This window comes from Drosophila pseudoobscura, chromosome 4, assembly GCF_009870125.1.
Source record: "Drosophila pseudoobscura strain MV-25-SWS-2005 chromosome 4, UCI_Dpse_MV25, whole genome shotgun sequence".
NCBI lineage: Eukaryota > Metazoa > Arthropoda > Insecta > Diptera > Drosophilidae > Drosophila > Drosophila pseudoobscura.
The window spans coordinates 23,830,001-23,968,718 of record NC_046681.1 but is presented as its reverse complement, the minus strand read 5'-3'; the positions used below and the strand labels follow the sequence as shown (position 1 = coordinate 23,968,718).

The window sequence follows — 138,718 nt, the reverse complement described above, 5'->3', positions numbered from 1 at the left end:
GAGGTAAAAGAAGTCTCTCGAGTGATTTCCAAGCTAAACAAAGAATATATTTTCCAAAACTAACCAAAGCCTAAACGACGGATGCAATAATCAAAGCCATCCTGTGTTCTGCATTGTACATCCCATTTTGGAAGCTGCGGCTTACCGGCACCCTGTTATACTTTTTCGTTCCCTTTCTCTTATTAAAAATTATTAAAAAACAAACCTAACTTTAGAATTTAGTTTAGGAACCAACTGTGGCTCCAATTTGACCAAGAAACACATTTGTGAGTACATTTCGAGTAGTTTTTGTGGCAATTATTCTACAAAATATAACAATTTATTTTCGCCCCACCCTAATATAAAGTATAATTATTTATAGCTATTTTTTTTTTATTAAGTTCTAGTTTAAATTGAACCAAAACCGCAATGTATTATTTTTCTATCCCCATTAATATGAAATATGCTCCTCTCAAATGTCAAAAAACCTCCATTACTGATTCTATGTTTGAACCAACAACAACAATAAAACATTAATCCGTTTTACATATTTACTCAACCCCAAGCCTGGGCGGAACTGCCACGAAGGTCAAATGTCACGTATTTAATGACGTGTTTCGGCTGCTGGGCCGTGCTACCCGGGCACATTGCCCATTCCAGCTTGTTTTTCAAATAAACACGGTAGAATATCGTGTTTTCGGGCATGCAGCAGGCCTCTGCGCCGCGTGCTAATGTTATGACATAATTAAAGCCGGACAGAGACACGGGTGGCAGCCTGTCGCTGACATGTCACGATGTTGTTTCAGATGCAATTGTTGCCCGCTGAGGATGCTGCAATTTAATTCGTGCAACAATTTATTATGCATTTTGAAAAATTATTTACAGAGAGGGAGGGAGAGGGATGGAGAGAGAAATGAAAAGATTTTCACTTGCAATTTATCTTGCAAATGGGTGCCAAAGTGCGAGAAGTTGCCTGCCTTTTCCCGAGTCGGCAAGTTTTTTGAAATTTATGGCTCCGCATAAGTATACCCTTTCGAAGGGGAGCTATGGCTATGACTAGAAGGTAGGCAAAAGAACAGGAATAATTTTAGATCTCTAAGAGAGCGGTGCATATATCTCGGGGGTTTTTTAAATTTTAAAAGTCCTTTTTTTATTTTTTTTTAAATAATTCCTAATTGTAAAATAATTTTCGAAGTAAATAATTTAATTAATAATTACTTTTTAATAACTCTTAATTCTAAAATAATTTTCAAAATAAATTTATAATAATAAATAAATAAATAAAATAAATAATAAATAAATAATCATAATTACTTTTTAATAATTCTTAATTTTAAAATAATTTTCAAAGTAAATAATTTAATTAATAATTAATTTTTAATAATTCTTAATTTTAAAATAATTTGCAAAATAAATAATTTACCTAATAATTACTTTGTAATAATTCTTAATTATAAAATAATTTTCAAACTTAATAATTTACATAATTACTTTTAATAATTCTGAATTATACAAAATTTTTTCTATATCAAGAAATATAAGTTTTTCCTTTAGTGTATTTAAAATCCTAACTTTATTTTGTGATTTAATTTTGTTGTATCTATATTTTTTTCCATTTCACACGGTCTCTGGCACATCCTGGGCATCCTTTGGACTCCTACACAGGCTCCTGCCAGCCGCATTTTAATATTTTCCCCTAGACGAGGACTGGGACGAGGACGGGGTGGGGGAGGGGGAGGGGGTCGGGGAGGCTGCGGAGACTGCGCCCATATATCACAATTTATTGTGCTTGTCAATTGCCAGCAGGCAGGCAAAAATAAATAAAATTGTTGCCATGCCCGGCCATGCCATATTGCATAGTCGTTGGGGAAATACGCAAATTTATTCTAGTGGAAATATTGCATTTTGATATATCGCGCATACGACTAGATGTCTGCAAATCATCAGAGCTTTGAGTGCGTGTGTGCTTTTGGCCTTGGATGCGACGGGTGGCGGTCAATAGAAATGATCGATTCGAAAGCCATAAGATGTTTTGCCTTGCAGCGGCAGAAGCTTAAAATAGTCTCAAAAAATATCAATTTATAAGAGAATTGTGTGCTTTAAGCCTTCAGCCAAGAAAAGCCACTCAAAACATTTAATACCAAGCAAATCAAGCCCCAAGAGGAGACTCCCAGACCAAGGCTCGACTGAATTTTCTGCACTTAAAAATAAAACCATTTTTGGTAATTGATCTCCAGCCATAATTGCCTTTAAGTGGTCAAAGTGCAAATGGCTAAGCTTTGTTGGAGAGAGCTCATTGATTTGTTGGTGGTGTGCGCAAAGGTGCCACAGACCATCGAAGCGTTTAACATTCAACTTTGCCCTGACCCCTCCCCGGACACAGAACAGGGGCTCTGCGACGCCTGAGCAAGTGGCTTTTTGACTTGGCCAACTTGACACATTGAGGGGCGGGCTACGGCTGGTGTCTTGGCCACAGACAACAGACAGCAGCGACGCGACGGCGTAACTTTAGATTTATGATAAGTCACGATTCCCATGGCCAGTATTAAAGCCACAACAGAGACAGCAAAAAACCAATTTTTATGCAATCTAAATGCATTTGGCAAACAGTCGGCACTCATCAGGCCACCAATTAAGTCGTTTAATTGAATTCCGAGTGGAAAGTGACGACTGACGAGTGACGAGTGACGAGTGGCGGAGGAAGACGAAACAGCGACCAACCGCAAAGTAATTTCTCCAACGAACTAACGAGCAAGGGCACTTCTTCCACGATTACTCGTAGTAGACAACTTTGTAGTTTCTTCTTTCTTAATTCGTCTGACATTTGCAATTTTCACTGCTAAAAAATAGTTGCAGTATTTGTACAGGGTAGTCAGGGGTTTGAAGGAGCATAATCGAAAAATGTAGGGTTTTAGCTAGGGAAAAATATACGAGAAATTTACAACATAAATGACACTACAGGCAGGTTATGGCAATTCTTCAGAGACAACAATTACAAATTAAAGAGAATTTAATTTAATTATTCATTAAAGGAGATTTGACCTTGGATGGATGGAAAAATTTTATAGTAATTAAGGAAGGATTTATATTCAGAGTAGTATGAAGGACAGAGTGGAAGATGAAGAGGAAAGTAATGCCTGTTAAGATGCCCTCTGCTGTCCGTCCTGCCCGTTTGGGAATTACTGTCTTCTTCATCTTGGATTCGACCTCACCAGAGAAGAGTTTGTGGAGAAAGAGAATGCCTTGGATCTGATCCTACTGCTTTCAAGAGAGAAGAGTGGATCTGAATGAGACGCAGGCCACTCTCAGAAGAAGGAAGATGTCTTATCCGACTCCAAGCCATAGGTATATATATTCTAGATCTTCTAAGTTGTTATGCCTTGGATACTGGACTACAGTTTCATCTAAAAATCAGACCCAAGATCCATTACATTTCCGACCTTTCCAGGACTCCCTCCAACCTCCCAAAATCCCCTTAAAGTAAGGTAATTTTCCTTTACATAATTCCCTATTTTTTTCGACTTTTAGCTGAGTATCCAAAGGTCGAAATACTCCCCTATCTCCTATATGGCGTTCTAACTGCTGTTTCATGCTGTTTTATTTTGTTGGATGGTCTTGTATTTTGTTGTACTTTGCCTTCCTGGCAATTTCCACAAAATGTATGCCATTCCCATTTGTGCTGCACTCCGTCCCCCGTCCCCTTCCCCCTCTATATCTCTGCCTCCGCTTCACATAATTTCAATGAACCGCATTTACGTTTGGTTCGGTTTATCTCTCTTTCCTCTGCACATCCGTCGGCGTCGTCGTCGACATTGGCATGACAATGCCACACTACAGGCACACACACAGCCAACCGCAGTCAGACACATGCACTGAGAGAAATATTTAGAGGATTTGGGGATCAACAGAGACTGGGAGGGGCAATCAAAGTATTGTCTATGATACGGGTTTGAACAGAGGCTTGTTATATCCTGTTTCTATCAGAATTCTATGAATATTTTCTCTCACTGTAGACACACACAAAGAATGAGTAAGGCCACGTGAAGAGAGAGCTTCGTGGAGAATGACAGCCCTCGATGCTCGCAATTTGTGGCTTTTGCCATGCTTAATGCCAATCTCAGTGTGGAGCCACCGCCACCAGAAGAGTACCTACAGCGGCTCCTGCAGCTCCTGCAACCATCCTCCCACTCTGCCACTCCCCACTCTGCCACTCCGCACTATCTTGCCGCATTACAATTCACTGGCATAATGCAAAAATCGCAGCAAGTCAGGCGCAACTCGTTGATACGCGTGTCGGGCTCTTTACTCCACTTGGGGCTCTGTCTGATTGGAATTGGTCTGCGGGGGGTGGGGGGGGGGTGGGTTGAGGTACCGAGGGGGGTGGAGGGGGTGGCCTGTGATTGAAGCTACATATTTGTGAATGGGATAATACTTATGCGCTCTACTGCTGGAATGAATTGGGAAATTGGGGGAATTGGAAATTGGCCAATGGGGGAAGGATAGTGCGGAGATCCTCCGAGGAAAATAGTATAATTCTTGAGCAATGATTAAAGGGAGACATTACACTTGTTGGGTCCTAGTAACATGCCTTTCTTTGGCTTAAAAATTCGGGTGTTGCTCTTAGAGAATATCAACTATGGCACATATATCTTTGGGATACCAGAAGGCGCTTCTCCACGCTTTCTAGAATTACTACTGTTATGAGATATGGTAAGCCTACATATATTCCCTGTCGTACGAGGGATCTGCAGACCTGCGGATCTGTTCTACGGGCCTTTGATCCATGGCTATAAGGAGCTCCGCCGTCGCCATCTTCCTCTTAAGCGAGTTGATCTGCTTCTCACATTCTGGGTATCTACTTCTCAAGTCTTTTTTGAGCATTGGCTTGTCCTAGGCATGGGACATTCTCTTATTTGTGGCTTTAAATGGTAAAGAATTCATCCGCTGTGTGGGTTAAGACTTAAGATTTATTTTGATAAGGAAGGACCCTCAAAGGAAGGTCAAAGTTTGTTTGGAACACAATTTTCGGTTTTGTTATTGGTTTTCCTGTCAACTGTTATACGATTTAGCTGCAGTCGTTTCAATTTATTTGCCTTTAAAGGCAGTTGTTGCTTTATTTTTTAGGTATTTTCTGAAGGCTTTTAATATTAGTTTTTTTATTTGATTAAGACTTCACCTTAAAGGTCTTTAGGCCTATCTATTTTCCAGCAATTGTGTCAAAATATAGTCTAATTGTATGATTATTAAAATAACTCGCCTAAGCACAGTCTGCGGCCCCTTCAGGGTCTTGAGTACTGGGCTCTTCGAGCACAAGGTAAGTGTGTTTAATTTAGGGTCGTTGAAAGCCATCAAATAATTAACCATATCGCTGTGTGCCTCGTCGCCAAAACAAAATAATCTAATAAATGGAAAGCCGAAAGTATATAAATCTTGGATTTAGACGCGTATTTCTGATATCGCCTATCGGACCCCACACATCTCAGCACTCGACTTCTAATCGCCAGATTAGATTGGAATCAACTGAAAGAAACACAGTAGAAAAGTCAGTTCCCGGTAGAACAGTCTTAGAGGAGGCTTCTCTTCGAGCAGAAGGCAAAAGGAATCCATAGTAAAATGTTGAAGGAACTGCTTTTGGCAGCTCTGGCCATAACAGCGGTCCTGGCAGTGGCCAAGGATACGGACGACTTTGATCCTTTTATAGACATACCATTCAAGCGACTAAGGACTTCGGTGGGACAGAGATTTGGACATTTCAAATAAGATTCGAGAGCTGAGCGTGAGTTTCGTTGCAGGCCGAACGCATCGAGTCGGAGGGCTACCCGGCCGAATCGCATTACGTGGAGACCCCGGACGGCTATGTGCTGAACCTGTTCCGCATCCCGCACTCGCCGAGGCTGAACAATGGCCAGCTGCAGCGGCCGGCGGTGCTCATCATGCACGGATTGTTCAGCTGCTCGGATTGCTTCCTGCTCAATGGGCCGGACGATGCACTGGCGTACAACCTGGCGGACGCCGGCTACGATGTCTGGCTGGGCAATGCCCGGGGCAATCTCTACTCGCGGAACAACACCCGGCTGAACGTGAGGCATCCGTACTTCTGGAAGTTCAGCTGGCACGAGATTGGGGCCATCGATCTGCCGGCCATGATTGACTACATCCTCGAGCTGACCCAGGAGCGGGCCCTCCACTATGTGGGCCACTCGCAGGGCTGCACCTCGTTCTTTGTGATGGGCTCGTTCAGGCCCGAGTACAATGCCAAAATCAAGACAGCCCACATGCTGGCCCCGTCGGTGTTTATGGGCAACACGACCGAGGGATTGATAGTGGCCACGGCCCCAGTTCTGGGCGAGCCGGGCCTGGGCTCGGCTCTGCTGGAGAACCAGGTGCTGCTGCCCTACAACGACTTCCTTCAGCGATTCCTGGACACAACCTGCAGCAACCAGCCGCTGACATTGAGCTACTGCAAGACACTGGCCATTCTCTGGGGTGGCCCCGACATTGGTAACCTCAATAGGGTGAGTTGTGGCCCCCATCCTTAGGTCTGTCCAACACTTCATGCATCCTCTTTGCAGACCCTCCTCCCCCAAATCACCGAGACCCATCCCGCTGGCGTCTCCTCCAATCAGGCCATCCACTACATCCAGTCCTACACTTCCAACCAGTTCCGCCTCTACGACTGGGGCAGCCGCAAGAATCTGGCGTACTACGGCGTGGCGGAGCCCCCTTCCTACGATCTCACCCAGATTACCGCCGAGCTGTATCTGTACTACGGCCTATCCGATGGCTCGGCCAACAAGGACGATGTGGCACGCCTGCCCGAACTGCTGCCCAATCTGGCGCTGCTCCACGAGGTGCCGGAGCCTACCTGGGGCCACTTGGACTTTATATTTGCCGTAAAGGTCAAGAGCCTCATAAATGATTTGGTCTTGGACCACACCAAGGCCTACGAAGAAAGGGGCAAATAAATCGTTGTAAAAGTATCTGTATCTGGATGCCTTCTCCTGTGCAAATCTCGACAAACATTAAGGCGTAGAGGCATGGCTAGCCCAGGCTAATTAGCAGCTAACAAGTGTCTGCCTCTCCCTCTCTGGGTTTCGGATTGTTGTCTGGTCACGCCTCTGTGATGTTCAACAATTTTTTGCTGCTGCTTCCTTGACAAACATTATCGCTGGCTGGAGTACGTGGTTAGCGGGTCTCGGCTCCTGGCATCCCTCCGCTCTACTCCCTTCCCCCCCCTGCAAAATTATAGCAATTAGCACTTGGCTGGGAGTTTGTTTGTCTGTTTGTTGGGCGGTCCTCGCGGGACAGTTGCAAATATGCTTATAATGATGATTTATAGGGTCTGCTGTGGTGGTCTTGAGACCTGAGATTATGTGGAACGGGTTGCGATAAGGCCAAGCGCGAAAATGCAGTGATAAAAGGGGTTTTATTTGGTTTCTGGGAATGCGGAATATATGTGACTAGGAAATGGCCTAGAAAGCTGATTGGAGAGATTAGATAGGGGCTAGTGGTAAGGAAATACGCCGTTGATTTCAGGGGAATTTTGATTTTATTTGAAGTTAAACTAATTATGTGAAACTCCAATAAATTAGAAGAACAAAAAAGGCATTGAATGTCGGCATTTGCCTCTGAGAAAGAACCGATTCCTATGCCTTCCTAAGGGACTGTTTGTAGGCAGGAATAAAGCAGCTCTTGGGTTTGTTCCCTAGGCAAAATGCCAGACTCCAAGATCCCTTCTGGACTCCGCCCCCTCTCCTACTCTCTTTCGAACCCCTCAAGCTGTCAAACTACTTGCAACAGCCCCCCTATCATCGCCTATTTAGGCATTAATGAATTTTCTTTTGGCGAAAAACGCGACCCTGAAGTTTAATTGACTCGCAAGTAATTCCTTGTCATGGCCCACAAGGTCTTATCCCGGCCTCGGTGCAAACTTTTGAATAATTCCGGCCTGTACCTTTTGGCCACTGGACCAAGAACGAAGCTGCTGGCAATTAACCGCAGAGCCAGGCCGACAGCAGGCTGTAGCCCTTCGGTAATGGCTAACCGCTGATGTGGAAGAGGAGGATAATGCGAATGGCGGGGCGGGGCCGAAAAAAAATTGCAAATTATCAAAGCCAACAGAGAAATAAAATTAATAAAGTGTAAAAGGATTTTGTCGCGACAACAGAAAACCCGCCAGACAGAAGGGGTGGGGGCCAGTCCCCCCCTACCCACAAATGCCCATCTGGGGGGTCTGCCCTCCCTCCCCACAAATCCCCATCCGACCCGCGTCTTGTGCTGTCCCCATCGCTTATAATCCTTTATTTTCGTTTTCAATTTGTTGGAAAAAGGCAAACAGAAAGTGTTAAAAGTATTTCTCGAGCGGAAAATGCACAGCACTGACAAACTTTTACTCAACCCATCTACCCCCCCTCTCTCTCTGCCCCCCTCTGTGTCTCTTTTATTCTGTGCTCTTTCTATGCCTCTGATGCGCTGTGCTTTCTCTCTAAGTGGCTGCGACACTTTTGTATGCATAATTTAGACAAAAGTCGCCCAAAAGCGAGCGACTCAGGGAAAGGGCTCTGGAAAACAACTTGAAACAAAAGTTGCAATTGCAGAAATTGAAAAATTTTCCACATAAAAATATGCAAGCAAAAATGAAAAGTTCAACTGGAAGAAAACAAAGGAAGACACAAAAAAAAAATCAAAAGAGAGACCAGCGCAAAAATTGCAACAAATCTTATGCTCAGCCAAGATGTCGGCAAGTGTCGCGCGCTCATGTTTTTTGGCCAAATGTTTATTGTCAAAAAGTTCAGTAAAATGCAGATTGTTCGATGTTGGGGTAGGGCCTCCCCAAGCACAAAGAGACAGAGGAGTAAAAGGAGCTCCAAAGGAGTTCCAGAACTGCCCAAAAAATTTGTTTCTTTTGATTAAAATCGAACTTTTACTCCAAAAATTATTATTTTATTTTATTTTTTTTTTTAGAAAACGTATATTTTTCCTTTCAGTGTTTCAACTATAACGCTCCAAGCCCATAATTCTCGTTTTTCCTACAATTTTGACATATGTGAGCAAAACAAAGGGTAGTTTTGGTTTTGGTTGCCAAGTTTTTGGGCTTCAAAGTAATTAAATTTCCATTTGCTTAATCACAAACAAATCAAATCGGAAATTTGGTTGGTTTTTTTGGTGGATTTGATTTATTTTATGCCCAAGAAATTTGTCAGCAGAACAAGCAGTCATTATGGAACTGCTTGCCAAGTAGTTCACCGTATAAGGTTCTGAACTCGGCTAGCAGTAGAAGACGAATGTTGTGAATTTGGAGGCTTAATATATATTGCGAACGTGTTGCGGTACAATGTTGCCAGTTAGGGAATTTCAGGTTCTATTTATGGCCACCATATTTCAAGGTGGCGCCATACGTGTTTTTTAGTTCCAAAAACAGCCACGAAACGAAAATCTGAAATTCTTGGAAATGATAAAATAAAAACAAAATAATTATGCAAATTATTGAAAGCTCTGAAAACAATTCTTCAATTATGGAAATTCTGTAAAAATAATGGTGCATATGTGAGTTTTTTGAGCTTTCTCCAAGGACCAAGGGTGCACCCAGAGACCATAAAAAAAAAAGTTTTTTGCCTGATTGATTTGATATTGTTTTCCAAATTAATCCTTCTTAATATCTATCTATCTTTATCATCTTACGCCTAAAAATCGCAAACGCATTTCCTTCGCAAAATCCTGGGTACATCCTTGTCCTGGGCAGAAATTGTTACGATCTGATCTAGTTACGACCTCGAGTTCATTGCGATAAATGTAGGAAAAGCGAATGAAAATTAATTTCTTGGAGCTTAGAGCCCCAAAAAGGGCTATCAAGTTTTCGAACCCAAGGCTAGCCCTTCCAGATAGCTTTTTTTTGGATTGCTCATGATCATTTCTGTTCTAAATAAAACCATAAATAGGCAAGTGCAAATCTATAATACCTCCACTTCCGCTCCACTTGCCTCTCTACTTTCAATTTTCTAGTTCTCTAGTCTCCCAAAACTATAATCACCCACCACTTGAGATGACTTTTGCTTTTAATTTGTTTCTGGTCACTTGGTGTCAGTTTCCGCACAAATCTTGATACTCCTTTTCCCAGCAGCTCCGCTGGGAAGAGAGGCCTCAGCTTTATCAATCAAATAGATCGGACAAGTCTCGTTTGGGAGAGCCGGAGCCAGAGCCAGAGGAGGCCGAAAACACAGAAAACTAATTGGTCAGCAAGTTGCTGGACACGATGGCAATCAGTTTATTGACACGACAAGAACCCGGCAAGAGCTAGGCGTAGAACGTAATTGAATGGACATATCAATTTTCCATCACAATCACAGCACAGAAAAGCTTATTAACTGCCCCGCCCTCCACCAAAAAACATCTTTCACGCCTCGGAACTGGAACCGATTGGAGTGGAATGGAGAACAAGTTGGTGGAGAAGCGATGAACGTTGAACGATGAACGATGAAGGTGGAACGTTCAACGAGGGTAAGAACACGCCCGCAGCTAATCAGGCTCTAATGGCGATAAATATTTCATTCTATATTATTTTGCTTTTATTCGTTCAGAGGGGCACGCCTCTGGGCCTTAAAGATGTGGCCAGGAGTCAAGACAAAGCGACGACTCAACGGGAACGAACAGGCCAGCGAAGAGCCAGAACAAGATCCAGAACAAGAGCCCAAACAGACCCAGGGACAGAGACAGGGACAGAGACAGGCAGACAAAATCTTCGACGCGATCGATGAAGACAAGGCTGATAAAGGAACAAGACTTGGCGATCATTAGAGATGAGCGCGTGAGGCTCTGGACACTGGCAATGGGGATAGAATGGGCCAAAAACTAATTGGAATACAACTTTTCTTTCAAGTTTAAACTTTAAACAAGGTAGTATAAAACAGAACTGGTCTAAAACCCAATCAAAAAACCCAATCTTGGCTACAATTTTAGGCCTCTCTCCCTGAAAATTTCTACAAAAATTCATAGAAAGTCTTGGAGCTGGTAAAATATGGTATTTGCCTCGTTGACGTGTCTCATTTCCCTCCAGCTCACGCTCACATCACGCACACGTGTTGGCCAAGGCAAGGCCAGAGAGCTCTTCTTCTTGTGGCCGTCTTTATGTTATGAATCGAACAGATTTATGCAACTTTGGCCAACAACATGGGCGGGTGCGGTGCCTCTCCCCAGACAGACCCCAGACCCCTTCTCGAATCTTCTCCCTGCCTTGAGGATGGAACCGCGACATTCGGCTGCGCCATTATGAGTAATGGAGTAATGCCTGGAATTGTTTACTTGGGGGCTTTATCGGCAGCGGCAACGGCAGCGGCTACGGCATGAATGCCTGTGCTTTATGGCGGCTTATATATATATGTACATATTTCACATTATCTTTTTTTTTCTGTGGCGCATTTTTTGTGGTGGGGAAACGGAAAACGATTTTATAATTGGCTGGGGAAATGGGCATATGGAAATGATGATTTAGATGTGAGCAAGGGAGTGAATAAGCCATGATTAAACAATTGTCGATCGAATTTTGTAACGAAAGTGGAGAAGGCATCGAAAGATGCCCTTTTTCTGGGAATAGTCTTCAATTTGTGGAGGATGCCCACAGGTGGATACCAAAGGATAGCTATATAGAAGGATCTGTTGTCTCTCCTTAGTTTTGAGCATTGTACGGATAAGATATTATTGGTGTTCTTCCTCCTCTACTTATTTTCTGGAACTCTCCTGGAATGTCCTCTGACATTTTATGATCTACAGAAAGGTAATTAAAAAAAAGAAACAAATTTTTAAAATGGTTTTTATGTATTTATTTTTTGTACTTTATTTTTTTTTTTCAATTTATTTAATTTTTTATTTTTTTTTAATTTGTCTAAGTATTTTTTATTTTTTTTTTAATTTGTCTAATTATTTTTTGTATTTATTTAATTATTTTTTATTTCTTTAATTCTTTTTATTTATTTAATTCTTAATTATTTTAATTTTAATTTAATTATTTTTACATTTATTTTATTTTAATTGAAGTTGAAGTTTCCTTTGAAGTTTTTTATAAAAATCTAGGTTTTATTTTCCATTGATTTTTCTGTTTCAAAATCTCCAGGTCATTGAACTTCTTCAATGCATTATTGGAAACAGCCAAAAAACAAGAAAAGAAAAAACAACCGCCTTTATCTTTGCAATCAAATCATTCGATGGGCAAGGCTGAGGAATACCTTCCCCTTCCCCTTCCCCTTGGAATCTCTCGAACAAAATCTAAAACGAAATCTAATTTTTAATTGGCCAACAAGCGGCGGACAAGCGACATTTCATGCTTATCAGCTGGCCGGGCCAGTAATTAATCTGCCTCGAACCCGAGCCCGCTCTCTTCTGGCAGATGCTCTTCCGCTCTTAAGAGCAAGTTCTCTTTCTCTTCGACTGCAGCAGCAGCAGCAGCAGCTTTCGAACGAGAACTCAACAGAGAACCCAACAGAGACGCATGCAGACAACTTTCTTCCGAATGGTTTTTGTTAAAAGCAAGTCGTACCTGCTGGCCGGGGCTCAGTTCGGACTCAGCACGCGACGCGTTCAGAACGAAAGAAAAACCAACGTAACGCAACGACTATAAGACCATAAAAAACGGGTATAAAAGAAAAGACTCTGCTGTAACGCTTCTGGTTAAAGGATGAGCGAGCCCTCGAGGGTCAGTGAAGTGCCACAATAAACAACAACAACAAAGTCAAAGTCAAAACAAACATCAATTGTTGAACAAAATTTTTGTTATTGTGTCCCACCGCTCGAACGCTTTAAGGCGGCTGGAAAATTCACATGGAAAATTCTCGGCTCTAGAAAGGGGATTGGATTGGTTAAAAGAAAAGAAAAGAACCTCACCTTGGCCAGGTATGTGAACTCCACTGCGGTTTCCGTTGCGGTGCTTTCCTGCCCGCCCCCCCCCCCCCCATCCCCCCCTCTGCGCTGCCCTCTTTGGGCATGCTAAAATTTAATAAGTGTTTTCCTCAAACCGTTTTTCTCGTCGCCTCTTTTTCACGCTTTTTTTTCGCAGCATAGCTGTTCTTGTTGTTCGATTCGTTGATGCATTTCCAAAAGGGGGAGGGGGGACGGAGTTGTGTTGGCATTCCCCCCCCCATTTTCCCTCTTGGCAAATTCTTGCGGCACATTTCATTCAGCCAAAGTTTTCCTTCCTAACGTGTCGTGTCGTGTCGTGTTAACGGTATTGTTTACATTGTTAATAGAACCCAGCGACTTGGTGGCCAGATAAATAAATAATAGAGACACACAGACACAGCCACACAGCCACAGTGCCAGCTAAAAGTCTATGCTTGAGTGCACCTACAAGACGGAAAGACTGGAGGAGGACTGGCAAAGACAGAAACAAAATAAAGTGCAAACAAAAGACTCAGGCAACGAACTTGGCTGGCTTTTTTCTAGAGGCAATGATTCCGCCTCCTTCGGGTTAATGGCTGTGGAAATGGGAAAAGAAACGAAACGTAAGAAAAACTTAACATTTGTTGGCGTTCTTGGAATAGCCACGCCATTGAAATAGTATTTTATTGATCAATTATTTTTGTTTGTGGCCCATGGGGGAGGGGATGGCATTGCTATTGGGTTGTGGTTGAAAAAGAATGCCAGGAAGATGATTTGCTTGAAGGTCCCCAACGAAAGGGATCCCCAGGATCAGACTTAAGTATTTTGACATTTTGGGAACTTTTGCTGTGGTTTTCAATCAATATTTCAATCAATCTATGGATTTTAATTGCCAAAGAATTAAAGTACATTTCTTTATCTCCTCTTGGATTGCCTTAAAAATTTACTAGAGCCAAATCCTTTGTCCTTTCTCACTGTCAAGAGTCCCACGGGGGGGTTCTATTGGATTCTGTAGGTAGGATCATGACCACAGCGTTCTGACCAGGCACAGCCTGAAGGAGGAAAGGTGAGAGCTTGCCCTGGCATCGTCGCTGGCCTTGGAGCTGGCCAGGCGCACCCTTTCAGCTCCATCATCCGCCCACACATTCCTTCCCCAAATATTCCTATATTCCGGGCACCCTTTAGACAGATTTCTGCCCCCAAATCGAATCCCCATTTTGGCATAGCCCTCCCCTAAGCTACACCCAAAAATTCGCCAACTTTCCAGTTCTATGCAAAAGCCCAAGCAAATTAAAACATTCCCCGCAATTAAATCGATGGACAGAGGCAGAAACGCCAACAAAATTGCTTATTTATTAGCCAAGAGAGTAGAAAATATCTGGCAACGGCATGCTAATGATGTAAACTAACCATTTAACTGTTAAAGTGCCAGCAGCAACAAAAAAAGACAATCCCATCAGAGACCACAAGAGCAAAAGAGCCCCAGAGATAGCTGGGCGAAGAGCAGAGAGGGGGGGCAGATGGGGCGCAGATGAGCCAAAAGCGACGACAATGACAACGACAATACTTAGGCGACTTCCTAAGACTAATCAAAGCCGTTACAATGGTCACACTGGCGCATAAAAAACACGCACAAACACACACACACACACACACACACACACACACACACACACAGAGAGGGAGACAGGTTAAGAGGCGACTTAAGGGGAGGCTCAAAGGGAGGGAATGTAGGTTGCAGCACTGGCAAGGGGCAAAAATGGGTTCCCGGTTAATCTTTGTAGATCCAGCTGCTGCGGCTTCCACTGTTGTTGTTGTTGTTATTATTATACCCTCAAAGGGGGTTGCACGATTACGGGAATATATAAATAAAATATGTGTAAATAAAATATATATAAATAAAATATAAATAAATAAAATATATATAAATAAAATATATATCAATAAAATATATATAAATAAAATATATATCAATAAAATATATATAAATATAATAAAATATAAATCTGATAAAATATATTTAAAAAAAAATATACGAAAAATGTTAGACCATTTTTCTCTTATAGAACAAATTTTAAAAAATAATTAAATAAAGTCAGGCTTATAAAAATCTTATAGAAAATTAATTAATTTATTGGTTAAAATTATTTATCTTCTGAAAACCTCGATGGAAAAGCTCTTAAAACAGCAGTAAACTGAAAAGTTATTGCTGTGCCAAGCCCTTATGTCCGGTACTGTATTTGTAATAAGTCCCTCAGTTTCAAAGCTAAAGATATACATCCTAGTCGAGAATTTTCTGGGGTAAGCTCCCATCAGAACTAAAAGAACTCACAATAAAAAGGAGGCTTTTCAAAGGTTGAACAAAATTCAATGCCTATATCTTGAATCCGCCATAGAGGCAATACATTTTTGAAGAGTATCTACACCTTCGGTGGCTCAAAGCTAGCATTTCTTGTTGGTCTTTTTTGTCGTTCTTCTTCTGTTTTTTGTTGAAGAAATTACCGTTTCATATTGACAAAACGCAAGAAGAGGAAGAAGCAGTAAGCAGAGGAGGAGAGGGAGGAGAAGGCAGAAGTAGAGGAGGAGGAGGTAGAAGCAGCAGCAGGGGAGGAAGAGGAGGAGCTAGAAGCAGGAGGAGGCAGAAGTAGAGGGAACTTCGGGTTCAGCCTCGGCTTCAACTTCAGCTTCAGACTTAAACTCCAGCTTCTGTGTGATTACAGGTACCCGACCCGCTCCTAATGATCATCATTAGATAGCCAAGGGTTTTTTCTTTATTTCCACAGCGGTTCTGGTGGTTCTTGCAAGTTCTTCTCGGGGGCTTGACGTGACGACATGCAATTGCAAAGAGCAAGAAGCAGGAGGGAGGAGGGAGGAGGGTGGAGGGAGGAGGGAGGAGAGAACCAAGAACCAAGCACCAATAATATTTGATAATGAAAAGCGGAAGCTATAAAACTAGAATGTAAGACGACATTTTATGTTAGACGTCCATTAAGGCGAGGAGGAGGGGCGGGGAGGGGGAGGGAGGGGAGGAGTAGACCCAAAGAGAATTTGCTAATTGCCTGCAATTGAAAACGAAAGAGCAGCCGAGGGAGGGAAAACGGGAGGAAAGCTTCATTAGGCCATGGGAGGGGGACAGACAGGCAACGAAGTGCAGATACCCTGCCAAGAGAGGAGTCGTCTCTACCTCCCTCCTTGGAAATCCTTAGATCTCTAGGCACCCCATCTCCACCTCCCTCGATCCCATCTTTTCCTGGCCCTTTGGCAAATCTCTTGTTACTCCCGCTATCGGATATCAAATGAATGGCTCGCTGCACCTCCAAGGCGGGGGCGTGCCACCAAATTTCGATTACCATCTCAAGGTCGCAAAGGAGTAACCAGCGACGGAGAAGAGAACTCTCCTTTCAAGTAGAGCGCTGCCGCCAGGCCCACATTAGCCACATCTGATATGCCAAAAAAAAAAGAGCCCAACTCCGGCACCAACCAGCCTCGAACTCGAACTGGGAGCGGGCCAGGGGGACGGGGGGGGCCGGGGCCGTGGCATACAACAAAAGATAGCCCGCACGTAATCTGATATTGAGAACGGTGAGGCAACCAGCAAAAAAGTGAACCAACTGCAACTGCCATTCCATATGAGGAGAGTTTCTTTCTTTTGTGAGCCTCCTATCCGAACGGCATCACCAAAGACGACAGTGGCTGGTGGACTGGTGGACTGGTGGAGGGGCCGCCTCTGGGTTCCATCTGAGTGCACACGAAACCAGAGAGCGTATGGCATTGCTGTGGAGCTGACATATAGGGGAGTATTACGAGATTAGATGTCGTTTACGGGCAAGAGAAGGTTCAAACAGAGAGAAACGATCCAAAAAAGCTATGAAAATAGTTCAGACTATGCTAAAACGTGGTATATTATGGGTCTTGTTGGAAAACATGATCTAGAGAGCCTTTAAAACCCCAAACTTTCAACTAGAAAGACTCTCTTGACTACCAAGTATTTTCCTTACCATAGAAACGTTTCTTTACTCTATTCTAGCCCCACAAAGGCATTGCATTCTTTCATTGGCTACTGTCCAAAATGCATTCTCCAGCTAACGAAGAGCGAACCCCCCTTAGAACCCCCTTTAAACCCCCCTTTAGAACCCCTTTTATTCCCCGCTAATTAACCCCACAAGAACCTCACGGCCGAATGCTATTAGAACGCCAGCGATGATAAAAATGTTTATGGCTTTCTTGGATTCCCTTTCAACCTGCAGCACGATGCCCCCTGCCCCCCAGCCCCTGCCCCAAGCCCGACTGCAGACAGGCCTCAGCCTCAGCCTGAGGTTATTTATCAGAACTGTCGGCAGGCCATAAATTCCCCGACTTTTGTCACTACCATTTATGGCCTAAAGAGTCAGCCAATAAAACATACAAAATGCGTTATATAAGCACGTTGTCTGCATGTGATCTAACGGTGCTTGGTGGCTGCTTTTGGGGGCCCCAGCCTTGTTTACAAGACACCTTGACAAATGTGCCCGGAAAGAGGCATTCGACGAAAAACAACCGCAAAAACACGCAGAAATTTGCATGGAAACTGAAATGGAAATGGGCGGAGCGCCAGAGGGGGAGGGAAGGGGAGAGAAGACTGCAGTTTTATGGTGCATTGTCTTAGAGCAATAGAAAGCTAAACAACAACAACAACAACAACAAAGGAAAAGAATATTCTATAAGAAAGAAAGGAATCTGCAATTGTAACAAAGAGTCAGAACAAGTTTGCCACAAACTTTGGTCGGTCGTTGGCTTCGACTTCGACTCAGAGATGAGCATCTTTAGAGGCAGAATTCATCGCGAGCAGAGAGGGAATACCTAGGGAATTTATAGAGCTATCTATGAGGAGTACACCTGAGCAGCTTGGGAATACCTAGGGAATTTATAGAGGTATCTATGAGGAGTATACCCTGCCTAGTGCTCAGAGCTGATCGCCCATCAATAAATGGAGTAGCTCTCCAGCTCATAAGCTGCTCTTTAGCCGCGTGATTTCATGATTTTTCCATACCCCTACTCCAGTATATGTGCTACCTCCTCGTGATCCATTCAACGATCATCTCTATGGAGCGTCAAGAACCTCCTGTGGATCACGAGTTCCCGCGTACAATCGTGATTTATGGCTTATAAATTTGAAGTCTATATTAATCGCGGGCTGTCATGTTGACAATTTTATTGTGCTGCCCGGCCCCAAAATCACGAAACAATCATTTTCCCAGGCGACATCAATTTGCCAACAAAAAAAAAATGGTACTTAAAGGCTTTAAGAACTTTCAGTTCGATTTGGTGCGGGCCATTGTCCGATGGTCGATGGGGATTTTGTGAAAGGTGCTAGGCTGGACGACACAGAAAACCTTTCCCAGTTTGGCACGATCGTGCAGTCTGTTCTAGTTTCATTAGAGAGAAGGAGATGTCGGCAGACGACGACGACGACGAGTGGCTTTGACTTTCACCTGAGCCACGTTTTCGTTTGGGCCAAGGCGAAAAACCCTTCATGGCCTCTAATTAACAAGCCACCAACTTGGGATTACTTCATTCTCTTGATCTGAGGGCTACAGGGCTTGGACTCCCCATCTCTGGGGCTTCCCAGAAACCGAAAATTTACATAAATGACATCTACACCTCCTTGTGCACCTCCTTCTGGCCCTCTTCCACCTAGAGCATTTAGTCTTCGTTCCGCCCAAGCATCTCGGCAAACACCTCTTCCATTCCCATTCCATGCCTGTGCTGGCCCGGCCTGGCCTGGCCTGTTTCTCCTTTTCATTTAACAACTTCCGCTTGGCCAGGCAGCAGGCAAACAGGCAACAAGCGAGAAGAACTCCGCGATCTGTGCAATCGCTGATGATGAGGTGCATAAACGACGCCCATTTATTGAGCCCTCGCGGCTCTAATAACTTTGTACGCCAGGTACTGCCTTCAGATCGAATCTTTGAGAGGAGAACTTCAGGGGGGGCAGAGGAGGCAGAGACCAGGCCGAGAAGTACCGCAACAAGAGGTCGGGGCATCAATTGAGTCGGACATGAAAATTGTTCAAGCTTCTTCGTTGTCTTCGACTCGGCCTCTTCTTCGGTTTTTTGTTTTTTTGCTCTGTGTTTTCGCAGCAGCATATTTAATGAGCCACACATGATGATGGCTCTGACAGCCTGTCCGTTCGTTCGTTCATCTGTAAGCCAGGTTTTTTTTTCGTTGTTGGTCTTGTAATGTAGTTTGGCATGTGCTTTATTTAGAAATAATTTCTTTTGCCACGGCTATTGCCAAATTTGTTCGGTTATGCTCGTGGCCGCTACGTGTTGGAATTTCTTCAATTAAAATGACACAAATTTCACTCTATGATGAAGCCGAAAATTTCCCAAAATATTGTTATTAAAAGCGTTCGTCATGTTGAAAAGAAAGGGGAGGAAGAGGCAATTAGAACTACACTAGACTACGGGGTTTTGCTTTGCTTTAGTTTTAGGAATAAAAGCAATTGATTTGAAAGGGGAATTTTCTATGGAAAAATTTTGAAAAATCAATAAAAATTTGGAAATTTGGAAATTATTACCTACAAACTATTATAGATCAAAAATGGCTTATAGAATAATAAAAAAAAATAAAATTAGAACTAAATCATAAAAAAAAATAACAAATAAATAAATAATATATAAATAAATAATAAAGAATTAATAAATAACAACAAAAAAATTATTAAATAAAAAATAATAAATCAATAATAAATAAATAAAAAATATAATAAGTAAATAATGAATTGATAATAAGTAAATAATACAAAAATAATAAATAAATAAAAAATAATAAATTTAAAAAAATAATAAATTAAATAAATAATAAATTAATAATATATATGTATGTACATAATAAATAAATGATAGGTTAATAAGAAATACAAAATAAATATATAGTAAATTATTCAAAATCAAATAGAAATTGCGTTGAAAGTTGTTCAAAAACGAAGTTATAAATGATGATTTGATGAATCTCCGCTGAAGTGTGTTTTCTTTCTATTAAAAAATTATCTTAGATCTTAAGAACTGCGATCTGTGTCTGTGTCTGTGTCAGTGTCTTTGTTGTTTAGTCATTGGCACGTTTCAATACCCACTGATCGGCAATTGACTCGATCGGACTTCGATTTCTATTCGTGTTCTTGGACAATTTGCAAAAGTGAAAATAGTAGGCCCAGACCTCCATCAGAGACTCATTCTCTGCAGCTCTTTCTCTCTGGCTCTTTGCGTTTCTCTGCTCTCCATTGTTATTAGACTTTTGCGCTGACTGATCGAGATTTACATAATCTCAAGTGCTGGCTGCGATTTGCTCGGTGAAAGTTGTACAAATTATAAGTTTAGAATGCGCCCAAAAATATGCCCAGTAGCCAACGAAAAATCAACCCAAGGCGAGGCGCAAAATGCTGCAGAGTTTGCTTTGCTTTTCTTTTGCTTTGTGCCTTTCACAAATCAACGTCCAAATATGGAGGAGGAGTGCTCTCCATCGCCTCCTCCATCGTCGTTCGCCCAGCGAGAAATGCTGGATAAATAAATCTGTCAGTGGGGCGTTGCTACTGTGTCAAATAGTTGGACGGGGCCAAATAAAGTATCTATCAGATACAAATGCCCAATACCCCAAAACCCAATTTTATTGTTGCCGGAATCGATGTCACGGCTAGAGTTCGACAAAATAAAAAAAAAACCAACAATTTATTGCCATCCAAAACTCTTTTTGTTGTCAAATATTGGCGGCGATTTGGGACAGTCGAACTAGTTAATTGGGTTGATTTCTTCAATGGAAGATATCTGCACCACAAGTGAAGAAATCAGTTCGGTTGAGGAGAAACTTTCAGTCACTGTTTCCACAATTAATTGCAGATATTAGTTTAAATTGGATCTATTAATATATGCATGGTATTATGGTTTTTATTATACAATTTAATAGGTATATTTTCTTACATTTCCTGTTCCTTTTACTGCGGTTTCTGTTCTACCTTTCACAGCTCTCTTTATCTCTCTTTGATGTCTACTCTATGTTTATTCTTTTCAAAGTTCCTTTTTTTCTTTAGGTATAGATTTTATGGACTCTTTTTCTCATTTGGCCTGAGGTTTTAATCAATTTATTGGCTCGCTGCCAATCTCAGTTGTTTCCTGGTGGTTTTTATAGTCCCTTTTCGGGATGACTTTTTTTACTGGTATTATTTTACTACTATTATTATTTTTCTATACATTCTCGACTTTTAATTGTTTTCTTTTTTATGGATTTAATTCCTATAAATCATGAAGATATTTCGTTGGTCAAACGGTTGTCTTTTTAATTATTTTAACTCACATTTAAATTATTTTTTTTTTCCTATTCTTTAAAGGTTTAACAGCAAACAACAAATTGTATTATTATTTTATAATCAAATACAAAGCCTTTATTATTTAAAAAAAAATTTCTAATAATAATAAATAAATACAAAATTGTTTATAACTATAAAATTCATTTTTTATATATTAAATTCAAATTCATATATTAAATATTTAAATTTATTAATAAATTTTTATATATTGATATTTTTATATATTTATATTTTTACATATTTATATTTCATAATATATTTAATTATAAATAATTATATTTAATATTTATATATCCAACAATATTCCCTTTCAAAACCTTAACAAGAGGCAATTCCAGATAAAAAGTGGAAATATTTTTTATGCTATCATCATCTTTCCCTTCGATTTATATCTCTCTCAAGATTAAATTTCTTCTCTTCCCAATTCTTAAGATTTCATTATATTCTTTCTTGTTTTTTCCCCCTTAAGAATCCACGAATATTTTAAGCCCAAAGAATGCCACTAAAACCTTTGTCCAAATTGTCTTCTTTCGTTCACTTTCAATTTTGGCATTGTCAAATCTCCGACGGGGGGGGGGGGGCTTTCATTCGGGGTTAATGAAACTTAAATCTCCGAAAACTCTTAATTTCTTTGACTATCTTGGCCGTGCCATCGAAACTGCACGCAAACTGGGTTGATGAAATCGAGAAAACCCAACTAATCGAGCCATCAGAACGGAGCTTATAATCGCAACACTTTCGCTCCGTGCCTCGGGGCTGCCGGGCTGCCGGGCTACCGAAAAGTCAAACAAATGACTTGATTAATTTCGCCCAGTGTATGGCCAAAAAGAAGCTGTCTGGGCGTAATTGCTTGGCCCCATTCGAGCGCCAGAGTAGAGGAGTTCTTGTGGTCTCTTGGACACCTGAGTGGCATTTTTGCTCCCACAGACGCGTCGCGCTTTCTTTTGGTCTGTTCTGTGGTTCGGGTTTTGTCTTTGCTTTTGTAATTACAGTAATTTATTTATGAGGCAAATACACTCACACACACACACCTTCTAGATTCTTCGCGATTGTATCTGCGAGTGCGTTGCGCATATCTAGATCTCGACATACATGAAAATTATGGAATTATGTTGGCCCCGGCCCCGGCCCGGCCCAGATGCAAATCGCTTCTGAAAAATCTGTAATTAAGTTGGGGGAAAATCCCAGTGCAATCCCAGGCCTAGGCCCTAGGGCCAGCCAATCTCTCACTCTCTCTCTCGTGGTGAAATTTCGCCCGAATGCACTCCGTTTTTCATCTCACTTGCAGTCCGTAATTTTCAGTGTTCTAATCTTCCATTTTCATGGCCAAGTACACGACGCCTGGCATGCAAATGAGCGACATTTGAATTTCAATTAAAGCCAGAGCCGAAACACAACCAAAAAAGACGAAGAACAACCAAAATAAAAGTCAACTGCAACTGATTTACTGTGTGAAACTGAAATTCTCGTCTATTCGGTCGTTTTTTTTGGGTCTTTTTTCGGTTTTTATTTTGTGTGACTTCTGTTTTTTCGGCCGTCGTGAAAGTTTCTTTGGCTCAGAGCCACTGCTGCGACTTGGCTTGACATTCGGATAATGGCTTGATTAAAACTTGTCATGAGAACGAACCGAGCAGAGCGACTGACTAAACTGTGTGCAAGGCCAGGCCGGATCACAGCGGGGCCGGGGGGTAGGGGGGTCGGGGGGTCGGGGACGTGTATGCAAAGCGAGCTCCAATTAAGCGAAGAAGCGACTCTTCGCGGAGTCATGCCGGAGTACTTACACTGATTGTTTGTTGTTCTTGTTGTTGGTGGTGGTGGTGGTGGGGCAGTTTAGCTGGGTGGCTTAGCCTGTCACTGTCGGAGTAAGGCAAGTACTAGATCCTAGAGGAAATCTTGGGTAAGGATATTAATCTTTGTCCAAGGAACTACGAGTAAGCCCTTGAGGGGATACATCAATCATTTCATTGGAATGAAGAAGTTAAGGGCTTTGTATCTCTATATGGGACAAAAAAGTGTTATAGAAAGGAGCGAGTGAGCCAAAGGAGAGGAGCGAGTGAGCCGAAGGAGAGGAGCGAGTGAGCCAAAGGAGGGGAGCGAGTGAGCCGTGAAGGACTGAAGCGAGTGAGCCGAACGAGCGAGACTAGTGAGCCGAAGGAGAGGAGCGAGTGAGCCGAAGGAGTGAAGCGAGTGATACGATCAACCGAAGATAGGAACAAAGCCAAAGAAGCCAAGCAAGAGAGCCGAACGAGTGAGACTAGTGAGCCGAAGCAGCGCAGCGAGTAAGCGAAACGAGTGAAGCCCGAAAAACGAAAGAACGAAGCGAGTGAGCCGAAAGAGCGAAAGGAGTGATCCGCCAAGGAGTGATCCGCCAAGGAGTGATCCGCCGACAGAGCGAAAGGGGTGATCCGCCAAAGCTAGAAAGCCGAACGAGTGAAGCTAGTAAACCGAAGGAACGAAGTTAGTGCCCCAAAAGAGTGAAGCTAGTGAGCCGGGGGTTGACACGCGAGCATAACGAGTGCGCAGGGGTACTGGCGCCTAGTAGTTTAGGTAAGACTCGCTAGAGGCCTGTTTCGGTCCCCTGTGGTACCGCTTGGAAGACCCAATGCCAGCAGTTATCCCCTCCGGATGCTCTTCCAAAGTTTGCTGTCTCTCTGGACATTGCTGAAACTTTTGCTCTGAAGGGCAAGCCCAAGGGTTGTAGCCTTCTTCGGCAGAACAGGTCTGCCAGCGCCCTCCCCGTCTCCACCGCCCTACACCTCTGGCCCTTAGTGCGGAAAACATAAAATATTCGAGATATTTGGTTAATTTATTGCCCTGCCCGTAGAGTATCCCCACTTCAGCTCTATGCCACACCCCAAGCCGAGTGCATACATTGTTGCCTGCCCCGGGCCAGTGGCTGTTTGAGGCATTTGCATGCCAGTGAGTGAGTTTTCGCTGCTAATCACGTTCTTAATGAAAGTGGATGCAGTCGAAGAGAGCTGCAAGAGTGGTCCCTGTCCGTGGACAATGTGGTTCTTGGCCTGGCCTGGCTTTCAGTTGCTGGACAACAACGTTGAATGGTGGCCAGAAGTCTGCCACGTTCTGCTGCCAGAGACTTGATCTTTCGCTGGCAATGACCGCCATTTGGCGTTGGCTTTGGCTTTGGCTTTATTTGATTTTCATGTTTGTTTGCTTGTTTTCCAGCTGTTCTCTGGGTTGTTTGTTTTCAGTTGCAAGTCTGCAACTATCGTCTGGCCTGCCGCGAGTGTGAAGTCTGAAGAGTTCTGTCGTGGCGGTAGGACCAGTTCTTTTCTCCCCGAGTTCCTCTGATTTTGATTAATATTCTTTATGACGTCTGCCCGGTGTCTCTCTTTCACTCTTCGGGTTCTAGTTTCTTGTATTTATTGATAAGTTTTGGCATCATTTCCTCTCCGTTTTGGCCCATTTCCGTGCGGGTATTTCTGGGCCAAGTATTCGCTTGCTGCTTGGGGCGGGTGTGGGCAAAAATAAACCCATAAACTTGTGTGAAAATACTCGTTTCGTGTAGAACGAGATGGAAATGCTGTCTGTTTTACTTCCAACTATTTCTGGCGGGAGTTTCGATTGGCTTTGGCTTCGTTTAAGTTTATATGAATATTTATTCAGTGTCTTGGATTGTATCTTTCCCTGGCATCTACAAATCTTTCTTATGGAAAGTTTGGTTTAGTTTTTAAAGCTTGATTAATAACTGGAAGACTTCCGGTGCTTGTCAAAAGGTTTGGGAGAAGAGCAAAGAGTCGTTTAAAAAAGGCCAGTAATTAATTTGAATTTGAAAAAATTAAAGCTGGATTAATTTAAAGAAAAAATTAATTTTTAGACAAATTCCATCAACAGTTTTGAGAAATCTAAGGAAAAGTCTAGAAATTTAAGAGTTGAGTCAAGGAAAAAAAGCAGCTACAAAGAAAATCTTGATGAAGGCCAGATGATCCCATAAGCCCTCCCTGACCACCCACCCTTCACCAAGATTTTCTTGAGATACAATTTGGCATTCTATTATTATCGCTAGACCCCGATGGAAGGGATATATCGTTACTGCATTAAATAAGTGATATTTTGGGATTATATAGGACTATATATATTTCTTCATTTGTGCTCTGTCATCGTGCTTGTCATTGGGTTTATATATCTTTTAAACGCTCACAACCAAACAGTCAAAAATGTTCTACTTTATTTAATTTAATTTCTTAAAACCTTCTCTTAAATTTAGAGATCGTTTTTGGTTTACATAAGAGCTCATGTACCATAATTTCTTCATGATTAAACATTTAGTAACATTTTAAAAGCTTGATTAATAATTGGTAAACTATCAGTGGCTGTCAAAAGGGTGCCAGCTTTCCTTTAACAAGAAAAAAATCATTAAAAATAATCCAGAAATAAATTAAAATTCAAAAACTCAAACCCAGATAAATGTAAAATTAATTTGTAGCTCAATGCTACATCAGCCAGTTGGTGGCTCAAATTCTTCCTCTCTCCACTCTCGTTTTTCCAGAGTATTCTCCAGACCCTGTTAAACTCTCTTTAAAGATCCAAGATCTCCAACTCCCAAGTTTATTCAAATAAAGTTAATTGCCCCAGCAACCTGTTGCATAGTTTTTGTACCTTTTTCAGTGCTAATGGCAGTCGCTTATCCAACACCCTTTCCCCCTCTCTCTTTGCAGGCTTTGCGGTTCATTAAAAGTGTGGCAGAACTTTGGCACCGCCACCGAGCAATAAACAACAAAAGCCGACCGACCGTCGACGACCTGTAGAAATGATCCGACAATTGTGCGGGTAATTTCCAGTCTACGGCTGAGCATGCGCCCGGCCCCGGCCTCAGTCTATGGTCTATGGTCTATGGTCTATGGTCCCCTGGTCGCGTTGTCATTCGAAAGTTGCCGCTGCGTGACACACATTTAACGCATTAGACTTGGAGTTGGACTCCGAGCCAGAGCCAGAGCCACAGCCAGAGCCAGACAAGTTGGAGCTGCCCTGCCACCGCCAGAAGTAGAAGAAGGAGAAGGAGAAGGAGGGTTGCCCACTGGGAAGCTTAACTTGAGCTATCCCCAAACCCAGACCCAAACACAAACCCCAACCCAGTCCCAAACCCGAGCCCAAAGTCGGTTCGGTTCTGTTGCATTATTCATGCTCTTCTTCGACGTTGAGGCAACGGGAACGCGAGGCATTCGACCCATGGAGACGAAGATGACGCTGCGCTTAGTCAGCATCTTATCGGCGGCAGTGCTTCTCCTCTGGCCCGCACAGCTGGATGCATTCATCACACCGAATACAGGTGAGTCGTGGCATCGATCGGGAACAGCGGGCCGTAATGTCTGTGAAATGTATGGCATTGGGGGCCTTCTCGGCCTTCTCGGCCTTGGAGTGGCAAAGTAGCGGATCATTTGGAAGATACACGGGTTTATTATGGGAGTGGAACTCGGAGGAGTACAGGGGGGGAAAAACACTTGCTTTTGATCGGGAAAATATCAGGGAAAATGTGGTTTTTGGTAGGTTCTTTGCAGGGGAGGGAATTGCAGTGAAGAACAGCCTCCAAGGCTGCCTCTGAAGCCTTTCCTTTATGAGGTTTTTGATCAAAAGGGGGATGGTTTTCCCAAGCAATAGTTAGATGTGCTTACCCTTGGATATTGGATCCACAATCAGCGTGTTCTCTAGATATTTGGGTGCATTCCCAAGGCATATGGCACCCAAAGGCCAGAGGATAATCCGCCTGCCACCAAATCAGCCTCTAAAGAGAAGCCACGGACTCTTTGGTCCACATTTTAAAGGCCACCAAGAACCCCTTGATCCAAAATAGATCTTCGGTGACTTCCTTGCCCCGGGAAACGCCTTCCCCTTAAAACTGTTCCAAATAATCTATAAATTCCTACCAAAAGACCCCATAACTCCCTTTGTCTCTGCAGGCTGCCACCACAATGGCACTTGGTTCGCCGACAAGTCGGTGGTGCCCAGCATGGAGAAGTGCCTGAGCTGCCAGTGCAATCGCAAGACCCTCGTGTGCCGCCTCAAGGTCTGCCCCGAGATGCCCATGCCCCCGCCCAGGGGCTGTGTGGTGGTCCAGAAGAAGAGCAGCTGCTGTCCGTATCTGTCCTGCGCGCGGCTGGACGCCTTCTACAAGATACCCACGAAGCGGCGCATCATCGCCTACTTGGATCACTACGAGAGGGAGTCCATCGATCGGGTGGTCAACGATAATATGCTGCAAAGACGCTCCGATGATTCGGACACAGATTTGTTTGGTGAGTGAAAGGCTAGCCATAAAGCAGGAGGAAACTCTAAGATATATTTCCGTGCTCGTTTCAGTTTGCGTTAAGAATGGAACTGTGTACAAGTCGGGCTCGGCAATGTCCTCGTCGAACCTCTGCAGCTACTGCTATTGCATAGGTAAGAAAATCCGGATAAATATCTATATATTCACTCTGTATTTCCACTTTTATTCCAGGCGGCACCGAGAAGTGCGTCAAGCCCAAGTGCATGCTGCCCCTCGACGGCTGCAAGCCGATCTTCGTGGACTCCGCCTGCTGTCCCGTGCGCTACGACTGCAGCAGCAAGACCTCCGGCAAGTCGTCGCAGGAGGTGCGCTACCGGAAGACCAGCAACAAGCACTTCCAGCGGATGTCGCAGCGCCTGCAGCGGAATCGGGGCTGCACCGTCGGCGCCCAGTTCTACGCGGAGGGCCAGAAGATGCGCTCGGACGTGGACAGGCCGTGCGACATTTGCTTCTGCATACGGGGCACGCGGCGCTGTGCCCCCAAGAAGTGCTCGCCGGCGCTCAAGAACTGCATACCGGTGGTGCCCAAGGGCCAGTGCTGTCCCTCCAGCTACGACTGCGGCAGCCAGCGGGACTACCGCCGGTCGCACAACTCCCGCCAGTTCAACCTGTACAACATGCTCTTCGGCAAGGAGGACCAGCAGGTGGAGGCGGTGGCCAATGCGGCGATAATACCCCAGAACTCCATGGCCGAGCGCTACCCGCACGACCGGCATCCGACGCGAGCGCCTGCCGGCAATCCCCTGGAGGCCAGCAGCGAGAAGAGCATCCTGGACACGCTGCGCGAGGGCCTCGAGTTCATCGACGGCAACAACAACCAAATGCTGGCCAACAACCTCGATCTGGTGGGCATAAAGGCCACTCCCGCCCCCCAGCCGACGACCCGGGAGGAGCCCACCGCCGAGGAGGTCAGCACGACCTCCCTCAGCTTCCTCGATCTGCTGCTGGGTCCCAGCACAGAGGCTGTGCCCCAGCCCGAGTCCACGACCACAAAGAACACCCTCTCCTGGATGGACATCCTCCTGGGACCCGACGAGGAGGAGCTGCCGCCCATCACCGAGGCGTACGCAGAGTCCGGCACCGAAGAGTCCACGGCGACGCTGAACAACGGCATCAAACGGATCGCCGACGACTTTGACGAGCAGCTGGACAACGGCGGCATTGCGGTGGGGGAGCTGCCAGCCGAGGCCCAGCACATTGGCCTGGCCAATGCCGGTATTTGGCCAACACCGAGCCAGGAAATGAATCCACCCCCCAAGGAAGAGCCCAGCCTGCTGAATGCCTTCATGGATGGTCTATCGGGGATGCTGGAGGAGTCCAGCAATGACACCACTAGCACCACCACCACAACAACAATGAGAGCACCCACTGATCGACCAGCGCCCATGTTCCGTCCTTTGCCGAGCCACAAACTGACCCACAATCGAATCAACTCGAAGCTGGCGAATCTCACAGTGACGCCACCCATGCTGGTGACCCACAGGGTGGGCACAACCACCAGCACCACCACAAGACAGCCGACAACCAAGACGACAACAATTAGAACCACACCAAAGCCGACAACAGCCAAACCGAGGCCGAAAACCACCAGAAAGACAACCACAGTGGCGCCCAAGACGACTCCAACAACCACCAGCAGCACCAGCACCACAACAACAACAACAACCACCGAAAGACCCACTACAAAACAAACAACAACAACAACAAGATCCAAATCAAAGCCCAAACCGAAGCCCAAGCCAAAGCCGTACATCACGAGCACCTCGAAGCCTTTGGTGATCAAAACGAATCCCACAATTCTGGAGGCCGAACCCCTGGACTCCAATGCGGAGCCCACATTGCCGCCCAGTCTGCCCAATCTGAAGATCATACCCTTCCTGCCCACGGATGCGGTGGAAACAGTGCCCCAGAGCGGCTTCTATCAGCCGCCGTTGGGCGTCACCGCCGCGGCCGACGATTTGGTGGCTCTGTACTCGCAGCCCGATCCCGACCAGGCCGCCTACAAGTACAAGTTCAATGTGGAGGTGCCTGCCGCCGAGCCCGCCCCCGAGCCCGTGGTCCATGTGGGCGGGCAGTACCAGGGCAGTGCGGCCTACGTGAAGTTCGACTTTGATCAGCAGCAACAGCTGCAGCTGCAGGCGCAGCAGGTGGTGGTGCCGCCAGTCCACAGTGGCTTCTCGCCGCCCACCGAGACGGAGGGCGGCTTCATGCCCAAAGAACCGCTGGTGATCGACGGGGAGGTCCTGCAGGAGCATGTCACCTCCTCCTCGAGTGTCCTAAGCGGTGGCCTGCCCGATAGTTATCACGTGACGCAGCACGTAATCGATATATCCATGCCAGGCAACGATACTTCCTCGATAGGTATGAAACTTGACCTCCATTCTAAGAGGAAATTCCTTCAAATTTGCTTGGTTTGCCCACAGAAATCACCACGCCGGACCCCTTCAAGGATGTGATTCACACCGAAACGCCGCCCAATCTGGATACACTAATCGAGGATAAGGCAGCGAACAAGCAGCCGATTGAAGAGCACATTGAGACCGTCACGTACAGCATCAGCAACTCGACAAGCGCCTCGGCCTCTTCGGCCCCAATACCGCTCATAGATAAATTCGAAATCAATAAATTAGATAAGCTCTTGGATGAGCTGTTGGGCATGGAACTGCCCCAAGCAGCTGGCAGCACAGTGCCGCCCTTTAAGCAGATGCCCGAAAAGAGTCCACAAACGACAACAACAACAACAACAGCCCCAACAACAGCCCCAACAACGACTACAACAACAGCCCCAACAACGACTATCAGCAGTTCAACGACAAGTGCCACAACGACCACAACAACGACGACACGTGCCCCGGCCCCGGCCAAAAAAGGCAACAGTAAAACGAAAACCAAACAATCGACGGGCAATAGACGCAATCCGGGGCCAAGTAGAACCAAAGTCCAAACAGCCACCCGTCGAACGTTGGTCAACAAACAAGGGGGTGGGGGAGGGGGAGGGGGAGCCACACGAGTGTCACCCACAACAACGAGAGCCACAACAACAACGATGGGAAGTACTGGAACTACAGGAACCACAGGAACAAGCACTATGCATCCGTTTTTAAATTCACCATTCGACAAATTACCGTTCATGGACACCAGCTATGAGGTGAGACCGCACAGATTGCAGCAGGTCGAGCCACCGGAGCAGCAATTCCACCATTACCAGCATGCCCCAAGTTCAACAACAACACCAACAACAACCACAACAACAACTGCCACAGAGGAAGCTCCCCGCTCAGTGGACAGAGAGAGGGAGAGGGAGAGGGAGAGGGACAGGGAGAGAGAGAGGGGCAGCAGCGATGAGAGCCACATGGCGGATCCCCTGGGCATGCTGAAACTGGCGGGTTGCAACATTTATGGCCGCATGTATCGCGTCGGTCGGATTATCGTCGAATTATCCAGCCAGTGCCTGGAGTGCAAGTGCACCGAAGTGGGGGTCAAGTGTGGCCCACTAGACTGTTAATTTACAACGTAATTTAGAAGCTTAGAAGCTTAGAAGAGTAAAAGTTTAGGAGTTTAATGGGAAATCCTCCTGTCCCTTGAGTGTATAGCCGTAACGTTTCAGATTCGTAAGATTTATGCTAATCCCTAGCCTGTAACTAGTTAAGGGGTAGCCTAAGAGCCTAACTACTAAATTGTATTATACAAATATAATCATATACCTATACAATAATCTACATATATCAATAGAAATCCTTAAGCTATAACTAATTTTTAAACTATATCTACAGCATGGCATTTATATAATAAACTTAGAAGTAAATAAATTCATAAATAAATAAATCAATAAATAAATAAATACAGATAAAATAAAATGAATTAAAGAAAGTTATTACTTTTGAAATCCTTAGGGAGTGGATCGCTTGTTTATGCAGCAGCTTATCGACGACTGCAGACGGGGTACACGAGGCTGAGTAAAGAAGGGCTTGCCTTGAGGTCGAAGAACCAATCATAGGACTGCATAGAATATCTGTAAATTCAGATTACTGCAAACACGCATATATATAGGGTTATTGAATTAATTTGCCTAGCTTTAAGTTATAGAATATATATTCTTGGCGCGTATTTTCGAAACCTTTACACTTTATTGTAACGAATAAGGGATTAATAGGCCGACTATTAAGGGGTCCATTCCCTGGAAAGAGTCAGTCGGAGCTTAATGTTTGTTCGGAACGGTAGATAAATTCTATCGGAAATTAAACCTTCCCAACTAATAGAAAACAACTCTCTGTTTGTCATTCATAAATATGAACCATAGAAACCTACCAATATCTAAGAGCCTATATGGCAATCTTAAACCAAGACCAACGCCAAGAAAAGGAGGAGGAGGATACCTTCTAACGACACCTTCCGCCTGCATAGAACACGTGTTCATAGAATTATATTTGATTTTATAGTCGAATCACTCAATAACATACTCTATGTGTCCTTTCTCCCAAGTGGCCTCCTTCAAGTGGACTTAATGTATTGTTCCAAAATGTTTGCTTACAATTTCATAAAACGTCTAGTTCTAGGAATGTGGTATGTGCGGCACTTGTTCCCACGCTCAGGCATTCAAATGCCAAATGTGCTAATAGATATTCGAAGCTACCCGTCTACATATATGATACTATGGCTCTACCACTCAATACTCTATGCGTCCTCTTTCCCAACTGGCCTCCTCCTCTACAGTGGTCTGTATTATTTATGGGATGTTTCGGTGCCTGTATCGATTCCTGTTCAGGTTCAGAACATCTTTGTTATGGAAACTATCATAATTCATCTGAATTTGATATAATTATGCTACGCTTTATAGAAACTGGATTTGGATTCCAACATTCTTGGACGCAAGGAACTTTTATTTAACAAAGACTTCAGGTTTTTCATTGTTCAGTTCCTTCTTTCTTCATAGAAGGTCTAGTTTTAGGCGGACCAAGAATATACCATACATATGTAGGATTGGCAGCCCTTTAACCAGTTGATTATTACATATGTGCCTAAAAATATATGAATAGCAGATTTTTCGCACTAAAGATCCCTCACTTGTATAGATTATGGGTTCAGAGATGGTTCCATTTGCGGTGCGTTGCCACCTTCTCTATATTAAGTTTCAACAAAAAACATAGAAACACCTGGATTATGTCTATAATTGATAGTTTCCAAGGAAACTCCTAGCGAGAGGCCTGTATGTCCCTGAATTCAGGCAATATCCCAACTAATTTAAAGCACTGAAAAGCATAGCTACGTTCTCTTTCAACAGCAAATCGAAATTAATTAAAATGAATCATTAAAATGAGTAATGCTGCATCAGATAATTACTTATACTCGTCTGCAGGGTAGGCAAGGCCCCTGTCCAGGCCATGATTCGTTTGTGGCTATCCCAAAAAAAGAGCTGTATCAAAATCTGACAAATATCAAGCGGGTGTAATCACTGCACATTGTTTTTATGCGTCTCTGCTTCGTTCTGGGGGGAAAAAACTGATTTTTTCACGTGTGTAAATCGACGGGAAACTTCTGTGACACATTTTTCAAAGTACTACAAAACGATGCGAATCAATGGAAAAGGTAATTGCAATGCAATTTATAGGCAGCAAATAGATTATATTTTGTGATTCAATACCCACTTCTACAGTGCTTCGAATGCATTCAATCTACTTGTGAATCGTCTGTGACCAAGAAATAAAATTCGATTTTCAAACAATAAATATTCATTAAATGTTTTACCGTATAAATTGGAACAAATTTGTGATTACATAAATTCCAAACTGCCACAAAAAAAAGGCTTACAATTAGCCAGAAGCCCGAGGCCTTTTGATGAGTAATAAATTAATTACATTTCAAAGCCATTCAGTTAACAATTTGTAAGCCAATTAGGGGACATAAAACATAGTCCGCCCCCCCACAGGAGGTGTAAAATAAATGTTTATTCATAAATACCATACAAAAAATAAATAAACACTGTGGCGTGTGGCAGACAGCCCCAAATGTGGAGTAATTATTTATGGAATTTGCAATCCGGTGGCTTGCAATCGGCTTGCCTAGAATATTAATAATAATAACAACAGCAATGGAAGATACAACTAATTGAGACTACAGATAGATGGATTTCTGCACACGTTGATAGACGATAAAGCCGCACAGCAGGCCGGCCACGCCTCCGCCCAGATGCGCCTCCAGGCTGATGCGCGGATTGCGATTGTGGTTCTGGCGAAAGTGAAAGGCGGTGAAGGCCACGTCGCTGAGGAACAAGATCAGCAGAGCGGCGATCCGGGCGAAGCGATGCGACAAATGGGGGAAGTTCTATTCCACAAAAGGGTGTGGGGGTGGTGGTGGGGGAGGGGGGGAAATCAGTTGAAAGTTAAATTACATTTTCACAGTCGACTGACCAGAACCAGGTGCGGCACATGACTGAAGAGCATGGCATAGACCCCGGCGGATGCACCCAAGAGCAGCAGATGGGGCTGCAGCCAGGCATTGGCCAAGGCACCGGCCAGCCCGCCCGCCAAATAGACCGCCGCCAGACGCCAGTGACCCTGCTCCAGTTCCAGGCACATTCCAATGAAGCACTGGAAAGGCATTTTCCCATTAAAGTGTCGACGGGGGGACCCTCAATGCTCACCTGGAGACAAATGTTGAGCGTCAAGTGCCAGGCGTCGGCGTGGAGCAGCATGTAGGTGAGGAGCCGCCAGTACTCGTGACTCCATTCCGGCTTGTAGATCAGTCTTCTTTGCATGCACTCATTGGCAATCAGATGCAGAGATATCTGATCGAAATGGGGGTAGAGAAAGAGAAAAAGCAGAGGGATTAGGTGACATTAATTACACGGCACGGCACTGCACTGCACAGCGAAAGAAGGTTGTTCGCACATGAAAATGGCAACGCTTTTTACTAATAATAATTTATACTAAGAGACCTGAGTAAATATTGGGCCATAAGGCGCTAAGATGCTCAATAGGCAGCAGTATGTATCCATAAATAAAGATGATGAAATCCATGTTGTGGTAAACCATTTTAGGCATCAAAAACTGTAAAATAGCCGCAAATTTTTACTAAATAAAACCAGTAGTCTTCGAATACTAGTGGCTGACCATTTATTTGAGTGGAAGGCCTTCCTCCAGTAAGAATGGATCGAGTAGAACTATTCCATTCCATTCCTACTCCTATTTCTAGCCTACTCCTATTCCACTCCTCTTCTACTCCATTCTCGGAGATAGCCTTACAAATGGTCCAAGGGTTGGGCATCTCCTGTGGGCCTAAAGAAGTCTACGAATCGTTAACCAAAATCCTAGTGCTGATAGGGCCACTGATCGAAAGCGAGATCAGTAGGATCTGATCCAGGTGGTTAAAAGATCTAAAGACTCAAGAGAATTGAAATAAAACAAGGATTTGGAGTGCATTGGAAGGGGTTTCATATGAAATTGATACCTATATATTTTATTATTACAATTTTAAATTTTTATGTAATTTTTTTCCAATTTTCTATATAATTTTTTTTTATAAATTTTGTAGCATTTTTTTATAATTTTGTATAATTTGTTTTTAATTTTTGGATCATTTTTTTATAATTTTTTTTATATTTTTTAAATTTTTTTTCGTAATATTTTTTTATAATTTTGTATAATATTGTATAATTTTTGTCTAATTTTTTTCTAATTTTCTATATAATTTTTTTATAATTTTTGTAAAATTTTTTAAAATTTTTGTAAAAACTTTTTATAATTTTTTTATAATTTGTTTTTAAAATTTGTATAATTTGTTTTTAATTTGATTATAAATTATGTATAATTTTTGTAATCTTTTTAAAAAAAATTGTATACATTTTTTTTAATATCATTATAATTTTTGTATAATTTTTTTATAATTTTCTTTATAATTTTGTATAGTTCTTTTATAATTTTTAATAATTGTAGCAATTGTATTAACTATCTTTAGAATAAAAAAAGCAACACCCAAAAAAATCTATTCCAACTCCAATCTCCAATCCCAACCAATTCCTTAGCAAAAAGATCGCCATATCCCCACGGGTATTTGCATCTCGAAACAATCCCCATTTGTGTAGATCAGTGTCATGGCTGCTAATGCCGACCGACAATCGCTGTCACTTTCGCTCCAGCGGCCAAGTGTCGCGATGCAGTGCGAGTGTTAAGATGCCGCACAATGAGCGCCGCATGACTTGACAGCGGCCACAGCGCCGCAAAAGCGGCGGCGACACCAAATCGGTGCAACACATGCAGCAGCAGGCCAAATATGACAAATGCCAGAGTTGCAGTTGCGACATTCGATCGATGGCTAAAAAGGCAATACGGATTGTGCAACATGCAACGGAGTTGTGGGCTGGGCCCAGCATTGCTGCGCGTAATCAGCGCACATTTCAAGAGCTGCAATAAGGTATCAATTAATGAGTGGCTCTGTGTCGCCAAATGGGCCACACTTGTGGGACTTTGGGTGGGAGCCAACAGGCAGTGCAGGCAGTAATTCGATGCGGAGTTGCTGAGGAGTGGCCAGGCACGTCTTTCGCAAGGTTTGGAGACCCAGAAAAGCACTCTTCCAGGCGTTTGAAACAAGCAAAAGAAGCCACAGTCTGTTTATAAGAAATCCCCATTCATTCAGTAATCAAAAGCGTCGGCTCGGACTCTCCTTAGTTCTTTGGACCCCTCGAAACAGCATAAATAAAGAATCAAATCTTTTATTTGCCTGCCATAAAATAAACCCAAATTTTTCCGTCTAACAAAACCGCAAATAAACCGCAAATAAACACTTCATTTCATAGATAAACCAGTGAACAATTTTCCAGCTAATGGAAATTCGCATGAATTTTCAATGCCATAATTTATGGAGCTCACTGGCACTCGCACACAAAACAAAACAAAAACAAACGAATTTGTTTGTTTAAATTGAATCGAATAGGCGGCTAATATAAACAGGGATGTATATAGAATTATTGTACTAAATATTCGGCACACAGTACTATATACGGCGGTGGTCTTATCAGCCGTAAACATTCAAAGAGAGAGGCTTCGATTCACCGATTCCGGCAACTGTCGCTTTTCTTATCGGCGTGAAAGGGAGAATGTATCAGCAATCACTGTATGCAAACGAATCCGAAACAAAATGATTTTATGAATTGCAAAATCCAATCAAAAGCGAAAAACACATCACAGGCACATCACTCATACGCCACGTTGTGCCATACAATGGGGTGGGGGGGGGAGGTAGAAAGTAGAGCGGCAGCAGCTGCATCAGAATCGAACCTGCATAAAGCACATCAGCAATATAAACCAGGGCACACGCCAAACACGCTGTCGCTTCGGCTCCCCCGCCTTTGTCAGGTCATCAATGAATATCTTCTGGAGGGGGGCCCGGGCCCGGGCACCGCCATCCGCGGATGTTTCTGCCAGCAACAGGAGCCTCACATCCTTGCCGTTATTATTTTCACCGTTATTGTTATTGCTACTGTTATCCCGTGGCTCTGACATAATTCGAGTGCCGAGGCGGCATTTGACAACCGATGCGCTGAACGCTTGACGGGCGACTAGGCGGAGATCCGCGCACACCTCGAAAGCCACTGCGAAGGTGTGTTTTTTTTTTTGTTCTTCGATGCACGAAAATCAATGCGATCCGATCAGAAACCGATTGATCCAACGAACGACGGCTGACAAACTGCCGTCACATCACTCCCTCCTCTCAAATTTTGGACCCGAAAAGCGAAGCATACTTTTGGCTGGAGAGGAAAATCTTTTGGGTTGTGTCTTGGGTGGTAGGGGAAATATTTCCGTATTTTCTAGATTTTTTTGTATACAATTTTAGACTAAGAAAAATTGCATGATATTTATTTATTTATTTCAAAATTAAAAAATAATATGCACTATTAAATCTAAGAGGTCTGAGTGGTGCTTAGAGAACCAGTAACTAGACCTTCGATTCTATGATGCGATTAGACGGCTTCTCATTTAAAAATTAAACAAAAAAAAGGCAAAAAAATGCAATAAATAATGCAAAATAATGCAATAAATAATTCAAAATAAAGCAATAAATAATTCAAAATAAAGCAATAAATTATGCAAAATAAAGCAATAAATAATGCAAAATAAAGCAATAAACAATGCAAAATAATACAATAAATAATGCATATACAAATTAGCCATCTTATAGAGAATTGATGAATTTATTGGACAACACTTTTTTTTTTTTTTATTTTTTTTTTTTATTAAAATCGCTATGTATTTTTCTAGTAGTTCGCCCCTTATAACACCATTACACTGAATATGTATTGCTGTGCCTACACTTAAGTCCAGCACTGTATGTGATCTGTTATTTTACAATATTAAAGGTATAAATTCCAAGTTACAATCAACAGGTATAGCCAGAAAAATAGGGTATTCAGGCTGCCATTTTATAGCTCTAATTTATTGTATAAATATTATTAATATGTTGTTTTTTTTTTTTGTTTCCGCAGCCTAATATCTGGCCAATAATCCAATAATAGATTATAGTCAGTGGTTCAGCAGTAAAGAAATTTCCTATTCCTATTGTTTGTTGTTTGCACTGTTAGAGTGCCCACAGCAACATATTGCAATCTACATACATACACACATACATACACATATATGTACATCTGCTCCCGCACGGCAGCAGCCTTTGCAGCCGTTCTCTCGCGTCTTTCCTTCATTCTTTCTTTCGCCTTCACAATCGCTTCCTCGATCTGTCGCGCTTTCGGCTTTGGCTTTCGGGCGCGGGATATTCGGCTTCTTCCCGACTGCCCTAGAATTTATTCTCTCCGAATCCGACGCTGTCTTCAATCGACGATAATCATCCAACGGAGCTCTCGTCGTGTTCTCGTCGTAAAACTCACACGAACCTTTCGTTGCCCCTTCGGCTCTGTATCGCAGTGCATACCAAAAAAAAAACCCACAATAAAACATATTAAGCCAAACAAGCATTGAGTTATCATTAAACAGATCGCAAAAGTACGCTCCTGAAAATTCTCAGTAGCACCTGAAGGAATGACGTCCAAGAATCCACAAAATCAACATCAATCCTGATACAGTTTGGCCCTGGACGATGAATATTGATGCCTTGTTTCTGTTTCTGACTTTGGTGACCAGGAAGGACGGAATAGCTATTCATTTGTCATCTCCCTGTATAGGGAGGATAGCATAGCGGATGCTTTCTTGATTCCTTTTCTGGTTTTAGTATGGGAAATTGTCAGCTAAAGTTGGTTGAAACTTAGGAAGAAACTAGTGTTATGGGCATTGAAAGAACTTCAGTTTAAGAATATAAGAAAATAACATTAAATCAACTCCTCAGATACAAAGTCAAAGGTTTATTGATGCTCAGCTTTCACATCTGCAACAATTTTTGGTGTGAGTCCGTCTATCAATGAAAGGATTCTCTTTAACCAAGTAGTCCTTTAGTCTCTTTGGCGTGGTAGTCCATAGCTGATTGTACCCCGTATCTCTTGGACTGCCCGACTATCTTTGGCGCTCGGTCTTCCCTCGACCTCGACGCAATGGCCACAAGCGTGTCCGCGTACGAGAGATTTCGTGCCGCCAGCTTCCGTTTTCCGTAGCCATGACAACGGCACAAACCTCCTGTAGACCCCTTTAAAATTTCCACCATTTCGTGCCACCGCTCCATGCCCCATTACGGCGACGGCGACGGTGGCTCTGCCCCATCCTTGGCATTTGACATTTTGCCTTGGCGGAGCGTGGCATGAAGTGGCACGGAGCGATGGTGCAGCAGCGGCACGAACGGAAGCTGCAGCACGCCCGCGTAATGTTTACACAAAGATGTCGACATTTAGCGGCACGCGGAGGGACTCCTCAGTGTGGTGAAAAGCTCTTGGGGGAAAACCCAAGCGATTACTCTCTTTCACTCTTTTGGCCATGTCCGTCTCGCTCTCTCTCTCTCCCTCTCTCTAGTTGTCGCTGTCTCTGTCTTTTGCTAGCCATGGACACGTGGTGGGCCATGCTGGCTGGAGATGGCTGTCAACACACCAAATGCTGGTTATGAATGGCTTTTAATGAAATATTTATGTAACAAGCAATAAGGACCACTTTTGGCTTCTAAACGAACGACCGAAAGAGCGAAAGAGGCAGAAGCCAAAGACAGAAAGAGACAGAGAGAGAGAGAGCAAACAAAAGCGATGGAAATAATTGTTTGGCTAGTTAAGTTTTTGACGCAACGTTGGAGCCAAGATAACGGCATCTCGGATGTTACAAGGATGTGCATATGTGTGTGTTTGTTTATCATAAACTTTCCTCAATGCTGGAACTGCCAAAAGTCATTAACAGTCCGTTTGTACGCGCCCCGCCCCCCTCCCGGAAGAGGCTGCAACAACAAATTGCCAAATAAGAGAGAGCCCAAAGGAAACCCTGGAAAGTTGCCCCCAAAGCCCAAAGTCAAAGCCAGAGACAGAGACAGAGCCAAGCTAGACACAAGACAAGACAAAACTTATCTTTGGCTCTGATACTCGATTGTCTGTGCGGGTTTATTTACTTGCCGCTGGCTGGCTCGCACATAGAAGGGGGAACGGGGAGGGGGGCTTATCGGAAAGCTAACTCTGTTTGAGGCACTGCGTGCGTGCATTAAATTAAAGTCATTGGGGGACTCATTGGGTGGCTTTCAAGGTGGCTTTAATAAGCTTTTTCGATGTGGATATTGTGCAAAAAAAAAAGAAAGGGGGAATAAAAGAGGCGAAGAGGCAGAGGTAGATAAGTGTGTAGGTGGGAAGCCTACAAATGGAGCTAATATCTAAGGCAATGGAAGGCAGTGTTGCAGGACCTGATAAAACATACAACATGGCTAACAAGACTAACAGAGTGACAGAGAGAGTGGGGCTAATTGTTTAAAATACATAGGTTAGCGGCTCTTGACCTGCAAGAATATGATTATTGATATAATTTATTATTACTTATTTATTTTATTTCTTTTATTAATTATTAAATATTATTAATTATTAAATATTATTAATTATTAAATAATTTTAATTATTATTAATTGTTAAATTTTATTAATTAGTATTAATTATTAAATATTATTAATTATTAAATATTATTAATTATTAAATATTATTAATTATTAAATATTATTAATTATTAAATATTATTAATTATTAAATATTATTAATTATTAAATATTATTAATTATTAAATATTATTAATTATTAAATATTATTAATTATTAAATATTATTAATTATTAAATATTATTAATTATTAAATATTATTAATTATTAAATATTATTAATTATTAAATATTATTAATTATTAAATATTATTAATTATTAAATATTATTAATTATTAAATATTATTAATTATTAAATATTATTAATTATTAAATATTATTAATTATTAAATATTATTAATTATTAAATATTATTAATTATTAAATATTATTATTTATTTATTAAAAATATATATTTTTTATTATTATTTATTTATTTTTTATTTTATTAATTATTATTATTTATTATTCATTTATTATTTATTTATATTTATTTATTTTTTATTTTTTATTTATTACTATTATTATTTTTATTTATTACAATTATTTATATTTCTTATAATTATTTTTACTGATTATAATTATTATTATTAAGACCAATTATTCTTTTTGATTCTTATTATTCCCATAAATTTTAGCCATCAACTGGCTACCCATTAAAATATTTTTGGTGATCAAAAACTCTCTAGCTCCAACTTAATTGCCTATATCCCTGAATAATCATAAAAGCTTTAACCCAAGAGTCTGCTATAATCGAACTCCTCTCAAAGGTAAAGGTGACGATGAAATTCTTATAGAAAGAAATAAATTTACTCATAAACTTCCATATAAAGAAAATAAATACCTCTGTTTAAGGACGTACCCAGGATTTCGCGAAGGGGGACAGTCGGATTTTTTTCCAAGTGTGATTTTTACACGTACTACGATATTGTATATCTATGTATTTTGAAGGATTGATTTGGAAAAACATTTCAAATAAATTAAGCGAAAATTAAATGAAAATTTTTCCCGTTTCCCCCCTTAAGTAAGGCCCTTGCCTCTGTTTCTGAATATCTGGTAGGCCTAGAAGTACGAGTATATTTCATAGCCCAAGTGCCAGAACAACTTCAACACTCCACCAAAAGCCCCAGGGGGGTCTAGCACAGTTTTTGGTCCGAACTCTCCCTCTCTCTCTCTCTCTCTCTCTTTGCCCCCCTCTAACAGGGCCAAGATGTTCCACTTTAACAGCTACTGAGTCCGCACCAAAAAAAAATGGAGAAGAGGAGGGAAAAAGAAAAGCGTTTAGGCAAATCTTTGCGCCAAAATCTTGAGCAAACAAGCTCATTACAAGCCAGAAAAGCCAGAGGAGAAAATAAATAAAAATAAAAGGGAACGGGAAAGGTAAAGGGAGAGAGAAAATTGTAAGCAAGGCAAAGCAAAGTGTGTGCCGTGCCGCATGATTGAGTGACTTACAGCCGGAGACGGACGGACGGACGGACGGACGGGGGGGGGGGGGGGGGGGGGGGGGGGCGTGGCCAGAGCCCAAAGGAAGAGGCTGAGGACCATTACGGTTACACTTTATGACCGCAATTTTATTGATACCGCCAAAGGGAGCAAATACACAAAAATAAAAAAAAGAGCCCAACGAGGGACCGACTCAAGGATTTTTCTGGCCATAAAGCGCATTGGGTACGATTTTTGAGAATTTCCTGCATCGCCGGGCGTGTTTATAGCGAACACCCAAGGCCAAGGCAATAACAATCACTACTCTGAGCACAACAATAAACTAATCTAATGTCGGTATAAAATTTACATGCAGCGCCTCGGCAGCGTTTTAAAAGACTTCCCGGCGAAAGCCTCAAATGATAGGGCGCTCCGTGCGGATAATGCTAGTGGAGGCAAGGCCACGTCCCCATCGTCCCCATCGTCTCCATCGTCAGCGTCATCTCTCCAAAGGCAAATATTAACAAGCTTGGTTTCATTGAGTCTGAGCTGCTGTGCGGGGCGGGGAGGGAGCTAGAGATGGTGGCGTGTATCTACACGGAGTGCGGAGCACAATGGAGTTTATTATATGGGGAAGGCCATTCAGCGATTAAAAATTACATTACATCCTTTATTATTCGTTACATCTCGTGTCCCGATTCTTGTGGAATTTCTCCCAAACGACTCGATCAATTTCTATGAATTTTTAAACCCTTTTTCACTTTTCTATCACCACCCAAGAATTTGATCACTTTTTCCAGTGAATAATGCCTTTGGGCCGTCGAGTAAATGAAGCAAAGAAGCGGTACAACAAGATAACCAAAATGTGCGTGTGAGCAAGTCTCAATTGCGTGAATCCCAGGCCACAAGAGGCACGAGACCAAAGAACAAAGAAAATAACGCCGGAAACACAGAGAAAATGGCAAAGAACTTACCGCCTCTACGTTTCTCCGCCTCTCATTCGATTACAAGCCAAATACTAAAAAATCCGCTCATCCGAAAGTACTGATTGGTGCTTTAGACACTGAATATACCCCATATCAAGCGCCCAACTTCAAACACGAGTCATCAAAGCTATCCTAGAAGTCCATTCCCATGACATCGGTCGAAGCAACCGAGATATCGTTCACAATACAAGGGCAAATGATATGCCAGGTCCAGCAGGCAGGCTGTGGAACACATTTCCAAACACCATTCCATTTCAGTAACAAACTAAACATCACAAAGGGCACATCAAATTTTTGTAAAAAGTCTCCATTTCAATTGAAAACTCAATTTTGTGTTCAGTGAGTATTAAATCCAACAAGAACTCTATACTCTATAGTCTATAGCCTGTTTTTTTGCCATAATTAATCTTAGACCACCATGAGCTCCAATCAAACGGGACAGTTCATCAGCGAACTGATTCGGAACCAGAGCGAGCCGGTTTCCTTTCAAGAACTCGTTGTCCTCATCGAAGAGGCACTGAGCGTGTCTTTGGACAACGACGAGCTAACGATGGTCAGTGAAACCCTTTTGGGGGGCGTGAACTACGGTTACATTGATTTTGATGGTGAAAAGTTCTTTATTCCAATCATAGAAGAATTGGAAAATTAGAAATAAACTTTTCCTTCGGTTTTGGGGTCCATCTCTAGAATGGCATATGGTTCGTGGTCTCTGGGCGTGCACGGGCATAACTATAAGACCCTCGTCCCAGCTCATGGGCAAACATGTGGATGCGTGAGCTGCTGCTTTGTGCGTGCCTCCGATGCAAACTTAATTATTAACTAAAGGAAAGGCAAAAGGCAACTGATGTTGGCAGCTGCCAACACCTTTAACTTGGGCAGAGCCGGGCCAGGTCGTGCTCTACCTGATACGATTACTAGGTGTATTAAGGGGAAGTAAGTAAAGGATATTAGGATAGAGAGTATGCGACTTGATCAGCCTCAGGAGCCGCTCTTCGTTTCAAGAAATGTCCACTTGGTTTCTACCTTTCACCACATCTAAAGCTGGTATTCGACATCTCATCCGTTGGATAATTATTAAGGCCGGAATAGGGGTATACTCCCATCATTCCCTAGACACTAGCGGGTATCCTTTAGTCCTCCCGTTCCTCGTTATAGTTGTAACTGTTGTAAGTAAGCCGCCGCCCATTCCAACACCTCCCAAAGCCCCGCTGCTCAACTCAGGGGAAATTTGCATTTTATCATCGCCGGAGTTGGGGTGTCCTTCGCCCCTCTCCCTCCCCAGCTGGGAGTCCCCAGTCGGCTCTTTCAGCCCCAAGAAAAGGCTTTGCTTTTAATTGGTTTTCTTAGGCGAGAATGTCGTGCGCTAGTTGCCAGGATGCTGGAATCCTGTTGGCACTGTTGTCTTACTCGGTAATTTAGTGTTGGGCGGCACTAACTTATAATTGTTTAATTAGCAAGTAAAATGCGGTGAAAATATGTGGAAATTATTAGATTTCCCAGCTCGAACGCACAGCATAGAAGAACCAACTGGATAAACACGTCGTAGATGGGAAAGCAACAAAACCAATTACGCCTTCGAATAAGTGGCATGGAAATGCAGGGCTGTGCAAGTAATTAAGACTCGGAACTAATCAAACAACTAATGTTATCAAGAAGACATATATGTATATTATAAGTAAATAATACGATAAAAACAAAGGGCATTCGAATACAAGCCAAATATAGAATATTGAGCACATTCGAAAGTACGGATTGGAGCTATGGACAAAGAATGCTGCATTTATTCTAGGCTTTAATTAATTCAATAACTAGGAAAATACAAAATCGAATATAACAGGTGTGTTTTAATGTCATTTTTTAAATATTTTTGTGTCATATTTTTTGATAATATTTTTGTATAATATTTTTTGATAATATTTTTGTATAATATTTTTTTATAATATTTTTTTATAATATTTTTTTATAATATTTTTATATAATACTTTTTTATAATACTTTTTTATAATATTTTTTTATAATATTTTTTATAATATTTTTTTTTTAATACTTTTTGATAATATTTTTGTATAATATTTTGTTATAATATTTAATATTTTATTTATTTTATCTCATTTTTGTAATCTCATTTTTAAATATTTTTGTATAATATTTTTTGATAATATTTTTTGATAATATTTTTGTATAATATTTTTGTATAATATTTTTTTATAATATTTTTTTATAATATTTTTATATAATACTTTTTTATAATATTTTTTTATAATATTTTTTATAATATTTTTTTTTTAATACTTTTTGATAATATTTTTGTATAATATTTTTGTATAATATTTAATATTTTATTTATTTATGTTCTTAGTATTCTTACAAATTTGAAAATATAATCTCATCGGATAAAAGAGCTTTACTAATACAAATTTAAGAATACAAAAAAAAAACTTACAATTTATTTTGGTTGTTATTAGATATCAACTAGTTAATGTCATGAAACCTACAATTAAGCTTCAATTTTTCCAGTGTGCAAGAGCCAGCAATATTATCAATCAATAAATTGCACATACAAGTGAAAGTACACTTAAAAAATTAGATTGGTTTAAACAAGAAAATAAGCCAACAACAAAAACAACAAAAAAAGGTTTTAATTTTAAGGTCAAAAAGCCAGAAAAGCTAATCATAATCAATTGAATCCGTATTGATTGGCACATGAAATCCAGAAACATATCTCAAATCCCAAATAGACTTCATTGGGAATCAATCGATGCCACAAATATTTCTCACAGTGTGTGGAATAGTCCACATTTAATAAGCTAAAAGCATTTTAGGCGCCATGCCACTCGGAAGATATTTATCTTAAACATATGCGCATTATCCACCCACTCCTGCGAGCCATCGTAGCGTTTTCATTATCCAAACAATTGATGGAGTAGAGTACACAAGGTAAATATGAACCCTTTTGGGGGCCACCAACGACAACCCGACAAGTTCAGTACAAATAGTGAGCTGAAAGGGAAACGTTGGAGCACTGAGAGCAGGGAATACCCCAGAAACAACACGAAAATGATACAAATTATGAACTGGTTTTCAATGGTAATACCATTTCCTACCACAATTCTTTGAGAGCCTCCTTTAACCCTCCTCTTCGTGAACAGGCCATAGGTCTCATTCCGCTGAATCGCCAGCAATCGGAGTCCAATGTGATACTCGACTATGCGATGATGCTGCTGGTGCCCGTCTTCTATCTGGGCTGCTACTTTCTGATCAACCTCACGCATGCCTTTGGCCTGTGCTTCCTGGATGCCTGCAACAGTGTGTGTCGCCTGAGCAACAACCTATTCATGCATCTGGGCGCCTTCCTCTATCTGACAGTCACCCTGATGAGTCTCTATCGTCGCAAGGACTTCTTTCTGCAGTTCGACGAGCGGCTGAACGCCATCGATGCTGTCATACAGAGGTGTCGACATGTGGCCGAAATGGACAGGGTAAAGGTCACGGCGGTGAAGCATAGTGTGGCCTACCACTTCACCTGGCTGTTCCTCTTCTGTGTGTTTGCCTTTGCCCTCTACTACGATATCAGGGCACTATATCTGTGAGTAAATATGAAGTAGGGTACCCATACGGGTATTGGCTTTAAAGTTTAGTAATAGATTGAGGGATACATTTTGGAGACCTTTGTAGCCCCTCCAATCATTGTTTTAAACACTGGCATTAAATACCCCGAAAACCCCCACTAATTCCTGTATTTTACAGCTCACCTTTTCTTATCCTTTGGCAGCACCTTTGGCAACTACGCTTTCATCCCCTTTATGGTATCGAGTTTCCCCTATCTGGCCGGGAGTATCATCCAGGGCGAGTTCATCTACCATGTGTCCGTCATTTCGCAGCGCTTCGAGCAGATCAACACATTGTTCGAGAAAATTAACCAGGAGGCCCGCCACCGACACGCCCCGCTCACCGTGTTCGATATCGAGAGCGAGGGCAAGAAGCAGGAGCGGAAGAACCTAACGCCCGCCACGGCCATGGACTCGAGAGGGCCATCGTTTGGCAATGAGCAAAAGTTGTCCGGCGAAATGAAACGTCAAATGGCCGCTCCACCGCCTCCGCCACCGCAGGGCCAACAAAAGAACGAGGAGGACGAAATGGATAGCAGCTATGACGAGGACGAGGACGATTTTGATTATGACAATGCCACCATTGCCGAGAATACAGGGTGAGACGAGGTTTGACTACTACAAATGGTGGGGGTTTCTAACAAAAAGTTTGATTCGTGATTTGGGACATTTTTTGTTCCAAAATGTGAAACGTTTGCGAGTAGATTTTGTTTCTGAATGAACTGATGGATTTTTGTGGAATTTAATAGACACTAAAAGTGGAGTTTATTCATGAATGAGAGGTGCAGCTATGAAGATTCAATCTAAATTCCTAATTTAATCGAATTAAAATCCACAAAACAAAAACAAAAATCAAAAGTTAAAGCTTGAAATATTAAAAAATTTAAAGTTTTGGAAGGTTTAGACTTTGCTACAAACATTAGAGTAAACAAAAAGTATTAAGAGGGGACTGTAGATGATTATTTCAGTCAAAACCCACTTTTGCAATGAATTTTTAACTAAATTAAAGGCGAGATTCGGTCCTAAGACAGCTTCAACACTATTAGAAAAGTTGTGAGGACCCATACTGGGACCCTCACATAGTAACGAGAATAATAATAATAATATTAATAATTGGATTACTCACAACCATATGCTATAGTAGTAAATAAGCTAGTTATGTTTTGCATAGCCGAAATCCCGCCAAACGGCCAGCTCACACGGAACAACCGCAAAGAAGACGGCGAGGAGAGAGAGCCATGCTCAGCCGGCAGCAGAGCGGATCTCTTTCGGAAAAGTCCCGTTGGCCCGAAAACGAGCGCGAGGCGTGGCGAGAACGTCGAGCGACCGTAGCGAGAGAAGGAGTCGATTCTGGGAAGTGAGCGAAGACGGAACGTCGCGGACGTCGAAGTGAAGAGAAAAAAAAGTGTTGAACGGCCGCGCGCCAGAGAGGAGAGAAAAGCATGGAGGAGCTGCGGGAACACAGGCGCCGGATCCGCGGGTGAGCTGGCCGCTGGCCAAGGTAGTAGTAGGAGTAGGAGGGAGTGCGAGGGGAACCAATCCAATAAAACTTCGATCATAGAATTAAGAACGCGTTGGCTTCCATTTATTTTCTCTGGTCGGACCACCGACTGCGGTCATCTCTCCACCCCCTCCCCACCCGTTTTCCTGACTGTTCTCGGTCACTACGCTCCCGCTCTGACTCTGGCAACAGGGTTTTACCCTGCTGGAGTGAGAAGTGGTACGCGTTTCGACAGAGGCGCCCCCCCTCATCCTTTTCCTTCACCTCCCCGGACCCGCGGCCCACTTCGACCTTGGCAACAGGGGTTTTACCCTGCTGAAGTCGGGGAGTGCAGCGTCTCGGGTGAGTTTCGCGCCGCCCGGCCCAACGCCGCTTTCCCCCCCCCCCCTTCCCTAATTTCTCCCGAAGGCCCCGTCGTTGACGGCGGCTCGGCGATCCCTGCGCCAACGACCCGCTTCCCCCCCCCAATCTCAACGTCTCAGCAACTTACAAATAAACTGTAGGTGACCCTGGGCAGACTGAGACTGACCCCAGCCTAGGATCACTACTTTACAGATGGCGCCCGAGCAGGGACTGTTGAGACAATTCAAACGATAGTTTTCTGGGGGGGATTTCACCCTTCGTGGCCTAAAGACCCACAAGTAGATCGCGTAGGTAGCGCCGCATCAAACCGAGGAGAAATTTATAGGGTATCAATAAGAAAATACGATACGAAGGTACAGGCCAGCAGCGAGCAAAGCGTGGCTGAAAAGCTGTACAATCCCCGTTAGCCGTCGGCAAATGAAGAGGAGAGAACGGGAAAGAGGAAAACGACAGAATGAAAGTACAGCCCGCAGCCAAGCAAAGCATAGCGATGCCCTTCCCATGTCCAGCAGAAAGAGAAAAAAAAAATCCAAGCGAAACACCAGCGACGAAGCAGCACGCAAAGCAGAACGAAAATTCTGTGGTCCCCGTTATCCTCAGGCAAAACCATGCGGGATCATAGCGCCCGGTACAGTGGGGAAAGAGCCAAGGGCAGCCAGACCTCTGTTACATCTCAGTGGGGAGAGAGGGGGTGAAGACCGGAGAACAGTTCTGGGCGTCGGCGGCGGGCATGAGCCGAACGACCCACGAGTATAATACATGAAATTATCCCTTTCTCATACTACCCGCACCCCCCGATCTTCGACTATTTACCTAACCATTCGCCCGCGGCTCTCTCGCGTGGTGTTCTCGGCCGACTCCGAGACGTCGACGTCGGCAGAGGCTCGGCCGTTCAGCCAGACCCAATATAAGCCGGGTTGTATACAACGCAAGAGACAGTCATCCTCAGCATTCGGTCAAACATACAACGTGTGAAACAGAGTGATCCCCTGCCTTCGATCAGTACACAACGCGCAAAATACAGTGGTCCTTATCCCGCAGCATACAGTGGTCCCTATCCCGCAGCATACAACGTGCGAAAGACAGCGATCCCCGCGTCTTCTGTCCACCTCGCGCTCCCCCCGAAACTGAACACGAACCAACGGATTCTAACCGGAACAATCCTGCAGAAACCAACGACTGAAGTACCCCTGAACAAGCGCGTGTTAATTGCCAGCCCCCGTGTCCAGGCCCACGACCAAGACGGCCCACCGGTAATTCACTACCGAATAGCCTCGCACGCGTCCTCGCCGTTTAAGGATTCAGAGCCCCGTCTTTCGCCGCGTCCTTAGCTACGTTTTTCGACTCCTCGGGCGACGCTCCAGACATTTGATCGTAGACCACGTGCAGCAACAGTGACCCGGACCAACTCAGCATGGGAGTCAAGTGGATTTCGGTCAGGCGCAAGAACGAGTTGGAGATGATTACCGCGGAGCTTGGGTTAGACAGCGCTGGAACTGTCGAAGAGTTGAGACGTCGACTCGCGACCTTCGCAAACTCGGCCGATTTACCAAGTACGGCGCGTTCTCGGTTGGAGGAATTGGAGGCCCAGTACGGAGTCGCCGTGACTCCAGAGGTTAAACCACTTTCTCCCCGCCCTTCTACACTCGCGCCTCTTAACCTACAACCCCATCCCCCGGCTGCGTATGATGTCGTACCCGCCAGTAGCCGTAGTATCGTGGCGTCGGGATCCGCTGTGCCGGCAGAGAGCCTACTCCATGGCATCGACGTCGGTGCCGCGCAGAGAAACCTGCACGGTAGCAAGGACCCACCAACGAAGGGGTCCACCTGGAACGAAGAGCATTTTAACGCTGCGATCACCGAGAAAATGGTCCGCTGGGGAATCGTGTTTGATGGGTCCGGCGATCCGTTAAGTTTCCTTGAGCACGTGCAAGAGAGGGCAGCCACTTATAAGATAGATCTACGCCACTTATCACAAGGAATCCTCGTGTTGTTGACCGGTCGGGCCGAGAGTTGGTTTCGAACGAGCCGCCTTAGTGGAGAACCATGGGAGACCTTTCGCAAAGAGTTTTCAGAGTTTTTTTTGCCTCCCCGGTACTTTCAACGGCTAGAAGACGAGATCCGAACCCATTTTCAACGACCAAAAGAAGCGTTTAAAACGTACCTCGTGGACATTCGACTAATGATGCAGCGCGCGGGATACACCGAGGCTCAGGAATTGGAAAGGATATACGATAACATGCTCCCGGAATACCAGTTGTTTACGAGACGAAAAGATTTTGATTCTCTCTCCGAATTAACGCAACTGGTTGTGAACTTCGAGGTGACGCGTAACAAGGGACCGTCGGAGCTCACGGGCTACGCGAACCAAGCACGAGACACCCATCCGCGGGAAACTTTAGGGCCAACGGCTGGTCAACGAGGACCAAGGAATCACGCGGCCGCGAGGACACAGGATCTCCGGCACGATAGAACCCAGGTGAGGGATTGGTCGACGGACTCGCAGCAGCCGGATGTCAGGAATGGAACCATCCTCCAAGACGCCGACCCCATAATCGACGTGCAGCATGCTTGTAGGAACTGCGGCGGGTCCGGACACTTTTCCAGGGAGTGTAAACAGCCCCAAGTCTTGTACTGCTGGGACTGCGGCCGTCGCGGGCTACGCACCATCGAATGCTGTCGCAGGAATTCGTCGGGAAACGGACAGGCGCTTCACTCGGCAGGGGACCGGGCGAAGACCGCCAATCCCACCCCGAGGCAGTAAAGGGAACCCTGCGGCTGGAGAGAGGACGAATTCGCGCGCAAGTAACCATGGAAGGAGAGGACCTACTCGCTACTCTGGACACAGGCGCCACACGGAGCTTCGTTAGCGAACGCAAAGCCCTGGAGCTGGACAACGGACAGAGTATAGCGATGGTGCGAACGACGATCAGATTGGCGGATGGGTCCCTCCGGGAATTGACTCAGGCGCTGATGGCAGACATACGACTAGGAGATCAACAAGTAAAGATGCCGGTGCTAGTAATGAAAGACGTGCTGGATGACGTCCTCCTCGGGATGGATTTCCTATGCGGAATAGACGCGACCCTGCAGTGTGGAGGAGTCCCCTTGCGCCTGCAATTTAAACACAGCCATGATACCAGGATTCAAGACATAGGATCCCCAGCCCGCCTGGATCAACCTACGAATCTCAGCCGAGACCGGGTCGCCCAGCATCAAGAACCGACGAGGAACGACGTGCCGAACGAGGAGCGCGTGGCCGATCCCCTGGGATCCATGATGGTGAGGTGGGAAAAATTTGCGAGGGACGACGTACCAAACGAGACGTGCGTGGCCGTTTCTTCAAGGAATTCTAGGAATTCGGGCGAGGTCTCGACCCCGGCAGGATACCAACCCGGATGGACATCGGCGCTCCCCGGCCTCGACCACAGAGCCATGCTGAAAAACCCCTTCCGGGTACACGAGGTACAGCAGCGATCCAAGAAACGAGTGCGATTCGAGCCCGACATCGGCGACAACGGGCCCCGCCGTAGGCGCACCAGGGAACGGACACAGGGAGCAACAGTGGCCACCGTGAGTATATCCCAATTGCCCGACGTTTTGGCCCCTGGATTCGAGCCCGAAGACGACGAACCCCTAGAACCCCGGATCACCGAATGGTTGCAACAGGAACTGAAACAATTCGACGGCCTCAGCGGAGTGTCCCCCATTGCAGAACACACCATCGTGATGCGCGACAACAAGCCTATAAAACAACGTTATTATCCAAAAAACCCCGCTATGCAAGCCGTCATTAATAAACAGGTCGACGAACTGCTTAAGGAAGGGCAGATTGAACCTTCGAAGAGTCCACATAGCGCCCCAATTGTCCTCGTGGGCAAGAAAACAGGTGACATCAGGATGTGCATAGACTTCCGACAGTTGAACGCGCGATCGATCCCCGACGCGTATCCCCTCCCCAGGATTCAACACATATTGGAACAGCTGAGAGATGCCAGGTACATATCGACCCTGGACCTGAAGAGCGGCTACTGGCAAATTCCGCTTGCCCCAACCAGCCGCGAGTGCACGGCGTTCACCGTGCCGGGCCGCGGATTGTTTCACTGGAAAGTGATGCCTTTTGGCCTTCACTCCGCCGGCGCGACCTTCCAGCGAGCACTGGATAGCGTGATTGGCCCCGACATGGAACCACACGCATTCGCCTATCTTGATGACATTATCGTCATCGGGCATACCGTGGAGGACCACATGCGGCATCTTGGGACAGTTCTACAGCGGCTGCGCAAGGCTAATCTTCGACTCAACAAGGACAAATGCAGCTTCTTCAAACGCAGACTGAAGTATTTAGGACACGTCATCAGCGGGAACGGCATACACACGGATCCTGACAAGATCGCCGCAGTGCGCAACCTGAAACCCCCGGCAGGTGTCAAGGAACTTCGCCGATGCATCGGTATGGCCTCCTGGTACCGGCGGTTTGTACCCAACTTTTCCGAAATAGTAGAACCCATGACGGCGTTGTTAAGGAAAGATCGGCAATGGAAATGGTCGGAAGAACAGGAGAAAGCCTTCGAGGAGTTGAAGATCAGGTTAACTGAAGCGCCGGTCCTCGCCTGCCCTGATTTTTCTGAAAAATTCTCATTGCAAACCGACGCTAGCGAACAAGGATTAGGAGCCGTCCTTACACAAAAGATAAGGGACGAGGAACGAGTAATAGCCTACGCGAGTCGACGCTTGTCCAAAGCCGAGGAGAACTACTCCGTTACTGAGAAGGAATGCTTGGCAATAGTGTGGTCAATCCGCAAGCTGCGCTGTTACTTGGAAGGATACCGATTTGACGTGATCACGGACCATCTCGCCCTCAAATGGATCAACTCGATCGACAACCCCACTGGACGGATAGCACGTTGGGCTTTGGAGCTGCAGCAATATCAATTCGATATTCGCTATCGCCGAGGGAAGCAGAACGTGGTAGCAGATGCACTTTCCCGCCAACCATTGGAGTTACTACATCAAGCTCTGGAGGAGGAGTCACAGTGCAAGTGGATCAGGAAAATGTTGGCGAGAATCAGGCAGCAGCCGGGCAAATATGAAGACTACCGAAGCGAGAGTGGACAACTGTATCGGCGCCTGCACACCGTGCCCGAAGAAGAAGACTCCACCCCATGGAAACTCTGCGTCGCTGCAGAACATAGACGACGCGTACTAAAAGAATGCCATGACCACCCGACGGCCGGACATCTAGGAATCCGAAAAACAAGCACACGAGTCGCCCAAAAGTACTACTGGCCAGGCCTGTTCCGAGAAGTCGCCAGATACGTTCGCCAATGCGTAGTGTGCCAAAAATACAAGGTGAGCCAGTTCAAACCGGCGGGGAAAATGTTCACCAGACAAGTTGACGAACCCTTCAGCGTGTTATGCGCCGACTTTGTTGGGCCGTTGCCCCGCTCCAAACATGGAAACACCGTCCTCCTGGTTTTCTTCGACGCATTTAGTAAGTGGGTCGAACTGGTGCCTCTACGCAAGGCAACTACGCCACACCTGGAAAGATCATTCCGAGAAAGAATCCTAAGCCGCTTTGGTACCCCTCGTACCTTCGTTTGCGACAATGGGGCACAGTTTACCAGCCGATCGTTCAAAGGATTCTGCAAAAGGCTAGGGATGGAACTTCAGCATACTGCCCCGTACACTCCCCAACAAAATCCAACAGAACGCGCGAACAGAACAATTAAAACGATGGTGGCGCAATACATCGACGGAAAACAGAACACTTGGGACGAGCTCTTGCCAGAAATCACGCTCGCGATCAACTCAAGCGTGTCCGATTCGACGCGATTCAGCCCCGCGTTTTTGATCCAAGGTCGCGAGCCAAGACTGCCAGGCGCCTTGTACGACGAGGTTACGCCAGGAACGGGAACTAGCATCGCCGACCCGGAGACCAGGGCACGACAGATGAGAGAGGTGTTCGAAATCGCAAAAACAAACTGCGACAAAGCATCAGAAGAGCAAAAACGACATTACAACCTCCGCCGTAGGGAATGGAAACCGGCTATTGGATCCCAAGTGATGTTACGTCGCCACACTCTGTCCAAAGCAGCCGAAGGCTTCGCCTCCAAGTTGGCCACGAAATTCGAGGGACCATACCGGGTGACCAAGTTTCTCTCTCCGAATCTCGTCCGATTACAGGTTCTAAACGGACGTAAGCAGCGATCAGCCAGTTTGAACGACCTGAAGGCGTTCTACCCGACCATCGACGAAGATGACGAAAATACCGACCAGATCAGGACGGACAGTGAAGACGACCCTGACCGAACCAATATACAACAATCTTGATTACAACGCAGATCTACTCAAACCGCCACGACGATGCTGACACCCCGGATACACAGAGACGAAACCAATCAGGAACCGGATATCTTGCGAGGAACGACGCACCGAACGAGGCGTGCGTGGCTGCTCCTCCTGGACACATCCGCTTCAGGAACCCGGATGTCCTGCGAGGAACGACGCACCGAACGAGGCGTGCGTGGCTGCTTCTCCTGGACGCATCCGCTTCAGGAACCCGGATGTCCTGCGAGGAACGACACACCGAACGAGGCGTGCGTGGCTGCTTCTCCTGGACCCATCCGCTTCAGGAACCCGGATATCTTGCGAGGAACGACGCACCGAACGAGGCGTGCGTGGCTGCTTCTCCTGGACGCATCCGCTTCAGGAACCCGGATGTCCTGCGAGGAACGACACACCGAACGAGGCGTGCGTGGCTGCTTCTCCTGGACCCATCCGCTTCAGGAACCCGGATATCTTGCGAGGAACGACGCACCGAACGAGGCGTGCGTGGCTGCTCCTCCTGGACACATCCGCTTCAGGAACCCGGATGTCCTGCGAGGAACGACGCACCGAACGAGGCGTGCGTGGCTGCTTCTCCTGGACGCATCCGCTTCAGGAACCCGGATGTCCTGCGAGGAACGACACACCGAACGAGGCGTGCGTGGCTGCTTCTCCTGGACCCATCCGCTTCAGGAACCCGGATATCTTGCGAGGAACGACGCACCGAACGAGGCGTGCGTGGCTGCTCCTCCTGGACACATCCGCTTCAGGAACCCGGATGTCCTGCGAGGAACGACGCACCGAACGAGGCGTGCGTGGCTGCTTCTCCTGGACCCATCCGCTTCAGGAACCCGGATATCTTGCGAGGAACGACGCACCGAACGAGGCGTGCGTGGCTGCTCCTCCTGGACACATCCGCTTCAGGAACCCGGATGTCCTGCGAGGAACGACGCACCGAACGAGGCGTGCGTGGCTGCTTCTCCTGGACCCATCCGCTTCAGGAACCCGGATATCCTGCGAGGGACGACGCACCGAACGAGGCGTGCGTGGCCGCTTCTCCTGGACACATCCGCTTCCGGGACCCGGACATCCTTCGAAGAACGACGCACCAAACGAAGCGGGCGTGGCTGTTCCTTCAAGGGCAAACCGCAACCGTGATTGCACCGAAGGGACCAACCAAGGCCGACATTTTGGAGATTCTCATTAAGTCTATAACCGCTCCGCCGCACTCATAGAGTATCAAAGTATTTCTTGCCTGTAGTCAACAAGTCCATTCCTATTCACAGCTCATCGAATGCGAGAGACCCCCGCCGTCGGAGAACTACGACAAAAGCCAGGCAGGAGCCCCCAGTCGACTGGGAGATCATCGAGGAACTGATTCTTCGCCCCACTCCACGAGAATTCCAAGTCCACCCAGAGGTCCTCAGCTGGGAAAATTTATGCGGCGACGTCGTAAGCTGGCCCCGCATCGACCAGATCATCGAGGGGCACGATTCAGACCCCGATCACGTCAATATTACAGGAGACGTGGCCCAGACGTACAGGGACCCAAGCCCTGGCAACGCCGCCAGAGCCACGTTCACCCATGCTCAGGGCCCCAGCCAGGTCAACCCCGACCAGGTCGCCGAAGAGCACGCGCAGGGCCCTGGAAACGCCACCGTAGGAGAAGCAGCCGACTACACCGCTCCGGGTCCGAGCCCCGACGAGGGGGCAGAGGCCATCACTATCCCTGACGGGCTGCCAGGTGCCACCGCACGCGGATACCGCCAGCAATTCGAGCCGACGGAGTTCGAAAAAGAGGTGCTCCGCTGGGAAGAGCCACCGCTTCCGGCACTCTTCGGGGCCCTTGATACGCTCAACCTTCTCGAACGGATAGACGGGTTGGACATCGCCCCCGAAGATGCAGGACTACCGGCCGTCAGCAATTTTGACGCCATCCTGCGTCCCGAGGACATCGCCCCCGAAGATGCAGGACTACCGGCCGTCAGCAGCTTTGACGCCATCCTGCGTCCCGAAGACATCGCCACCGAAGATGCAGGACTACCGGCCGTCAGCAACTTTGACGCCATCCTGCGTCCCGAAGACATCGCCACCGAAGACGCAGAGCTACCGGACGCCTGCGATCTGGACGCCATCCTACATCCCGAAGGCGGCCGTCCGGAGATACCAGAAACGTCGACCCCCAACCCAGCCGTTCGTTGGGTGACTGGGGAGGCGGATTGGAGAGTACGTACGCCCGACGGCCGGCTGCCAGACACCCTGAAAGCCCGGCTCCTGGCACAACTCGTCAACCCGCGGCGTAAAGATGTCCGATTCTTGGCAGAGGCGGACAACACCTTCTTCCAGGTCCACATCAGCAAGACGAGCAAAGTGACTATTCGCTCACGGGCCCCCCGAAGTAAGGAGAGGGTGTGAGGACCCATACTGGGACCCTCACATAGTAACGAGAATAATAATAATAATATTAATAATTGGATTACTCACAACCATATGCTATAGTAGTAAATAAGCTAGTTATGTTTTGCATAGCCGAAATCCCGCCAAACGGCCAGCTCACACGGAACAACCGCAAAGAAGACGGCGAGGAGAGAGAGCCATGCTCAGCCGGCAGCAGAGCGGATCTCTTTCGGAAAAGTCCCGTTGGCCCGAAAACGAGCGCGAGGCGTGGCGAGAACGTCGAGCGACCGTAGCGAGAGAAGGAGTCGATTCTGGGAAGTGAGCGAAGACGGAACGTCGCGGACGTCGAAGTGAAGAGAAAAAAAAGTGTTGAACGGCCGCGCGCCAGAGAGGAGAGAAAAGCATGGAGGAGCTGCGGGAACACAGGCGCCGGATCCGCGGGTGAGCTGGCCGCTGGCCAAGGTAGTAGTAGGAGTAGGAGGGAGTGCGAGGGGAACCAATCCAATAAAACTTCGATCATAGAATTAAGAACGCGTTGGCTTCCATTTATTTTCTCTGGTCGGACCACCGACTGCGGTCATCTCTCCACCCCCTCCCCACCCGTTTTCCTGACTGTTCTCGGTCACTACGCTCCCGCTCTGACTCTGGCAACAGGGTTTTACCCTGCTGGAGTGAGAAGTGGTACGCGTTTCGACAGAGGCGCCCCCCCTCATCCTTTTCCTTCACCTCCCCGGACCCGCGGCCCACTTCGACCTTGGCAACAGGGGTTTTACCCTGCTGAAGTCGGGGAGTGCAGCGTCTCGGGTGAGTTTCGCGCCGCCCGGCCCAACGCCGCTTTCCCCCCCCCCCCCCTTCCCTAATTTCTCCCGAAGGCCCCGTCGTTGACGGCGGCTCGGCGATCCCTGCGCCAACGACCCGCTTCCCCCCCCCAATCTCAACGTCTCAGCAACTTACAAATAAACTGTAGGTGACCCTGGGCAGACTGAGACTGACCCCAGCCTAGGATCACTACTTTACAAAGTCATAGTTATCATCCTCGTATATTTAAAGAATTCTTTTCCCATTCGAAATATTGTAAACAGTCTTTTCGAACCATTTTTTAGCTGGTTATCCACTTGCCATCCCGTTCTCTCTATCAGAAAATCAAATAGAGAGTGAGCGAGAAGAAAAAAACACAATTTTTGGATTCCAAACAGTAAAAATGCTTCCTTCAGGCCGTTTTGGGTGAGCGATTCGATTCGCTCACCTGTTCATGCAAAAAAAACATCTTATATCAAAGATTCTTGTAAACAAAATTCTATCCCAACCATTTGACCCTTTCAATCCATTTATGTTCTTCGAATCCCTTCAGAAACACTTCCGAGGCCAATCTGCCGGACCTGTTCAAACTGCACGACAAAATCCTTTCGCTCAGTGTAATAACGAACGGGGAATTCGGTCCCCAGTGCGTGCCCTACATGGCTGCCTGCTTTGTGGTCAGCATTTTCGGCATCTTCCTGGAGACCAAGGTGAACTTCATTGTGAGCGGCAAGAGCCGCCTGTTGGACTACGTGACGTACTTGTATGTCATCTGGAGCTTCACCACCATGGTGGTGGCCTACATCGTGCTCCGGCTGTGCTGCAACGCCAACAACCACTCGAAGCAGTCGGCCATGATTGTCCACGAGATAATGCAGAAGAAGCCGGCCTTCATGCTGAGCAACGATCTCTTCTACAACAAGATGAAATCGTTCACCCTGCAGTTCCTGCACTGGGAGGGCTATTTCCAGTTCAACGGCATCGGCCTGTTCGCCCTCGACTACACGTTCATCTTTTCGGTAAGTTCTGCCTGCCGCCCCTTTTTTTGGTCACTTTCCATTCAATAAACTCTTCTGCAGACCGTGAGTGCCGCCACATCGTATTTAATCGTCCTGCTGCAGTTCGACATGACGGCCATCCTGCGGAACGAGGGCCTCATGTCATAAGGGGACACGCAGGCCCACAGGCACGCAGCCCTATAGCCCCGTAGCCCTGTCGTCCTGCAGCCCTGTAGTCCTGTAGCCCCGTAGATTCAATTATCGAGCATCAATTTTAATTCCATTAACTTTCTAGCACCAGGAATGTACGTTTTCCTTTTTGTTAAAACTATCTATAAAAAGTATTTTTGTGGAAAACGTCAAAGAGCGAATACTCTATAAAAGTGAACGAAAATGAGGGAAGATTGGAGAATGGAGATTGCAGAAGAGGATATTTTTAACAGAAATGATATTAGTAGACATCGAAACCCTGGAACATCTATTCTGCAACGGCCTGGCTCTCTCACGAGGGCCCCGGCTCCTGGAAGATGCCTCCAAGAGGAGGTCCAGAGAACTATTTCTTGAAACACTTCGATACTCGAGGACTTTCAAGCCTCATAAGCACTCCAGCCACTATTCAGAGCCCTATACGGATAACCAAAGGCCCTACTAGACTCTGCTTGGCCCCATTGAAGGCCGTTCGGGTTAACCTAACCCAATGATATTGGTATCAAATACTTAAAGAACTTAAAAGTGCATAAATGACACAATTTTGAATAAATATTTTATTTTAAACAGACGACAGAGTTTTATACTGTTATGTGTTAAGTTTTTCCTTTGTTTAATATTTTTTAAATAATATTTATCGATCCTACGCATCTCTTAGATAGGTTTGAATCTTAAAGGGATCACAAAAGCCTATAGAAAAATTACTAGACGTTAAAATTCACATCATGTGTTCCTTTACAGGCCTTAGCGATTCCTTTAGTGATCCAACCTATCCAAGACCTTTAGCTCCCGCTTCCAATCGTCTCCCCAGTTCGAATCAACCCACAACAAATTTCCAGAGTACCCGTGACCAAAGGCATTGGCTGGGAAATGGGTGGAAATCGAAGGGACACCAACGACCAAGAGACAGCCATCGAAAGCGTCTGTTGAGCCCCGTTGCGATAATCGCATCATCCAACACTTTGGGCTCAACGCGAAGGATGTCGAAGGAGGGCTGGCGGCGCTCCTGGGCGGCGCCGGAGGTCACTAACACAATTTCTAGCAAATGTCAATTGAAAAACACGATTTGCCAGTCATCAGTCAGTCAGACAGACTCTGGCGGCACAGTTGCACAGTTTGCGGCCATCAAACGGAAGCCAGAAACGAGAGAAGAAAGGCAGTCCAACAGGGAGGCGGGGCAGAGGCGTGGGAGGGGCTGGTAGATGCAGTGAAAAAAGAACATGAAGCAATTTCCGCTTTCAATCACGTTTAGTGCAAAGGAAATGTGTGCAGAAATATGTTTCTCCTTCTTTGTCCCCGCTTTTGGTCCTTATCGAGCCATGGAAATGTTCGGGCCGGAGGGAGGCCTGGTTTAAAATTGCATTTCGGTTTGGTTCCAATCAATTTACTTGACACAGAAGACAGGACATGGCAGGCAAAAGGAGGCGGAGGCGGAGGCAGGGGGCAAGGAGATTTAATTAATTTCTCATTCTGTTCGGGCATAGAAAAAGTGTCAAATTTAATTGATTTCTTACTCGTTCCATTCTCCCTCTCTCTCTCGCTCTCTCTCTCTCTCTATATATTTTACTCTTTTGTGCTTGACAAAGTGAGTGTTTTATATTACACTCCATTGAGGCATGGTTTGAATGACAAGCGCACCATGAATGATACCATAAATCAATATCTGACTCGATTGGATCGTTTGTGCAGGAAACACACACACACACACACACACACACACACACACACACACTGAAAGAAAATGGTTTTACAGAGATTCTTTACTCTATATTTGCCGTATAATTTCTGGTTTCTATAACTAAATTAAACAAAAATTTAGTAAAATAAAATAATTAAGTAATAAGGACTTAAGTCCCTTTCCAAGGGATTTTTTTGTTTTTGAGTGTATTTTATTTATAAAATAATTATAATCCTTAAGTGAACTAGAATTCAATCCCATAAGAGAGTAATTTATCAAATATTTAAAAATATGAAGAAAATCCTCATCACATGCCCAAATTCGAGTCTTTTGAGGCTGATTGAAGGAGGCGGTTGGAAGCGTAGTTATCTAGCGACGAGTCCGCAAAATGTAGAAAATAAGAGGTCTAATATTTTCGTGGATATTTATATGTGCAAAGGCATAAGAAAGACGGAAGAGATTGTGACGGGAAAGAGTGGAATCGTAACCAGCAATTAGCTTAAAATCTCATTAAACGGTGAGCGCCGTGTGGATCGCAAGAGCGCACCAAAAAACACGAAAGAGCGAAAGCGAGAGCGAGCTGGCACCACAGCGCTGTTAACACTTAACAGGAGTGACAACGCTGTTAATACATAAAAGAAGTCCCAGCGCTGTTAACACTTAACAGGAGTGACAGCGCTCTAAGCACACAACAGCGCTGTTAGCACTTTAAGCTGGCGAGTGCTGTTCTTACTTAACAGGAGTTCCAACGCTGTTAACACTTAACTGGGGACCAGCGCTGTTGGTACTTAACAGGAGTCTGGCGCTGTTAATACTGAAACGAAGTGGTAGCGCTGTCAGCCCTTAACAGAAGAGACAGCTCTGTTGACAGCTAACAGGAGTGCCAGCGCTGCTCTTAACAGAGGCCGTTCTCGGCAAGATCTGGATTCTGCTGCTATTCCGCGCTGCTGTGCTTGACTTCTCGACTTGTTGTTCCCGTTCCACTCGTGTTAACAGAGCTACCTGCGGGGTGTCCTGTGTAACAGCGGAGTCCACAGCAGTTTTCCTATAGAAAATTATCACGAAATTTGGCCTCAAAACGTACCCTAAATAATTCCAAATAGTCTCGAGAACCATCGTTCGTCGAATATACTATTTTTCTATATTTTTCTATATATTTATATATATTTTTCTATATATTTATATATATTTTTCTATATATTTTTCTATATTTTTCTATATTTTTCATATTTTTTTTCTCAGTGCCGACACAAGAGAGAACGAAAACGAGAAGAAAAACCTGAAGATGGGGAGCAAGAAATGGAGTAGCGTTTTCTTTCTGGTCAATGTCTGTGGTGGAGGGAAAAAACCGAAGCAACAGGCCAGGCCCCACATATTACCTGCAAATTACGTCAACTGTTGCTTGGGTACCCGACTCGAGGAGGGAGAAAGGAATAGAGAGCAAGAGAGAGAGAGAGAGAGAGCGACACAGAGAGTTTCGAATAAATAAGGACGACCCCTATCCAGGGGGGGAGGGGGAGGAGGGAGGGTTCGCACGAGCCACGTGACCCCCAGTGAAATGTCAGGGCACTTTTAAGAGTTCATTCAGACTGTGGCAAATTGAACGCTGAAACGGTTAATAAAGGGGCACGTGAGGGTTAAGAAATGGAGCCAAAAGAGGGGGGGGGCGGGGAGAGGGGGGCCTGCCAAAGGGAAAGCACACAAATGCCAACAGGTTGTTTTTGCTTTTCTTTTTGTTGCTTTTGCTGTTGTTTGAGTAATTGAGTCTAAAAATGCAATGCCCAGTCGGTGGAGGGTCCATGATAAGACCTCCCACTGCTCCCAGCATGTGGCTGTCTGTGTCTGTATCTGTATCTGTATCTGTGTACATGGCGTGTGTGCTAGGGCGCTTATTTATACCCCATTCGGGGGCTAACCTCATTTATAGCTCACCTTAGCAACCACAGATGTGCGGATAAGAAGTCTGTCTGCGACTTTGGCAAATGTGGAATGTGGCTGTTAATGAATTCCGAAGGCGGCGGCAACTTGAGGTCGGGCTACAAGCAACAAAGCTGAGGCCAAAGCAAAAGCAACAGCAAAAGCTTCTTTAAATAAAAGTGGGGTTTATTGAAAGCCTTTCATTCTTTTTATTGTTTAGAGGACCTTTTATTAAATTGTGTTCAAGTTTTATTTATTTTCGTTAGAGAGAGAGAGACTGCTGAAGGAGCAGAGCATCGATACATTCTCTGAGGCATGGGGCACAGTTGCAGTGTTGCTTTGAGATCGATAACTTGATATTTAAACAAATTGTGACCTAAATATGAACAAAAAGTTGAACATTAACTTTTGTGTGCTGATTTCAAGCGTCGAATTATAGAAATATTCATATCAAATGTCGTATACCTTCAACTTAAGCATTCTTTTGCCTGAATAAGTGTAATTTTTCCTTAGAAGCTAGTCGATGGCAGGGCGACCAGGTATTCGATACAGGGGATAACTATTTCTGTTGTTTGGGGAAGGAATTGAATTTGTTTTGTCATTATTTCGATTTAAATTAAACAAAACTATGCAATACAATGCAAAATATTCCCCACTGCTTTTCTTTTGCTCTTCCAAACCAATATTGGATCTTGAAATCTTAAAACAATATTCCAAAGACTATAGAATCCAAGATGTGGCATAAGGGACCAAAAAGCTGTTCTATGGCGTGGTTTTTCATGACGCTCCGCAGACATAGGGCAAGCGGGGGGTTTCAATTCACTTTTCACCTATGACTCGTCTTCTATCACGTCCCGCTGCCTGAGCTAAGTCCGTTCCAGAATCCTGCAACAAATACCAAGCCGCAGCAGAAAAGTAGTTTTTGCGCTACAAATTTCCAGTAAGAGAGTCGATTTTGTCAAAGGTTTATAAATTAATTAATTCTTCAGGCACTCAGCATTAATTTTGTAAATGAAACTGAATTTTATTTAAGAAATTTCCGGGGTTAAAGAACTCTACTGGACTACTCGAGTAATACCACTTGTAATACCCCTTTTAATTCCCCATTCCGACACGATTAAAGCCTATATATGTAGAAATGTATTTAATTTAATATAAAATAAATCAAATTAAAATTATTGCATTTATTGAGCTGACAAAATGAACAGTAATTCGATCACCACACAAATGAAATGCAAAAACATCATTGAGAATGCAGATTATGATTATTAGTGTATGCAAATTTGCAATAACAACATGACAACATTGCCATCGACGGGCGGGCGAAAGAAAGCTTTCGCCACGGCACAGCAGAGCAGAGCAGAGCACAGGACACCCGACCGACACTACAGGTGTCTGTCAGAAGGAGAAACGAGCAATACCCGAGAGAGACAGAGAGAGGGATAGAGAAAGCGAGAGAGAGAGAGCAGGCAAGTGTGGTGAGTACAGTCGCCCACAGCAAGCATCCTTGAAAACGCACTCTCTCTCTTTCTCTCTCTGTCTCCCCTCGCCCTGGCCCAAGCCATGGCAAATTGTGCGAGGACTCTGGGCAAGTGAAATCAAATCAAACTGATAACAGCCACAGCGCCAGCAGGCAGTGCGTGCCTGCGAGAGCGAGAGAGAGACACACAGATGGGACACGAAGGCCACCCGAGAGAGCGCAAAAGCACGAAACGGACCTTTCGTGGGACTCTGCAGCCGTGGATAACGGAACAGTTCGTGGCGGAGTTGCGAAAGCGTCGGTTGTGCGATACCAAAACATAACGGTACTTATCGGTGGAACAACGGTCTGTCTCCCTCTAGCTCTCCTCTGTGTGGGTGTGTGGGTGTGCGCTGTGTGTGGGTGGGAAGCCTCACTGTACTGTACTGTTCTGTTTTGTTCGAATGAAAAGCGACGGAACCCGTGCGGGCGCCATCAGCAAATTTCAATTAAAAAAGAACCCCCCCCCCCCCCCCCCCCCCCTCCCTCAACCAATTAGCCTTGAAAAACAGGCAACAACAAAATACAAAATAAAATGTCTAAAAACTCAAAATCAAAAGAATTCAAGCCAGGACTTGGGCGCCGTTGAATAACCATCGAGAAGAGCCGCGAAGAGCAGACCAGAGCCGAGCAGGCTGCGCCGTTTGGCGCCGTGTGGGCGTCTGCCCCCAAAAGTCTAAGAAATAAAACCGAAAGGACCTGTGAATATAAAAGAAATACATAAATCCCACCTAGACAGCAGCGTGGCGGTGTGCCGTCCGTCCGTCTGCCCCTTCGAGCTTTATTTACAGGTTGTTGTTGCCGCCTCGGCGATGCCCAGAGTTCGATGATGAGTGGCTGTTGTCGACATTTCAGTGGGGCAATTTCGTTTCGGAAGAAGTTCTCAATCTGTACAGAGATCGAACTCTGACGAGACTGAAGAGAAGGCTCCAGGCAGCAGAGGGAAGGACAGGCTTCGGCGACTTCGATGTGGAGGCATTTCTGTGGGGTATTTTGGGGGCTTGTTGTGTAAGGAAGAAGTTCCCAGGATGCCTGGGGGTGTACAGATCTCAAATCTCTGCCGGGAGTCTCTGTAGAGACGGTTCCAGCCAGGAGAGGGACAGACACGTCGACGCTTCGGCGATGTCTAAATTATGGCATTTCATTGGGTTTCTTTGGGTTATTTTCGTGTTTGTTTGGAAGCCTTAAAAGGCACTGTTTATCATCAGCTGGATCCTGCTTGTATATAAGATCAATTTGATCACATTTTCTTCGTATTTTCTAAATATTATGCACTACATAAATTATAGTCTTTTGAGCTCCTTGAAATGCCTCACTAAAATGCCTGTGGAATGTTTGTTCTTCAAATATATTTCTCTTTGAATTGAAATGTCTTTCTCTCAAAAATACTTGCTGCAATTTGTCATTAAAATGGTCTCTGAACCGCTTGAGACCTTAGGTTAAATCTCTCTTTCTTGGCCATCATTTATTTCATTGTTTTATCTTTTCTGCATTCATTTTTCATTTCCTACCATTTTATTGCATTTTCATCTTCTGCTCTTTTATTGCTTTAGTTGAAGTTTTTCTTCGTTTTCTTTGCTTGAAGATTTTTTCATTTCCTCTATTTTTTATATCTTAGATATTTTTTCTGCAAAGGACTTTGTTTTTCTTTCTTGAATTACAATTAAATTGTTGTGTCATTGAAAATTCACCTCTTAGGGGATTTTGTATTATTATTAAATTATAAATATTATTCAATTATAAATATTATTCAATTTTAAATATTATTCAATTTTAAATATTTCTATATTATTATATTATAAATATTATTATATTATAAATATTATTATATTATAAATATTATTATATTATAAATATTATTATATTATAAATATTATTATATTATAAATATTATTATATTATAAATATTATTATATTATAAATATTATTATATTATCAATATTATTATTTTAAATATTTTATAATTTTCTCACTATTTTAATATAATTTCTTATTCCATTGGGCGAAAGATTTCCTTCCTCTTGAGAATCGACTGTTTAGAGATTATTAAGTTTCTTCATAGGACTTCTATGCAATACTCTTTACCCTTTACCCTTTCCCCTCCCTTTCTTAACTTTCTTTTTTCATATTAAAGCCTTGCTCTTTTCAAACATTCTTGGCTTCTGCTTTATCCTTGCATTCCTCCGCTTATTACTTTTCTCTTGGCTTTAATTTGTTTCTCCAACTTTCACTTTATCCCAGTTTGGTGTTTAGTTTGTTCTTCTTCTGTTTTTTAATAATCTACTGACTTGTGCAATCCAAAAGTACTTTTTGTGCTTTCTTTTACTCAATAATTGTTGCCTTTTCTTTGTCTTAGTCTTGGCATTCTCCCATGTCCAGCTTTTCCCTGTCTTTACTCGTTCTGCTCCTCTTTTGAGGGCATTAAAGGTGCTTTGTATTCGGCAAAGGCGACTTTCTATAGCTTCCACCTCTTGGAGGGGGGGGGGGGGAGTCTCTTTCTCCTTTCCTTATCACTTGGTCATGAAAATCAAAGTCCTGCCGTGTGTCCTGTCAATGTCTAGGCCCATCTGTGCCCCTCTCTCTCTCTCTCTGGTGCTCTCTCGTGCGTGTGTGTGTGTGAAAAGTTTTCCTTCCGGTTTGCTTGGCGTATTTGGGCGCCATTTTAACTTTCAGCTTTTTTTATTTACTACAAATTGCTTTGCATTTCTGTTCCTCCATTTGTACCGGCTTCTTCTACTTTTCCACTTCTTCTGCGTTTAATGTGCCGTTGGCAATTTGTTAAGAAATAAAATTCCCCCTCCCCTCCCCTTCATGCACCACAGAAGCAATGAAATATTGTAATTAACTTTGCCTCCGGCCGCGGCGGGGCAAACCGAACGGAAATTTTATTCCATTAATGAGGCGGCGGCAACAGGTCCAACTTCCGCCTTGCCTCCAGTTCCTGCTGCCATTAGGATCCTTAATAAGCGACAGTTCACGGCTAATAAATATTCATAAATATTTAAGCTCAGCTGTTGGTAATTCCTGCCCCCTGACCTCCCTCCCTGCCACCCTCCCTGCCCTTCGAGGCCCTTGGCACATTTTACTGTATTTAAAAAGTTCTCTGGTCTATTCGAAAGTTTTCCATCAACTTCCGTTGTCCCCGTGGCCCTCCCCGTTGCCTTCATTATTAACGTTAATACAGCCACATAGAGCTCCTCGGAGATAGCTCCACTGATGCTTAGTTATGGGCAAAGTGCAGCAGTGGCCGAAAGTTGGGAATTAATTGCAAGACTCCGACTCGAGTGCAGGCATGCGATAGCCAGCATCCCCTCCCAGGAAGCAAGGGGGTCACACAATGCTGCAGCCTTGCACTCTCCGGCCATTAGAACTGGTTTGCTTTTTGGTTGGAAATTGGAAATTGGGGCTTAGAAAGCCAAAACTTGGCATTAAATATGCATTTATTGTTGCGGAGTTTTTTGGTTCTCTTTCACTGAAGATTATATTTAATTCTTTTGTATGTTTATTTGGATTTAAGTTGGGTTTATGGATGATTTAATTAGTGTTTAAATATTTAGTAGTAGAGCCAATACAGATTTCGAGCTTACAATAAAAAAAATACAGACAGTGGCGGAGTAAGGCCAAAACTTTTCAGTTTTCAAAAGTTTTTAAAAGAAAATCAATTTTAACCGATAAACTAATAAATTTTCTGCAAAATATGCCTTTTTTGTAAACAAAACTTTTTTGCATTATTTTGTAGAATTTTTTGAAACAACAAAAAAATCTTTTTAAAAAGCCTATGTTTCTGGCCATATGGGTATATCCATATAGTCCTGCATTTTATCCATTAATTTTCACATGTTTTTCTCCTTTTATGCAGCTACACTTCCCACATAAAAAAAACCAAAAAACATATTAAAGAATTTATCTAAATATCCCGGGAATTGTTTGACCATTTCATTGAAAACTTGTTCATCCGACTAAGCTCTTTTAATCCACTCCACATTTAAATATTGAACAGGCAGAACTTTCGCTCATCTCAAAAACAATAGAAAATACTTTTAAAAATCGCCAGCACATATTTCGGGTTAAATTTGTGAATATTTAGTAAATGGTAAACCGAATAAACACAGAAAGATAAAGTTGGCTAGAAATAAAGCCAATTTCCGAGCTAAAGACCAAATGGGAAAAACCCATGCCCACCCACAGACGGACACACAGATACGAAAGAACACACACAGAGACACAGACGAACAGCGGAAATATATGAAATTTAATTTAAATATTTGTATACAAATTGAACCTAAAATGGGAGCAGGCGGATGGATCCTAAGTAAATGAAATAACGAGAGACAATAAAAAGAAAAGTTCAATAAAAAGTGAGTGCGGCAGGAGATGATGAAGTGAAAAGAAGGAAATCGCTGATAACTGAAACAGACAAAAAAAAAAGGAAAAAGGAAAAAGAAGCTGTGGGAAAAGGCCACACTTTGAGGAAAACACTAAGAAAATTCCGAGTCATGATTTGAGTTTCGGTTAAAGGAGGTAAGTCCTTGGAAATGGGTAAACATTTTCTTGTGCGTTTTTTTCTTTTAGTCCTAAAAATTTTATAAATCATTAAAAAAAAACATTAATGAGAAAAATATGTACAAATTATGAAAGGTTAAAATTAATTAAGTAAAATAATTAATTATAAAATGAAAATTAGTATTATTATTTATAAATTCATAATTAATATTATTAAATCAAAATTATTATTATTAATTCAAAATTATTATTAATTCAAAATTATTATTAACTAAAAATTATTATTAATTCAAAATTATTATAAATTCAAAATTATTCATAATTCAAAATTATTCATAATTCAAAATTATTCATAATTCAAAATTATTCATAATTCAAAATTATTCATAATTCAAAATTATTCATAATTCAAAATTATTATTATTGATTACATATTATTATTATTAATTCAAAATTATTATTTTTAATTATTATTATTGATCATAAATTATTATTATTAATTCAAAATGATTGTTATTTATTATAATTAAAAAATATATTTCAGCTATAGGTTTAAATTATTCTTTGGTTTATTCGTTATCAAATGAATCAAGAAACTGATATTTTAATTATATTTAAGCGAATATTGAGCGATGAGTATCTTAATTAATGAGCTAACAAATATCCAATTACTGCCTCAAAAATTCTCCTTAAATTTCTTAAAGCATCCACAAATTCGTGGCATATTCGCCAGCAGAAGAAGAAGAAGAAAAAAACACGTGAAACCCAATTTTCATAATTCATTCAGCGGCTCCCCCAAAGGTCCCCAAAGTACAGAATAGATATTCCATTTCATCAGACGTATTAACAAAATGATGCCCAGGCCCAGTCCCTCCAGAGATTTATATTTAGGTTTCTGCATAAAAGTATATATACTCCTATGTACAGCTGTATATAGGATGCGGGGATACATAATTGAATGTGGTTAAATTATTTACTCGATGAATTTTCAGGGGCCTCGCCTTCTACCGGGGGGAGTAGCAGGGCCTTTTAACCGCTTGCTTGGCCTTTAAAGGTCGAAGCATTTAATCAAATTAAACGGCGGCTTTAAGGCCGAAGGGCTGCCGAGTCCTGCCAGGGGACTCGGCCCAGCCCCCGTAAAGTGTGCTGCAAATCCTGGCCATAAATATTTATGTCCTTACACGAGTATCTGTGTGGGCTGTTCGTTCACCTTCTCTGCACACTTGAGACTAAACAGGGGCCCCTCCCCCCCCTGTCTGTCCCTGGAAGAGGCATTGAACCAGCCTCTCTGCATATTGGTGGTATGCAACAATCGCCATGGCAACAATGAAATATCAGAAATATTAATAAACATACAAAGGCTGCTGCAGTTTTGCAATTTTCGGTGAACAATTGTTGATTTCATTTCACCCAATTTATTCGCTTCTATTTGCCAAATCCAATTTGTGTCTGCCACACACGGACACGGCTTTTGGCCACATAATAATTACGAATATTTGCCAGAAAAAAAAAAAATTAGCATAACGCAATTTTCATTTTCATTTCAATTAAATGAAATTCATTAATTATGCCTGTCAGCAGCTGAGAGATGATCCGCCCAAACAACTGGTAATTCAGGAATGAATCCATCTGCGGTGCAGCAGAAATTATAGAGTGTGAAACAAGCATGAAATTCGATTTGGAGACTTGTTGGGGATTTCGAGACAAAAACAAAGTAACAACAACAGTAGTAGATAGTTGAAGTGCCATAACTCGAAGGTCTGTAAGTTAAATTTTCCTTAATTCTAACTAAAACGAGGGGCAGCCGCCTTTAGGGGGCTTACAGAGGAGTGGAGGTCTCCTTAGGTCCAACATTTTTCTTTGGATAATAGTGGTTCGACTTATGGTTGTTCAAGGGTATTTCTGTATATTATTTCATCTAAAAAACTATTCGAAAAAGTCGCTGGTGTGTCCTTACGGGTGTAGCTCAGAGCATCGTCCATGGGGTGGACCTCCGATGAGCATTCTTTTTGGCCTGGCGCCTAGGAAGAACCTCGTTAGGTGATCATCAATGTCGACTTGTACATATTTGGACGTTGATGACCATCCAGTGGTCATCCACCAGCAGAAGGCTGTCACGCGCGGATCCCAGGCAGGCACGGAGACAATATCGTGCATATCTCCATCCCTTGGCCTCTAAATTCATGGTGTCCCAAGATCTATTGTCCAAGTCCTCTTTGAAAGCTCGTGGATATTCCTCGGGATCCCTTACTTAGGATGTGCCACACCTTGAACTATTTTGCGGCTGGGATCTTTGATGATTTCCTCCCAATGGCCTCCTTCCTAGCCTTTACCTGCGCCTTGTCTGGCTTTTCCTTAGGTGGAACGACCTCCTCCCCCCGGATATGTGGAGGAGGTGGAACAATAATCGAAATTCTAGTGTGGCTCCAACAAATCTATTAAATTGAAGCATTTCCCTGGCATTTGCAGGTCTTTCTCTGATATTGAAGCAAAGCAAAACCTTTTCATTTGCTATAATTAAACAAAGTCGCTGTCTGTGGGGATTAACAATGTTGCTCGCTCAATGCGCTTTTCCCACATCAATCAGGGCCCTCGATGGCGGACAAAAGGGGGGTTTACTGCGTGGTAGCCGGCAGAAGGGACGGAGAGGCATTACATAAGCCTACTTTGGATCGTTATGGGTGTGTGTGTGTGTGTGCATATACTTATGTGAGACAGTGTTTGTGCTTCTAGTCTGCTTATGTGCTTAGGCCTTATTAGCTGCTTATTCATTTCCAGAGTCCTCGAGTGTGTGTTTTCCTTTGGGGTAGCCCCCCCCCCCCCCTTGCAGCACTGTGGCACTTTCAGGCAAGAGACAAATGAGCAGCGACAGTGACAGCCAGACAATGTCAATGACAATAAATATTAATGACCGTCGGAACTAATAGATATTTAAATAAATGTAACACCATGGATGGTGTCATTAAATCGGCATTGAATTGTCGATGACCAGAACCACTCCCCTCGCCCCCCCCCCTCGCACCTCGCACAACTACATCCCCTCTTCCCTTGTTGGTTCTCTCTTTATTATGTGCCGATTGTTCTGCCCTAATGACCCATTTGTAGGCGGCTTTATATAATTGCCTTCCGATTGCCCAATAAAAATCCAGACAGTAAAAAAAAACACAGTACTCCATGGATTGATTGGCTTTTATGTTTTGGTAATTAAAGGAAATATGTTTTGGAGTACAATTTGCTCGAAATTGTAATGAAATTTATTCAGAAAGGGATATTAAAATGAGGAATTGAGGAACGGCGGAGGGAGACCATATAAGAGCATATATTTCCAGTGAATCTTCCATTGGTCACAAATGTATTCACTGTACTTTCTCTTTCGTCTCCACACAGCGGAGTGCCCCAGGCAGTTGTTGGAGAAAGTCAACGTGACCTGCCACAAAAGTGTTCGTTTGAGAAAGGCAACTTTTGTTGGAAACAAACAAAAAGTCACAAAAAGATGGAATCTTTTTTTTCAGACATAATTATTACTGAAATTCAACGAAAAATGACCTCAGTCCTGACCTCAGCCCTTAATTCACTTGGTAAATTTTTTTTTAATTATTTCATAATTTTTTTACCTTTAAATAAGGTCGATAAATATCCTATAAATTCCCAAGTTCTGAGAAAAATATTCACAGCTTGGTTTATTCCAATATGAAATTTTACTTAATTTATTTCCAGATCCGTGCATGTTTTACATCAAATTTAGAATAAACATTCCACAGATTATACCCTTGACTCCAATAATTTGATTATTTGTCTTAAATTGTGTTTGTTGGGCCAAGGATCCCAACAAACGATCCTCCCACCAGAATATAGGGAAAATGAGCATTTTTACGATTTTACCAGCTCAAAATCAAACCAAATGGTGATCTGGTGGGATAAGTACTGAATTTCAAACTAGGGGCTCCCCTGCTCAAGCCCTGAATATTCTTATATTTTTTGTTCCAAGTAAATCATTTTTTACGCCAACACTTTGCTTTGCCATCAGAAGCCCGTAAATCTTGCATTTTAAGACCTGGTAGAAACGTGGGTGATTGAAAAAAGATAGGGATAGAAATAGGATAGTGATGATAGTGATAACTGATGTGATACCCTACCCAACCCTACCCTCAAAGGACATCCAAGGACTTCCCTCTAGAGGCTCTAGGGCACACCACGTGCAAAAAACCGAGCCTTAACCTCCATGGCAGATGCACAGATACAATATCCCTTGACACATCTCCCTCTATAAATACCACCAGGCGAAACCGCCGAGGGCTATCTACATACATATATGGTATTTTTAGCAGCCTTTGAACATTTTAACATTTATTAAAATCCTCTATTAGAGCAATTAAAACTTTTTCTCTGTTTGCTCATCCTTTTTTTTTTTAAGGGTAAAAAATAGTTTTTTAAATTTCATTCACGCTTTGGTCGAAAAGTTTCCAAAAACCAGACGAAGTTTGGAGTTTGGTCTCCAACTAAATTCGGCAATTAGAGATGCAAGAGGGGGGCGGGGGGAAGGGTGTTCCCCCTGGAAAACACACTCAAAAAATTCAACACCTAAGCCGCAGGCTAATGAATAATCCGCGTTGCCCTGCATTTCAACTTTTCTCATTACTCAAATCTATACGTAATGTATCTGTATCTGTATCTGTGCCTCTGTATCCCTTATATATACTCGTCGTGGGGAACCTAGAGAACGAAGAGAACCCCAAATAACCGACAAATGGTCTGCCTTGCCCCGAAAATCGGCTGGGGGCGTGCATTTTTTGTAAACCGCTCGGGCAGATTCATTTGCATCTCTCCCACGGGCTCCCCGCTCCCATGGGCGTGGCTCAGTGGCTCCCTTTGTGCGAAAGTCAAACGCCAAAGAGCTGCAACAAATTTGTGCTCTCATTTTAATTTAGCTTGTATTTTTTTGCTTTAAAAAGTTCCCAGAAAAAAGCTGCTGTGGCTGCACTTAATGGTCGGAAAAGTGTGTGAAAACTAGGGGCAAAAACTAAGGCAAGGAACGTGCAGGGGGTCGAAAGGGGAATACATGAAATAGTTTTTGAAGACCTCGTTTTTTGGGGGGGTTTTGCTTTGTATTTGAAAGAAGGAAGTGAAAGCAAAATTCGCTAGAGTTTTGATCAAAATTAGCTTGCAATATCCTCGGTCCTGTGTCTTCGCAGCTGCTCCTTCCTTCTCGATGGATCCCCTGTCCTTGTTCTTGGTATCAGCCAGAACCTGCTTCTATCTAGGCAGTTCCTTCCTATGTATTATCCAAATTCACGCTGATCGGCACCCAAAACCCTGGCATTCTTTGACAGAGTAGAGTCTGGCGTGGTAGGGTCATCCTTTAGCTTGTGATTGATGCCGTTCAGCTTGGAATTGACCTTAAGTAGAACGTTGAAAGACAACATCCAGGGGGTACGTTGGATCTGTGATCTACTGGACGCAGGAAGTACTGCAGCTCGTCCTCTTTTCATGGGTGGTACCGAAATAACGAGCTCCAAAACGGATTGTTTTTATTTGAAATCTTATAACGAATACCCACAACCCGTTTATCCTTGTATAACAGCATTATTCTTAGCCAGGCACACAGTGACAATGTGTCCCTTAGCAAGGACATTAAGCTCCCACTTTAGCTCCCATTTTACGACACAATTACCGCCACTTCATCGAACAAAATGCTTAAGCGCCATCAGAGAAAAGAACTATAAAATTTCGAGGTAAAAAAGCAACAGAATAGAGGTTCAAATGGGAGACTAAGTATCCACCAGATGTCCCTCTATAAATGGGAATAAATTAAGCCCCAATATAGAGCTACAATTACGAATATTCCGCATTGATTGAATGACGAAAAACGAGTTGTATCAATTTACAGATTTGCAGATGCCACAGAAAATCAAGTATCCACTAAACCACGAGTACGTCCCCAACTTTTGAAGCCGCACAAAATTTTGGCAAACAACCACAAAATCCACTTGAAGAGCGTATCACGAGCGACAGCGAGGGCTGCAATTGAGTTGCAGCTGCAGCAAAGTGTCATCAAGTTCAGGCATAAAGTTTTACAACCGCAAACGGTGGCAGGGTGGCCGGGTGGCAGGGCACCAGCAACCTTGCAACCTTGCAACTCCGGGAGTACTATAATTATTGCTAAAGCATCCAAAAGCACCCTTAACCACAGTTGCCTGTCATTTCCAAGCACTTGTTTGACATTTAATTACACTAATTTGTATTTGTATCTGTATCTGCAATCGACACGTCGCGGCGCCCCGCCTTCTCCCCTCCCATTGAATTTTCCTCTGGTGAGTGCATATTGTGTGTGGCATATGGCAGGATTGGTTAGAAGAGGGGCAGAAGAGGGGCCAGAAGAGGGGCAGAAGATGGGGCAGAAGAGGGGCCAGAAGAGGGGCCAGAAGAGGGGTTAGAAGAGGGGTTAGAAGAGGAGCCAGAAGAGGGGCAGAAGAGGGACAGAAGAGGGACAGAAGAGGGGCAAAAGAGGGGTAGAAGAGGGGCAGAAGAGGGGTTAGAAGAGGGGCAGAACCCGTCAGAGAGTAAATCTCGGTTTTGGTGGGAGTTTATATAAATTAAACACAAATTAATTGTAGTCTAATATCCGATGGAATGCCAGGGAAATTCTATCTCTAAAATGCCTTCCGAATATCCAGAACCCTCTCGGTAATACCCAATATCCTTTGACAATGGTTTCTCGCATAACTCAACCTTGCAGGAATTTTTTAGGATTACAAATGAAAATAAATATCCAACTTTCCGCCTTGCTTGCCACGAAGCCACCTTATCGCTCGGTATCTCCGGCTTCCCTTTCACTTGCCATCTCTGCCCAAAAAAATGTAATCTTTATGGCATAAGGGGCAGAGCAGAATGCAATGTCAGGACATGCCATACCCAGCCACTCCGCCAGACACCACCTTGCACTGCCTTCGGGCTAAAGACATCAAACGCAGCTGCTCCTCCGCCTCCTCCTCCTCCGCCTCCCCCTCGAGCTGGCTGCTGCTCTGCGCTGCTCTTGATTCCTCCTCGAGCTGTTCGTGTCCTTAGTTTCATTTTTTGGATGGAGCATTCCTTCCGCCATCTTCAAATTGTGTTTTCTAGTGCATTTTTCCGCATGAAGTGCTCGAGAAAAAAGACCAACAAAATGGCGGGTAAAAACCTACAAAGCAAAGGCAATATTGGACAACATTTGTCAACAGTTTATAAGTACAGCTACAATTTATTGTTCCTATTGTTTCTCGTTTCTACTACCCTGCCTTCTCTTTTTTGCCGCTGGAAATATATTGCTTTTATTTCTGGGGGATTTAAATACCTTTTCTTTAATGTTTCTACTGTTTTCTGTAGCTTTTTACTGCTCTTTTTTGCTGCTCTTATGACCCTGTCTTTATTTATTTCGAACAGGGATTTGTGATAAAAAAAATAATAAATAAATATAAACAAAAAAATTATATAAATAAATAAAAAAATATATAAATAAATAAAAATACAAATAAATAAAAATACAAATAAATATAAATACAAATAAATATAAATACAAATAAATATAAATACAAATAAATATAAATACAAATAAATATAAATACAAATAAATATAAATACAAATAAATATAAATACAAATAAATATAAATACAAATAAATATAAATACAAATAAATATAAATACAAATAAATATAAATACAAATAAATATAAATACAAATAAATATAAATACAAATAAATATAAATACAAATTAAAATAACTAAAAATAAATAAAAATACAATTAAATAAAAATACAATTAAAGAAAATACAATTAAATAAAAATACAATTAAATAAAAATACAATTAAATAAAAATACAATTAAATAAAAATACAAATTAATAAAAATACAATTAAATAAAGATAAAATCAAATAAAAATACACTTTAAAAAAATACAATTAAATTAAATTAAATTAAATTAAATCAAATTAAATTAAATACAAATAAATATATTAAAGATATTGGAAAGGTCGAAAGGTCGCCTGCCCCTTGGGTCTGCTAAGAGTCTAAACAAGAGTTTTTCAATCAAACTTTGACACTTTTCCCATACGGTTGCAGGACGCTTCCCTGTTTTCTGTTTTCCTGCCGTCACATATAATCGCTGCAACACTTTTGCAGCTGTTTCTGCCCCTTCTGTAGCATGTAGCACACACGCCTGTCTCTTCTACGAGGCGGCTTAACTTATTAAAAAGCCAGTGAAAAAACACTTGCACCTGTCTAAAGTTTCAACCGGCTGCGGCATGTGGCATGCGGCATGATACGAAAGAGTAAACTTTTTCTATGGATATAGGCTAAATTACTTCCTCGTTTGTGGCAGAAGCGCAAACAATATTTGAGCTTTCCCGGCTGACGCAACCCCCCCCCCCCCTGTCCACCCACCGTCCCCCCTCCTGGTCAGTGGCTTTATTTTTAGATCCTTCGCATACGCCTTTCATCGCATAAACTATCTCTATGCCTTTTGGGACCTTTTCATAAACACGTTTTTATCTGCTTTACACATTTGTGCGTCTCCCCCCTCTCCCTCCCTTCCTCCCTCTCTCGAAATGGGGCAACCGACTCAAAGGAGGGTCAAGCGTCCTTTAAGCTGCTTTTTGGGGGGGGGCGGTTGCTGCCATTAAAAGCTCCCTTTATAACACCCCTCATCCCCTCCAAATCCCCTTCCCTTCCTATCAGCTCAACAATTGAGAATTTGAGCAACATTTTGCTGATTTTGTGAGTTTTCTTTGTCATTGATTTTCGATCATAATAATTTCATGTGCTTTATGTGGTGGAAAGCAGACGCCGAAAACCCGCCCCCGCCCTCGCCCCCACCATCGCCAGAAGGTTTCCCAGGCAATCCATTGGCAATGCATTTATCCCGCACATTCCCGTTTGATGAGTAGATTCCCTGTGCTCTGATTTGATTTTTATGATTTTCTGCTTGTCTCCCCTCCCTCCCTCCCCCTCCACAGCTCTGTCTGGCCCCTGGCTTCCCTTATTTCTTATTGTTTGTTTTCTCTTTTATGACTTTATAATGTGGATATTACGCGTACGTGCAGATATAGCGAATATAGCGAATGTATGCATAATTCCGTGATGCGGTAATGTTTATTGAGAAACGGAATCATTCAGAAAGAATGAAGAAAAAGCAAGGAGGGTAGAGAGACGATGCGGGGGCTGGCAGGGCGTAAACTGGTGGCAATCGAGTAACAATTGCTAATCTGTAAACATATTTACATCTCCGAACTCCGTTGAACACAGAGAAAAAAGCACTAAAAACTGAAAAGTTATGCGTGCGTATGTATGAACATCTGTTACGATTCATTGCTAGAAGGCAAGCAAAAGTATGTACATATGTGTGTATGTGTGTGTAGAACCGATTGTGATGCCTGCGAAGATCAGCTCGAGATTCATCAAGGCAAGGGCTAACGACAGCGAGAGAACGAAAAAGAACGACCGAGGCAGAGCGCTTAAGCAGGTTCGGCTGTAGATAAGCCGGGAACGAACGATGGACAGAGCGCGAGAGAAGCGCACGAACGAAGAAGGTGGATAGAGAGGCGCAAAAGCATATGCGGTAATTATCTGCTACTGTGGGCAGTGCAAATAGCGAAAAATATTCGTTCATTTACGTTACGCTGCACCTCTGGCTCTTGTTTAAGGAATTCGTTGACTAATTTCGAGCTGAGAAACCAAACAAAAAAAAAAACATATCTGATCTTAATGTGTTTCGTATATCAAATAAATATATTTCTTGAGCTTCAATTACATTAATTTATATTTTAATTAAATTTCTTTCCCACAAATTTAATATAATATATACATATTTATTTAAAAGTGTTTAATATTTAAATTAAATGTGTCCCATTTTAAAAAGACATTGAAAACATTTTAAATCAAAGGGAATTTTATTTAATGTCATATTTAAACTAAATATGGCTGTGTTTCTTCAAGCTCATTAGAGCTCAAGAGACAATATATTTCCATAATAATTAACAGTTATTTTAAATATTGCAATTTTCTTTTATTATATTAAAGGCAAAGACTGCGTTTAGCTCTAACCAGAGTTTATATAGATACACTTTTGGGACACGAGTTTAGTAGACAAATAAGGAGATGCTATGGCATTAATAGTTATGCCTTAAAAGGCTTAAAGTTACTGCAACTGATATCAAATAATGCCCGATTTACGCATTAAGTTTGCCCGAATATAGGCAGAAACTATTGTAGTCCTTGAAGCCCCTTCCGCTCAGACGAACACGGGGGGTAGCACTGCTTATGTTTGTGCTGAAAAGTTGACTAAAATACAAACACATGGCTGAGAACACAAGAAACTACAGACCTTGGTTAACGTAGGCCATCGTGGGTAAGGTTATCCTCGACTCCTTGTTCCCTTTTCCCGAAACACTGATACTGATAATCGAAAAACCAAACTAATTTGTGTGCGTGTGCGTGTGTGGGTGTGGGTGGGGCGGGGGGCGGAAAGTTGATCCATGTCGAATCCAATGTTCAATCAAGTCCAGAACATTATGCAAAACACATGACAGGCAAACGGCAAACAGCTTAAGGAACAACCAACAACCGACCGACCGACTGACAACTTCACTTATTCCAGTCGAGTTGTGACGTTTTGACCCGCAGGCTGAGTGGCTGAGAGGGGGCTGAGAGAGCCCCGATTTGTCCCACTCAAAAGGAGAAACTCAGCCAAAAGAAAAGCCGAGTGAAAGGCGTTGAAACGTCTCGTCTCGTTTCGTTCAACGAAAATGAAATGGCCAAAAAAACGAAAACCGAAAACCGCAGGCAAATCAGAGGCAGAAGGAAACTCATTAAATTAATGCAGGCCTCAGGAGATTTTCCCTCCTCACGGCCCACTCCCCCAACCCAGAATTCGTGGAAAAAGCCTCTTTAGCGGCGAAAGAAAAATTGTCCCAAAGATTTGAAATGGTTGATAGGCGGGCCCCGAAATGATTGGCAGAACTGGAGCCTTAGCCGGCGGCTTAGTTTTCGATAGTGATAGCAGGACAGGGCAGCATTTTGCCAGTAGATTATCCATGCAACATGCAAAGTGGCAGCGGGATTTCCATTTCAGATGTCTGCCAATCGAGGAAAGAGGCGGGCCAGATAAACCAATTTGTTGGCAGCTATTAAACGATTGTTCTTTTCCCAGTCCCAGTCCCAGTCCAGGAAGAGCTCTTCGTCCGAGTCCTTTTCTATCTCGTATTTCGTTAAACAAACACCTGACCAGCCCACATTTATGTTCCTACATTTTTGACATTTCCCAAATTGGGAAAACATAAATTCTTTATGCATAAAATAAAAGGGGGTCCAAAGCCAGGCCAAGCCGAAAAATGTAAATGGAAAATACAACAAATGCGACACACGAAAAACCAAAGTTTATGAAACGTTCAAAGCAAATATTCTCTGCTGGGCACATGTATAATTACACTAGTCAGCACGAAACAAGCTGCCAGGAAAATAAAAGAACATTTTTGGAAAATTTTAAAGCTTTTGGAAAATTCATTCGTTCATATTTTCATGTTTTAGACAAAGGGATTAGAAGGATAGGGGATAGGGATTTTGAGAGATATTAGGATTTTAATTAACAGTAGATTTACTTTGTAAATATTCGGTTAAAAATGTTTTCTTCAAAGAATATATAAATTAAAAATAAATTAAAAATAAAAAAAAAATAGAAAAAAAATAGAAAAAAATAAAATAATACTAAAAAAAATTATAAAAAAAAATAATAATAAAAAAAATAATAATAAAAAAAAATAATAATAAAAAAAATAATGATAAAAAAAATAATAATAAAAAGTAAATAAGCATAAATAAATAAAATAGATATAATAGATAGATAGATAGATCTAAGAGATAAAATACCATATATACATTTTAAAAAACAAAATAATTTAAAAACTTTAAATGACGAAGAAAACATTAAAAAAAAATATATTGATAATAATTAATACAAAATTCTGGTTAAATCTGATTATTGTAACCAGAATAAAGAAAACAATTTCAAATTACAATTCTCTAATTCCGCTCCTCAATTCTCCCCCTACCTCTCACACAGAGTAGCTTAGCAGTGAATGTACAGGCACTTGAACCTTAATTCCCAACGTTTCGACTGGTTTTCTCTCGTGCCAAACTAATAATTCACGAAATCAAAGACCCCCCAATCAAGTGAGAAGAGCTTTATAGTCGCAAAACCAAGAGAGGAAGGCTTAGAAGGCTGAAACGAGTAATCGTTTTCCAATCAAGCTCAAGCACAGCACAGCAAGGCTCGGCACAGACTTTTGCTGGTGAGTGTCGTGTGTTGTGTGCATGTTTTGGATGTGCATGCACTGGCAGGAGTACGAGTACGAGTACGGGTCCTGCTTACTGGTACGTTCTCCTCTCATAACCAACGTCCGACACAGATTTAGAGGGACTTTCGTTTTTGCTCCTGCTCCTGCTCCTGCCCGTGCCTGTCCTTCTCCCTCTGATGCTCCTTCTCCGGCTCGTGTTTATTTTTGCTTGCAAATAAAAAGGATCAACAACAACTGCCCTGCCAGCCCTGTTCAGCAGCAGCAGCATTTTCGCTTACATGTCTCTTTTCCTCCTTCTTTTTTTCTGGTTTTTGGGTTGAGTTGACTTCTGTGGGGGTTTATTTGTGAGGGAGCCCCGCACGGCTGCTCTCTGAACCCTTTCACAGCTTCTATGAAGCTCTCCTCCAGCCACAACCCCTCCAGCCAGCCAGCCATCCATCCACTCAATCCTTTGCATATTGTCCATTTTTCTTCAACATCGCTGCCTCTCTCTGGGTCGGGGGGGGTATTTTCATATGGTTCGCTGCTTAGTCATGCTCATGATACGCGAAAAACGGCGACTCGTACTCGCACTCGTCCTCGTCTATGGAGGGAGGCAGAATTTTCCAACTGTAAACAATAAATACTCGCACATGGAGCCACCGACCCCCGCCCCCGCCCCTGCCCCTGCCACTGTGGGTGGAATCATAATGATGCATCATCCTCCTCCTCCTCATCATCATCATCGTCATCGTCATAATCCACATGCTGTCGTCGTCAGTCAAGTTCAAATGGCTGGCAAATTTTTTTTGTACACATTTACCATATACCAACAAATGGCTAATACGTCGAGAAGTGGCTTATACGTGGCGTATAGCCCATATGAGAAATGTACAAAGGATAATGGAGAGTCCGCATATATGGGAGTTGGATGGACAAACAAGTTATTGAGGAGGTTATTCAGGAGATACAATTGTTCTTAATGGCTATACCAGATGCTACTAAATGTCTCTCCCATTTGTTCATATTTCTTTTTTTTTTTAGTTGTAGTTTTGGATAGAAAAATCGAAAAAAAAAATGTACAAAATCAAGCAATGATTAAATTATTGGTACAAATTATTTTCTTTCTGAAAATCGCAATAGAAAAGCTGTTGAAACAGCTGTGAACTGAAAAGTTGTGCTGTGCCAACACTTGACGAATTATTGACGAATGCTGAACTGTTTAACAGATCTTAAAATCGCTTCTTATACATTTTTATAATTTTGCATAAGTTTTTATATATTTTTATATCACTTCATATACATTTTTATAATATTTTATATATTTTTATATATTTTTATATATTTTTATAAATTTTTATAATTTTTTATATATTTTTATAATTTTTTATATATTTTTAAAAATTTGTATAATTTTTTATATATTTTTATCATTTTTTATATATTTTTATAATTTTTTATATATTTTTATAATATTTTATATATTTTTAAATATTTTTTTTTTTAATTTTGTATAAGTTTGTATCAGTTTTTTGTAAATTTGTATCAATTTAAACAAGTATTCATTCCAATCTTGTGTTCATATTTGTTCAATCTGAAGCTGCATTCAAGAAGATCCTCTCAGGCGCTTAGCTGCAAAAAGATGCAGAAGCAACAGTCTTGAAAAATGGCCCTACAAAAACGGAGAATATAGATATTTTAACAATAACTTTACATGACTTTTCTATAGCCTTTCGTCACTATTTTACACTAAATATTCTTTAAATTATCTCCCCTTTCCCTTCATTCCCCTACATTTTCTGCAGAACTTGCCACATATTTCACGCATTCTTGCAGCCGCCATAAAGCATTTTGGGTAAAGTGCAGAAAAATAGAGTGGAGTGGCTTCCAATCGATATCGACTTTATGGCCATACATTTATATTTTTTTTAGCCCTGCCATTATTATACTTTCTTACAAATGGCAGACATTTTTCTGTGAAGCATTGAAAGCACTGCAAATAAAATCGGTCACGGAGCGGCAGACGCAGAATCCCAAGGAGTTACCTCTTTCTGGCAAAAGCAAACACAGGACCCTCGACTGAAACTTAAATCCTGAATCCCCCCCCCCCCCCTTCTAGGGCCAAATATGTGTCGCATATTTCCCACTTTTCCCCTTTTTTTCTACGCTTTTTATTTGATATTTACATTTCGTTTGCTTTCATTTCAGGGAAAAGTGGAGGTGGAAGTGGAAGTGGGAGGGGGGGGTTGGGGCATGGAAACACTTTCTTGGGCTCTTCGGCTCTTTATCTTTCTTTTTTTTGCTTTATTTTTATGCTTTTATGTCTTTTGTATTTATTTACGAGTTGCCTGTTGGTTTTATGTTGAACCAGTTGTGGGCGTCTCCAGGTGTAAGCACAGATACAGATCTGTCGCTGCTTTCACTTTCCTGCCATTGCTTTCTCTCTCTCGCCCTCGCCCCCTCCCTCTCTCTCTATCTCTGTCTGCCGTCTCGGGCAACGCCTCTCCACGAGAGTCCTTTACCTTTTAGTTTTCTGTTTTTGCATTTGTCTTGAGCACACATAAATATTTCAACAACTTATTTATGTGTTGGCTTAATAATTTTCCTGTGCAAGCGCTGAAAGCCAAAGTGGACTTCGTGATGAAGGTTAATTGAGCATTCTGTCAATGGCATAGATCCCCATGTACAGCTGCGCCGAAAAAAATAGCACCAGTGGACTAATGTGTCTATATTGACGGATTTTGCTTAAGCAATGGTTCTAATGAACGTTGTTAAGACTAATATATAAACTTTAAGGTATAATTTATCGTATCCCAGAGCACTGGCATAATTCGCAAACTCCAAATGAAAATATTTGAAAAGAAAAGGATTTTATCAGAAATTTGGGCACCAACAAAAATAGCACCAATTTACAAGGAAATCGAAAAACTATAAAATACAAGGAAACTTTCCAAATTTTTTTGTAAAATATGTTACTTTAGATGTATTTAAAGGTTGGCGTTTTGTTGTAAAACCTTTGACAGCAACAACAGCAGCTCAGCATATTGGCATTAAAGCTCACCTCATTTTCGCATCTTTTCCTTGGGATATTGCTCCACGAACCATGCAGGATACCCAAAACATATTTATTGTTCTTTGATTCCGCATTAGAAACATATTTTTTAACTTGACCCAAAATATTAGCAATGGGGTTCAAGTCTGGAGACTGAACAGGCCAATCTATTGCACTAAGTGAATTGTGCTCGAACCACTTTCGAGCTCTCTTTCTAGATCGTTTTGGGTCATTTTCCTGCTGGAAGACACAAAACAAGTCTATTTCGTATTCTGCATAAAGCAGAATCACTGTTTCTTTGGTATTGACATAGACATGTTGATCCATAATGGGGTTGTGCCATGTATTGGTTCACCTGCCTAGTACGAAAATCATGCCCATACGATTTTTCTTGCTTTTCTATGTCTAATGAATTTACATGTGAGTCAGGGGGTTGTATTCTGCATTCGGTAGTCGTTTCACACAAGAACAAGACCTTTTTACACCAAAAAATAAATTTTGGCTTTAGTCGGACCACAGGATGTTTCTCCATTTTCGTTGGCCCAACCTCAGTGCTATTTTGCATACCAAACTTTTTTTGCCCTATGCCTTTCCGTGAAAAGTTAAATTTTCCTCGTACTACGAGTACCCATTTTACGTTCTTGTAAACAAGATCTAACTTTCCTGGTACTTGACGATTTTTTAAGATCCTTGCTTTAGCTCTGTGGCCGACTTAAATGGGTCCTCCTTGCTCTCACGAACCAGTAGTTTTACCAGAAATGGGAATATCGCGGCCTTTCTTCCACGTGTTTCTTGTTGGAAATATATTTAAAAGCATTGCTAATCATTTCTTTTGAACAATCGACCATTTGCCCCACCTTAGCATAGGTCCTGCCTTCTGAAGTGAAAGTTTTGATCCTTTGGCTTTTTTCTTCACTTTAGTGCTTTCCAAGACCCATAACTACTTAAATTTTGTAACTTTCTTGTCACAATCACCTAAAGCCACCGATTTTTAATTCAATCAAGAACTTAAAATATTAAGAAGCTCCGAAAAGTAGAAGCTTTTACTTAAAACAGTTACTGGTGCTATTTTTGTTGGTGCTCTATTTCGCTCTCCTTTCGCAAAATTGCCTAATGTTATAAGAACCGTTAGAATTGAGAGAGTAAGAACAATCCTCTCAGAGAGGAGACATATAAAGCTACATTATATTGCAGTAAAGTCCAGAAAATGTTGGACAGTGGTCTTGTTTTGAAGGAATAAAGACGGTCGTCCCTACTGGTGCTATTTTTTTCGGCGCCACTGTATGTATCTTAGCGGCTTTTGGGGTTATGCATATTTCATAAAACTTTCGACGCATTTCAGGAATTAGTTATGGGGATTGGGGTTTTCGAAGTTCCGAATCTTTGCGGGGGTCAGATCTTTTGTGGAATGATTTTAACGGTCTGAAACGGGGATGGGAACGTAACTCCTGGTGTTCTGTGAGCTCCCGCTTACAAGGTAAGGCCGGCCGACAGCCGAGTGGATCGTGTGGATCGTGATAACATTGCGAGCCCGCTCTCAGAGCGCTGTCAGAGAGCGCAGTAACAGGCTGTTAACAGAAAGCGGTAGCCGCTAGCATAACGGCTGTTAACCTGGGCTGCTAACAGCGCGGATTAACAGGCTGTTAAGCTGGGCTGCTAACAGCGCTGTTGCCCGGTTACAGCTGCACATACCCAAAATATCATTAAAATAGCCAAAAAGTAAGGATATCATTTTTAATATGAAAAAAAATTTAAAAAAAAATATTAAATATTATATTGTATAAAAAAAATATTCAAATAATTTTTTTTAAAACAAAAATGACATGATTCATGAGTAGACCTCGGATTTTGCATATTTGATTCATCAGCATAGTCGTGGGCTCATTATTAATTTTTGTTCAACTGATTTCCTTTGACTATATTTGAAAAGCACTTGGCTGGGGGATCGGAGGATCGGAGGAGCTGCGATTACGAGTCATCAGAATTTTTCTATCTTAATCCTTTAAAAATATGCAAATATGCAAAATCCGAGGTCTATTCATGAGTGATAAATACCGCAAATTATAGATATAAATTTATTGATAAGTATCATTTGAATCTAGTCTTTTAATCCTTAATTTCCCCTCCTTAAACAGTTGCTTATTCGTTCCTTATTTAATCTTTCATCTCCCATTCATCGTTAATCCTTCATCCGTATAGTTTCCAGAGCGAAAAACAGAAAAACAATTAGTCTCCGCCGCGTAAACATCTTGTAAAGCAAAAGCAAAAGCAAGATGATTAAAATTACACTTTAAAAGTCGTCAAAGTCGTCTGCAACTACTAATCCCACTCTCTGGCTGTGGCCCCGTTTATCTCTCTCTCTCTCTCTCTTTCTGTTGCAGTTGCAAATGCAAAAACAACAATGAAATGCTGGCTCAATGCAGGGAGGCGCAAGAAGAGGCAGCAGCAGCAAGAGGGGGCACTGGATGGTGCCGACAGTCGATGGCGAAGAGGAGGAGCACGACGAGGACGACGAGGACGACGAGGAGTGGCACAGGAGCTAGATGGAATCTGTCAGAGACAGCAACAAGTGGCCAGCGACACTTTGGTGGCAACAACAAGAGCCGGTCCGGCTCTGGTGATGCTGTGGCTTTTGCTTGCGGCCTCTGCACAACACGGAGAGGCAGCGGCAGCGGCAGCGGCAGCGGCAGCCACACCAACAACAGCCAACGGGCCCGAGGCCACGGCAACAACACTAAACAGCAACACGACGACGACGACGACAGCCACAGCAACAGCCACAGCCACAGCATCATCATCATCGTCAGCAGCATCCTTCGGCACAGGAGGAGCAGGAGGAACAGCAGCCTCTGCCTCTGCCTCGGCATCATCCGCAGTTGGCAAATCGACAACCAGCTGGGGAATAGCCGGCATCCATGAGGATCCATTCAAAGACATTGTCAGGATTGGCGATGGCAACACAGTCACTCGGGTAGGTCCTTCAAGGTTTAGGGTTTGAGATTAACAGAAACTAGAGCTGGGCATAGTACAAAAAATATAATTAAAAATATTTGGAAAAGTGCAGAAAACCCAGATTTATTTTGCAAAAATTTAAATTGAATACAAGTTTTTATTAGATTTTAATTCAATGAATTTCAATCAAATCTGAGATTAAAAAGGCAATTTATTTAGCTCCCAAAAAAGCCCCGACTGGATTTATGTGCTTGATTTGGGTAGGGAATAAATACGGATATTCCAAGCATAAATTAGTAATTTATTAAGGCTTAAATATTCGCAGCCAACTAGGCATAAACGGCCCTTAGATCCCCACTTAATTTATTGAAAAATCGAAACACTAGGTGGCCACTTTTTTGGCTAAAAACTTTGTATTCTTCATTAAGTTTGGCTTAGGTTCAAAGGAACTTCCCACACACTTTAGATCTTAGTTTTAAACTCCATTTGAGTGGGGATATACACGGGTTTTACCACAACAAAGGCACAAAAAGCGACTGCCAAAAATGCTGAGAGCCTTAAACACCCATTAAACTGTGGCACTATTTATGAATGCAGCATTTACGATGCACAGTGTAAGCCTTATTTAAGCCGTCATTACGTTGAAGTGCCATTGAAATAATGGGCACAAGTGCGGCACAAGTGGGGCAGGGGGCACAAGCGGCAGAGGGGGCACGCACGTTTGAGGTGTGGGCGGGTGGCACCCTCCACGAACGAGTGAGTGAGTGAGTGAGTGAGTGTTCCGGTTCTCAGTCGAATTTAATTGAATTGCAATTCGCAGACGCGACTGCACTTCAGAATGCAGACATTCTCCATTCCACACCGAAATGTCCTGAGTGGCTATTTAGTTTGCACTTAATGAATGCTCAATGGGCGGCGGAGCAGTAAGTGCTGTCAAATACAGTACGTTTCGGGCATATAAAGCAAGTTTGAGTGGTAGAAAAGCCCACCCAAAAATCCCCCCCAAACCCTCCACAGACCATCAGCTTTTTCCGTTTTCCCACCTTCGAAGTGCCTCTTACACACTCTTCTATATAGTTTCATGCCGCACTGTACTCTAATTGGAAGTTCGCAAGCATTTTAGTGAATTTTCGCTGCGGTTTGTGTGCCTCATTATGGGGCAAGCTAATTAGGCTAAATGGTTATGGCAGAGTCAAGATATTTATGCTCTCTAAACACAAGAAAGTTCGCCAAGGAAACCGATGGCCACAGCAGGAATATCCCTCTTCATTTTCCATATCTTTAGTGGATTCTAAGCCACAATTCTAGTCGGAAATTCCCCCCCTTTGTCTTCAACAATTTAAAGTCAAAACAATGAAAACTTTTCCTTCAACAAATTTTTGGGGGGTGGAAAAAAAGAAGCCAATAACGTAATTTTCCACTCAAACGATAAAAGGGTCTAAAAACCAAAATGGTCTCGGGCTCCATGAATTTTTGTTTTAGCCTAAAATGTATTTTTAATGCGTTTGTCAGCGGCAGACCACAAAAAAAAAACCAAAAAAAAAAAAAAATGATTTGGGTTGCCCGCTAAATACACAGAGAGCCCCCCACACCCCCCACTCTCTGCCTCCACTGCTAGATAATATTAATAATAATGAGGCGATTCCTATACCATTTAACAGGAGGCCATCGAACAATCGCTGGTGACGATACACGACATTGCCACCGAAAATCTGGGCACGTTATGCATCTCGACGCTCTACCGACCCCTACAAGTGCCCATCAATTCGGAGCGATACGAGAGCTCCAGACAAAAGGCCGATTTGGCCGCCTCGATACTCCAGGAAGTTGGCATCATTCGACACGGCGGTGAGTGTTCCCCAAGGATGTTTTTTATATACATATATATATATTTTATCCCCCTATCGATTATTGATTTTGAAGCTTGTTTTTTGTGTGTGTGTGCGGGGGGGGGGGGGGGGGAGTGTCATTTCCTGCTCGGCCAAAGTCAATATGCGTGTCTCACATGGCGGGGCCAAAGTTATTGAATATCAGGCAGAGGGAACCCCATTCCATCCCATTTTTATAGCCCACATTTTTCTGGCTGGTCAGAAATTAAAGTGAATTCTTGGGCGTTTTTTGTGCTGAAATTTCCCAATAAAAATTGGAAGTGCTTCTGTTTTTTAAAGGGGGATGGACTTGTTTTCTCTTTCTGAAATTTCCATAATTTTTGAAATTTATGTAAATGGCAAATAAAGCAGGTTTTCGGTGACTGGAAAGCATTTCTCTCTCATTTTTAGCAACGAATTTTGGTAAATTCAATCAAAAAATCAAATCTGAGATATGCAATGGTTTTTAACTTTGGAAAACTTGGGATTTGTTCACCCAAATGCTATTAATTAATACAACATTAATAGTAGTTATTTTCAACTATTTAAATCGATATAAAAATATTGTATTTAATATTCCTCTGTTACGAATTTTCCATACAACGAAGTTTTTTAGACAACGAATTTATTTCCAGCAAAAATTAATTCTATATTACGAATTTCTCCTTGAGATTCGCTTTATGGAAGCTCGAGTGTATTTTCTAAATATTTTCTTTATCTCCTAAAATATTCTAAAGCTCAGAATACACCTTAAAAATCCAGTTAAATATTTGATGCTCATAGAAAAAGTACATAAATATTTCCTACAGCACCATCGATCTGCTACACCAATTATCCACCCACAAATAAATAAAAAAACCAATTAATATACTCTATGGACAATGCATATAAAGGCTCGGCGGGTGTGTAAGATGATATCTTTTCTTTTACTGTCTTTTATTCGATACAATTACAACGTTTCAGACACGCAATCGGTGGCCCCCGGCCAAAGGATGATTCTGCTTATCCCTTAAGTGGAAATCTGATAGCCACATTTCAGAATTTCTCTTTCAATTGAACCTTGTAAATTTGTTGTGTATATTTGTGCTTACTGTCATGCATGTCCTTGCCAAGGATCTGCTCCCTTCGGTGTCCCCTGAGCTGCGTTGTGGGTAAATCACAGTGAAGGAGAACACAGAACACAGACCAGACCCAATGTGGCACAATGCGAACTTTAAATTAAATCTCCAGCAACGGCAACAGCATTAACATGGGGCTAACAACGACAAAAGGACGAAAGGGACATTCCCCATACACACGTATATACATATAATAAATAAATATATGTACGTACGTATACATTTGGTAGGAAGTGTGGGTCTGATGCGCCACAAGTGCGTCGTTGGCTGTCAACCCCAATGGTGTCGCGCGGCTGCTGCTGTCAGGACAAGACTTTCATTCCATTCCCATGCCCAACAGCCTTGACAATGCTCATCAAAGGGATACACTGGCAAAAAAACAAAACACAAATATATAAACAAATATCTAACAATTTTTGTAGATTTAATGCAAATTAAATGAGGATTTGGTTACGATGAAAATGAAGGAGAATCCTGGGAAAGTTATGAGCTCTCAACTATTGTGGGGTTTTTTTGGTAGTGTAGAATACCATCTGATGGCGTTGCATAGTCAAGGACAAAACGCACAATGAACCCATCGCTGGTTTCACTCTTGAGCTTCTGGGATAATCAGGGGAGCATCTGACTGGGAGTGCTGGAGCGCACAAGTTGCCATTATGGCCATGATTTCATGGCCTCATCCCACCAAAAAATCCTCCTCTGTCTTTGCCCCACGAGGCACAACACTCTCTCTCCATCTCTGTGTGTTCCAGTGCCCAGAAAGGTGGGACGTGTCAGCGGGAAAATCGCATAAAGTGAAAGCAAATTTGCTGCCTTTTGTTGGCTGTTTTCTCATTGTTCCATCATCCTGTTGAGCTCGGCAGCAACAGGAGGCAGCCGTTGGTATACAATTTTCGGGCACTTGTCGCTCTCTCGCTCGCTCGCTCGCTCTCTGCCTAGCTTTTGGTCTCTCCCTTTTAGGTGGAAATTCTGATGCCACGCATAAATTATTCCCATAAAGTGCCTCACAAATCGAATAAATTTAAGCCAATTTTAAAAGTGGCAGCAAACTAAAGCAAACGGAAGCAGCAGCAGTCACTCTCAAAGGGGTCTGGGTTGCCCCTTGGCTTGACAAATGCAGAGAGTGGCTTAAAGGCCCAAAGATTTTCTTTTAGGCTTAAATGAAGCCTGAAAGGGGTTGGGAATTTTAAGACTTTAATGGAACTACATCATAGTTTTTAAAGGGTTTTTCGGTGTTAATCAAATGGTGTTCCGTACTTTTTGAAGGAAAATTTCCAATAAACGCTAAGTTAAACTATGCAACAATAATACACTTCCGAAGCGACTTTTTTATAGATTTAACAACTTTAAAAATTATTAAAGATTTTTTTTTTAATTTCAAGATTTTGTTTATTCCTAAAAACTGGTATTTTTCATGGTTTTTTCCAGAGGTTATGCTTCTTTTTTTCACATAATTTAAGCATCTCAAATCTGATTGTATTGAACTTTATAGTTCTGAAAAGCTAAGAAATGCAGCTATAAATCGGATCTAAACACTTTGCAGCTTAAGCTGACTGCCTTGAAAATATTAAGCTTTTAAATAACAAATTTATTATTTTTTTGCGATAATTTGTCCAAAATGTTGACTTTGAAAACTCTGGCAAAGTCGAAAACAATTTAATTCTTCTGCTTTCAACGTTTTCTTGTTTAAGTTCATTAATTAGGCATCGTTTAAAGTATCGTTTGTAGAAATCTATGAATAAAAAGTTTGCTTAAACCTCCAAATGCCAAATTTTTCCATAAAATTCCCTAAAATCAATTTTGTTGTCTAGTGTTAAATCTAAAACCAAATTGGAAACACACTCCAAACTTTGTATAATCTTTCTTTGAAAATTCCTTTCAAAAAAAGGAAGAAAAACCATTAAAAAAAACTGAAAAATTTAATTTGAAACTGTCACAGGACTTGCTCTGATTTTCCATCTCCATTTCCTTGAGCACCCCGCCCCCTCCCCAGAATTATTTTCAATTTCAATGCCACAACATCCAGCACTTAATTGAAAGAGATTCCCAGATTCCCCGATTCCCAGCTCAGTCCTAATTCGCCCCCAAAAGTGATGACCCCCCGTGTGGCTCCCAGGCTCCCAACCGAATCTGAGGGAAATTTAATTATTCCTGCAGGGGAAAAACCAAAAGAAAAAGCCCACACCTGACACAGGAACAAAACACAGAGACGGGCAAAAACATGTCTGCTCCGACTGTAGTTTGAATAATTGCCAATTTTTTGGCCCCAGCCATGGCCATGGAGGAACTTTTGGCAGAAAAGTGGCAACAATTGTTGCGAAAGTTGAAAATGTGTATTCTTGTACACAAAAACATTCCACCTAGCGGCAATAAATTCTAGAACTAGCCAACAACAAAAAAAGAGTAAAGAATAAGATTGATGATGGACTACAAGTGAGTACGAATCCGAATGGCGGGGCAGATGATGAATGATGAGTCCTGGGAGTGACACAAACATAAGCACATCGTTCCATGAGTTCTATCAGGATATTGTGTGTGTTACCTTCTCGAATGTTGACAGCCAGGGCGGAATGTTGTTTGCCAAAAGCGATTTGTTGCTGCAACAGCTGCGTGGCCATCGACCAAATCCCCATGAATAACACCCGAGGTTTTGTTTGGTATTTAAGAACTGTAATTTGTAGGCGAATAAACTGAAGAATTGCTTCTCACATCAAGTCGGCGGCACCCTGCTTGTCCAAGGCATCGGCAATGTGTTCGCTGACAAATGTAATTGTCTCCATGAAGCGATCCATGCAGTCGCTGAGGCACTTCTCTGTGGCGGTCCCCTGCTCGTCGCACTTCTTCCAGCAAATCTCTCGGAATTCGTGTATAGAGGCACACACTTGGACGTTCCGTTTGGTCTCCATGGCCTCTATTTCGTGGTCGTAGTCGGACATCTTTTGGGGCTTGTTTGAAAATGGCAAACAAATTTTCTACAAATTCTATGATAGTAGAAAGCCGACTGGTTAGTCAATGAGACTGTGATTTGAATGCCTTAAAAATCAAAGTACAAAACTCCTAAGAAAGCACCTCCAAAAAAGTCTCTAAATAACTCTCTAGATGGGTATATTTTGATTTAGTTTAAAACGAAAATTGCAGTACTGCTCTTCCTTCCTTCTTTTTGCGTGGTCCTAGGAACATCTTTGCTGCCGATAGACTCTCCTCTCCACAGACCAGTCTGGCGTCTGGAACGCCTCTTACTGTCGCCCGTTGATGACCTCGACGAAGCGCTTGGCGATCAGCACCGATGTGTCGATGAAGCGGTCCACGCAGTTGCTCAGGCACACCTGTGTGGCCTGGTCCAGCTTGCTGCTGGGCTTCCCGATGCACTTCTCCCAGCAGATCTCGTTGAACTCGTGCAGAAGGGCAGTCACCTCGGCCTTTTGCCTCTCCAGCTGCATGAACTCCTCCATTTCCTTATCCTTGCCGGACACGTTCTCGTGGTCGTCCATCTTTCGGTCGAGTTTTGAGTTTCGTCAAAAGAACTTTAATTTTTGTTGAAGTTTTGTTCCGTCAAGCCGTAAGACGTATGAATTAGGTTGTGAGACGATAAAGTCAGGGTTGGAAAACACTCCAGGGTTCCAAAAATGTCAAAAATGTTGATACCATGCGACGACACACAGTGACTGCCACCTGAAGGGCTCTGGCCATGTGGCAGGGGACCGGGGGTGGCCCGAGGCTTGAGGCAGCATCGAGCGGCTGGGCAGCGGCTACTGGATAAAGGGAGGAAGGAGCAGATGGAGTGCTTTTCCCCTTTCCATTAACCACATTTCTGTTTCCGTTTTTGCTATTAGTTTCTAGGTATTCTATAGGGTCTGGCAGAAGCTAATCTCCTGCTAATCAACTGCACTGCAGATAGCTGGGTGACTGGAAATTTCATGTGAATTATATTGCAGATGAGGCAAGGACTCTTGGGCTTATATCCCTCTTAAAACACAGAAAAGGGTCAGCTTTGTGGTGCCTGCAGTATACACTGGGATTTTCTGCTATTTTAAAATGAATTACCATTAAATTATGATATCCCACTTCTATGCTTAAATTAAATCCCATAAAATATCCGACCTTTACATTTTTTGCACCAAACTAAAAACAATTCTGTTGGAGTTTTGCCAGAGAACAAAGATAGAGTTTTGTTAGAGGCAAAGCTAGATCTCATCTCCTTTCACTCTACCACTCAAAGGGAAAAACTCTGTGCAAAAGTTTAAGAACTAAAAGAAAAAAGTGCACATGCACGATTTATATGGCCCTTTCTCGCTGAAGGAATAGAACTTTCCCCAGATGTAACGGTACTCGGACCAAAGAGGCAGCAACTTCTGTACACACTAAAACATAAAAATAAGGAAAGTGCCACGGAAGTTGCGGTAATCGAATTTAAATAAGTTTACTTTGTAAACAATTCTCGTTTCGTTCTGCCTCTCCCTCGCACGTTCACGTGCCTCATCTCATGCTTTCTGTCTCCCTTTTTCTGGCTGAAAAGTCAAACAGAAAGCAAAAGAAAGGCAGCAGGACTGCGCAAGACACATGAAAAGGAAGGTAAGGCCTCACCAAACGTGAACTCTCTGTGTTTGTATTTGCCTTACCCACTGTGTAACATACCCTGCACAGTACCAGGGAAAAATATTAGCTTTTGACAACCACCGCCCACACACGACACACACACACAAACACACACAGAGAGAGGGAGAGGGAGAGCGAGAGAGAGTGGAAGCTGCAGAGGGAAAAGGGCATATGCTGGCCTGCCGCGCATATTAATCATTGTTCTACGGTTGACACTTTTGCCAAGGCTGAAAGCAGCATCAGAGGCAGCTTTTAATGACTGTTCCAAGGCTGCAATAACAGTAACAGATGTTCACAGTTAAACGCCTAAAGTTGCATTCGCACCACAAAGCAATCAGATTACAGCAACCCAATGCAAAAGTCTGCCATAGCTCATGGCCAAATTCCCATTGGTATGGTATTCCTCAAATTGTTTCAGATTTCGTTGACAAAATATGTGATTTCGGGGATTAGTTGTTCACAATTTAGAGGAATATATCCTTAAAAATGTATTCTATGGTGAAAAAACAGAATAGATCCGAATAGATTTGCCATCTCTTTCGCACATACGAGCTCGCCACATGTAAACAATTCTTGTCGTCTCCTTTTACCCATCGCCAATGATTTCTTGCTATCTCGTTCCGTCTAGAACACCCACACACACCCGATCACTGTTCTTTCCTCCCACACAGGCATACATTTCGCGCCTGTTTTTGCATAGGCAAACACACTAACACATGATCAAATATCAGCACAGCGACTCTGCCGGCCGATGCAGGAAAAATCTAGAAATCGTACATATGTATATGCGTACACACATAGTATGTACATACGAATTAATGGTCAGTGCCAATTGTCAATTGGTTTTAAATAAAATTCAAGAAGAAAAAACACGCAGCTGTTTGGGAGCATTTTTACCTTAGATTTTGAAGCTGCAGGGTCTGGAGTTTTTGTACCAAGAAGCCACGTAGGCCACAAAATGATCTTCACACACTTTATATTCCATATCTATCTCCATATTCGTTAGTTTTGGTTAGTCGCAAAAAAGAAAAAGGAAAAAAAAACTTCACTCACGACGAAACAAAAGAAAATTGCACACAAAAAAAAAACAAAATGGCGGCAAAGCTGGACTTGCTTTGGATAAAAACACTGATTATGCTGCTAAAAACACTGACACAAACGATTCTCAATAAACAAATATAACACTGCACACTTATGAACATTTTGCAAACACTTGACACTTTTATTTTCACTTTTACAACGCAAAAAAACATTTTTAAAGATTTGGGCGGGAGAAACGCTATTCTATATGATCTTCTATTCGGAATGTTGAGAGACAATGCTGCTCGATTTCTCGGGACATGAGTCTGGCCCATATTCGATATTCAGAATAGAAAAATACTGCCATTTAGTATCAGAAATACCAAAAACTCGTGATCATACGAATATTTGAGTTTGAATGAATGCTTATTTCACCTATTGGAAAGAAAATATACGGTGCTCAAGGTTTAAATAAGAGAGTATCCGGTACCATTTTAATTACCTCGTTGAAATTGAGCTGAGGATTGGGGTAACACTTGAAGTTTGAACATATTTAACAAAAATATACTTACTATTATGGGAATACGCAAAAATATTGTGAAAAAAGCGACAACAGTAAGTCCGAAAGGATTTGCCCTCTCTATCCCACACGCGCATAACGCGGAAACGATGATGCAATAAAATGTAAAATGATAATCTTAATTTCAAGTGGATAACGGTATATGAAAATTGCAATAAAGGCACAATGCCGCGCGGCAATTGATTGTGCAATCACCAATTGAGATGCATTTCCCATTAAATGGCCCTCTTGATCGATTCCATGCCTACTCGATGCCTGGTATCGCGTGGCATCGGAACTTTAGCGCCCATAAATAATAAACGTAGAGTAATTTGTGAGCGGGCGTAATCAGCAATTAAGTGCAGTGACATGGCCAATTCATTTTGGGGAAATGTAAGTGAAAATTGTAATCACTTTGCTTCCGCCCCCCGCCCCCGCGTGCTGTTGGTCTCCGAGTTTCGTTTCCCATTTAATTTCCGCCGGGGTTTTTCTGTTTCTGTTTCTTGTGCGGCTGCTGCTGCTGCACAGCAATTATTGAAATAAGTTTTCACTTGCAACAACCATGGGACTGACCCAGATTTTAATTTCCTTTTCTATAGGACTCTCGGATGCCTTAGCCAAGGGCCTGCTCACTGATGACTTTATAACCGGAGCACGCATCTTGGCTTTGAACCTGACAAACGGCGCCGTGCAGTCGTATGTGTGGTGGGTGAAGAGCAACCAGGACAAAGTCCTGGGCGAGACACAGCGCTACGACGAGGAGGGACTGCAAATTGGCAAAAAGCCGGCCAACAATTATCCCTGGTACGTATGCAGAGCCACATGCCCACAGCATTTATTTATTTATATGCTTCTTGGTTAGGTTCGACGATGAGACCAGCACGCCCACTCTCCGCTCACCGAAATTCGCACCTAGCCCACCGAGCAACTACTACAAAGGCTGGTGGACATACCCGTACTTCTCGTGCGCCCCCAGCAAGTGGCTGGTGTCGTATAGCATTGCGATTCCGCCCAGCGGCCGGCATGGACTGCGCGGCTTCATCAGCATCGACATCGATGTAACGTCGCTGCGCGTCAATCAGTGCGAGGCGGAGCCCTATCACTTTGGCAGCCGCAAACAGCAGCAGCTGCAGCAGTACCAGACCATGCGACGTTACCCACGGCTGGCCAGCAAGGCGGCCGCGGCGGCATCGTCATCGGCATCGGCACTGAACGATGTGGGGAGGATCAACGATTTGCAAGCCTTTCACAGCTCACACAAGTGTCATCGCACCTCCATGGTGGTAAGTGTGGGGCACTTCATTCGGTTTAATTAATTGTGTTCCATCCAATGCTCATCTGCAGTGCGACTATCGGCAGCCGAGCGCTGAGGCATCGACAATAAGCAGCGGCAAGATATTGAGCGCTCTCACCAGCAGCAGCTGGTCCCGGGGCTCGTACCAGTGCCTGTGCAAGCGCGGCTATTATTCATTGCGCCATCCGGATGGCTTCAATGGCACCATCATGGAGATTGCCTGGCAGGAGCATCAGGACAATATAAGCAATTACTATACGGATGTCTTCAAGTGTTTGCCTTGCGCCCCCGGCTGTGACATGTGCACCGGTCCGGAGCCGTGTCTGGCCAACTATCATTGGCCTTTCAGGTGTGTGTGCTTGTCTGTCTGTCTGTGTGTTTGTTTGCGCACCGAACATGCTTCATGTTCAAGTGTTCCTCATGTCAATATGCCTCACCATGACACTGCCCCTCTCGGTGTCTCTGCCTCTCTTGATTTCTGTTCTTTAGAATATCATTGTTGACCATATCCATTGGCTGTGCTTGCGGCACCTTCGTCCTGGCCGGCTACCTCTTCCGGCATCGTCGCGTCAAAGTCTTTAAGGTGGCCAGTCCCATCTTCCTGATGATCACACTCATTGGCTGCGCCATCATGTATCTGGAGGTGAGTTTTTCGAGCACATTTAGGCCAACACTCTTGGCCCATTAAGGCGGGCCGGCACACACGCCAGCACAAAAAACACACAAAGACCATTTGGAAACAATGTCTCTAATGTGACAAAAGGTCTGACTGGCTTCGTTTCGGGCTCATTCATAATTAACCCCTGCTGGCAGGTAGGGAATCTGGGAACCAACCGCAACATAAAACGTGTTCTTATGTGTTTTTAAATGCGGCTTTTAGGCACTGGCTGCCCAAAAGGGTATATGCGGTTTCTAAAGGCAGTTTGTCGCCAGGAAAATAAGTTTTAAGTTTGTTATAAGAAAGAAATATGTTAGAATTTTTATGCATAAGCAGATCCATCCATTGTTAAGACTTAAAACTTAAGACTAGGTCTAAGAAATAGGAACCTTCCAGTTGGTTATTCCATTTCCTTCTTTGGGAAGTGTTTCCCTGGAAAGAGCAAACCCCCTTCGACCTGTGCTCGCTTACCCCTGGATGGCATTAGCAAACCCACAACGGCAGACCACTCCACCCAGTGGACCCATAAAAGCCCTCACACAATGGCGACATTAACAACAAAAGGACAAGCCAACAAACCGAAAGCCAAATGGGTTAAGAGGCTGCAAGTGAAGAGCCAGGAGCCGATTTTAAGAACAAACTAAATCGCAGACGATTTTCCAATCAAAGTATTTGGCAACTGAGTGTCAAAATACCAGAAATTGTTGAAAGAACTTAAACTATGAGAAGGAACCGGACACCAGGGAATAAACGTGAAGAAGAATTGCCGCCAGCCAGCTCGGACTCCGAGGAGGAGGATGAGGAAGCCCTGCAGGCGGCCCTGAGGGATATAGTCAGTATCCCCGACGTCGATGCGGGGGATTTCACAAATGAAAGGCGTGTAGAAACGGAAAGAACTTGGTCGGAGGAGCTCAAGCAGGGTCGCAAGAGAGAGCGCCAGAAGCCAGCACAAAGGCAAGAAAAGAAGGAAAAGAAGCCGCAACATGGCCCGGATATGGGAGAAACCTCCGACAAAACGATGGAGGGTCGAGATCTGCCAAAGACCTGGTCGGCGGAGTTTAAAGAATCGATGAAATCCTGGTATGCGGACCTCAGGGAGTCCCAGAAACCAAAAAGGTCCCATTCGCAAACCAGGAAAAGATCCCGCCACAGCTCGGAGGTGGAGATGGAGGAAACAGCAGTCGCAAGAGGGAAGAGTCCAGAACGAGAGTCCAAAAAGAAAGAGAGTACTAAAAAGCCCCCGACGAAGGAGCTGGAAGCGGAGAGAACTTCAGCGAAGAAAGTAAAACCAAAGATGGTGTCCTTTGTGGAACCGGACTCCTTGATAAAGCTCGAAACGGAAAGCGATGGCTTAGACGAACCCTTAGACGAAGAACCAGAGCCATCAACTAGCATGGGGCCAAGCCCTTATGCCAGAGCTCAAAGCCACGACTCTGTGGAGGCCAATCCCCTGGCTGTGCCCTCGATAGAGTCGGGCATGGGCTTGATCAACCTCCTGGCGGTGCCTTTCCAGAGGCCCCTAGGCTACGGCTCACCCATTTCTGCATCTAAAGTTGTGGATAAAGCCGGAGCGGGGGAAGAGAAGGCCCCAGCGAGTCCAGAGATCCCTTCAGTGGGTCCACGCAGTGTTACGCCCAAGGCCAAACCCGCCAGCGATGCAGAGGAGGAGCGGGACGGCAAAGAGTCCCAGGTGGAGAGCAAGACTTCGCTGGCGCATGCAGAGTCCATGAAGACAGTGACCATCACCGGCCACAGGCACATCACGACACAGTGGAGGGATCATTGCCACCTGGAGGTGCAGCCCGAGGGCATCGATAAGCCTGCCCGAAGGAAACTGATCGTTGCCTGTGTGCTCTGCCTGTCCTTCATGATCCTTGAGGTGATCGGCGGCGTGCTGTCCAACAGCCTGGCCATAGCCACGGACGCCGCCCACCTGCTGACGGATCTGGCCGGCTTCCTGATCTCCTTGTTTGCCCTGTACATCAGTGCCAGGCCGAACACGCAGCGCATGAACTTTGGCTGGTATCGGGCCGAGGTAATCGGGGCCATGATCTCCGTCTACTTCATTTGGGTGATAACAGGTGATATCGTAGATCCTTCCACAGCGAAAAAACCATCGTTAAACCCCGTTTACTCGCAGGCATTCTGGTCTGGCTGGCCATACAACGCCTGTGGGTGGGTGAGCATAATGTGGATCCCAAAATAATGCTGATCACCTCCGCTGTGGCCATTCTGTTCAACGTCATAATGGCATTTCAGCTCCATCACGGACACGGACACTTTGAGCCCAGCGAGGTTGTGCGCCAGACCCGCATCCTGCACGAGGAGCTCCCCACGAAGGAGCTGCAGCTGGTGGAGAGCTCGGTGTCGGTGGTGCACGTCCAACCGCCAAAGGAGAACATCAATGTGCGGGCGGCCATGATCCATGTCATCGGCGACATGATCCAGAGTGTGGGCGTCTTTGTGGCAGCCCTGATCATCTTCTTTCGCCCCGAATGGTCGTTTGTGGACGCCATCTGCACGTTCCTGTTCTCCATCATTGTTGTCCTGGTGACGATCCGCATTCTGAGGGACGTCCTGATGGTCCTCATGGAGGCCACACCCGACTACATGGACTACGACGAGGTGCAGCGCGCCTTTCTCTCCATCGAAGGGGTCGAGCATGTGCACAATCTGCGTATCTGGGCCCTGAGCATCAACAAGGTGGCCCTGTCCGCCCATCTGGCCATCAAGAAGGACGCCGATCCACAGAGCATCCTCGAAGAGGCCACTAAGATGATCCACAAGCGGTACCGGTTCTTTGAGACCACCATCCAGATCGAGGAGTACACGCCCGGCATGGAGAACTGCGAGCAGTGCATAAAGCCTGGCATGCGGCTGTCCCGAGGGGATAGCCGTACAATCCAGGCCATGGAGGAGGGGGCCCACGAGGAGGCTGTGCAGAAGGCCGTTGCGGAACCCTAAGCATCACTTTTGTACTATAGAACAGAATAAAACCATAGAAATAAGGCCTATTTTATACAGTCTCTTGGCCTCTTTACAGATGGTGGCCATATTCCCCTATCTGGACACCAGCTGGTGCATTGTGACCAAATGGTCGCGCCACATGGGCTTTTGCATCACCTACACTTCGCTGTTGATGAAAACCTGGCGGCAAGTACACTCTAAACCCCTGCCTGCCCCCCACAATAACCTATGCCCCGCCTTCACAGAGTCTCTTTGACGTATCGCGTGAAGTCGGCGCACAAAATCAAATTGAACGATCAGCAACTGTTGCAGTGGATGGTGCCCATTCTGTTGGTAATGCTGATCTATTTGGGTACCTGGACCATCTCGGCCACGCCCTATGCGGAGGTGGTAAGTGAGAGACAGGAAAAATGATAGATTTCTCGATTTAAAAGGCTTTCCATCGTCCCCATTTAGATCTACGACAAGCATCACCTGAAATTCAAACAGTGCTCGTACAACTGGTGGGATCACAGCCTGGCCATTGGCGAGGTCTTCTTCCTCGCCTGGGGCATACGCGTCTGCTACAATGTGCGGAATGCGGAGAGTCTGTACAACGAGGCGCGGCTCATCTCGTATGCCATCTACAACATAGCCCTTGTCAACATAGCCATGGTGGTCTTCCAGTAAGTTGGGAATGAGAGCAGCACCTGATGCTCCTGTCCTGTTCTGTCCTGTCCTGTTTGTGCAACACAATTGACACATGCTGGGTAATCCAACATGCTGCGGCACGCGTCATACCCATTAGGGCACCCGCACACGCCTGCTCCCCGCTCACTCCAGCCATCATTGGTTGTCCTTTTAATTAAATTCCTTTGCTTTGTGCGCGCTCGTGTTCGCGTTGTAATCCTTTTTTGTTGGCCTGCCTCTCCGACTGTTTGTCCGTCTGTCTGTCTGTCTGCATCGCCCTTCCCACGCTTTGTTTGCCTAGACATTCCCGGCCATCTTTCGGTTTCAAGTTGTCTGCGGGTTTACCCGGTTTCTGGGTTCGTGTGTTTCCCCAAATTGAAATCCTTTTTGAAGAGCTCTTTTTTTATAATTAATGCAATTTGTTGGCAAACTTTTACAGCCACGTAGGTGAACTTCCAAGGGTTTTGGGGTTTGCTTAGATTGTTGATTGGGAGAGCCAGAAATCGTAGGAAAAGGTGTGAAGTTTGCGAAGGTTTAGGTGTGGAAAATGGAGCTCTTACTGTTGCTAGGTTTCTGCCAGATAATTGAGGATTCAACCACTTTATGGGGCAGAGTTCAGGTGAATATTTGCTTGATTCTACATTACGCCTAGCCACCATCTTTTAAGACAAGTTTAGGCCTAATTCTTTGTCTCAAATGGACTTAAAAAAAGGGAAATAAAATCTTGAACATGAACCATATAACACCTTGAATAAAAGATCGACTGTAACGTCGAATACCCTTGCTTCCTTCGGCCTCAATCACTACTCCCAAACTGAACCATCAATGTCCCTCTTCCTTTATCAAAAACTAACATAAATGTGCCCTATTTTCCTGCCCCCAAACAGTGTAATGCTGTTCCCCCAAGCTGGACCGGACTACAAGTACATGCTGGGCTTTGTGCGCACCCAACTATCGACCACCACCACCATTGCTTTGGTCTTTGGGCCGAAGATCTTGCGGGTGTTCAAGGGCCAGGGCGACAAGTGGGATCAGAAGGCCAAGGTGAGGAGCATAACAGCTTCGTTCTCGCTGAATGGAGTGGGCCTAGTGGCCGAAGAGTCGCCGGATTTGTACCAGGAGAATGAAGAGCTAAAGGTAAGGGTTTGAAGGCTTTAGAGAGGGATTCGTACTGAAGAATTTTGCTATGTTTCTGCTAGGAACAAATCCAAAAGTTGGCCCATCAAATCGAGTTCATGAAGACTGTGCACATGCAGATGAACAACAGGCATCTGAAGCCGAAACCGGGCGGATACTTCACCATCACATCGACCTCGTTCCAGGCTCCCTACAGCAAGAACACGGTTTCCACAGCACAGACCCAAACGGGCAAAGAGGAAGCCAGCGGGTAAGTCACTGAAGAAGAAGCCTCTAGTGTATATGGATTCAAAATTGTTTCGTTTAGGGCCACGCCAACGAAATCCAAATCGCCCAAGGGCAAAGTCTGACGAGGTCAACGAAGTGTTAAAGATTGCTCAATAGAAGTTGTTGACCAGCATGGAACAGCAACGGTCGTAGAGGATGCAATTGCTTTTAGTTTCTACCAAACAGAGCCAGAGATGCAGATGACGGGAGAGGAGCAGCCAGGGCCGGAGGAAGCGGAGCTGCTCAGGCAGTTTCGACGCCTCTTTGCACCCATTTTGGACGACAGCCTGCAGCTGTACTACAAGCTGAATGAGACGGACGACACGGCTGGGGATACAGAGCACATACGGATCCATCAGACAGTGGCGCAGCTGAACGAGCAGCTCACGAGCAGCGAGGAGGAGACAATGGAGACCCACGTAAACAGTCCCTCGCCGCCAGTGGATGCGGAGCTGTTGCCGCTTTCCAGCTGCCCCAGTTCGACGTCGAGCAGCTCTCTGTACGCCATACACACACCATCGCCGGCGGCTCATGCCAGCGGCCTGCTGCTCCTGCCCCAGTGTCTGGACTCGCCTTTGCTGTCCTGCAGTCCCGAGTCGCGCACGATCACCGAGCAGGTGCAGCTGCACAGACCACCCCAGCAGCTCATCGAGGACGAGAACAACACCTCGTGCTCGTTGTCATCGAATCTGACGGACAGCAAGACTCTGGATGGTCGTACCCCCATTGTGGTGTGAGATCTCTCTCTCTCTCTCTCTCTCTCTCTCTCTCTCTCTTCGGATCTCCATCTTCTCCTCTCTCTCTCTTAATCGGCTTTATATGTGATTTCGTTTACACTGTCTTAGAGCAACACAGCAAACAAATAGTGAAGGAAAACAGCTTAATGTTTAAACTAGTCTTAAATAATGTTTGTGTGTGTCTGTTTAAATGTTAAAAGCGTTCATGCGGTGCGCCACTGAAGTTCTGTAAATAGTTTGCAGGGAAATCTGTTTTTGGAATTTAAAGGTATGCTTTCCGTCTGGAGGAAGGACTTCTCCCCTGTGAGGACATACCCCATATTTAGTGGTAGTATTTTTAATTTATTTACAATTTTCTATAATTTATAATATCTGTTTCATGGGCGCTTTGGGAATTTTAAGATGTTTTGTAAATGCCTTTGGCATCAAGCTTATTTTTATTTCTATTTAATTGTATGCTTAACTCTTTGTTATTTTAGTTCAGCTATAAGTATGTGTCACGCGTCATGCAGCAGCACCTCTCGATTGGTCTGATTGGTGCTAGGATGCGTTTCTGCCAGGAATCACTGATCCAAGACTAAAAAAACTTGGTTTTTGGCGTCGCTAGAGCCTCTTAAAGCAGTGTTTTATATTGTATACTTAAATGTATGCCTAGCTTTTAGTTATTTCAATTTAATTTAGCACTTTATAATTTTTCAACGAATATTTTACTGGTTTTTTCCACATTTTCGCCACAGATTTCCCCAAAAAAGTGCAATATTGTCTCTTAAAGAGTTAAAAATACTTCTCTTCAAAAACGCCACCGCATAAGCGTAATCCCCATGTGTGTTTTGAATCATTTGAGTTTTGGCTTCTCAAACATACACCCACTCATTATCCCAGCCATCAACCATAATCTTCATAGTTTTCGAAACCAAAAAGCAGCATTGAGCAAATATTTTTCACTTCGTTCGGATCGCCAGGAAGTTGATGTATATCGTGTGGATAGAGTGGAACAGCAGACAGCCAGATGAGATGGCCTGGCGACTCATAGAGTCCCCCCAGGGCCCCTTAGGGATTTGGCGTTAATAAATTATTCATTTCTCTCATGCACCTAGCGAAACTAAAGGCATATTTAATTCACGTTTTCCTTGTTGTCAGTGCACCCATTTCATAGGACATAATTTTCTTTGCTTTTTAGGGAAATTCACTTGATTTACTTTTTGTCATACGATCTATATACAATACATAGCCCTTAAGCATAGCAAAGAGAGTCGATTTTAGTGTACAAGAACATAAATATACATACATATACCTATACTATATACAAATATATATATAACATATATATAAATTGGATTTTTAGCGTACAATTTTAAACTGATTAACTGTTAACAGGACCGCAATTTCTCTCCATACAGTTCATGAAACAAAAACAAAAATAATATATTGAAAAAATCAACAATTTATGGCATAAGTTAATGTTAAATTACAAATATTGTAAAGAAAACATCTGGCAAGATCAAAAACCAAAACAAATTAAAAATAAATGTTATAAAAACAAAGGAAGAAATTACTTGATTTTACAGTACGTTTCATGGCTATAAGAGCCAGTGAAAGGGATTGGAAGAGATTCAGGAGTTTAGATCTAGTAAGAATGGGGGTCCCCCTTTGCCCGCGGACACGTTTGAAACTGGAATCGAAAAGACACTTCCACTTCCAACCAACGATAGCATTTTGAGGCTCTCCTTAGGCATTCGTTTAGAGGAGACACTTCGTGGAGTAAAAACCAAAGGAAATCCAACAAAACAGACACTTTTTGCTTCCACTTGACTCGTTTTGCTCACGTGCCGAACGTCTCTTCTTTACAGGGTCTTCGTTTCTCTCCGATCAGCCCTCAGCACGAAACAGAAAACCCGAGAGTACCAAAAATACGCCTTCTGTTGAGAGAGTCAAGGGTGTGCTTCTTTTTTCTCTGTTCTTTCGGGTTTTTTTTGTTCGAGCTTTTTACAGCCTAGCTTTCTGTGGCCTTTACTTTATTATTTCTATAGAGACAGCTTCCTTGCATTTATGCTGGCACTCCTCTATCGTGCCGAAGTTATTCTTGTTCGGTTTTCCACAGCCGCCATATATCCACCTTTCGCACTCGTTTTTAAAGAGATAATAGGAATATCTCGGAAAATGGCCATGGCAGGTAAAACCATCGGTGCCGTGACTGGCCGGTTCCAGAGCACAGATCGCTGCGAGAGGGAGTGTTTTAGCTGAAGTATAGTCCCCATTATCCCTTTGTACTCACGATCCTTGAGGGCCCGTGAAAGCCCAGACAGGGCCGCGATGAGGACGACGACGGAAATTAACGTCATTTTCTTATAGGAACTGCTTCTTTCAGATGTTGCGGAGGGACTTGTGTTATTTCTATCTCAAGGCGGGGTAAGAATTAGTTCTGGAAAGGGAATCAGCATCGTGGCAAATCGATTTCGTAGCTGAGGCCATGCCAAAGACGCTGCTGGACTGGACAGCCTGATAGTTGCTAATAAATCTCTGCTATGGTCTATACTAGTGTATATTTCGATTTGAGGCTCTTTCGCCGAGTGTACAACTTTCTGGCTTAGATTTAGACATGGAAAATGTGGACGGAATGTGTTTCGTTATAAAAAAGTTATCCTTGGCTTAAAGTGTAATAAATAAAGAGAAGTGGGTAAAGGCACTATTGGTGGCTGTCTTTTTTTGTCGTTTGTGGTAATCCTCCTCTTAGCTGCGATGCAGAATCCTTGCAGCGGCGCCCATCAACAGGAAACCCAGCAAAAGTTGCAGAGATCCGTGCATTTGTAGCAGGCTAGAGCCATTGCAACTGTCGTTGGAGCAATAGCATTCCTCCCAGTACACGCCGTTCTCATAGACGCCCCAATTGCAGACGCCCGTCACGCCCGTATCCGAGACAGAGGCACAGCGACGTATCACCTGACGCCAGCGTCCGTCCCCTGGGGAGAGAGAGAAAACAACCATTAAACGATGGATATCCTAGAAGTAACAACGTGAGATGCTAACATATGAATCCCCTGGGCCCCTGCTGGACCACCTTCATGCAGAAGGAGCCGGGCATGTGGCTCTCGTCGCTGTTGCATTCGATGGCAATGTGTTCGGTGCGATTGAACTTTTTGTAGGCGCCGCAGCTGTCGTGACCCTTGCGGTCTTGGTCCGAGGAGCACTGGTAGCAGCGAATGGCCCAGCTGCCTGTAAGAAAAAAAGTAATGAATCTCAATTAACAAACAAAACACCTGCCCCAAGCCACACCCTAAGCGGAGATTATGGATGTGGCGTTGGGTTTTTTGCATAACCACCTACCGCACACGGCCAGCGAGAGCAATATAAAGGCACAGCGCGTTATTCTGGACATGGTTGAGCTTCGTATGCTTTGTGCGTTTCAATTAACTTAGCTAAAATGGGGATTTAAACTAAATAAATTGAAAACAAATGGAATGATGTGACCGCGGATTAAAATATACAGTCCGACCCTCAGAAATATACCGTCCAATTTTAAAACATACCGTAAATATACTGACGAACTCAAGTTCTATTGTACAGAATATTATTAGTCACTTAACTTTAAACGATTGCTGAATCAATTTTCTACTTAACTGGCTGATTCTTAATACTTGCTTTTATTGGATTTTGCGTAAAATACAACAAATTTGTTTGCTTTAGTATTTTATGTGGACAGTGCTACCAGCCTGTTGCAAAAAGAAGCACACCAAGACAGCCATCGATAAGAGCACGAAAACTATCGATACCAGCCAGCATTTTTTGGGCGGTGTTCGCATTTTGTTTTCATTAATTTGTTGTTTGCAGAGGCCCCAAAACGAGTTAAAACCATCAGAAATATAGACCGTTCAGCATGAAAACCTTTGAGAAATGCGTTCTGGGTGCTGTACTGCTGTGCTTCCTGCTGCAAACTGGTAAGTGCCCTATGAGAGCCACCTGCGTCTGCGCCGCGAATATTTTATTAATGCCATAAAAATGTTGTCTCATGTGATTGACCACAGCCCAGGCCATCAAGTGCTGGGACTGCCGCAGCGACAGCGATCCCAAGTGCGGCGATCCCTTCGACAATAGCACCCTGGCCATCACGGACTGCCAGCAGGCCCCCGAACTGGAGCACCTGAAGGGGGTGCGGCCGACGATGTGTCGCAAGATCCGCCAGAAGGTGCACGGCGAGTGGCGTTACTTCCGCAGCTGTGCGTACATGGGCGAGCCGGGCATCGAGGGCGACGAGCGCTACTGCCTGATGCGGACGGGCAGCTACAACATCTTCATGGAGTACTGCACCTGCAACAGCAAGGACGGCTGCAACGGCGCCGGCCTGCCCCGCCTCGGGCTGGCCAGCGTCCTGGGCGGCACCCTCCTCGCTGTCCTCGTGGCGCAACTCTTGAGGCAATAGCAATAGCCCGCCTAGCCCTAGCCAAAACTAATGTGTAATTTTCAAGTGCCTTTTCCAATGACTCGAATCGAAAAACAAAAAAACTTAAAACTTGGAACTCGTTTCCGTCCATATCTCTATGCCGCACAACACACAAAACATTCCGTATATCTTAAGCTCAATGTTCGAATCTCGCATTTTTGTCTGTCTCTATTTTGTATGCAATTTTTACAAAGAATTCTTTAGTTTAAGGATGTGAGGGGCCTGCACCTGCAAATTGTATTGTATTTGTATTGTATTGCCCCCACGAAAAGTAGAACGTTTTGTAATCGAAATAAAAGATTGATGTATACACAAAGATTTGGGATTGCTCTCAGTTTTCAGAATGTGTTTAGCACTCGAGCCTGTTCAAGAAGTACCAAGAGCATAGCTCTCTAGCCGAAGAGAGTCAAGGATCTGTGTGTCATTCGAATTAGAAGCCTGAAAGGATGTTTATTTGGTACTCAGTCAGTATATGCATAAGTAATCCTATGATTTGAGAGTTAAACAGCTGTATCTCTCTCCGAGTCGACCAGCTAGGAGACCGAATGGCAGTGCCTCAAGGACGCGCTTAAGGATATAATTGGACCGAACCAATTTGGACATATCGAATAGACATAAATAAATTCAAATTACTAAAAAATTATGTATGAATACAAAGAATATAATCATTTTAATCGCACCTGTTTCCTACACAAATTTTAGGCAGACCTCAAGAAAGGTTGCCAAATACATATCGCGTCTGGCTCAGATCGGATCAATATTATAACCAGAATGAACAATTCAATTTTCCATGGCTACGCTACCCCCTTCTACGCGCTTACTCCTTCTCTCTCACACGCAATCTTCCTCGCCCCGTGTGCGTCGCCTGGCGGAGGGAATCGGGATGCAACGGCTAATCTTGGTGTGGGAACAGAGAGAGGGAGAGATGTGCGATCCACGTTTACTGGGAAACGACAAGGGGACCCGTCTGCTTGGCGGCATCGCGCTGCTTGACCACAATCTGGTTGGCGATGCGATCCAAGTCACGCTGTCCTGTCCTATGGAGCTGAGCTTACGGCCACCGTTTGGGTGCTTCTGGACAAGGCGGGCGTAGTCGAGGTCCTGGAGACCCTTACGGACAGCACCGTCAGCGGCAATGCGATGGGTGGACACCGCTGCGCTTGCGATCACCATAGATCTTGGTTATGAAGCCAACACAAGCAGGACTGCGGTGATACAAATGACGCAGGAACGAGGTGCAACGCACATAGAAGCAGTCGGGATCGTAAGGGGACAGTTCCTTGAATTTGGCCGTCTTCATGATGTCCATCTGGTCGGGCACCTTCAATTTCCCAGTCTTCTTAAGGAAGATGGCAACAGCCTTGGTAACGACATGCCCTTCCTGTGACACCTGGCTGCTTTCTTGTTAAAGCCAAGCGAAATGTTGTCCAACCTAGAGTCGAGGTTGAACAGGCGATCCTTGGATGTGATTCTGCACACAAAGGATATTGCCCGCGACTCGTGTTCTGAGTTGTGAGTCGCCACAGCAGCCGCTTTGCAAGGATGCACATGCAGATCAGCAACATGGGTTGTAAGTCGTCACCATCTGAAATTATAAGATTGTCAGCTACAATCCTCTTGCTGATGGAAAGGGCGGGAAGGGCAGAGCTCAGACAAAGGCGGCGGTGGCGGCTTGGGACGTACCACCTTGGACACTGTCACCGGTGCAAATGCTGGCTGCGCAACAAAGAGTTTTTTCTGAATGTTGTTTTGATTTACGATGATCTCCATCTCTTTATGCCATCTCTTTAGACCACTGTTCCAGTAGAGACACCTGCAGAGCTGCAAATTGGGCTATGGGAGAACTGCCATAAGAGTTATGTAGGTTGTATCATTCGACCGAAAGTACACTCACCCTTCACCTCCTCGGAATTGATCCGACTGATGGAAGAAGACATCGGAGCCTTTGTCAGCGTGGTTTTACTCAGCTCGTATGGATCCATTTGGAAGCCAGCGCCTGCAATATTATCAAATATGGCTGCCCGTTTGGAGACCAAGCCAGGCCCGATGATCGCCAAACAGCCACGTTCGAAGTGGAGTCCGGGCAGGGCCTGTGGCTTGGCTTGTCTGTTTTATAATTTGATTTGCTTATTTACTTTTTCAGTTTTTTCATGTTTCTGCTATGCTTCTTGTGCTGCTTCCTTCTTCTCTCTCTGTCTCTGATGACTACCATTTTTGCTGCATACACACATGTACGTACTCTTGTGTGCATGTGTTGATCGCTGGCGCGCAAATTGTGTTTCACTGCGTGTGCATTTCCTTGCTTTCATTGGTTGTTTGTGTTTTTGCGAGGCACTCAAAGTATGAATAGGGTATAACGGTTAGAGAAAATGTATGCAACAACCAAAAATATGGTTTACAAATACAACAATTTATGCATATACATTTATGTGCATATACAATTTGGGATATGTTTGTCATCTCCGGCTCGAATGAATGCAGAAACTAATTCTAGTTCAATGAAATTGTGCAGTTTATGGTCTTCTCATAGCAACCAAGAATTGGTATCGGGGTCGAGATATGTAGGTGATAAATATGATTTCCAATCATGGACAGAGAACGATTAGCCCATTGTCGACCAGAGGGTAGTTAAATACACTACACTTAACTTACGAATCTTGAATAATTTTAACGCAGCTCAGGTAAGAGATAAGAAGTTAAAAATATGGATAGGTCTACAGATCTACAGGAAAAATTCTTATTATTATTATTGGTATTATTTTCCGCGATTTAACTCAAGGCGTTATCCGACTTAAAAAAAGGGGTCTTAGTGGGCTAAGCTCGTTTCTTCATCAGTATTTACGGTATATTTTAGTATATTTATTGTGCTTCCGATCTGTGCGCGTCGCTTAAATGTTTTAAACTTTGTCTTTGCGTTGTAAAAATGGAAAAAGCAGTGTTAAAAGTTGTCAAAGCGTGTATAAGTGCAACATTAAATATTAATTTATTGAAATTCGTTTGTGTCGGTGGTTTTCGCAGCGTAATAAGTGTTTTTAGACAAACCAAGTCCAGTTTGGCCGCCATCTTGTGTTTTTGTGGATATACCTTTCGTTTCGTCGTGAACGTCGTTAAACTTTTTTTTTGAGACTAAATAAATAAGCTAAACCAAAAAGACGAGAATGGAGATAGATATGGAATATGGAGAGATGTGTTTTGAAATTAATATTGTAAATGCATCAGACATAAACGACTTCTTAATGCGAAAAGTCGACGCCCTGCAGCTTGAAGACCAAAGGTAAATATGCTCCCGAATATCTATTCATATGTGTGCTTGTTTTTCCTTGATTTTTATTTCAAATCAATTAACAATTTAAACAGGCCATTCATTTGTACATTCTGCTGATATTTGATCATGTGTTGGTGTGTTTTCCTATGCAAAGTGGGCGGAATGTATGCATGTGTTTTATGTGAGAAACATCAGAGAAACTGCCTTGCGAAAGGGACGTGCAAAAAAAGGGGCAAGAACTGTGATCACACACACGGTGAGTGTGTGGGTGTTCCCGACGAACGAGGCAGCAAGAGTTCATCGGCGTTGGGTAAGAGGAGACGACAAGAAGTAATTCCGTTAGGCGAGTTCGTATGTGGGCAAGAGATGGCATTCGGATTGTGTGGTGATGGGAGTTACTGCTGTGGTAATTTTTTCCCGATACTTACTCGTATCGTAGCGTATTCCGATAATAATAAATACACAATTATAAATAAATCAGCAGCTCAATATTAACAAGGTAAATATAGTGATCTAGGATTTTCTCCTATTTAAATGATGAGCACAGTATATATTTGCCATATTTCGAATGAGAGAAATCCATTCAAACTCAAATATTTTTATGATCACGACTTTTTGGTATTTCCGATATCAAAGACAGGATTTTCCTATTATGAATAGTATCGAAGTATCGATTATCGATGCCCGTACGAAGTACCCGCTACGGCAGCGCTGCGTTGGGCTTTCCTCTTCCTTTCGTTTTGTGTCTCCGATCTGTTCGTGTCGCTTAAATATTTTAAACTATTGTTCTGTTGTAAAAGTGGAAATAAAAGTGTTAAATGTTTGAAAAACGTTCATAAGTGCACAGTCGAGTACTTATTTATTGAAAATCGTTTGTGCAGGTGTTTTTAGCAGCGTAATTAGTGTTTTTAGCCAAACCAAGTCCCGTTTGCCGCCATCTTGTTTTTTTCCGTGTGCACGGTCTTTTTATTTCGTCGTGAACGTAGTTTTAAAGTTTTTTGTGAGACTGAAGAAAACAGCTAAACCAAAATGACGAATATGGAGATAGATATGGAATACGAACAATTATCTGTCGATTGCATAAATGAATTCTTGGCTCGAAAAATCTGGGCCCTGCAGCTTCAAGCCCGAAGGTAAAAATGTTCCCTTACATCAATTCATATTTATAAGTTTTTTTTCCTTCTTGAATTTTATTTAAAACCAATTAACAATTTACAGACGCCATTAATTTGTACATAGGTATGTGTGTATGTGTGTTTGCACATGAAAATGCATTTTTATTCGTTTTTGCTCATTTGTTGAGTTTTCCCTCACAGCGCCATCTGCAAGGCGAATACCGCCACCAGAGCCGTTGCGCTCAGGGCCAAAAACCGGGACGCTCCAGAAGCATTGCACAGATCCCCCTTGCAGGTGAAGCAGCTCTCCACCTGGCGGCTGTGTGTTACCGTGCACTCGTTGTCCTTCTGCCCAATCGACTCAAAGTGGCAGTCGCGGGAGACAATGACGCCGGCGCGGTCTGCAAGTGTGGAAAATATTTATTAGAAAAGTGTGGTGGGGCGATGTATGTGTGTTGGTGTTTTTCATGTGCATAAAAATGCGAATGAATTGTGAGGTTATGTGCGTCGTATGCGAGGAACTGGCGAAGAGAGAGAGTGAGAGAGATGGCAAGTGTCCGAAGAGGGGACAAGAATTGTGATGCGTGTCTGTGTATGTGTGTTGCAGATAGAACGAGACGGCTACTGTTCGTTTTCGATGCGTAAAAGAAGAGGACAAATAATTCTTCCGTTACGCGAATTCGAATGCGAATTAGAGATGGCAAATTCTTGGAAATGGTTAAAAAGCGTTATGGGAAATTGTGTTAGTGATGGAAGTTCGTGGTGGCAAAATCCTCTATCCCGATATTTTGCTCATATCAGCGCGAACAAAGCGAGTCTGCCCCCTGGCAGACCCCGGCTCCCTACTATATATTCTATTATATTACATATATTTGATTATATTTATTTAAATTATTTTATTCAACTATGCATTTAAAATATTGAATTCTCTTTTGACATATTGCTATATATTTATACATATACATACATATATTTATTTCTATTGATTAAATTTCATGTTTATGGATTTTATAATATGAAAGAACTTTGCGCCTGAATTACCCGTGTCTATTCCCACATCCTATATAATATACAGTCTTGTGAAAATAATAAGAAAACATGCACCATGGCAGCCCCATACCATAATTAATCCCCTCCCACGTCTTTAATAGTTTTAAGTGATTCAGATTTGTGTTTATTGGTGTAAACACATACCGAGTGCCAAAGGCAGGGTATATGTACAATATTATATTTTCTCTCATCCGATCACAGGATATTGCTCCACAACGACTAGCATCATCTTGGATACAAATTCTTTTTCAATAGAAAGGGTATTTTACGTGATTTCTTTGGACTTAAGGGTTGTTAGAATGCTCCGAATCATCTATTGATGCCCGCTGATTAATAGTCGATCCCTAATAATTCTACCCGGTTTAAAACATTGAAAAGTGGAGCAGTAGAGTGAACATCGAAATTTCTTGTTTAATTTTTAGTTTTGTGTTTTTTGGATTCCAGTTAAAGTGTTCAAAATGTGCGTGGACCTTGTAGACTGTGCTGCGTCTGGGGCGACGTCTAGCTTCGCCTATCAATCTCTGGAATTGGTTCAGCCTCTCAGACTGCGCCCTGCTCGTCCAATTTTTGCCCGCTCTACGGCCACATGCAAATTACTGAACAACTGAATGACTTCTTTCCTTCTTTTGGCTTTCGATTATTATTTAAAAATATTTATTTCTGTTAGGTTTGGCTGCACTATAAAATACGAGACCTTAAGCTTACGGATAATCATTGACGTGCCTGCCTTATGGCTGCGTAACGCACTGTGCCTGCTTTGCATTGACTTTTTGTTTGCCATATGTTAATTGGAACTCGGGGCCCGACCTTCCCCAACCCCCCCCCCCCGAACATCATCTACCGTTTGTCGACGGTGACATCACGTCTTATTAAATTGTTGACGTTTTCCGTTCAAGGTGCGTGCCAGTGCGAATGTTGTGTGTGTGTGTGTGTGTGTGCTTTGGAATTTGTATGCAGGGAAGAACTTAACTTCAGAGACAGATTTCACTTACCGCTGGTGACCACCTTGTTGCATTTGGTCACTGGCTGGAGCTGTTCCATGGTATTGGGCCTGGCCGCATTATCGCAGTCCACCTGCCGCACGTTGGAGCCAGCATCGATCTTCTCCTTGGCGCAGTTGGGATCCGTTAGGGACTTGCATTGATAGCACTTGATGGCCGCCGCTGTGGAAGAGAGAGGGAGAGAGAAAGAGAGATAGAATTCTCGCTTGGATTACTTGATTCCAAACACTCGAAACGAAAGCTCTGTCAAGGTTGGGGGGAGATTTGAATTTGCTTGTAACCAGTTTGAGCGCCCCACCCCCCTCCCCCCTTCCCCACGATTCCATTATGTAACGCCAACACAAATTCTCTCACTCTTCCCCGGATATTTATTTGTGTCTTTTTTTTTTGTTTCGCTATGAAGTCACTTTTTGCTTATTTTTGTCTTGGCCAAATGGTATGGAAAAGTACGTGAATATTTGTTAAATGGATTGTTTATTGTTTTCCTCAGTTTAAGTATGTGATAAATAATGGAATTTGTTTTTTCTTTTTTAGTAATTCATTGCACAACCAGATTGATCGATCTGGGGAGCATTTTTGGTCGGATTTTTGATTCTAAATACGTTTTATTGTTGAAAATATTCCACTGTATGTCTTGAAACCTGATTAGGGAGCATTTTTTGAAGATTTGTTGTCTTTAAATCTGGTTTTGACTTGTCTACAATTCGGGTCTCGGCAAAAGGCAGCTTTCTGGTTTCCAACTACAACCTTTAACCCCGCGTTCTTTGTATCCAATTTCACTTTCCAATATTTAACTGGAAGATGTTTTGTATATATTTAAATGCTATTTCGGTTTGAATATTTCACTCAAAAACAAGTTTTCTTCCTGCACTTTCTATGGGGGGGGGGGGGGGGGGGGGGGTGGAAAGCACTCACCCGAGTGCATCAGGCACAAGGCAATAAGCAAAACACCAAACATTTGTTTCCACATAATTATATATTTTTGTTTGTAAAACTTTAGTAATAATATTTTGCAAAAACAAAAGCTCTATAAACTTTTTTGTAGTGCTCTCGGGCTGACGGTCGCTGAACAACTAAAAGCCAAAGGCGTGCTTCGGATTTTCGGGTTCGAACGAACTCGTTTTGAGTGGGCGATCGGATCGTGCAACGAAAAGCTTTTGCATTTCATCTCTCACAAAAATTTCAACGTTTTTTGAGTGAAACTCGGGAACGAGTTATGTCGGCCACGCAAAAAAAAAAACTATTCTGTTGTGATCGCCAGCTTCGTAGGCGGCTGCCCCCGTTTTGTCTTCAATCCATTGATTGTTCTTTTTTCCTTTTCTTGTGTGTTGCTGGGGTGAGAATTAGTTGCGGTCAAGTATTTGGGATTTTTTCTTTAATTGAATTTATTGCTGATGGAATTCAATTGCCAAATGACACAGTTCTCTGTCGCTCTTTGATTTTGCGCTGCTGCGCTGAATGGCAGAGGTGGAATTGGAGAGGTGAAAGATCCCAAAGACAAATTGGCGTACAGTGCGTTTCATTAGCAAACGACAGGCTTCTGTGGGAGGTGTCCTTTGCCCACGGTCACGTGTGACTGACAAAGAAAGTAGATATTTTATTACAAACTTTCGTGCAATGAAGTTTTCTATTACAAGAATATATTTCCAGCACAAATTTCCAACAATTATTTCTGTATTGAAAATTTTCTGTAGAATGAATTATCCTTGAGATTTGCTATTTGAAAGTTCGACTGTATGGTTTTCCGTAATATTGAAAATATTCCATCCCTAATCATCCAAGGATTGACTAGCGGCGGATGCTTCATGGTTGATGAACTATGGTTTTTTAAATCTAGAAATTACACAAAAATAGAACACTTTAATCGGGAATAAAAAACCTACAAAATTGATAAAAACTCTAATTTGTTATTGTTATTATATAAGGTAATTTATGTTTTTATGGTTTATTTATGAGGTCTTGTTTCTTTTTAAGAATTTTTAAGTGGGGTGATGGCCAGAGTTTGCTGTTCAGTGAGTAACCGGCTACCGGGATCTGGGGGATCGGATATCGCTTTCCTTTGTTGTTGCAAGAACTTGATGCCCCTTCGATGCGCCAGTCTCTGGGCGGCTCACTCACTTGCATATTCGTAGACATTTAGTCTTTGAAAATTACATTTTCCTCAATAATTTCTCCTGTAATTTCCTTGCGTTACCTACCGCTTATCTCCACGAAAGTTCAACGACCTGCTTGTGGGTAATCCTTGCCTCATTGTTGTCTCGTCTGCTGTTGCACATTGATGATTGCTTATTTTGTTGCATGTTATTTGAGCAATCGACTCGTTGAAATCTCTACACCCCTCCGCACCCCCCCTGTCTGCTGTCATGGCAATTGGAAATGTTCTTGGCCCGGGCTTACCTTCCGGGCTGGAAGGCAAGCAGCGGCGGCAGTGATAAGAGCAGCCAGGGCCAAAGCCAGTGTCAGTGCCAGGGGAGTCACAAATCCTTTTCAATGGCAAAACCAAGCAAAGATTCAAGTTGGGGCAAAAAACTGCGATTATAAAGCTTTTCTACAACTCCCCTTCCCCCCGCCGCCCCCCTCTCTCGCTGACTCATTTTGTTTCCCTTAAACAGTTTTTGTTTTTTTTTTGCTAGAAATAATTGAATTTGTTGCAGTTTGGGGCTGACTCCAAGTCTAATTTACTTTTCTGCACCTGTAAAAAAGCTTAAAGCTTCTCTTTTTTGTTGTTTGAGTCATTTACGCTTTTGTGGCGAAACGAGTTTCAATTGCGCAGCAAACACAAAAACAAACGTCTATGAGGAAGGGGGGGAATGAGGTAATGGATGGGTTGGGGGGAGGGTCTGTCAATTAGCATCGAACATCGAGTATGGAGATGCTCAAAGAGCACGCAACCTAATTTCTCATGTAAACATCAAATACCTACTAAAAACAACTTCATTTAAAACTGGGCATCTAAAGCGGTTGAATGTAAAACTGTGCATGTAGACGGTTCATCTAAAACTGTACATATAAAAAAGTTCATGTAAAACGGTTCAATGCATGTAAAAGGTTAATATAAAGCGGTGAATGTAAAACTGTTAATGTTAAACTGTGCATTGAAACGGTGCATGTAAACCGGGTGCCGGCAAGGCCCGACTCTCTCTTATGTGCATTGGGAAGGGCGCTGCTGATGCTCTGTCGCTCACATAAACGTGTGAAGAGCATTGATCGGCACCAATACACGCACAATGACACTATTCCATTTTGCCTGCTTTTTACACACACACATCCACGAACTGAACTGTGTGCGGGCCGAGCGCTGCTTAAACAGGTTGTAAAACTGTACTTGAAAGCTGTGCATCTAAACGGGGACTGAAAAACTGCTTGTTAGGCGCTGCATGTAGACGAGTTGTGCATGTAAACGGTGAATGTAAAACTGTTTTTGTAAAACGGTGCATATAAAATAGCTGTTCATGTAAAACTGTGCAGGCAAACAGTGAATGTCAAACTGTGTTTGTAAAACGGTGCATATAAAAAAGCTATTCATTTAAAACTGTGCAGGCAAACAGTGAATGTAAAACTGGTTTTGTGGAACGGTGCATATGAAATAGCTGTTCATGTAAAACTGTGCATGTAAACAGTGATTGTAAAACGGTGTTTGTAAAATGGTGCATATAAAATACCTGTTCATGTAAAACTGTGTTTGTTAAGAGGTTCATATACAATAGCTGTTCATGTAAAACTGTTTATGTGAATATGTGCATGTAAAACTGCACCTCCAAAATGTGCATCTAAAACTGTAAATGTAGTTCCATATTGATCATCATTTGATCAACAATTTGAGTAACTTTTTCAGGGCTACAAGTGGAAAAACTTGCCATTGCCAGTCTCTGCGTTTCACTGATCACATATTTTGCATTAATTTGCATGGAACGGCCGCCAATTTGTCGCATAATTATGAATGCTGTCTGTGGGGGGGGAGGAGGCGGAGTCGTCTATTGTATGGCTTTTGGTTGACTCGAATGTTGGGGCTTTTCCCCGATTTATAATTCCATCTTAAGCGGATTTCGTGTACCTCCATCCCCCAATCCCCCCCTCCTCTCCCCGCCAATTCCCTGACTTTTTTCTGTGGTCAGCAGCAACAGCAGAAAATTCTGATTGAATTTCTTTTATCATTTTCGTTTATTCTTTTTTTTTTATAGAAATTTTTCTATTATATTTTGGGATGATGAGAGGGAAGGGCAAAGGCAAAGGGGAAATGCGGTGTGTGGCAGTCATTGGATCGTTGCATCCTTCGTCCTGGTCTTATTTCTCTCTGGAGGAGAGGTTTGCATTGGTTTAGAATTCAATTATGTATTGGGGGGCCGGGCAGGCGGCAGGAGCGACAGGACACACGATACCCCCGGATTATTTCCCCCTTCCCAGACCCCCAGAGCCCAGGGTATGCCCCGTGCCTGCATTTCGCACTCGTTTGTCGTCTGCAGCTTTATTTGTTGTGTTATCAACATTATCATCGGGCTGTCCTTTTTCTCTTGTTGCCAGAGGACATGCTGCTGCTGCTGCTGCTGTGTGGCCAGTATCCAGTGTCCAGTGTCCTGTTTGCCTGTTGCTGACCTTTTTTTTTTTGTCGCAATATGATATTTATAGTTATTTCATACTTATTTTATACAATCTGCTATTCGTTGCAGTTCTCCTTCGAAAGAGGGAAATCTTCTTAAAGCTTGGGACAGGGATCCATCTCCTCCGACGACTTGGCCAATTGTCATTTCACTTGGAAAACTTGCTCGGCCAGAAACGAGCAGAAAATTTTTCAATTTCATTTTCGGGGGATTTTGCTGCTCTGCATTTAATCGAAGGGAAAACGAGAGAAATGTGAGAAGGAAGCAAAGTCCATTACCGAAAAAAACATAAACAAATTGTTTGGCACTCCTACGAGGCTCACACACACACACACGCCCATCTAATCTGTTCAATAACTTGGAAAATCATTGCCAATAAATCAAAATGACTTTGCAGGATATGTGCTAGACACGAAGTGGATGTGGATGTGGGATGTTGAATGTGGAATGTCCAGTGCCCAAGGCCCTAGGCAGCCCAAAACGATAAGAAATCAATGTCCGTCTGGCGGCCCCCCATTGTGTCTGGCTCTCAAGAACTCAAGGCTTTAAGGTCTTGTAGGGAAATTTAAAATTCACAAACACACACACACGCACTTTCCCGGAAGTGGGGGGCGGCATAAATTTCACACTTTATTTTGTGCAACATCAGCAGAGAAAATCTACGAGTAAAATGAAAGGGGTGTCTATCAGGGCAGCAGAATGTGACGTTTGAATGCCCTTTCCTGGCCAAAGGAGTGGAGGAAATTATGCGAAAAGGGTAGAGGTAGAGGCTCGGGAGGGGATAAATCTGTAGTAGCAAAGACTATAAAAGGTTTCTAAGAAACAACAAAAAAAAAAAAGATTAAACGTCTTAGAAAAAAGAGTATATTTATTTGCTCTCTAGATAGAATGAAACCGAAACGACTACTCGTGCCAATCGTCGGGCCGGACCGACAAGAAAATGAAAACTAATATTGAATTCGTCGTCACAGGCAGCCACTTTTGGTATCTCTGCCTAGAAATAAATGAATCTTGGAAAGATCTGTTAATATCTGTAAAGGATCTTGTTTGTAGATCGTCGGATCAAAGACGTAGGTTTCCGAAGAAAATTTCAAAAATGTAGAATGATTAGAACGTAGTAGAATGTATATAGTAGTAGAATATATATAGTAGTAGAATATATATAGTAGTAGAATATATATAGTAGCAGAATGTATATAGCAGTAGAATCTATATAGTAGTAGAATGTATATCGTATATTTTGCTCTGGTATTCGTGTTGTCCGTATGTAAACGGCCGGTTGAAACGGGTTGAAACACCTCTTAAGTTCTATCTTACCAGTCAGGGCCAACCCAGCGCCTTGTGGGTCTAGGAGCAAGATCTAACAGTCCATCGGAGCTGTCGTAGGATGGCCAACAGCTGTTGTTCCCCCGCTTGAAATGCTGCTGCCCTGATCAGATCCGTATAACCACTCTACCAAACGGTATTTATTATAGTAAGGTTACACATAAAGCCCTTTCTCTACTGCTAATTCACTCCGTGAGATCTTTCTCTCTTCTACCAAGTGGGAGTCAAGGGAGTGGTTTTCTTCATTCTCTACTTCGGGAATGAGGTTCCATTCCCTCAACCCCCAAGAATCCAGCACAAAACCTTTGTAAATCCTCCCTTCTCTTTTTGGGGGCCTTTGGGGGCTGTTTAAGGTTTTTGTTTACCCTTATTTTGTATTTTTTTTCTCTTTTGCTGTTGTTGTATTCCAGATTCTTAACGCTGCAGTTAGCACATCATTTTGTCGGGGCATGGAATTGTTTCGGTGGTCGCTCGCTCTCCATTATCTCTCGCTTGCGATCCAATGAAGTGTGCAAAGTGTTGTCAAACCATCTCTAGTGCCTGCTCGTCGACGACAGCCCACTCACCACCCTCCACCCCACCACCCCACTTCTACAGTGACCATTTGTGCATAAGCACTGCCAAGGGGGAGTTACCATTAGGCAGGGGCGTGGCCAGCAGGGGTATCGCCACGAATCTCAAAAATTGGAAAACTTGTTTGGGAGGCTCTAAATGGGCTAAAAATGGGCACGTTTACGTCTAAAAAGAACAAAGAAAAACCTGAAGCCATTACGTGCCCCTCCTAAACGGCTCGTATGATATTTAGGGACAGCCTAAAATGCTGTCTGAAAATTCCTCTAGTAGCTGCATCTTTCCTCTTGAATTAACAAAAATAATTACTACGATATATTTCAACATTTCGGAGCTAAAATTCTTCAAGTTTGGCTGTTTATTTGTACCAAATTCTGGGTTATGGAACTTGATTGCATTGATTGAAAATATATTTGAAAGAAAACTGAACTTATTTTTGTACATCACAGTACAACAGAATTTGTTGCTGTTTATGTACTCCTCCTTTTTTCCTACCTTTTCCAATCAAAATATCAACAGAACAGAGCCCAAAATTTGTACAAAAATAAAGGTTTTTTTTAAATCTCAATGGATGTGAAATGCTCCTCCTCTCCTGCCCAGCAACTGACGAAGAACAAGGAGGATACAGGCGTTGATAAACCTTCGGGCGATGGCAATCCACCAAATCTCGGAAAGGAAGCCTCGCGGCTTGCAAGGAGCTTAAAGCCAGTCTCGTTTTCAGAACCCGAATATAATTCTCTAGACGGGAAAAGATTGTCGCGACGACAATTGGCAAGAAAACGACGAGAGGACTCGATCAAGTGCCTGGAGCTGGAGCGCCAGTTCTTTACCCCCCAATCGTCCCCCAATGTTTTGATTATACGTTTTCCCGATCCCGAGATAACTTCGGACTTGGTGGCTGGCTTATCCGCGAGCATCAGCGAGGCCATCGGCGGCAGCCCGAGCAGCCGCTTGGAGCCACGCTACTGCACGGCTCGCCTGAAGGCAGGAGCGGACGTGGAGGCGACCATCAGCGAGATCAATCGGGTGCCATTCGGCAACGGCTTTCTGAAGGCCGAGCGCCAAGTCTTTAGCGCAGCAGAGGAGGCCAAATCGGTCGACACGCGGTGCCTGGAGGTGTCCCATATACCCGAAAACATGAACAAATCGGCCATCAAGGCATTGTTTGGCACGTCCAAAATGGTGGATATGGGCGGGATGAGGAAGGCCACGCGTGCCCTGGTTCGCTTTGCCACATTCGAACTGGCCAGAGAGGCCTTTGGGGACGTGTCGGTGGCAAGTCCTCAACTGAGTGTTCGCTTTCGACGTGTGAGGAGGCACTCCGGCCTGAAGAAGGCCACTACCAGCGATAGCGATGCCTCCAGGGAAGAAATGATTGAACGGGGGGTCACGCGTGTGCAGCATGATCGGGATATCCACAAACTGAAGCTGCAAATGCCATCATCAGGAATCTGCTGGCCCGACAAGTCATTTCCGGAATGACGCCCAAAATGGAGGCGAATTCGTATCCGGAAATGCACACACCCTATCCCACACCCGCCTATCGACTGATGACGCTACCCATTGGCCAGGATAGTGATGGTGCCGCCAGACTCTCAAATAAACCATAACCAACGGCCAAGGAATAGATCCCCACAGTCTCAAGGGTTACCCGGGAAGTAAAGCACGACTTGGAAACCTCCATTCATTCTTTCAAAATTTTATATACCACAATTTCGTACCAGACGAGTCTGTTTCTGTTGAACATTACATGTACAATTTTTTTTTACCTTTTTACAAATTTAAACTTTATTGAACTCTGATTCGGCATCAGAATATGATGTTCTATCAAAGACTATACAATACCAAGATGTTGCATGAGCGACCAAAAAGCTGTTCTATGGCGGGTCCTAGCATTAGAACCCAAAAGGCACGAGGGAGCGCGCGGGGTTTCAATTTCGCCTTTTCGCCTGTACTTCGTCTCTACCGCGACCCCGCTGCCCATCGGTTTCGTCGTCTGTTCGGCAATTCTGGACTCTCGAGCCTCAGCACGTCGAAGCGGTGGTCGCGGATCGCCGATGTCTTTGGAGCGGCACAGTGGGACCTTTGGCCGACTCAGCTTGCTAAATTAGTTAGTGAATATGAGTTCAATAAATATTTGCATTGAGTACTTACATATATATAAACTTTGAGTGCTTCTATCTCCTAAACTAAAACTATCTTGAAAATTCTCTATTAGATGAGTACATTAAATTTATCTAAAGCACTCATACAATTTTTTTTACTTTTTCGGCTGAGTACCCACTGTGCCGCGCCAAAGATATCAGCGAGCACGCTGCCCTACGGTTTCGGCACGCAGACGATTCATATTTTGTTTTTGTATTCTTTCTCTCGAGACAAACCGACTCGACGCTGACCGAGGCATTGACGAAGCCGAGTAGCATTTCGGAGGCGAAGGTAGCGTAAAAGAGAATTGAAGTAATAGCCCCGCGCGCCCGTACCATGAAGCGTCAAACGAAAATTGAACGAGGGGGAACGTTGGGAGTTGCTGCGGACACCGCAACTCTACGGTTATACCCGATACTAAGTCAGTATGGCTCTCCTCCGGCAGACACCGCTAATATTTAACGACACGACAAAGAGTGCGTGCGAGAGAGACAGAAAATCAGTCTGAGCGTGACGTCGGGCGCTGCGTAGCCACTGCAAATTGATTTGTTCCTTTTGGCTATAAAAATGATCTGATCTGATCCAGATTCAGCAATCTAATAGATATGGTCATTATCTATGATTCTGCGTTTTTAGTTTTCTCGAATGTGCAATATTGTGGATGCAACAGATTTTCGTCCTTTGTGGGGGCGGATGGGGGTATGGCGAAATTCTGAGATATACGTTTTATAGTGACACTTTAAAGGAGTGTGTGTACCAAATTTGGTTACTCTAGCCTTAATAGTCTCTGAGATTTGTGGTTGCCTCAGATTTTCGTCCTTTGCGGGGGCGGAAGGGGGTGTGGCGAAATTTGGACATGAAACGGTCAAGGTCCGATATCACAGGAGTGTGGATACCAAATTTGGTTGCTCTGGCTCTTATAGGTTCTGAGATCCTTGAACTCATATTTTGCAATTGGCAAAACCGACCATGAATCCTGTGTGTTAGAGTGAGACAGAGCGAGAAAGAGTGAAATTGTTTTCGTGATTCTGGCTGTAATAATTATACGATCTGGTTCAGATTTTGCACTCTAGAAGATATAGTCATCTTCTACGATTCTGCGTTTTTAATTTTCTCGTATCTTTAAAATTGTGCATGCCACAGATTTTCGCCCTTTGTGGGGGCGGAAGTGGGCGGGGCAAAGCTTTGAAATATTTTTGGAGCAGTGACATATCACAGAAGTCTGGATCCAAAACATCGTTGCTCTAGCTCTTATAGTCTTTGAGCATTAGGCGCTGAAGGGGACGGACAGACGGACGGACGGACAGACGGACAGACGGACGGACGGACGGACGGACAGACAGACAGGGCTCAATCGACTCGGCTATTGATGCTGATCAAGAATATATATACTTTATGGGGTCGGAAACGATTCCTTCTGGACGTTACACACATCCACTTTTACCACAAATCTAATATACCCCAATACTCATTTTGAGTATCGGGTATAAAAAGAATTTGTTCCTCATGCAACATCTTGGTATTGTACAGTCTTTGGTTCTATGTAAACATCGAATAACTTGGAAAAATCAACGGATTTTTAAATATGCGGAATTTTTTTTTTTAAATTTATTTCTTTACAATTTATTCAGACTAATTTTTGAGCACAATATTAATCCAGTGCCCGCCTTTATTGGACACCATAAAATGTCCCCTTTTTGCTGCGTTTTTCAACATTTTTTTTTGGAGCGTCTCGGTTTTGGGCGGTGAAGCGATGTTTTCGGCATGATTATTTGCTAGAGCTCTTCAATGCTATGAGGCTTAATGGAGTTAAGTTTTCTTGTCAAATAACCCCACAAAAAGAAGTCGGTAGACTTCAAATCTGGTGTATTAATATTGGTGTGTATTTTTTATAAAGAAAAATACAACATTTTCTCATGGCAATGTGAATGAGAATAAATCTACAAAAATCTTTGAGAATTTTCTGGAATTTTTTTGTATTCCTTTTCTGAAAATTTATTGAGCTCTTAGTATGTTCTAGTATTTAAGAGATTGATTGATTCTTTCGCTCGAAAGTATTTCTAGGTAATTTTCTGAAATATTCCTCCATCTGAAATCCCCTTTGAGTCCCGGACGACGCCTCTGTTCGACCCAAAATGAGCCTTCACTGACTAGACCGCATTGCTGTGAACCTCTCTGTGCCCCCAAAAATCGCCACCCTTTACCCCCTTCCAGATGCCATACTTGGGGCTAGTTTTGGGGCTGCTTGTGCTTCTGCTACTCCTCCTCCTGCTGCTCCTCCTGCTGCTCCTCCTCCTGCTGCTCCTCCTCCTGCTGCTCCTCCTCCTGCTGCTCCTCCTCCTCCTGTTCCTCGTCCTGTTCCTCCAGCTCCTCCTCGTGCTCCTCCTCCTGCTCCTCCTCCTGCTCCGCCTCCTCCTCCTCCTCCTGCTGCTCCTCCTCCTGCTACTCCTCTTCCTGCTCCTCCTCCTGCTGCTCCTCCTCCTGCTGCTCCTCCTGCTGCTCCTCCTGCTGCTCCTCCTGCTCCTCCTCCTCCTCCTCCTCCTCCTCCTCCTCCTCCTCCTCCTCCTCCTCCTCCTGCTGCTGTCCACGTTTAATGTCACTGGCAAAGTCGCAAATTGCTGTGCATGAGCTTTTTATGTTCATGCAAATGTCACCAACTGCAACGCTTTCTGATGCATCAAGGGGGGGGATGGGGGGGCCTCCTCTTTTTCAGCTATGAAAACTCAAACTTTGAATTGCACTGAGAAAAAACCAAAGAAACTACCCGAAGAAAATCCCCATTTCGGTGGCACTTTATGCGGAATTTCTTTCGGTGTACTTGGACCAACGCGCTTCATAATGTGCCCCATTTGGCCGGGTCTCCAGCTCCAGCTCCGGCTCTTGCCTTTTGTTTGGACTGCAACGAAAAATGCACTCAAAAGTTTACACAGAAAGGCCATAAGTGGCCTCCCGAAAATTCAGAACGACAGGCCAGGAGCAGGACCAGAGGTATCCCCCCCTCCCCCTCCCCTCTAGAGTCCGTACTGTCTCCTGTGTGTGTGTGTGTGTGTGTGTGTGTGTGTGTGTGCTCCTCTTTATCCAGTCATTTCTCGCTTAGACAGAGAGTGGACGAGGAAATCCCTACTCTCTTCTCGTCCCCGTTTCTCGTTTCGTTTCGTTTCTCCATCTCTTGTTTTCCGCTTAAAATCAGATGTCGAAATAATTTGCAACACGTCGCTTGCCACGTGTGGTGGCAGGGACAGGGGCAGGGGCTGGGGCAGAGGGAGATCAGAACTGGGAAAATGGCAACGGAGATGTCTCCAAAGTGGCACGTGTCTATGCACTTTTTGGGCGGCACATTTGCTGCCACAACAGCAGCGGCTTACAAGGCGGCAATAGAGGGGTGGCATCATTGCGGGGGAGGGGGGACAATGCGCAGATTACTCAGAAATTAATAATTAGAGGATTCTTTGGATAAATTTGAGGAGATATTGTAGGAAACCTGGGGGGTTCCTGCGGGTTTCACTGCATGAAAAAAAACCTTTCGTCAGAACAGGCACGGGGCGGCCTTTGTACTTTGGGTATATAAGATGTCTAGGGGATTCGTTTGCAGCCTCGAGCTTTTTGGAAACTGAAAACATTTCCATTCAATTCTGCATATGCACGATCCCCACAGCATTCATAGGCACTGAAAGGAATCTATTTCAGGCTGGAGTTAAGCTCCGCTTGTCCAGGGTCTGCCACAACGAATTTATAGTTGTTGAAGAGACTTTTTTGGTGGGGGTTGAATCAAAAGGCCGTGCAGTGCTGGTCTTCAAGAGAGTCTGAGACAAAGGACGTGGGAGATGGTTGTCCTTCGCTCTTGGAAACGTGGCAGAGCGTGGATCGCAGGCCTCTAGAGGTCAAGGACAGATGTTGTCGGAGCAGTGCGTGAATGCAGGCTCTCTATTGCCGAGACAGCTCAAGCCATCTACTCTACAGTGAGGCCTACTTATAGTGTGCTTTGCATTGACATCCCGGGGAGAGGGTAGATGGCAACTCGCTCTTAGATTATGTTCTCAGCAAATTTGATTCTAAACAAGATACAAATATCGGCCATCAATCGTTCCAAGTAATATTTATTAAATATCCCTAGCTTATTTCACAACAAAAAACGCCACATTATATCTCAATCTCCGACAAGGCACTCTCTGCTTCTCTTCGTTGAAGAAATTCATAAGTGGTTTTATTAGTATTTATTTAGCCCAGAAACTAGGTTGCATGCCCCCAAATGCAATTAGGGGAGATCATTATGATGTTCGATGCCCTGCCCTGACCAGCCATGTGACAATGAAATTGCCCCCCGAATAAGGCCGAAATCTGAACTGCAACCGAAACAATCAACTGACAAGAACAACAACAGCAGTGCACTCAATCGAGAGGCACATCTGGGTCCGTGTCGAGTGGTGGATGGGTGCTGTTTAGGCAGAGAGCAACAAACTTAATTAAATTGTACAGGCTATATCCAGATATACAGATACGCAGATACCCAGATGTGTGGATCGAGTTCCTCTCTTCCCTCCCATGTTTACATGGCCCAAATAATTCGGAAATAACAATAAATTAAGACAAAGCTGGGCCTAAAACCGTATACGTATTATTGGGATAGAAAGATATGCAGAGTTCTGGTGGTGTGGAGGGTGGCGAAGGCTGCAGACCCCAAGAAAAACTAGACGAAAACCCCGAATGAACGATTGCATTCAAATACAGTTTTGATCGGTTGTGATGATATATGGGGGAATTATTTTATAAAGCGGATGCTTAAGGTGTAATTATACCCGATACTCAAAATGAGTATTGGGGTATATTAGATTTGTGGTAAAAGTGGATGTGTGTAACGTCCAGAAGGAATCGTTTCCGACCCCATAAAGTATATATATTCTTGATCAGCATCAATAGCCGAGTCGATTGAGCCATGTCTGTCCGTCCGTCTGTCCGTCTGTCCGTCCGTCCGTCTGTCCGTCTGTCCGTCCCCTTCAGCGCCTAATGCTCAAAGACTATAAGAGCTAGAGCAACGATGTTTTGGATCCAGACTTCTGTGATATGTCACTGCTCCAAAAATATTTCAAAGCTTTGCCCCGCCCACTTCCGCCCCCACAAAGGGCGAAAATCTGTGGCATCCACAATTTTAAAGATACAAGAAAACCAAAAACGCAGAATCGTAGAGAATGACCATATCTTTTAGACTGCAGAATCTGAATTGGATCGTATTACTATTATAGCCAGCATCAAGAAAACAATTTCATTTTTTCTCGCCCTGTCTCTCTCTAACACACACGTAGCATAGGCGGCTTTGCTTAGAGTAAAACATTAGCGCCTAGATCGCAGAGACTATAAAAGCTAGTGCAACCAAATTTGGTATCCACACTCCTAATATATCGGACCGAGACGAGTTTGTTTTAAAATTTTGCCACACCCCCTTCCGCCCCCGCAAAGGATGCAAGTCTGGGGATATTCACAAATCTCAGAGACTATTATGGCTAGAGTAACCAAGTTTAGTATCCGCACTCCTGTTAGATCTCACTAGAAAAAGTATATCTCAAAATTTCGCCCCACCCCCTTCCGCCCCCACAAAAGACGAAAATCTGTTGCATCCACAATATTGAGGATACGAGAAAACTAAAAACGCAGAATCATAGATAATGACCATATCTATCAGATTGGTGAATCTGGATCAGATCAGATCATTTTTATAGCCAAAAGGAACAAATCAATTTGCAGTGGCTACGCAGCGCCCGACGTCACGCTCATACTGATTTTCTGTCTCTCTCGCACGCACTCTTTGTCGTGTTGTTAAATATTAGCGGCGTCTGCCGGAGGAGAGCCATACTGATTTAGTATCGGGTATAACTTTAGAGTTGCGGTGTCCGCAGCAACTCACAACGTTCCCCCTCGTTTTAAAAGTATATTTTATACATAGTGTGGGAGATTTATTATCCAAAAGGGATCAATCATCGCCTTATGGCATCAGAGATGTTGAAATTGTTGATTCTTGGAACATTTAAATCTTTTGAAAGTTTTTTTTTAGTTTTTTATTTTTAAATTTTTTTTAGTTTTCTTGTTTTAGGTGGTTTTTTTATATTGTTTTTTTTAAATTGATTTTGTTTAAATTGTTTTTTTTTTTTAAATTGTTTTTTTTAAATTGTTTTTTTTTTAAATTGTTTTTAGTTTTTAAATTGTTTTTAGTTTTTAAATTGTTTTTTTTAAATTGTTTTTTTTTAAATTGTTTTTTTTTTAGATTGTTTTTTTTTTTAAATTGTTTTTTTTTTAAATTGTTTTTTGTTGTTTTTTTAAAGTTGTTTTTAGTTGTTTTTTAAAGTTGTTTTTAGTTGTTTTTTAAAGTTGTTTTTAGTTGTTTTTTTAAAGTTGTTTTTTTTTTGTTAGATTTTATTTTTTTAAATTTTTTTTTTAGAATTTTTGTGGATCAGTTTTAGATATTATTGATAGTTTTTAGACGTTTTAGATCACTTTCTATTTTCGACCATTTTCGATATTTTAGAACACTTGATATTTTAGATCGCGTTTTATATTTTAGATAGCTTTTAATATTTTAGTTCACTTGATCGTTTTTAACCTTTTTGGATATTTTAGTTCATATTTTAATTCTTTTAGATAAATTTCAGATATTTCAGATCTTTCCTTGCAATCTTTTAGCCCTTATTTTGTTGATTAATGATTTTTCAAATCATTCCTTCGATATTTCACATCTTCCTGCTTTTGCTTTGGATCTTTCTAACCTTTCTTCAGTTAATTCATTAGATCTTTCTTTAGATCTTGTCTTGTAGATCTCGTCGATCTTTGTTTTGAATGCTTCCTAACACAGTGGCACGTGCAAGGACGAAGAGAAGCAGAGAGTAGAGCCAACAGATGTGCACCATAAAGTGTGTTGACTGTGCCAAAAACAGACTATTTACAAACTGAATCCAAATGAGCGGCCGAGCACAGCTGAGACGAGACGAGCCCAGAGACCAAAAGTGCAATAAATTAAAACAAAGTTGAGGAATAAATTCGATATTAATATCATCTAAAAGTGTCACAGAGCATTACCTCCGAAATTGTGGGGCGGGAGGGGCGTGGCCACATAGAGGCCACGAAGGAGAAAGAAGAGAATGAGAACTTAAATTGGTAGCAGCTGAGCAATCGGGGCAATAAACCACAATCGAATAAATTCGCTTCTCAATGGGCTACTTCTGCTTCTGGCTCTGCCCCTGCCCCTGGCTCTGCCCCTGGGGATTCTTCTGTTACTCCGAACTCCTCCAATAATACCCTTTCTTGCCCTCCTTGGTTGGTACTCCACATCCTGGCCAGAAACACGGATATAAATTTCAATTTCCGACACTCTAAGTGGCGGCCAAATGAAATAACATTTTCATTTAACCTGCATTCGATTCCACACACAGAAAAGGGGCGAAAAGGAGAGAGAAAGAGCCACAGACAGCGACTACACGTCGTCTCTGCATCCATCCATACATCCATACATGTGGGGGGGGGGGGGGGGGAAGGGTGTGTGTGTGTGTGTGTGTGTCCATTATCGACTGCTCTCCCTCTGCTAGAGATGGGAGCGTGAGCGTGGCTAGAGAAGAGCTTTTTCTAGGAATTCCCTAAAGATTCCAATGGATTTACACCTTGAGTATCCTTTCGACTATGGGAAATTTGCACAGCTCACGCTTCCATCACCAACAAAAAAATAAATAGCTTGGCCTGCTCCTCGTTCTTTCTAGTTCGACTCGCCTTTTGCATTACAGATTTCATTGCATTCCTCGGCGATGCACAGGCATCAAACACGCACGCATTCCGGGGGCAAGCCTTCCTGCCAAGAGGAATCTTCTCCACTTCTCTGGACGAGAGAGCAACAGGAGGCACCAGCAGCCGCACCAGCAGCCGCACCAGACACTCATGAAATTGGCCATAAATAACATTTTCTTTACATTTCATTTGGGAGCCAAGTCGTCGGGCATCCGTGTGTTTCTTAATAGTGTTTGGCAGCTCTCTACGGTTTCTGGTCCTCCTTCTGCTTAACCAACTGGGCGTGGCTAAGTTGCAATTAGACAGAGACGGCAGCGAGAGGGAGAGAGAGAGAGAGGGGGAGAGAATGTGTGCACTTCAATTGATTTCCGCCTTGCAACTTGGACGCTAATTAAAGTTGATTTTTAATTTTTCGTTGGCCAAGCGAAAAGGTTTATTGCGAAAAAGGGAGGATTTCTTTGTGACGGGCGATGTTTTGGTGGATTCTGGGACTAACTTTTGACAGATTTCGAACCCAAAAGAAACTCGAAATTGAAGGAAAGCTAATGGAGGGGATTAAATGATTGGTATTTGAAGTGTGTGCAAGGGTATTATCGAATAACGTAGTTTACAATCAAAAATATGGCATAGAACATATTATATTCATAAGACTAGGATTATTTAAAGGCACGTAACAAGATTAGGCTTGGTTTTGGCCATTATTGAGACAGTGGTTTTGTGGAATAGGCCTACCTTTTGGGGATACCACATTAAAAAAAGCGCGCCCTGAACTTTACCTCAATACAAGGTGGTGTGGAAAGAAGTTCAAATGTTTTCAAAAACAATCCAAAATTAAATTCACAACAAATCTGAAGAGAGATATATGTATACATATACAATTATATATATATATGCAAGAGTGCAAATTTGCACTTAATTTAACTCTAAGAACACTGCTACAAATCGGCTTCCTTTAAGACAGCCGTTGATACTAGCCATCGTTTGCTCTCTTTTTCGGCCTTCGCACTGGCCGTGTTTGGGGAACAATGGAGCTTACAAATGCTTTTAAAAGCGGCTCAAGTCGACTCGAAGGTCCCCAAGAGTGACCCCATTGCAATGCTTTGCAATGGCCTCCCCGTGGTGTTCCCTGGGTACCAATTTATTTATTAAATTGGGAGCTAATTCGAGCGGCGTGAAAAATCGACTGAAAAGTCGATTAAAAAAGCGATTCAAAAGTCGATTGAAAAGTCGATTGAAAAGTCGATTGAAAAGTCGATTGAAAAGTCGATTGAAAAGTCGATTGAAAAGTCGATTGAAAAGTCGACTGAAAAGTCGATTAAAAAAGCGATTCAAAAGTCGATTGAAAAATCGATTGAAAAATCGATTGAAAAGTCGATTGAAAAGTCGATTGAAAAGTCGATTGAAAAGTCGATTGAAAAGTCGACTGAAAAGTCGATTAAAAAAGCGATTCAAAAGTCGATTGAAAAATCGATTGAAAAGTCGATTGAAAAGTCGATTAAAAAAGCGATTCAAAAGTCGATTGAAAAATCGATTGAAAAATCGATTGAAAAGTCGATTGAAAAATCGATTGAAAAGTCGATTGAAAAGTCGATTGAAAAGTCGATTGAAAAGTCGATTGAAAAATCGATTGAAAAGTCGATTGAAAAGTCCACTGAAAAGTCGTTGAAAAGTCGACTGAAAAGTCGATTGAAAAGTCGACTGAAAAGTCGATTGAAAAATCGATTGAAAAATCGATTGAAAAATCGATTGAAAAATCGATTGAAAAGTCGATTGAAAAGTCGATTGAAAAGTCGATTGAAAAATCGATTGAAAAGTCGATTGAAAAGTCGATTGAAAAGTCGACTGAAAAGTCGATTGAAAAATCGATTGAAAAGTCGATTGAAAAATCGATTAAAAAATCGATTGAAAAGTCGATTGAAAAGTCGATTGAAAAGTCGATTGAAAAGTCGATTGAAAAGTCGATTGAAAAGTCGATTGAAAAGTCGATTGAAAAGTCGATTGAAAAGTCGATTGAAAAGTCGATTGAAAAGTCGATTGAAAAGTCCACTGAAAAGTCCACTGAAAAGTCGTCTGAAAAGTCGATTGAAAAGTCGACTGAAAAGTCGACTGAAAAGTCGACTGAAAAGTCGACTGAAAAGTCGCTTGAAAAATCGAATGAAAAATCGATTAAAAATGTGCTGAAAATCTATTGAAAAATAAATCGATAAATCAATTGCATTTCAATTGCTAGCAAATGTGTTACAACCGTTATGTGTTTTACCACGCAATATAATCGCGTTTATTATATTATTCTATTAATTTATTTATTTATTAAGTATCGTGTATTACGATTGAAAAGAAACAAACAAGCGTCCCATGGTGGCACCATAAACACGGACACATCTCTGGGAATTTAGTTTGGAATTCGCTTGAAAATCGTAGCTTGGCCATAAATGAAAGCAAATCAAAAAGCAAAATACCAAATAGCAAGCAAATCAAAAACAGAACCGAACCAACGGCAAATGACAACGAAAAGAACAGCAAATAGGAAAACAAATGAAGGAGAGCAGCGCGCACACACAACGAACGAGCTTATCCTTATGATTTCCCCATGGAAATCAGTTTAGAACGCAGCTAAAGAGCAAAAAAATCATAAAAATTTGTGCTACAAATAAACAAATAAAACCAATAAAAGTGACGTCGTTTGTGAAGTGCCTGGCTCCTCGTCTGTTGTTGTCGAGTCAATGAAATCAAAATGGTAAGGCCCCACAAGGCATATCAACGAGGAGGGTGCCACCGAAGTTGGAAGCCAGCGAAAATGCCTCACCTTTTCCCATGCGATCCAGGGCCAAAGCTGGTATGCGTTACGCATACGCCGTGTAAAACGCTTGAAAACAATTTCTATGAAATTTGCAATTCATTGCCAGAAGGAAACCCATAGACGACTCAACAGAATAACTCCAGCCAGTCTCCAGACTCATCCTCTCCAACTCCTTGCGAATTTACTTCCTGTCTGTGGCTAGGGCTGTGTGGCTTTTGTGCAGCCAAACAGACAGACATCTTCTACTGTCTACCACTGCCTTCCTGCGTCTCCTGCTTCTGCTTTGATATTTACTACTCTTTGGGCATTAAAAGCTTTCCGTGTTGAGCTCTCTCTTTCTCTCTCTCTCTCTCCTTCTGTCGTGTGGGTGTCTATTGTTGTTGTTTTGCTGTCTGTGGCCTGGAAAAACTTTAGCAATTGTTTATATACCATTTTTGATATTTCTAACTCCTTGCAACTATGTTTTCCACCGATTTTCATAGCTTGTAAGCATATTCGATTTTTTTTTTGTTGCTTTGCTTCGAACTTCTCCTTCGCAGAAGGTCGAGGGACACCTTCTCGTACTTAATAGCAGATATAAATTGTCACGAGTTCCTCAATTATTTAAGGGGATTTAATTTTTTATTTTTTACAACATTTTTGAAAGAAAAAAGCAGATGAAAACTGGATTTAGTTTGTAAAAATGCAAATTTTTTGTTGAATTTTTGCAAAGCTTCAAAAGAGTCACAGAAATGGGACACCTGCAGGGCTGACAAGGCTGGTTAGACGAGGGGATTCACTACCAAAAAAACATATTTCCCACCGACTTGCTTTGAGGATTGCATTCAATATTAAGAAAACCAGAGAGAAAGAGCCATAAGCACTGTTTTCCAGCTATGAAATTCGTATCATTGATCCAGTATTCTTAAGCCTTAAAACTATCGTCGCCAATTTGTGGATCATTTTCATCAGTGGGAAGTCTAGAAATTTTTCAATTATTTGCCACATTACGCCTGGGGAGGGGAGAACAAACAACCTTTGAAATTTATAGCCCCATTGGTGGCGCAAAAACATTGTAATAAATTCTAGCGCCACTAAACAATTGTTTGGCGAGAAAGCGAGAGGGAAGGAGGGGCGGAGGGGCTGCAGATCGATGCATAGATGGCGGCGGAGGCTCCCGTGAAAGTAATAATGAAAATTTTCGATTGCAAAACAGAACGAAACGGAACGGAGCACAGAACGGAACAGAGTGGGATGTGGAAGCACTTATCCTTCTTAGTTACACGCCAGCTGATGTGTTGCCCCGTCGGACTTATTGATACTTATAGCACCACACACACACACAGACACACACAGGAGGCACAACATATGTAGCATCCTTGCTTCCTTTACTGCCTGTAGGAGCAGCGAGCCATCGAAATAAATTCAATTTTATAAAACTGATTCCCCACACAATTTTCAAAGTCTGTTCTTCTTCCCTGGGTATCCTCCCGGTGGCTGCGAATGTGTGCGAAAATTTTGCCAACAAAATGAATATGTATTGGCATTAAGACTGAAGTGGCTGTTGGGAAAGGTAGCGCCGGCATCCACAGGAGGAGCAGCAGCAAAACAGTGCACATCATGTGGAGTAGATAACAATTTATTGCCATCAAGCTGGCCTGGCCCCAAAATGCTATAGTAAAAGTTAATGAAACCAATTTGTTACGGGATGCATCGCGTGCTGGCTACACAGCAGCACAACAATGTGTTGTAGAGCGTGGAAAACTCTGGAAATAGATACAAAGAACCCATGGACGGACAGCCGCGAGTCAGAGCCAGTTACAGACAGGGCCAATGCGCTGCGAATGCATTCAATTGTTCCAAATGTCAATAGCCAATGAGCTGAACATTTTGAGCCTCATCAGCGATAAATCATTTGCAGCTCTGTTTCATTTAATGGAAATGCAGAATATTTACACGTCAACCAGGCAGGCAGTTCACCCATCAATGGAGGGGGACAGACGGTAGCCCGAAGAGAATTCGTGGAGCCAAGAGAATAATGATATGAAATGGAGACAAAATGAATGAGCCTTTGATCGAAGACTTAAAGATAGATTTCTGGGAATAAATTCAATGACACATTATTTTGTTGGTCATCGTGTAGTGTATCTACAACTCTCGCTACAGCTAATGCTTTTCCATCCTATTTCAGCTCAGAGATACTTTGTAGGAAACCATGAAAGACTCGAAGAAAGATTTATTCGAAAAACGTTCATATTTTCTATTGAGTATTATTTTTACATCTTGTCTTTCAGATAATGTTTTTTTAAATTATTTTTTAAATATTTTTTTTAATATTTTTTTTTAATAATTTTTTTTAATAATTTTTTTTAATATTTTTTTTTAATATTTTTTTTTATATTTTTTGTTAATTTTTTTTTAAAATTTTTTCTTTTAATTTTTTTTAAATATTTTTTTAAAATATGTTTATTTATTTTTTTTGTTAAAATATTTTATTTTTTATTTTTTTTTTATTTTTTTTTTAAATATTTTTATTTTTATTTTTTTTTTTAAATATTTTTTAAATATTTTTTTTTATTTTTTTTTATTTTTTTTTATTTTTTTTTATTTTTTTTTATTTTTTTTTTTAAATATTTTTTTTAAATATTTTTTTTTAAATATTTTTTTTTTATTTTTTTTTAAATTTTTTTTTTATTTTTTTTTTATTTTTTTTTAAATATTTTTTTTAAATATTTTTTTTATTTTTTTTTTTTAAATATTTTTTTTTATTTTTTTTTAAATATTTTTTTTTATTTTTTTTTAAATATTTTTTTTTTATTTTTTTTTTAAATATTTTTTTTTTAAATATTTTTTTTTTAAATATATTTAGTTTTTTTTGGTAAAATATTTTTTTATTTAATACATTTAGTTTTTTTAAATATATTTAGTTTTTTTTTTGGTGGTGTCCTATCCTGCAGCAATGTATCGGGTCGTTGTCCTGTTATAATATCCAGGCAAGTGGCAAATTATCGGCATATTCTCCGGATAAATTATTACTCAGAATGTCCCTCTACATTTCGGCGTTCATATTACCTTGAATCTAAACACGATGCTGTCCATCATGAATGTTAAAAAGCGCCTTCAATTCGCCACAGTGCATACCCACCAAGGACCTAATTACCTCCAGAATACACAAAGAAGACCGTTAAACATTGTGGCGCTTCGATCATGGTCTGGGGCTGTTTCACCGCATCTTGTTTAGATCTCCTGGTGAAGATTCAAGGTATTATGAACGCCGAAATGTAGAGAGACATTCTGAGTAATAATTTATCCGGAGAATATGCCGATAATTTGCCACTTGCCTGGATATTATAACAGGACAACGACCCGATACATTGCTGCAGGATAGTCAAGTGGTGGCTTAACCAAGAGGGAATCAATGTTTTGTAATGGTCTCCGGAGAGTTCCGACCAGAACCCTATAGAGAACTTGTGGGGAATTCTAAACCAAGTCATTGCCCAAAAAAAAACAGCAATTAAAAGGATTTGTGCCGAATTTTACAGGAAGAATGAAGGAAAATCACCCCTCAACAGTGGGCACGTCCTGTAGATTCAATACCAAGGCGTTGCTTCACTTTTCTTAAGCAGAAAGGTCATCCTACAAAATATTAAAATAGTTTTATTAAAAATACTAGGAATACTGGACAAATTTTAACTTTTTTAACCATTTTTTTTGAGGTGGCCTAAGTATATGAGCAGGATATTTTGGAGATGATTTCAGATTTTTTAATTATTTCGCTGACTATATATTTTCATAACTTGGTTGTTGTTGTATTAAAACACTGACATATAGAACTAATTTGAGACACAAAATGGGAGCTGTAAAATAAAAACTTTTCTTGATATTCGCTTAAATTCTTGGTGTAGTTCTTGTGGCTTAAGTGTATGAGCACCACTGTATATTTTGTTTTTTTTTAATATTTTTTTTTTTAAATAAATTTAGTTTTTTTTTAATATTTGTTTGTGTCATTTTTTTAAAATATTTTTTGTTGTATTCTTTAAAATATTTTTTGTTGTATTCTTTAAAATATTTTTTTTTGTTGTAGTATTTTCTTTAAATATTTTTTTGTAGTATTTTTTTTTTGTAATATGTTGTTAAATATTTGTTTGTAATAGTCTTTTAATTATTTAAATTTTTTTAAATTGTTTAATTATTTTAATTTTATTTTAAATTGTTTAATTATTTAAATTTTTTTAAAATGTTTTTCTTATATAAATTTTTTAAAAACGTAAATTTTTTTTTTATTTATGTAATGTTTTATGTTTTTTTTATATTTTTATGTATTATTTATATGATTTACCTTAGTACATTTTTTTTCAACACTTTTTTTCTTGATTTATTTTATATTTATCTTTGGGTTCTGTTAATAAGTACAAAACAAAAAGGCACAAAAAATTCAATATAAATTTTTTTAATAACAATAAAAATAGTTTTATACGTTTCACATCGAAAATGGCGATAACAGCAAAATATATTTTGTATGGAAATAAATTTCTTAAGAACACGTTTTTGGGAGACTTTCGAGAACAGAGTATTTTAAAGAGAGACTTTCGAGAAGAGAGACTTTCGAGATGAGAGACTTTCGAGAAGAGAGACTTTTGAGAAGAGAGACTTTCGAGAAGAGAGACCTTCGCGAAGAGAGACTTCGAGAAGAGAGACTTTCGAGAAGAGAGACTTTTGAGAACAGAGACTTTTGAGAACAGAGACTT

At 42.9% G+C, this 138,718-nt stretch overlaps 13 protein-coding genes, 2 long non-coding RNA genes and 1 pseudogene across 15 annotated transcripts; 9 read left to right on the top strand and 7 right to left on the bottom strand.

Moving 5' to 3' along the window:
* The first annotated feature begins 5,543 nt into the window (after positions 1 to 5,543).
* On the top strand, positions 5,544 to 6,959 carry LOC4817380 (lipase 3). Its single transcript, XM_001356727.4, has 3 exons — positions 5,544 to 5,709; positions 5,772 to 6,494; positions 6,552 to 6,959. Exons 1-3 carry the CDS (start codon positions 5,593 to 5,595, stop codon positions 6,942 to 6,944), a joined length of 1,233 nt encoding a protein of 410 aa, XP_001356763.3. The 5' UTR covers positions 5,544 to 5,592; the 3' UTR covers positions 6,945 to 6,959.
* A 5,524-nt stretch (positions 6,960 to 12,483) lies between these two features.
* Positions 12,484 to 25,927, top strand: LOC117184091 (uncharacterized). The gene is made up of 2 exons (XR_004469293.1): positions 12,484 to 12,861; positions 25,864 to 25,927. It is a non-coding gene; the product is annotated as an uncharacterized lncRNA (long non-coding RNA).
* A 313-nt stretch (positions 25,928 to 26,240) lies between these two features.
* On the top strand, positions 26,241 to 31,019 carry LOC6903008 (mucin-2). The gene is made up of 5 exons (XM_033380254.1): positions 26,241 to 26,474; positions 27,103 to 27,438; positions 27,503 to 27,583; positions 27,642 to 29,831; positions 29,894 to 31,019. The coding sequence occupies exons 1-5, from the start codon at positions 26,327 to 26,329 to the stop codon at positions 30,973 to 30,975; spliced, it is 3,837 nt and encodes a 1,278-aa protein (XP_033236145.1). The 5' UTR covers positions 26,241 to 26,326; the 3' UTR covers positions 30,976 to 31,019.
* A 2,526-nt stretch (positions 31,020 to 33,545) lies between these two features.
* On the bottom strand, positions 33,546 to 37,060 carry rho-6 (rhomboid 6). Its single transcript, XM_001356726.4, has 4 exons — positions 36,743 to 37,060; positions 34,111 to 34,254; positions 33,878 to 34,057; positions 33,546 to 33,791 (listed from the first exon to the last, which is right to left on the bottom strand). Exons 1-4 carry the CDS (start codon positions 36,965 to 36,967, stop codon positions 33,582 to 33,584), a joined length of 759 nt encoding a protein of 252 aa, XP_001356762.3. The 5' UTR covers positions 36,968 to 37,060; the 3' UTR covers positions 33,546 to 33,581.
* Positions 37,061 to 45,819: 8,759 nt separating this feature from the next.
* Positions 45,820 to 59,407, top strand: Gr33a (Gustatory receptor 33a). Its single transcript, XM_001356725.4, has 5 exons — positions 45,820 to 45,991; positions 46,054 to 46,490; positions 46,677 to 47,111; positions 58,452 to 58,917; positions 58,978 to 59,407. Exons 1-5 carry the CDS (start codon positions 45,848 to 45,850, stop codon positions 59,062 to 59,064), a joined length of 1,569 nt encoding a protein of 522 aa, XP_001356761.3. The 5' UTR covers positions 45,820 to 45,847; the 3' UTR covers positions 59,065 to 59,407.
* LOC117184088 (uncharacterized) lies at positions 52,604 to 56,066 on the top strand. The gene is made up of 2 exons (XM_033380248.1): positions 52,604 to 53,728; positions 54,721 to 56,066. Exons 1-2 carry the CDS (start codon positions 52,625 to 52,627, stop codon positions 55,936 to 55,938), a joined length of 2,322 nt encoding a protein of 773 aa, XP_033236139.1. The 5' UTR covers positions 52,604 to 52,624; the 3' UTR covers positions 55,939 to 56,066.
* A 5,029-nt stretch (positions 59,408 to 64,436) lies between the features above and the next one.
* On the top strand, positions 64,437 to 103,361 carry LOC4817323 (probable G-protein coupled receptor CG31760). Its single transcript, XM_033379587.1, has 14 exons — positions 64,437 to 64,524; positions 68,515 to 68,738; positions 86,459 to 87,048; positions 88,691 to 88,877; positions 96,790 to 96,994; positions 97,053 to 97,473; positions 97,535 to 97,833; positions 97,974 to 98,127; positions 101,186 to 101,295; positions 101,355 to 101,499; positions 101,566 to 101,774; positions 102,666 to 102,915; positions 102,978 to 103,165; positions 103,223 to 103,361. Exons 3-14 carry the CDS (start codon positions 86,479 to 86,481, stop codon positions 103,263 to 103,265), a joined length of 2,781 nt encoding a protein of 926 aa, XP_033235478.1. The 5' UTR covers positions 64,437 to 64,524; positions 68,515 to 68,738; positions 86,459 to 86,478; the 3' UTR covers positions 103,266 to 103,361.
* Positions 93,104 to 93,604, bottom strand: LOC6903006 (mitochondrial import inner membrane translocase subunit Tim8-like). Its single transcript, XM_002132692.3, has one exon. It carries the CDS (start codon positions 93,504 to 93,506, stop codon positions 93,252 to 93,254), a length of 255 nt encoding a protein of 84 aa, XP_002132728.1. The 5' UTR covers positions 93,507 to 93,604; the 3' UTR covers positions 93,104 to 93,251.
* ZnT33D (Zinc transporter 33D) lies at positions 98,489 to 101,121 on the top strand. The gene is made up of 2 exons (XM_003736100.3): positions 98,489 to 100,223; positions 100,283 to 101,121. The coding sequence occupies exons 1-2, from the start codon at positions 98,864 to 98,866 to the stop codon at positions 101,104 to 101,106; spliced, it is 2,184 nt and encodes a 727-aa protein (XP_003736148.2). The 5' UTR covers positions 98,489 to 98,863; the 3' UTR covers positions 101,107 to 101,121.
* On the top strand, positions 103,347 to 105,360 carry LOC117183943 (probable G-protein coupled receptor CG31760). Its single transcript, XM_033379588.1, has one exon. The coding sequence runs from the start codon at positions 103,377 to 103,379 to the stop codon at positions 103,917 to 103,919; it is 543 nt and encodes a 180-aa protein (XP_033235479.1). The 5' UTR covers positions 103,347 to 103,376; the 3' UTR covers positions 103,920 to 105,360.
* Positions 104,830 to 106,290, bottom strand: LOC6903005 (male accessory gland serine protease inhibitor-like). Its single transcript, XM_002132691.3, has 2 exons — positions 106,195 to 106,290; positions 104,830 to 106,138 (listed from the first exon to the last, which is right to left on the bottom strand). Exons 1-2 carry the CDS (start codon positions 106,259 to 106,261, stop codon positions 105,930 to 105,932), a joined length of 276 nt encoding a protein of 91 aa, XP_002132727.2. The 5' UTR covers positions 106,262 to 106,290; the 3' UTR covers positions 104,830 to 105,929.
* A 153-nt stretch (positions 106,291 to 106,443) lies between these two features.
* LOC4817277 (uncharacterized) lies at positions 106,444 to 107,407 on the bottom strand. Its single transcript, XM_001356722.4, has 3 exons — positions 107,244 to 107,407; positions 106,947 to 107,132; positions 106,444 to 106,879 (listed from the first exon to the last, which is right to left on the bottom strand). The coding sequence occupies exons 1-3, from the start codon at positions 107,293 to 107,295 to the stop codon at positions 106,650 to 106,652; spliced, it is 468 nt and encodes a 155-aa protein (XP_001356758.3). The 5' UTR covers positions 107,296 to 107,407; the 3' UTR covers positions 106,444 to 106,649.
* Positions 107,408 to 107,650: 243 nt separating this feature from the next.
* Positions 107,651 to 108,675, top strand: crok (crooked). The gene is made up of 2 exons (XM_001356721.4): positions 107,651 to 107,854; positions 107,942 to 108,675. The coding sequence occupies exons 1-2, from the start codon at positions 107,794 to 107,796 to the stop codon at positions 108,334 to 108,336; spliced, it is 456 nt and encodes a 151-aa protein (XP_001356757.1). The 5' UTR covers positions 107,651 to 107,793; the 3' UTR covers positions 108,337 to 108,675.
* A 610-nt stretch (positions 108,676 to 109,285) lies between these two features.
* LOC117183217 (40S ribosomal protein S19a-like) lies at positions 109,286 to 109,819 on the bottom strand (annotated as a pseudogene).
* A 3,049-nt stretch (positions 109,820 to 112,868) lies between these two features.
* Positions 112,869 to 115,864, bottom strand: atilla. Its single transcript, XM_001356720.4, has 3 exons — positions 115,704 to 115,864; positions 114,780 to 114,950; positions 112,869 to 113,138 (listed from the first exon to the last, which is right to left on the bottom strand). The coding sequence occupies exons 1-3, from the start codon at positions 115,756 to 115,758 to the stop codon at positions 112,933 to 112,935; spliced, it is 432 nt and encodes a 143-aa protein (XP_001356756.4). The 5' UTR covers positions 115,759 to 115,864; the 3' UTR covers positions 112,869 to 112,932.
* An 853-nt stretch (positions 115,865 to 116,717) lies between these two features.
* LOC117183942 (uncharacterized) lies at positions 116,718 to 117,315 on the bottom strand. The gene is made up of 2 exons (XR_004469085.1): positions 116,987 to 117,315; positions 116,718 to 116,929 (listed from the first exon to the last, which is right to left on the bottom strand). It is a non-coding gene; the product is annotated as an uncharacterized lncRNA (long non-coding RNA).
* Positions 117,316 to 138,718: the final 21,403 nt, after the last annotated feature.

Excerpts from the sequence above, each read along its gene's own strand:
- LOC4817380 (XM_001356727.4), top strand. The coding sequence starts at position 5,593 with ATGTTGAAGGAACTGCTTTTGGCAGCTCTGGCCATAACAGCGGTCCTG. Across the intron at positions 5,710-5,771 it reads TCAAGCGACTAAGGACTTCG|GCCGAACGCATCGAGTCGGA; the intron begins GTGGGACAGAGA and ends GTTTCGTTGCAG. Across the intron at positions 6,495-6,551 it reads ACATTGGTAACCTCAATAGG|ACCCTCCTCCCCCAAATCAC; the intron begins GTGAGTTGTGGC and ends TCCTCTTTGCAG.
- rho-6 (XM_001356726.4), bottom strand. The coding sequence starts at position 36,967 with ATGTCAGAGCCACGGGATAACAGTAGCAATAACAATAACGGTGAAAAT. Across the intron at positions 34,255-36,742 it reads TGCTGATGTGCTTTATGCAG|ATATCTCTGCATCTGATTGC; the intron begins GTTCGATTCTGA and ends CATTTCGATCAG. Across the intron at positions 33,792-33,877 it reads ATGTGCCGCACCTGGTTCTG|AACTTCCCCCATTTGTCGCA; the intron begins GTCAGTCGACTG and ends TTTGTGGAATAG.
- ZnT33D (XM_003736100.3), top strand. The coding sequence starts at position 98,864 with ATGAGAAGGAACCGGACACCAGGGAATAAACGTGAAGAAGAATTGCCG. Across the intron at positions 100,224-100,282 it reads CTTCATTTGGGTGATAACAG|GCATTCTGGTCTGGCTGGCC; the intron begins GTGATATCGTAG and ends GTTTACTCGCAG.
- crok (XM_001356721.4), top strand. The coding sequence starts at position 107,794 with ATGAAAACCTTTGAGAAATGCGTTCTGGGTGCTGTACTGCTGTGCTTC. Across the intron at positions 107,855-107,941 it reads GTGCTTCCTGCTGCAAACTG|CCCAGGCCATCAAGTGCTGG; the intron begins GTAAGTGCCCTA and ends GATTGACCACAG.
- Gr33a (XM_001356725.4), top strand. The coding sequence starts at position 45,848 with ATGAACCCTTTTGGGGGCCACCAACGACAACCCGACAAGTTCAGTACA. Across the intron at positions 45,992-46,053 it reads TTATGAACTGGTTTTCAATG|GCCATAGGTCTCATTCCGCT; the intron begins GTAATACCATTT and ends CTTCGTGAACAG. Across the intron at positions 46,491-46,676 it reads GATATCAGGGCACTATATCT|CACCTTTGGCAACTACGCTT; the intron begins GTGAGTAAATAT and ends ATCCTTTGGCAG.
- LOC6903005 (XM_002132691.3), bottom strand. The coding sequence starts at position 106,261 with ATGACGTTAATTTCCGTCGTCGTCCTCATCGCGGCCCTGTCTGGGCTT. Across the intron at positions 106,139-106,194 it reads TTCACGGGCCCTCAAGGATC|CGATCTGTGCTCTGGAACCG; the intron begins GTGAGTACAAAG and ends TCCCTCTCGCAG.
- LOC4817323 (XM_033379587.1), top strand. The coding sequence starts at position 86,479 with ATGAAATGCTGGCTCAATGCAGGGAGGCGCAAGAAGAGGCAGCAGCAG. Across the intron at positions 96,995-97,052 it reads CCGGCCAACAATTATCCCTG|GTTCGACGATGAGACCAGCA; the intron begins GTACGTATGCAG and ends CTTCTTGGTTAG. Across the intron at positions 97,474-97,534 it reads GTCATCGCACCTCCATGGTG|TGCGACTATCGGCAGCCGAG; the intron begins GTAAGTGTGGGG and ends GCTCATCTGCAG.
- LOC117183943 (XM_033379588.1), top strand. The coding sequence starts at position 103,377 with ATGCAGATGACGGGAGAGGAGCAGCCAGGGCCGGAGGAAGCGGAGCTG.
- LOC6903006 (XM_002132692.3), bottom strand. The coding sequence starts at position 93,506 with ATGGACGACCACGAGAACGTGTCCGGCAAGGATAAGGAAATGGAGGAG.
- LOC4817277 (XM_001356722.4), bottom strand. The coding sequence starts at position 107,295 with ATGTCCAGAATAACGCGCTGTGCCTTTATATTGCTCTCGCTGGCCGTG. Across the intron at positions 107,133-107,243 it reads GCTCTCGCTGGCCGTGTGCG|GCAGCTGGGCCATTCGCTGC; the intron begins GTAGGTGGTTAT and ends TTTTTCTTACAG. Across the intron at positions 106,880-106,946 it reads GGGGCCCAGGGGATTCATAT|GGGACGGACGCTGGCGTCAG; the intron begins GTTAGCATCTCA and ends CTCTCTCCCCAG.
- atilla (XM_001356720.4), bottom strand. The coding sequence starts at position 115,758 with ATGTGGAAACAAATGTTTGGTGTTTTGCTTATTGCCTTGTGCCTGATG. Across the intron at positions 114,951-115,703 it reads CTTGTGCCTGATGCACTCGG|CGGCGGCCATCAAGTGCTAT; the intron begins GTGAGTGCTTTC and ends TCTCTTCCACAG. Across the intron at positions 113,139-114,779 it reads CAACAAGGTGGTCACCAGCG|ACCGCGCCGGCGTCATTGTC; the intron begins GTAAGTGAAATC and ends CCACACTTGCAG.
- LOC6903008 (XM_033380254.1), top strand. The coding sequence starts at position 26,327 with ATGCTCTTCTTCGACGTTGAGGCAACGGGAACGCGAGGCATTCGACCC. Across the intron at positions 27,439-27,502 it reads TTCGGACACAGATTTGTTTG|TTTGCGTTAAGAATGGAACT; the intron begins GTGAGTGAAAGG and ends TGCTCGTTTCAG. Across the intron at positions 29,832-29,893 it reads CAACGATACTTCCTCGATAG|AAATCACCACGCCGGACCCC; the intron begins GTATGAAACTTG and ends GTTTGCCCACAG.
- LOC117184088 (XM_033380248.1), top strand. The coding sequence starts at position 52,625 with ATGCGGCATCTTGGGACAGTTCTACAGCGGCTGCGCAAGGCTAATCTT. Across the intron at positions 53,729-54,720 it reads TAGTGTGCCAAAAATACAAG|ATCTACTCAAACCGCCACGA; the intron begins GTGAGCCAGTTC and ends ATTACAACGCAG.